At 35.6% G+C, this 144,179-nt stretch overlaps 3 protein-coding genes across 4 annotated transcripts in view; 2 read left to right on the top strand and 1 right to left on the bottom strand.

The window, feature by feature from the left end:
• The first annotated feature begins 36,601 nt into the window (after nucleotides 1-36,601).
• LOC128983996 (protein disks lost) lies at nucleotides 36,602-103,334 on the top strand. The gene is made up of 16 exons (XM_054403277.1): nucleotides 36,602-36,832; nucleotides 38,752-38,825; nucleotides 43,272-43,470; nucleotides 44,837-45,275; nucleotides 45,851-46,677; nucleotides 48,270-48,578; nucleotides 50,060-50,312; nucleotides 53,471-53,622; nucleotides 54,225-54,525; nucleotides 57,235-57,431; nucleotides 66,775-66,966; nucleotides 70,866-71,400; nucleotides 94,067-94,200; nucleotides 96,030-96,195; nucleotides 99,062-99,336; nucleotides 102,612-103,334. Exons 1-16 carry the CDS (start codon nucleotides 36,746-36,748, stop codon nucleotides 102,765-102,767), a joined length of 4,296 nt encoding a protein of 1,431 aa, XP_054259252.1. The 5' UTR covers nucleotides 36,602-36,745; the 3' UTR covers nucleotides 102,768-103,334.
• Nucleotides 103,335-104,443: 1,109 nt separating this feature from the next.
• On the top strand, nucleotides 104,444-130,419 carry LOC128986121 (toll-like receptor 2). The gene is made up of 8 exons (XM_054406272.1): nucleotides 104,444-104,521; nucleotides 105,398-105,583; nucleotides 119,559-120,032; nucleotides 121,029-121,133; nucleotides 125,784-127,094; nucleotides 128,436-128,812; nucleotides 129,304-129,465; nucleotides 130,188-130,419. Exons 2-8 carry the CDS (start codon nucleotides 105,442-105,444, stop codon nucleotides 130,359-130,361), a joined length of 2,745 nt encoding a protein of 914 aa, XP_054262247.1. The 5' UTR covers nucleotides 104,444-104,521; nucleotides 105,398-105,441; the 3' UTR covers nucleotides 130,362-130,419.
• Nucleotides 130,420-138,442: 8,023 nt separating this feature from the next.
• LOC128986217 (density-regulated protein homolog) overlaps nucleotides 138,443-144,179 on the bottom strand; it is a 19,984-nt gene continuing 14,247 nt past the window's right edge. For both annotated transcript variants that reach the window (XM_054406444.1, XM_054406445.1), the window contains exon 3: nucleotides 138,443-138,789. In XM_054406444.1, the coding sequence (XP_054262419.1) occupies nucleotides 138,535-138,789 (255 nt within the window). In that variant the 3' untranslated portion in view covers nucleotides 138,443-138,534. The remainder of the gene's footprint in view (nucleotides 138,790-144,179) is intronic.

Below are 144,179 nucleotides of genomic sequence, written 5' to 3'. Positions count from 1 at the left end.
ATCTAAGAATACTGCAATTTCTTAGAGACATTAACTTATGTATTCTACAAAAAAAAATCAATTAACTAAAGATCCAAGTTTTTGGTCCACCACCAATGTACAATTTTGAGTGTGGGTAGTTGACTTTTATGAATGACGTTCACTGCAAACAACGTATATTTTGGTTCGATTATCACAACATTTTGTGGATAGATTAACGATTTACAAATTCCCTCTAACTTGATCATCTTAGGTAACGTTTAAAATACAACTGAAATGTTTTAAATAAAATGGAATTACTAAATATAATTATTATAACAGTGGTAACACACACGACACTATACTACATACACAGATATATACATTCACAGGTACAGATACACCACTCTCCACCCCTCCCTATCAATATTTCCCATAATTATTTTGGGAAATATACTTCATTAGAAATCTTAATAAAAAACAATGTATAATTTGGTTCAGCAAGAAAACTGTATAGTCTACCGACCATGAGGCCTATTTGAATACCAGAAACCACCTTTATTAAATTTAACCCCCTCATTAAAATAAACATATCTGTTGTTCATGTCTACACATAGGGCCTTGCCTATATACATGCATTTTTTTCAACAGTGACTTAAAATTAAAGCAGTTATTGTGTATTGAAACGTCTACTGAACAGCTACACAGGAATTGCTAATTTGAAAAACATTTCCACTACAAATACATGGTGCTCAGCCATACACAGCTCAATGGCTACTAAAAATGTCCGCACGTTGGCTTTTTAACGCACCTATTTCCACCGCCCTTTCGCTCAACAGGGCGGTAAAGAAAACTGTCAGATCATTTTTCCTCTTCCTGTATCTCATCTTATACTATTGACATTTGGTCAAAAATAACCTTTTCTCTTCCCCGTAGCAACAAGTACTCGTTAAATCTACTTTTATTTCAATGGGATATAAATATACCTTGTTTATGGAAATATTTGAGTACAAATCCAATCAGAAAAATTGAAATTCCCTTAGTTCTCAGGTTTGCTGCGGTGGGGGTATTTAAATAGTAAGGTTTTAATATTTACTTGAATAATACCACGAATTCTCACTCATTTTTTATTCAGAAACAAAGGGTTATTTCATTTCGTTATTTATTTATAAAAAACGTTATAACAGTCCATAAGCCAGAGACCAACAAAGCAGCAGGAAGATGGATGATCTATCAACGAGAGTTAGTCTTGTCACATGTGTCTAAACTCAAAGGGCGAGGAATATTGAACACACCTGATATCGTTAGTTTGTGTTAAACTTATGGTAAGAGATATTTTGTCACGTTCAAATAAAAAGGTTAAGAACATTTATGTACATTTTTAAAACAATCAATAGTCATGTGTCATGGATATATTTTTATTAAACTTGGCAAATTTATTTATTTCATACCAATCAATAATTATTTGAAAAATTATAAAAAAAATTTATAATAAAAAAATATTAAAGATGTTTTTATTATTATTATGTAACATTATTATAAAAACAAACTTTGTTACCCTACCTGTGACAGCTATCCTAAGTGCTCCATTGATGTATAGTTTTAAACATGTGTTCATTAATTGATTGTTTATGTTTACCAATTTTGTAAATAGAATGGATTGAATAAAATAATGTACCTATCTTTTGATTTGAATCTAATTATTATACAATAAATGGCGACGAGGATGACGGAAATAGGAAATATAAAGAAGTTGAGATCAGTTGCAAAAAGGCAAATTTCCAAAGCATTTAAACTAATTATAGAAAATAAAGCAACTGATAAAATGACAAGTGCAGAGATAGAGGTGAGGTTAGACAGTTTAAGATCGTATTGGAAACAATTTGAAGATGCACAAACCAAAATTGAACTAGCCACTGAAGATGAAGAACAAGATGATCTAGCCTCGTACAGAAGTGAGACAGAAGAAATGTACATTGTTTTAGAAGCAGTATTGAGAAATGAAAAGACACGACACAATAATACAGAGCCTACAGCAGCAAATCCACATAACAAGGAACCAAGCACAACATCAAACATTAGTTTTGTTCCATACGACGAAGAGGAATCTTTTAGGAATTTCATTAAAAGATTTGAAAATTTTCTGGTACTTAAAGATGTAAATGAAGAGAAAACAAAGCTTTGTAGTTTACTACATGCACTTTCACCTAAACTACATGAACGGCTTCTAGACATAGTTGCCCCTGATGACCCTTACAAGATGAACTATGAAAATGTTGTTACTGTTTTAAAAGACCATTTGGAACCATTACCAAGTGTATTAACATTACAACATCGCTTTGTGTGTAGAGTACAACAACCGAATGAGTCAATCATCGAATTCGCTATGGAATTGAAGAAACTGTCTAAAGATTGTCAGTTTAACTGTGATTGTGGAAAGTCAGTAACTGATATGTTATTACGCATGCAATTGGTAAGAGGACTTCACGACCATGATATTAAAGGACAACTTTTACAGAAGAAAATTGTAACTACTTTTAAGGAAGCACTTGAACTTGCAACATCACTGGAAGCTTCGAGAACTGAAAGCAGCATGATGACTGCTCACACAGCACCACCAGCAGTTCCAGTGCTCAAGGTTGTAGAGAATCAGACAAGAAAATGGGACAGATACTCTGGGAATAAGAACGCTGTACAGGCAACAAACAAAGACCAATATTCTCCTTCCCGTTCAAAGTTTTCAGGTCTACAAGGACGGTGTTATCGGTGTGGAGATAAAGACCATAGAGCAAATACATGTAAGTTTAGAAATGAATTTTGCAATTTATGTAACAAAGTAGGGCATATTGCAAAGGTATGTATGGGAGGACCAAGAAAACAACGAATTGACCAACTAGAGGACAGAGAGATTGAAAAACAGTTAGATCATACTACCTACGATTCTTATAAACTTCAAGTAAATAACAGTGATAAGTTCATTATGAAAATAGAAATTGAAGGTAAACCATTATCTATGGAACTTGATACAGGAGCAGCGCTATCTTCAATCTCATTTGAGGACTATAAGAGATTAGATATCAATAAAAGAATGTTCAAATCACATGTACAGCTTCGCACATATACAGGTGAAATCATACAAACTAAGGGCGTAGTATATGTTAGGTTTCAGTACAAAGAAAAGATTTACTTCGGAAAACTATTTATTATCGACCAAGATGTTGAACCAATATTTGGTAGAGACTGGATAAGAGAAGTCAATTTAGAAATTGGTGATATTAGAATGTTGAATCAAAACTCATCTGAGTTGACACAAGTTCTTGACAGTTATTCAGATATATTCAGTAAGGAAATTGGTTGCATTCCAAATGAAAAAGGACACCTGAATCTAAAAGAAGACTGTGGTCCAATATTTGTGAAGCCGAGGCAAGTGCCCTATGCTATTAAACAAAAGGTGGAAGAAGAACTCGATCGACTGGAAAAAGCTGGTATTATTACAAAGATTGAAAACTCAGAATGGGGTACGCCAATTGTGCCAGTAGTAAAACCTAATGGTTCGGTACGAATATGTGCAGATTACAAGACTACGTTGAATAAAGTTATCCGTGATGAGAAATATCCAATACAAAGAATTGAGGACATCTTTGCAGAGATGAATGGAGGTAAATTTTTCTGCACACTCGATGTTAGTAATGCTTACTTACACATGCCAATGGACTCTGAAAGTGCTCTGCTACAAACAATAAGCACTCAGAAAGGTTTGTATAAAGTAAACAGGTTGATGTTTGGAGTGAAAGTAGCACCAGCACTGTGGCAAAGATTCATGGATAAGGTACTGCAAGGGACTGATGGAGTTAAGTGCTTTTTCGATGATATAATCATTCAAGGTACAGATTACAAGAGTACACTAGAGAGATTAAAAACTGTCCTAGAAAAACTTAGAGCGCATAACTTGAAATTAAATTTTGACAAATGTAAATTCTTTCAATAAAGAATAACATACTTGGGACATACAATTGATGAAAACGGGCTGAAGAAAAACTCAGAAAAGGTCAAAGCAATTATCGAGGCAGAAAAACCTAGAAATGTGAATCAACTACGATCTTTCATTGGCATGGCCAATTAATACAACAAATTCATACCAAGACTGGCCGAAAAGCTATATCCATTGAATAAGTTACTACAGAAAGGACAGCGATTTGAATGGTCACAAGAATGTGAAAACAGCTTTATCAATGTTAAAAAGCACATAGCCAATGACAACACTCTAGCACACTACAATCCAAAACTTCCTCTAATACTCTCAACTGACGCATCTCCTTATGGATTGGGAGCAGTAATTTCCCATAAGTTTCCTGATGGGTCGGAACAACCCATAGCTTTTGCTTCCCGATCTTTATCAAAAAGTGAAAAACAGTACAGTCAAATAGACAAAGAAGCTACAGCAATTTACTGGGGGGTAAAGAAATTCTTTGCTTATTGCTATGGACGAAAGTTTGTTCTTCAGACGGACCACAAATCTCTTGTTTCCATATTCCATCCATCAAAATGCTTACCGGCAATGTCAGCTACTCGTTTATTGAACTACTCACTTTTCCTTGCTGGGTTTGATTATACAATTGAGTATAGAAGAACTTCAGACCACTGTAACGCAGATTTCTTGTCTCGTTTTCCAGTTGAACAAACTCAAGATGATGAAGACTTGTATTCCAAATTCCAAATGAATCAAATAGCAATTCTTCCTCTCACACAATGTACACTTGCAGAGCAGACAAAGAAAGACTCTGTACTAGCTACAATAGTTACAGCACTAGAAAATGGAGAAAATCTGGAAAAGGTTGGTTTCCGAAATAATGATTTAAGTTTACATAAAGGTTGCATCTTTAGAGGTAGTCGAGTTGTAATACCTAACACATTGCAGAAAGAAGTTCTCAAGGAACTACACATTGGGCATTTAGGCATGTCGAAAATGAAGGCCATGGCGCGAAGTTATGTATATTGGAAAAACTTGGATAATGATATTGAAAACTTGGTTAATAACTGTGACAAATGCAAACAGAAAAGAAATGAACCATCTAAATTAAACCATCACCCTTGGGAAGAACCTACAGCTCCCTGGCATCGCTTACATTTGGATTTTTGTGGACCCGTAAATGGAAATTATTTCTTCATAATTATAGACGCCCATACAAAATGGTTGGAGGTTATACATACAAAAAACACTTCTTCAGACTGGTGCATTCGAAATTTAAGTCACTTATTTTCAACTTTTGGACTGCCAGTTATGATAGTAACAGACAACGGCTCCCAATTTACGAGTGCACTTTTTCAAAGGTTTCTAAGCAATAATGGAATTTGCCATAGGACTTGTGCACCTTTTCACCCATCAAGCAATGGCCAAGCTGAACGATTTGTCCAAACTGTTAAGAAATCATTGGCTGCCATGAGTGAAGACAAGGGAGACTTGCAGCATAAAATAGATCTTCTCGTAACTCAGTTACGCAAAGCTCCAAACTCTACAGGACTCTCCGCTTATGTGTTAATGTTTGGCAGAGACATAAGAACGAAACTTAACGTGATGGCAGATAAAGTTGAATGGAATAAAAAGACTATGTCGGAACACAAGCTGAAAAGAAATTTTCAGGTGGGACAGAGAGTACTGGTAAGAAATTATTCCTCAAAAGTAAAGTGGAAGGAAGGGAAAATAATTTCAAGAACAGGAAATGTTATGTTTAAAGTCAAGACAGACACTGGACTCACTTGGACTCGTCACTCAGACCAAATACTTCCCTTACACTAAGGGGGGAGAGTTGATGTATAGTTTTAAACATGTGTTCATTAATTGATTGTTTATGTTTACCAATTTTGTAAATAGAATGGATTGAATAAAATAATGTACCTATCTTTTGATTTGAATCTAATTATTATACAATATCCATAAAACTATTTTTATTTAAAAGGGTAATACAATCTAACATGTGTTTGGAAATATTTAAATGAAAATCCAATAAGGCAAATGGAAATACACTTAGCCTGCAGGTCGGCGATGGGATTTTTTTGTCGTTTGGTAGTGTTGTGACCGTACTATTGAAATTCACACACATTGTAAATATATCTTTATTTTAACACCATAGATGTTTGTAATGTGATTTTTACAAATGTAACAATAAGAAGTGTCATCTAATTAATATTTACTAACAGCTGACTATTAGGAATAGAGTAATATAACAAGATTATGACAGGTAGGTCCTTAGCTCATATGGATGTGTCCATTCTATAACTTAAAGTTAACAGCCTAATTTATGGAGAGGCTCGAAAAACGTTATTTGAGGAACACCAATATCTCGCAAGCATTTCAGACCATAACACGGCTACGGTCTGATATACCACAAGCTTTAGAGCGATTTCTAAACTCTTTTGAGGAAACTTCTTGTCAACTTCTATTTACATTAAACTTACTTTGTCTTTGCTTGAACGTACAATCTCATACTACAAAGTAATTGCGGTTTGATTGTTTCTTTAAGTTAGATTTGTTTTAGTAGTGCGAACTATATTCTTAATATTCAAAAGGTGCATTTCCTGCTTATAAATGAGTTCTAGTGTGTACATGGCAAAAAAAACTCAAGATACCAGATTTGACAATGATCACTATTGTCATTGCATGTAAGCTAATAAAGTATGAAAATAAAAATATATCTATACAATGCGGCATATCTTTTTTTATGCCGCCCGATATTATAAAAATATCGTTAAGACTTAAATTGTTATATTAGGCAAATTGGAAAACACTTACGATTAACCGAACGCTCGTCATAGGCGTATTTAAGTCTAAATTTATACAAACTCTAGATGGTAAACCTGTTCACCACAGGGTCGACTTATGGGACTTTTTTATACGGCCCATACCTAAAAGTATTGATATATATATATATATATATATATAGAAAATAATTTGATAAAAATATTTTTTTTTACTATGTTCTCCATATCTGGTTATTCCTTCCTGGTTGTTCCTTATCATTAGGTTAAGAATCCATCACACTCACGATGAAAATAGTGACCATTTGTAATGCAAGAAATACAAGAGCTCGTGTTGACATAACATGTTTGGTTTCTTTTTTACCAAAGTATTACTGTATTTATGTTTTTCAGAGTAGAAAATACATGTTTATAACAGAGAAACACATACTGTAGACTAAAAGTTACCCCAAACCAAAAATGTCTAATAATTAAAATAAATACAATAATTTTATGTAGATAGAAACTAGGTTTTATGACTTTAAGTTTTTCACATTCTTCATTTTAGGGGGATTTAAAATAATTATTAAAAACTAATTTAATTTTTTCCTGTGATTATTTTTAAAGCAATAATAAATACAGCTTATAAAACACCGTTTTCCCTAAATTGCCACGAAGATATTTTCTGAAGGTTTCTAAACTCGTTATTCATTCAACGTGGAAGATGAAAAGTCCTAGTGAAAAGTTTTAGTGTTTAAGTTTCTAAGAAAATTGATTACTTCGGCTTTAAGCTTTGCAAACCTGGTTCTTTTTTACTGTAACAATACTGTCGTTATTTATAGTTGGCTGTCTACTTACATTAATTTATTTAAATAAATTAACTTTATAAATTTAACCTTCTCTCATTTCAATAGCATTTGCAGATATTTTTTACTGATGCTTTAGCTTTAACATAATTAATGCTTGTTTTGATTTACTTTGTGTGGTTTAAGTGTGGTATACTGTATCTAGTCACATGCACAAATCGACTTTTTGGCACACACCAAAATCGAATAGGTTTATTGGATTATTAGATTATTATTATATTATTGGATTATTTATTGTTGAATATAAATGCATATCGTAAGACTTCAATGAGTAAAGTAATAATGTTTCATAATGGCAGAATTTTCTGTCTTTATTTTCTTTGGCCTCCAGCTTTAACCTTCTGCATCATTCTTAGTCTAACTGTAACTCAGTCATTTAGCTACCAGCAATCTATTGTGCACAATATTGATGGTTATGTTTGCGAAAAGTCTGTCAATTTCAACTATTACATATTGGTCATTTTTTTCAATTTTTTTATTCAAAGACAATATTTGTTATAAGTTATGTATGTAGAAAGATCAGTATTACGTCACAAAGTTAGAAAAATCCTTAATTTAAAATCGTTAATAAATATATTTAGAGTATGAACTTTTAATAAGCCGTTATAAATACATCATTACAATAATATGATGCGAACCCTCTAAAGATATATTAGTTCTAAACGAGTCTATAAAACATTATGTTGTCATTTCTTGATGACCAATTATAGGAAGGTCAGGCTTTCGTCAGTTCAGTAATTTTTAAACTACATGGCTAGACCTTCAAAAACATTATTACTACCTACTTGTACAATGCTTAAGGTTATACGTAGTAAGGAATCCCGAGAGCCTGAGAATGGAATATGATGTATTCATTGGATTTACGCTAGGCATAGGTATGGGAAATCTCTCAATAAAAACCATATTTAAGATTTAGTGAAATTTATCCAAGAATACTTTTATTTATACTTATACTTTTTACTTATACTTTCTTATTAAATTGTGACCATACAAAGTAGGTATTTTAGGCCAAGTATGAATGGAGATGAGTGTAGGATGAGTGGCACGATCTTGTAGTCTTGTTAGTGACTAAGGCCGACATTCCTTAGACACAGCTGTTAATTAATAGTCTATACAGCTAATGGCAACTAAGGGATCTAAAGTTTATAGTGGAATCCGAACCACATTTTCGTCTTGGTATATACGAATTGGTCTAATTATCAGGATAGTACTGCGGATAGTCGTCGTACTCACTCGTGCGGACGTTAATCCACACCAGGGAGTATCGCATCCACAGCGCATGCCTATAAATATTGCATACCTGAATGTAATAGAAAACCCAAATGTGTTATAAGCAGGGCTTATCTTTCTTTCATTTGATTTTACTGTATGCCTTCTTACAATTACTTCAGTTTTTACGTCACACTATGGATGCTCAAACTAAGATATAGGTTTCTAATTTATTATTTTCAAGTATAAAGTATTTTAAAAATGGCTTAATATCATACAAACTCGTTGTACAACGTACAAGTTATCTGGCCGTCAAATAGCCTCATTATTGGAATACGCCCATTGTAGCATTGTCAACTAGCTCTATTCTTCTATAGTAACTATAGAAGAATAGACTTATAATATGATTAGCATTAACCATTAACATTTTAACCATTAACCATTAACATTTAGCATTAACTGTTAGTGCTATAGCATTTATGCTTTTTTAAAAACTATGAGGCATTTGGGTACTTCAGTATTAAACGGAGGCCACATTTTGTCAGCGCGCTGCGGCGGTTATGTTAGGTTGGGTTATCGTAAATATTATGTGTGTAGGACTTTCCTCGCTTCGTTATGAATCGAACGATACTTTCTATTATGATAACCCAACCTAACATAACCGCCGCAGCGCGCTGACAAAATGTGGCCTCCGTTTAATACTGAAGTACCGAAATATACAAACACTCTCTATCTCTAGCCATCCAGAACCGGTGACTCTAAACGCATCATTTGTGCAAATTTATGATCGAAATAATATTTTATGTACAGCCGTTTAAGTTTAAGACACCAATAAAGTCTTTTGATATCATCGTAGATACAAGTATGAGGATTTATTAAAACGTGACAGAGGTTTTTTTATTTCACGATTCGGAATCAATCACTTGACGGATTATCATGATTTTTGTGTTAAAAAAAGATAATTTTGAGAACTACGAATGTCGAAGCCATATTTTTAGTTCAGGGTTTCAGGTTTTTAGAAATTAAGTTTTAATTTTTTTAGTCTAGCAGCTGACGCTAACATTCTAGACTAGCTTTTGGTATAATATAATTTGCTTAAAGTAACATCTGTAAACATTCAGCGTTTGTGACACAACACAAATTCAACATTTGGACTGGTAGGTTGACTTATTTATACTATGTGTAGCTATCTTTTATATTATTAAAGTGATACAACCAAATTTGGTGTAAACGGTTAATGTCATTTACCAAATAAAAATATAGGTATCTGGCACATCAAAATGAAGCTTAGAGTGTGTAGATTTGCCAAAAAGTATTGATATGGACGAAGAGCTCTGCCCCACAGGCTGATTTCCATAGGGCTACGCCTGGCATGATTCCAATGTTTAATAAATAATTTAATTTAATTTAGTTAATGAAACAGCTAGCCAGTACAATGAACTGGTGTTTGTTTATTTACTCGAAAAAGATTTTTGTGACACTTTATGTAGATTGAGGAGGGTTATGTTTGGTTTTAAAGTGAGGTTGTATAGCCTACGTTTTGTAAAGTATTGCTCAGTTTCATTTTTTAATTTATATAGTAGGCCTAAGCTGAAAAGGCTTGACTAAAATTTAAGAATTCTGGTAAAACATGTCATTGATGAAGCATCAATAAAGTGTATTCTAATTTAAGTAAATATATAAATGTGGAAGCGTGAAAGAAGTTTTATTTTTGACAACCAAAGTATTTCAGTTTCCTACATTATCTTTTTGGTCATAAATCAACTTCCAACTAACTTTATTTTCTTTTTATAATTACAACATATGTTAAAAATAGTCCTTTTGGAACTTTTATGGCTTTGCCACACCATTACTGTATACAAATCGAGGCTCTGCCCACGAGTCTTCAAATTAAAGCCTATGTAAATTACGCTACCCTACACTGTTTTGACGAGCTTCCCACGCAAGGAAACAGTCCAGAAAACAGCTGTTTGCCACCAGCTTAATCAAATGTGTTTTCATTACGTACTACTATACTGTAATGAGTTTTACCGGACACCAACTAGCTGATTATACTGTATTTGGCAATGAGTGGTTATAAACAAAAACATAACCTCTCTTAGAGGTTATGACTAGTGATTGTTAGTCCTTAAGTCGGTGCTAATGTACAAGGATTTGCGCAGATTTATTAGTATCGTGTAAAATATTTTACGTCACTCGTCCAAAATGTGTTTACCGGACTCGTATGGTAATCCCGTACTCGACTTCGTCTTGCACGGGACCGGCCACACTCGTCCGGTACGACGTACCTACATATAGTCAACGAGGATGGGTAATTTTCAAGGATTTTAAAACGGATAACGGTATGGATGATAACAGAAAAATTACGTCACTACGTTACTAGCTATTGTGTTTACTTTTTTAAATTCCTTCAATAGGTGACAAGTTATTTTTCTAAATGAATGTCATTTGAACTAAACAGCTGTTTCAAAACAAACCATATTTGTTTTAGATTTTACTTTTCTTTGTTTACTCAATTTAATCAATTTAGCAATTAATTCAGTGACATTGATATAAAGGTATGGACGATTTATTTAATATTGTAAAAACTATATCAGCATACCAAATTTTTGGTTGGCAAAGCAAATGTCAATTGGTGTGGTAGGTGTCTAAAAACTACAGCTAAATAAGCTGCAGGGTATCAGTATAACCCAGATTCGAATCATGCCATATCCCAGTACTGTATGGTTCATAAACTTGGGCCATGGCCAAAGAACCGAAACCCCTTATTGCTGGGTTTGAGAATAGAGAACAGAGAAAAATATACTATGTAGGCTAGTCATTTCTGTTGAAATTACATATAGTACTTTATTGTGTAATGACAAACTGTTCTGCCTCCTAGAAACTGTCAAATAGTTAATAGTTTAATATCATAGGTTTTTGGTTTTGTGGTATGTAAATAAGATCAATAATTAGAATGGTTTGAATAGAAATAAAGTTTGTTACAAGTTCAGCTATGTCCTTATTTAAACGTTAAAAACGATAATTAAAAGTAATAAAAGTAAAAGTAAAACTACAAAAGTAACAGAAAGTCATGGGCCCAGTTTTTTTATGCCAAGTTTCTTAATTATTACCATCTTGTTCTGACATCATAACAGACTCATTTTGTACTAGATTTACTATATACATTCCGTTCTTAACTTTATCACCCTCAATCACATCACAGTTTTCTGGAAACTCAATTTTTTCATTTGAAATGTATGAATGAAATGTATGTAAAATGTTAAACCTTTTTATCGTCAAAATATACTGAACCGTTGTTTTCTGTGATTTTGTTTACAGAACAACCCCCTTCTATTTAATTTGATATGACAACGATTGCGTGCCTCTGAATTGTTTCAGTACCACAACAACAAATATAACAACAGTGTCCTGTGTTGATTTGACACAGAGGCGATATTTCTGTCTCGCTGAGCGATGAGCGATGAGTATCATCGTATCTCAATGTTATGGTATGTTTATTGCTGCAGTAATTTCGGTTTGATACTCGTCAATTGTATGTTAAGCGCAATATCGTTACAACATTACTGTCTTTTATACATCACAATATTCTTATTTCTCTTATTTATGCATTACGCAGGATTTAACCCAAATACAGACATACTAAAATTATGTCAACTAAGCTTATCCATGAAAAAAAAACAAGGGACGTGTGCACAAATTGCACATTTCAATAAATTTCAAAATTCATTTCCGAGACATACAGGGGTGACTCACCTAAAGTGAACCAGTAGCTAACTTTTTTATGAGATAGAAATTTAACTTTTAATGGGATAATCTAAGATAATTTAAGATATTTTTTGGGTTGGTTTCAAATTTTTTAAACATGTCCACCATTTTCCAATATGGCCGCCAACTTTGTTATTTCTTATGAAACACTCTGTATTTTATGGTTGTTTTGGAACGTAAATGCAACGTAAAAATAAATAAAATTCATAAATTCCCTGAATGATTGTTTGATAAATTAGGCCTCCTTTATAAAATTAACATTACTAATTTAAAACACATTATAATCTAAATTTGTTGTAGATCCATACCATAAAGAGTGTAACTTGCGTACCTCAATCATGTTTCAATTATGAAAATACCCCCGCCGCAGGAAACCTGCAGACTAAGCGAATTTCCATCTACCTGGCTGGAATTCCACTAAATTATTCCCTTAAAATTGTCAGATTTTTTTTGCTATTTAAATATCATTAATTTTAATTAGTGCTTAGGTTTGCTGCCACAGGGAAGAAAATAGGGGTTTTTTTAAATATTGATAGCTTAGTATGAAGTATACAAAATTTCAAAATATCATTGAAATATGTCCATAGACAAGCTAGCTACAGCAATTAATTTATTCTCCGTAAGAATAACATGGTAATTTTAAATTTAAATTTTTTGTGGATTTTTTCCGTAACCATTAGGCATACAACAATGCTTTAAGATACAAAATTATTTGTTTTTTTTAGCTCTACGAAATGAATTGGAGAAAAATTGTAAAATCTTATGTTTACAGGGTGAAAAATGGGAATAACCTATTTTACCCCATAAAACCACCCATATACCCCTGTTCCCATAGTCCGATGATGCTGGTTCGCGAACTCGTTCATACTAGTTTACATGTTGCTCGAAATCGAGCAATTGCAAAGAAGTAAAGTAGTTATTTAAAAACAAATAACTCATTTAAATACTACCTGTAATAAAAGACATGATTTCCGATGAGTTTAAAAGACTCAACTCATAGATCAACTCATAGATTACGTACCTAACAGTTCCATATAATCAACGTTTCTTGTAAATATTTTATCATTTTTCAAAAGCTGATCACTGATCTGGTTTTTTAGTGTATTCTACAAATATTTCCCACTTATAGCCACATTAGGTTGTCCATGTTGATCTTCGTCAATGATAATGTAGTCTGCATGGTACTACCCATTGTCGCCAGTACGTTTACAAATTTCAGTAATTATTTTTATAGCGATAACATTTTGTTTACATTACTTAAGAACTGCCTGATTTTCTGTATAACCTCTCTATCACAATTGTATTTGCTTCAATTGGCAATAATTTGGCTAGTTACTGTTATAACGTAAGTTATATAATTGAGTAAACATGTTTACTCAATTTTATACGTGTAGCCTTTCAATTCTGATTTTTTTCAGGTAAATATAACCATTACTCAATGGTTCTATTTAATGAAGAATTGAAAGGCCTAATGTTGTTCAGATGGTTTTTTGTTTCCCTTAATTGGGAATAATGCAAATCCTTTAATGAAATTTATATTAAGGTTTCTTGGATGTAGTCATCTATAATATTAAAACGAAACAGTGTTTTTTTATTTCACGATTCTGAATCATCCACTCGACGGATTTTCATGATTTTTGTGTTGAAAGAAAGATAATTTTGAGAATTAGGGAATGTCGAAGCCATAATTTTAGTTTAGGGTCCCAGTTTTTTAGAAATTGAATTTTAATTTTTAAAAAGTCTAGCAGCCGACGCTAAGATTCTAAACTAGCTTTTGGCATAAAATAATTTGCTTAACATACAGTAACAGCTGTAAACATTCAGCTTTTGTGTCACAAATTCAGCATTTTGATAAAAATGTAAAGACATACTTAGGGTTGACTTATTTATACTATATGTAATGCTAATCATTGATACGTTCAATTCTTCGGTAAGAGGATTACAATATAATTAAATATACATAGTAAAATACTAGGATGTTCAAATTATTTTTTAAAGCAATCATTGTAATCTTCGATTTGTTTTAGAGCAATATAAATGTTTTAACTAACAGCTGGTTAAATATAAACTATGGAACTATGAGGTTATTTTATTTACTTTTATTTTGTCATTGATCATAGGAAATAAGTAAGATTAGTAGAGATAATTAGACCACAGTTTTAACCAAAATTAATTAAACCACAGTACAAATCGAGGCTCTCTACACGAGTCTTGATAAAAAAGGATAAATGAAAATTATAAACTAACAAATTATAACACTTTTCAAGGAAAGATTAGAAAAATAACAATGTTTACATGTTTTAATTCTTCAATGTAGCTTTTTGTTTACAATTAATGTTTGTCTGCTTTAACTTTGTTTGGATTAGGCCCGAAAATATTGATGTCATAAAAAGAAGATCAAGAATAATCAGGAATCACGATTTTAAATTACCACCACAACCTCAGCCGGGTTTTATACAAAGATAAACAGATGGATGACATAGATTGAACACAACGTCAACATTGACCTAGGATACTGCAATTAGACAAACCATCCTTTTATGAAATCGTGTTGAGTTGTGGTTAGGCTACGTTTGGGGGTGCCTATATCAGCGCCCCCAAACGTGAAAATATCACTTTTATTTCAACTATGAATATATTGTAGTTTAAATTAACTAATATGGGAAATTACGATGTACGTTTATTCAATTAGGGTGGGTAATTATCAAGGATAGAACTGATAACGGTATGGATAGTAAACATTAACAATTACGTCATTAGCTTTACTAGCGTGTTTACTTTTTATATGCCTGCTACATGTGACCAGTTCTTTTTTTCAAATGAATGTTATTTGAACCAAACAGCTGTTTCAAAACAAACTGTTGTTGTTTTTACTTTTCTTTGTTTACACTTATTTATTTAGCAATTAATGCAGTGAAATTGATATAAAGGATAGGTGTGACGATTAGTTTTGATGTTAGGACACCAAAGTTAAATTATGTGTACTGTGAATTTTATTGTCGTTTTATTTTAGGTCGTTTCTATTCAGACCTACTGGAAATTGTGTATAGTAATTGTATTTTGCTGATAATAATTATGGAAGAGGCAGGTATGCTATGGAAGGTGGTATAGTTGACTAGGCCTACACACTTCTCAATTGATAATTACTCTTTCTACTGTAGGCTGCAATAAAATTTGTCTTTATACGTGTAAACTAGCTGTTCTGAATTATAGGCCTACACAGTTTTAACTGACTACTCCCGTACGTAGGACGGGCTAACACCTCGTATTATTTTAAAATAACTTTACTTTCATGAAAACATATATTTGAAGTCCTTTCCGTACCAGTTTAATTCAGCCTTAGAGTGTTTTCCTTTGCCAATCATCATAAAGCTAAGTCCGTGTTTCCTACAAAATAGTAACACCTCGGCTAACATCCTTGTTCATTGTTTGTGGGAATCTTCATATTGTAGGTGTTTTTCATTATTTAGGAGGTAAAATATATCAAATTGACCAGACTTTCTTGGTACCCAATGCGTTTCGTTGAATTGAAAAGTAAAATAACAGCAATTAAATTATACAGCTGATCAAAATGTAAACAATTATGTTCCTTCATAAGGATAACATGGGAACTTTCAAAGCCACTGGGGCAGAGCCCAAAGAACTTTTTCAAAAATGTAAGGCCAGTTTGCAAATCTCCGCGACACGCTCTTTCCAATGAGACGTCAATGGATAAAATTGGTTAAGAAATGGCGGAGGAGTTCAACCGACAAAGTTTCATGTAGCGTATTAATTATATAGATAATGTAGGTCTACTTGTTTGTACCAAATTTCATCAAAATCTGACCATTTTTGCTCGAGTTATCGTGCTAACGGACATATATATATATGAATTTGAACGGATGGTGATGTTGACCTCTGGGGACATCAAAACGAAAAAGTAAATCGGTCCCGGGCCCAGGTCTTACCATGAGAGCTTATTCCCTATATGGGAATTTCGCTAAAAGGAACACATTTAACATTCATTTCCATAAACCATTTGTCTCTTGTTTAGAATTTGAGTGCTGTTAAACCAAAGGTATAGTTGTTAAACTAGGCTCAATTTACATTTAAAACTGTTTTAAGGACAGTATTACACTGGACCTTAGAAAGTACTCTCCAAAATAAAAGACTAGGGAGGGTGACTAGGGTCGATGTCCTCAGGATAGTGATCTTGTTACTTACCATTCGTCATTTCACTGGAACATAGGCTTTAAAATGACTCCTCAAGCGTATAAATTGGTTAAGTAGAATGGACAAAAAAGAAAAATAACACAAAGCCCCTAATTGTATTAATTAGTAGATGATTTAAAGTGGATTCTTCCACAATAACCTAAAATATGTTGAGATTGTCGTGAAACGCCAAATGTTTTGGTACTTCCAGTAGACTTTACGGCTGAGTAGAAAGTGAAATCATTATAAAGTCAGATTTTACATTGTCTAGAATGTACATTAATTTATATTGATTATTCTTGTGCGGTAAATACTAAGTTTCTTAAACCGATGCAATAATTATACTGTAATGGTTGGCTCTACTGACAATTAATTGTCAATCTAGTTTTATATTATCATATTTTAATTGTAATTAATACTTCTAGTTGATTTGTTGAGCGGAGCGAAGCGAAGCTTTTTGGGATCGGCTTCAATGCAAACTTTCTAACACTATCACTCACTAACGGTGGAACATATTTTAGCCAAACTTAACAAGGTTGTTTCGACAAATGTTTCGCTAATATACGACATTAACGCAGTACAAAGAATAAACAATTGCATGATGACCACTGATATGATAATATGATAATACACATGGTTTGATTTTTCGATAGTGAACACAAGTGGAAACATCTACATACCACTGCAGTGAATATATTGACTACAAAATCGGATATCCATTACTCAGCATCAGCTGTTGGACTCATCTCAGACAGGTCAGCGGCTTGGTGATGTGCAGAGTCAGCCTCTTTAGGCACTGAAGGAAGACCTCACTATTAAAATTTAAGAAACTCTTTTTTCAATAATATTAATCATACCAAATATGTTTTTTCTTGACGTTATTCTGAGAAATGTTTAAATGTTGAGCATCTTTTGTTAGATGTATTTATTTCTTGATAAGTTGATTACATGATAAGGCTTATTTTTCATTAACCTGTGTACTTTCACCTGAATCAAAATTCATTTGTTCAAAAATGAACACAATATAGAGTAGTGTCTTATACTGCACTTTTAAAACAAATATTACCAAACTCGTAGCCGAAACATATTTCCTGGACGGGGCTAAAAGCAAGACCTGTTACAAAATGCCTCAGGATATAAAAATAACCTAACGTACTTTACTTTGTTATTGTTAAACCTACAATATGTGTAAATTACAATTGATTGGTGGTACATTTTGATATTTTCTCGATACGATTGTCCTCCAAGGTTTATTGATAAGTTTGCTTGAGCGATTAGCCTACATTGGACAGCTTAATCTCTATTGACACATAGAAACTAACAAAATCTGTAGAATAAAATGTCTCCATTTTTATTAAATGTGGCTAACTTTGTTAAAATCATGAAAACGATTACCACGCAATTGCACTTAAAAGTTCTTCTGGTGATAAACACCATGTTTATAGCATGTATACTAGTTCACACTACTTCAACAGTTGAGAACTTGTAATAATGAGTGCATGACAATTGTAATAATATATCGTTAAAAACAATCCAAAATATGTAAAAAATAAAAGCTGAGATAGAGCGAAGACGTAAAATATCTTGGTTTACTAATGGCACTTGCCTGAAGGCATCCATTCTGTTTTCATAGAGTTTTGAAAAGGTTTCTTGTGTATTTAAAACTGAGTTTTATCTCCGAACCGATCTAGGTGGTCAATTTTATTTAGGAATTATTACGTTAGGTCCAGTGGTAAACTGTTTATAATTAACACTGATGAAATGGTAGTCTTGTTCTTCTAATACGAAAACAAAAAATCTAAAGCATATTTCGGTAAACATGGAAAATGTATAAGGTTAAACAATTTGAAAACCCTTAAAGATAACGGAGAAATTTCTAAAAACAATAAATTTTAATATCTATTTTATTCATAACAATAACATAAATATAAAGCGAGAAAGAATAAAATGTTGTAGTTATTAATATAAACATACTTTATGACAATCCTTGTATCATTAAACCTAAGCACTTGTTTAATCAATGTTATTTAATTGGGGAATAAATATGGATTGTTCATGGAAATATTTCAGTAAAAATCCAATTAAACAAATTGAAGATTGCTTAATCTGCTGGCTTGCTGCAGTGGGTTTGTTACCTCTTAACAAAATGTGGTCATCAGAGCAAATAATTTGTTTTAATATACAAAATAATCATTTTTTATCACACGTTTATTAATAGTTATTTCTTAATGAACTGAATAAATAACAATCTATTTTTAAATCGTTTTTTTGTATCCAAACAAAGTTTAGCAGTATTATAAATCATCCCAGCAAAGGATAAAATTTGCATTCTCCGTCATAAAGTTCTCGTGTTTTTGCTAGTCATAATTTTAAATAGTGTTACAAAAACAGGATGTTTTGACGACATTGCCGTAAACATTGTTGAAGTTGACTGTCTGACGACTCTTCCCAAAATATTTTACAATGCCGTCATTGCAATTTTGATTTATGACTATTCTATTTAGAATATATTTAGTGATTATAAAGCGATTTCTTTTTAAAACTATCTATCTATATATTAATAGGCAAGCATGTTTCTTTAAAACCTTTTTTCTCAGCTCGTGTGAATCGTAGGGAAAATCTACGCATACCGTTGGAAAGCTATTTTCCTGTAGGTGTGCAGAATCCCTTTATAAATTTAAATAGGCTCAAAGATAAGCACAAAAAATGAGTTTAAAAATTTGAAAAAATTAACATGGATCTTATGCGTTGCTATGCTGGTTACGAAATAACAACGAAATATAAACAGAAAATCAAAACAAATGGAGGAAACTCCAATCACATGTTTTATTTACAGTGTGGGGTGAAAATAGATAAGTGAGTACATTACATATTTTTGGTCGAGTTTCGACCACTGGACGACCTCTCGTTAAAATAAATGTAAAGTTGTTCTCATAAGTAAAATAAGTGTGTAAATTTACAGATTCAATCGAGTTTGCTTTTATAAAATTTAACTTAAGTTAGTAGGGCTACACGTACAGTATATGTTAGTGCACTAAAACCGTTAGTTTAAAATGTAATAAATCCAGTAATTAATGTAGCAATATTGTGGCAACATTTTAAGCTTTAAATGGATAATCCCGTAATTGAAAATGTATTTTAATAGAGACAAATTAATGAGGAGATTGTTATAAATTAAACCTCAATTCGTGCGTTTAATTATTTTCCAGCATGGTACAAATCCCAATTCTGTAAAAATTAAGGTTTAAAAGTTATTGTAAATGATGTTGTTTTCTAAAAAAAAAACATAAAATAACGAAGGAATAATGAATAGGATTTTAGAAAAAACCCGGTTTTGATTTAACATAGTATGTTATGGTCCTTACAGTTTTGATATGTTTTTACATTTTTCAGAAATTTTGATTTTTAATGGGGATTTTCCCATAAAAACCCCATAAAATAACGAAAAAATAGGATTTTCCCAAAAATGGCCCGAACGATTTTGATAAAAATTTAGTATAATATAGTCCTTTATATTCTGAACAAAATTGTACAAATCCCATTTCCGTATATTTACTCTCACCGCTTACACATGATAAAGGTTTGTGAAAAACTTATGGGAGAAAGTATGTGTCAGAATACTGATACCGTTTATTTTAAATTGTTATTAAATTTTACAATTAGTCTACACTCAACAGTATCAAAAATAAAAACATTTATGTTTTTTATTACATCTATTTATTAATGAGGACATTGAAAAAGGTAATACAAGTATGAATTATTTTTTTATAACATGAAAGTATTTTACATAACCTTCTAACTGTTTAATCATTTTTATTATAAAAGGGATGTTTTTACTGTTTTTATCGTTCAATGAAAACCTTGTTGGTTATCTTGCATTTTGTCTTCGTATTTTTTTTGCAATGAAATTAAGTTTAGTCTTATTCCGCTAAAAATCAAAAGTTTAACCTGAGGTTTGACTAAGATTAGTAACACCTAAATACAAATAATTACCTCTATGCTATAGATATTTTCATAATATGCTGATAGAAACATGATTTATATATAACAATATCCCCACTTAATGCCATTGCCCCATCTATCTAGTGATTCTGTTTGCTACAATAGCGTAGTGTAATGGGATTGAATCTCTAGCCTCCGTTTGTGAGATTTGCTGCCGTGTCAAAGAGCACAGACATACTATCATGTAATCTTACTTAATTATTTGTACAATACTACAAACTGATTATCCTGCCATTCCTTTTGATCTCTGCTTATGTAATTTGACCAAATTATTTGTTTGTGTTTTAAAATTGAAACTATTTAAAGAAAATGCTACTTTAGACCGGCTTATACTTTACAGTTATAAATTACAAACAATGACTTGGTTTTTATAAACTTAAGAATGTTATAAAAATTAATATGAAAATGTATTATAATTTGCAATTTAATATAAGGGAAAGGCTTAACCAACAAAGCCAATTCCTTGGGTTATTCATTGTTTAATTGGGGTTACCTTTTCATTAAAAAGGTCCTTTTATCCTAACTTTTTCTTCGCGTAGGATAACAGATTAAAGTTTTGATACAAACCTGACACTCGCACAACTGTGTACCCAGTATTTGTGTTACTTAGCGTAGTAGGTTATTTTTATTATGATTTTACAACCATAGTGATCATTTTTGTTCTTATCTTAAAGTTTAAAATTTGAGCCCACATCATTATTTGCTCCAAAAGAATATTTTATGTGCATTGTTTTAGGCGAGTAGCGTGGCCAAGACAGCTCAAACGCATCGTACATTGTATTTTGTAAACATTATTGAGTAGCGTCTTCAATAATCAGTGTAAATTCAGAAAGACAATAGAAAATACTGTACCAGGAGAGAAATGGCCTGTCACCGGCGTCTTCTCTTTCACTGGCTTCAGTGAGGAAAGTATCAGACAAAGAAGATTACTTGGTCGCTCATCAGATACACAAGTATAATTGTACAACTTTGTACTAAGTTCCATCAAAAACATTCTAATACGTGGATAGCAAGATTATGATATCTAGTAAATGTAGACTTTATTTTATAAACATGTAACTAGTCTTTTTCGATTTCATAATTTGTTGGTGATCTTCCATTGAGGCGGTCCATGCTAGTGGTGTTTACATTAAAGAACATGCTCATTAGGTACAGTGACAACATGCATCACACTGATTACAATATGTAGAATCTGCTTGGTATATAGGTTTGCTGAATTAGGAATATTTTATACTTTAAAACTTGTTATATTTATATAATAATATCAGTCAGCAAAACTTGCATTGTAATTCAGTGAGTGTTACAAATTCTAGATGGTGTAAACAAATGCATATATTCAGTTTTGATACGAAGTGCAGTCTAATGAAAACAAAATCCTCAATGTTTAGCAGGTGAGGGAAAGTCAAACACGCTGGTGGCTTATCTGCCTTGATCTAGATGGTTGGTAATGTTGGTATTGCATTAGGGCAACCAAACGCTCCTATTATGGTCAAAACAGTAAACTAAAACCAAAGAATTAATTTATATCTTCAGCACATATCATTCCATTTCTTACCAAAGTGCATAATTAAACGAGATCAGAACGCAGAGTGTTCCTTTGTTTCCAAATCTAAAAATGTTGCTTATCAACATATTTTTACTACATGCTGTTTTAACTATCGAAATTGTATGTACTTCATTGTAATATGTTACTACATTGATATATTTCATATTTGTTTATAATTCTAAAAGTTGAATAATAATCGATTGCATTGACCGACTGAAAATTCACGGTTATTTTGTATCGTTTTATAATATACTAGAGGTCGTCCAGTGGTTGAAACTCGACCAAAAATTTGTAATATACAGACTTCTCTATTTTCACCCCACACTGTAAATAAAACATGTGATTGGAGTTTCTTCAATTTGTTTTGATTTTCTGTTTATAATTCGTTGTTATTTCGTCACCACCATGGAAACCCATTAAGCCCATGTTAATTTTTTTCAAATTTCAAATTCCTTTTTTGTGCTTATTTCTGAGCCTATTTTAATTTTTAAAGGGATTCTGCACACCTACGGAAAAATATCTTTCTAACAGTATGCGAAGATTTTTCCTGCGATGCACACGAGCTGAGAAAAAAGGTTTTAAAGAAACATGCTTGCCTATTAATATATAGATAGATTCTGACTGTAGTTGTTATAATTTGTATAGTTCCATTGAAAAATACACTTGTGTTAAGTGGTACCGTGCCAATTTCTTTAAAGACCTCAATGATAAAAGTGAAATACTATGTCATGAAAACTTATGTCATGTGTTTTTTTAAGCAATAAGCAATATCTTATCCATGGTTGAAATTATAGAAGACATTACAAAATAAACAACAATGTAATGTACAAGTGTCCACGAGTCTTGTCTACACGAGTTACTGTACAGTTCGTAGTTGTGTAGTTCCGGTTCAATAAGGCTGGCTGTGTTTTTCAGCAGTAACTCTATCGAGCCATAGCCACAGATCGTTTATAGGGTTGGTTTTCTTATCGAATTACTGTTTTATAAATCTAAAATGATTTATTATGTACTTTTCCATAAGGTAATATAAGAAATTGTCAGTGATAAGTTCAATGAGTCAACGCATAATCAAAACGTTAACATTAGACGCACAACGACGCTTTAATATACTAAATTATTCTTTAGATCTGCAAAATCGTTTCGTGGTTCAGAGTGAAACTGCAAAATGTTATATTTTGAGTACCAAAAATGAAAAAGCACAACTTTTAATAGATAAAAACTCCCTATAAAGCCACATTCCAATAGTCTGATCATGTTGGGTTGTGAACTCGTTCAAATAAACGTAGTACCATACAATAAGATCATTTTTACTCGACTTGTGCTTACGGCCACACACACACACACATACAGTATACATTGCATATAAAAATTCTTTGAAACGCTTTTCTATATTTGATCCTTAGGTGAAAACTATGAAAAAATGTCATAGAAACATGGGTCTAAAATGCCTGGTTTTCTGATTTTACACTACCGGTACTTTTACTTTCTCTCCCATCAGACTATAATGGCTTCTAGCTTGATTACGAGATATGCTCCAAGGCCACTCTGCTTGGACTAGTGGCGAGGTATTCCAAACAGTCTATATCCCCTTCTTCTGTGAATGTCCCTTCTCCTCGATCCGGCCTGTCTGGACCTGTCCTCGTAGGTGACGCTGGACTCTGGTTTGGAGAGCTTTTTGGAGCGTATAGTTTTTGGGTGGGTGTTTAGGTTGGTGAAGGTTTCAGGTTGGTACAGAAGGGCGTCAGAGGGTACGGGGGAGTTTACTGCGCGACGCTGCCCTGGAATCGGCGACGCCGTGGTAGGTGACTCTTGGTGTTAGAAGTGATGGGTTTTTACATAGCAACTCAGGTTAAGTGTAAGAGAGGGCCATGTGGCTCTAACTTTGCCTGGTAAAATAAAGAATTTTTCATTTAATTTCATTTCAACTTTAACCACGACGCCAGGGCTGGGAGTGGTATAGACAAGTGTTGTAGAGCTTCTCAAGCAAGGAAGGGGGCGTGTTCTTGGATACCGGGACCTTTTCTCGGGAACGTAGGTAACATGTTCAGGTGACGAATGACTGAAATATAAAGTTTTTCAGTTGTAAGATAAGGCAAAGTTAGTCTGGGTTCACGTTATTTTGCCCTATCTTACAACTAGAAAACTTTATATTTTAGTTGTTCGTCATCTGATCTTTTTGATTTTTGTGTCGTTTGATAGGGAATTTAAAATGCTAAAAAAAAGTATTCTTGGCATTTTTTCATAGAATTAGCAGTATTTTTTTCTAATCTGACCAACTTTATTTTTTTATACAATGGGTATTGGTTACGTTAACATGCTTACCAAGTTTCATAATCTTTGGTTGAAAAAAATCAAAGAAAAAAATATTTATGTTTAAAAAACATAATGGTGGATATCTGGAAAACGAAGCGATTTTTTGCAAAAATGTTATTCTTGATTTTCTAGTTGTTTTGGCCCATAGAACCATTTCCCGGAGTTTGGTTCTTAACTTACGGGACACCCGGTATAATAGTGTTTTGAGGTTTTATGATTGATATGGTGATTATATGTTCTTTTAGAGAGTAATGGAAACATGACTTATAAGTTATTTATAACTTTTGGATTTATAACTATGAGTTATTTTTCGGGAGATTATAAGAGGGAGGGTTAATTTCCTGCTTAAAAGCGTCTGTGTGTTCTGTAGAAGTCTCTAAGAAACCTTTACCAAGATAAACACTTAATTTATTCCACATCAGAAGGTGTAGGTATAAACTGAGTCGTACAAAGATACAATTTAAGGAAATATTTATAGAGCAATCTATTACAGAAAATTTTGTCCTCATCTTTTTCGATTTCCTTCCATATTAAGTACAATAATAACAGTTTATTCTAATTTTTAGTACTATATTATTACTTGGATTGGGCATCCAAGCAACTCATTTAAAATTAATTATAAAGTTGTTAATCCTATTGATGAGCTTGTGTATTGTTTTTGTTAATCTTCGAAGTAAAGTATAAAGATTTCATAAATGTAATAGGTAATATAAATCTTTATTATAAAAAATATTTTTAACAATATCTACAAGGATAATAAATACCTAAATAATATAATTCACCCAAATTAAGAATATAACACCGTTTATAAAAGGGGAGTACAAAACCCAGTACAGTAAAATGCCATCAACATCTAACTAATAATATTTTCATTTAAAATCAATTAGTTAAATTAGTTAAAACTTTGATACGTGATTAATTAGGTAAAAGGGAAGAAAATCGCTAATATTGTTTTGATGTTTATGTTGTTATGTAAACAAATAATGTAGTATTTTGTTGACTGGTTCCTCAAGTTGGCCTAAGCAAACTTGCAATTAAATGAGTTAAAGTTAGTTTATGATTTTATTTCACTGGCAAATTTTATTGAAATACAGTGAGAGTGCTTTTCATAATAGTTGTATTATTTATTTATTTATTTATTTATTTATTTATTCCAACGGTTTCTCCATTGATACAATTTTGTCAAACTATGAACTATGCATAAGTAGCAAATAATAAGTTAATATCAGTGGTTACAAAAATCGTGCAATAATAATAAATAAGGAAGCTGGCAATAAATACATGAGTGGGACCTAAAAACTACAATAAATAACAACAAGAAGACTATGCCTAGTAATAATGGTAACAAGTAACAAGCAGTAATGACGGTAACTTTACAACAGGCAATAACAACAACGATTAAATAAGACCAACAAAATAGACTATGGCAACAAAGATAACAAATTATAAACTGTGAAAATAATAACAAAAGACAGCAAAATATTACAGAATTATTAACAAAAGTATAATTTGTGGGAGTGTGTGTGTGTGTGCATGCATGACATGGGAAGAACACTGTGTCAAACACCAAACACCATGCTAAAAAGCACCAACTTTCATTTGTGGCCCTTTAAAGGCACCACCTAGATTGCACTGCTCCTCGCTGAGGTAACACCAGCCTCAAAACAGAACTAAGGTGTGGCCCTTTAAAGGCACCACTTAAACAAGAACTACACATCACTTGTTCCCACAGGAGGGCAGGAAAAGGCTTCTAAGATGTTCTCCCTTGCAAATATCTTGAGGCGTCCCTCTTGAATGAGGAAGAAGAAATCCCGAAGAAGTCAATGTGAGTCGAAGCCTCTCCACCCAACCTCAGCAACCTTGACAACCCATGATGGTAGAAGTAATTCCTTGCTTGGAATCCTCTGGCAAATTAATAGTTTATTAATAGTTAAGAGAAATATGTTTCACCATATAATTTTTGAAAATCCTGAATATTGTTTTAAAGTATATAAGATTATTTTAGATATCTTTTACTATATGACCCTCAAGTTAATTTTACATATTTGCAAAACTTATTACTGTTATCTCAAATAACGATTCTGTAATAATAATATTCTGTTTGTTGTTTAATTGTTATCTTTTTTACCATAAAACTCGTTTCAACTAAAGTGGATAAATCCCTATTTAACTTTACTCTTGGAACCTGTAGTAAATACAAGCAATAAATTTGATACTATGTTGAGCGTGGAGTGGGAAACAAGGAGAAGGTAATAAGCAGGAATTAGATTTACCCTCTTAGGAGCAGTTAAATTGAAAAACTTTAGTGATTCAATGTTACATTGTTTGTTCTCTTCATCGGAGATACTCTATTATCAACCACGATTACATTGTAAATTTACAACAAAGCATTAACTGTAATTATTTAACTTATAACCCGTTTGTGGAACTTAAAAATTGTGCTCGTACAAGGAAGGGGGTTTTTTAATAGTTTGACAGCAACTTTTACCTTTCATTACCCTGTCCACATGGATCACAGAGGCCTGTGCGTGGAAGGTATAAGCAAAGCAAGGGCTGAACCAGTAGAGTATAAGGGTAAACTGTACTGATAAACAGTAGTGGCAGTGACCAGGATCCGAACCCACGACGTCGCTGCCATGGGCCCATAATCAGTGGCGCTACCGACTGAGCCATCGGCTCACCCTATTACAAAATAGAAGGTTATTATATACATGTTAAGTTCATGTTTAACGCCGTTAGTCATGTAAGCAATCTATGAAGTCGTTCATACTCTAGAATAGAAATGTTTAAATTAAAGCATTTGCATGCATACAATATGTAATATCCTTAAATTATAATAAACTTTTAAATCCCTCGTATTGCCAAATTTTATTTTGAATATATTTTTTTGTTTGACTGGCTCTAAAATTACGTAATGTGTTTTTAAATAACCAGTGTATACGCTTTAGCAAATTAATCTAACTTCATTCATAAAAATGCTCAACAGGAGCGTGATATTCACAATTATCTACAGTCCGGTTGTTGTAGAGTTTGTAATACACATTAATTGCCACAAACTTGTCAGACTGTAAAATTGATGGGTTTGTTAAAATACAATTAATTATATTGAGGAAGGTATTTAAACCATTAATTACGAGATTAAATACTACCATTAAAATGGTTATTTTGAATGCAGTAAAAGTTATATTATTGATCCATTTTAAAAGTTAACAAAGGTAAGTTAACTTCGTCAATCACGTTCATTAGCATGTGGGTTTGACACCTGAATACATTATGATTAGGTTATAGTTAACTACATATGACATTACTTACTAACACAAAGAGTGGAGTGATGGCGTGTCAGCCCGTGTTAGCGGAGACTTCGTCTTTCACGTTCATTAACATGTGGGTTTGACACCTGCATACATTCTGATTAGGTTATAGTTAACTACATATGACAATACTTACTAACACAAAGAGTGGAGTGATGGCGTGTCAGCCCGTGTTAGCGGAGACTTCGTCTTTCACGTTCATTAACATGTGGGTTTGACACCTGCATACATTCTGATTAGGTTATAGTTAACTACATATGACATTACTTACTAACACACAGAGTGGAGTGATGGCGTGTCAGCCCGTGTTAGCGGAGGCTTCGTCTTTCACGTTCATTAACATGTGGGTTTGACACCTGCATACATTCTGATTAGGTTATAGTTAACTACTATGACATTACTTACTAACACAAAGAGTGGAGTGATGGCGTGTCAGCCCGTGTTAGCGGAGGCTTCGTCTTTCACGTTCATTGACATGTGGGTTTGACACCTGCATACATTCTGATTAGGTTATAGTTAACTACATATGATATTACTTACTAACACAAAGAGTGGAGTGATGGCGTGTCAGTCCGTGTTAGCGGAGGCTTCGTCTTTCACGTTCATTGACATGTGGGTTTGACACCTGCATACATTCTGATTAGGTTATAGTTAACTACTATGACATTACTTACTAACATACAGAGTGGAGTGATAGCATGTCAGCCCGTGTTAGCGGAGGCTTCGTCTTTCACGTTCATTAACATGTGGTTTGACACCTGCATACATTATGATTAGGTTATAGTTAACTACTATGACATTACTTACTAACACAAAGAGTGGAGTGATGGCGTGTCAGCCCGTGTTAGTGGATGCTTCGATTTTCACGTTCATTAGCATGTGGGTTTGACACCTGCATACATTCTGATTAGGTTATAGTTAACTACTATGACATTACTCACTAACAAACAGAGTGGAGTGATGGCGTGTCAGCCCGTGTTAGTGGATGCTTCGATTTTCACGTTCATTAGCATGTGGGTTTGACACCTGCATACATTCTGATTAGGTTATAGTTAACTACTATGACATTACTTACTAACATACAGAGTGGAGTGATAGCATGTCAGCCCGTGTTAGCGGATGCTTCGTCTTTCACGTTCATTAACATGTGGGTTTGACACCTGCATACATTATGATTAGGTTATAGTTAACTACTATGACATTACTTACTAACACAAAGAGTGGAGTGATGGCGTGTCAGCCCGTGTTAGTGGATGCTTCGATTTTCACGTTCATTAGCATGTGGGTTTGACACCTGCATACATTCTGATTAGGTTATAGTTAACTACTATGACATTACTCACTAACAAACAGAGTGGAGTGATGGTGTGTCAGCCCGTGTTAGCGGAGACTTCGTCTTTCGTGTGACGGGTAGTCACCAAAAATTATTTTCTAAATTTTGGGATTATATTTCAAAAGTAAAAGACCTGGTAAATGGATTTCACAATGCATATACCAGTGTCAGAACATTGGCATTTAGTAGACAGAATTCTTGATGACACGTAGCTTGCTCAATCGACCGACCCACAAAAACCGTAGACTTAGCAATTGTACTTTGGAGGGACTGAGGTTGGAGTTGACCGAAAGGAACACACTTGGCCCCAGTCATCTATCGGGGACACTTCGCCGGTCTCCGGGTTTTTGGTAAGGCGATTACTTTATTAATATTTAACTTTATATTTTTTGTGATTGTCCAGGCTAACTTAACCTTTTAAAGTCAGTGATTGATTGATACTAATCGTAATCAATTTTATAATAATTGATTTCATTTATAATTTGTGTGAATAAATATAGTGACTATTAAATTCCTGTTTGAATATATTAACGTGTCAAAAAGAATTATAATTATTAGAGTTTGATATATAAATTTCATTGCTTAGGCCAACTTAAATAAAAGGAGCCTGTAATTATTTTATCATCCATTTTTATTATTGTCTTTATTATTATCTTTATCATATTGTCCATCCACTTTATTTGAATAATGATCAAACATTCTTTTACCTCTCACTAAAGAATTCTTATTATTTAAATCGATCCCGGTCACAACTCCAATCGTGGCAAATGGTGGAGGCGCCGGGTAACGATCCCGGTACCTCTCACAAGCCAAGCGAGGCATTCACATTCATCAGCATGTGGGTTTGACACTACTATGACTATGTAGGTTATAGTTAACTACTATGACATTACTTACAAACACAATGTTAGAGTACAATTAACTTACAATTAAATTAAATAATTGTTCGAAATATTGTTGCTAAATCAAATATGGTGTGTATAAGAATGGTTGCCAACATTAATATTATGTAACCTAAAAAAATAGATTATAATATGGCAGAACTTTATTTTACAACTAAAAATCTCAATATTTCAGCTATCTCTTATTCTTATTCGATCTTTTTGAACTTGGTATCTTGTGATAGGGAATTAAAATTTCAAAATAAAAGTGTGCTAGATATTTTTTAATAAAATTAGCCGTTTTTTAGTAATTTAAGTTAAACATTTTAAATAGACGCCATTTTTAAATTTTAAGTTGAATCAAGATTATTTTTTTCCTAACATGGGTCTTTTCTACCTTAACCTACATACCAAGTTTTATAAATATCGGTTGATAAAATACGAAAATAAAAATGTTTGTATCAAATATACAAAATAACAAATATCTGGTTAACGAAGCGATTTTGGAAAAAATGTTATTCGTGATTTTCTCTGTATTTTTAACCCATAGAACCATTTCTCGGAGTTAGGCTGTTTACTTACGGGACATCCTGTGTGAATTTGAATTAGGGTGTTGTGGCCTCTGGGATCTCAAAACGAAACAGAATATTGGTTCCAAGTCCAGGTATTACCATGAGACCTACGGTAATAGCTTATTCCCCATATGGTAAATTCGCTAAACGTACACTTTCCACCGTTTAAACTATTCTGAATGCAATTTTTCAATTAGGTTAAGTTTTTCATTTTCAAACAAGTTTGCCGTAGAAGAGGAACTTTGGCCACAACACAGAGTAAAGAGAAAGTTTTTAATTGGTTTGATTCAGCAAATTCAATTAGGAGTCACTGTAATATCGGTTTTGTTTTGAAAATTCAGAGTTTCTTTCTTAACCAATGGAATAATTTAATTTTGTTTGTTTACACAAAACGAGTATCATAGACTGTCAACGCTACTGGGCGTATTGGGGCCGATACAAGCAAATCCTACACTCGTACACTTCTTGCCAGAAGCAGTATTTTTTATCTCACCTAATCTAAAATTAAAACATAATAAGAGTAGATTTAACTTTGAACCTAGCTATACAGCATTATTTAGTATAAGTTAAATATAATGGTTGCCATTATAAAACTATTAGAACTAAAATGCTATGGGAAGGGGTAAACAAGTCCACGGCGTAGGAAGTTGTAAAATAGTTGGTTAAGGCTGGCAATGCTGAGTGTGGGAACGCTTTGGGACAGTTAGATTAATGTATCTAAAGTATTAAAATGCTATGGAAAGGGAGGGAAACAGGTCCACGACGTAGAAGTGGTGAAGGAAGTAGTAAAGGCTAGCAGAGCAGAGTGTGGAAACGCTTTGGGGCAATGAAGGGAGGGTAACAGGTTCACGACGTAGGAAGTGGTGAAGGAAGTAGTAAAAGGCCAGCAGTACAGAGTGTGAGAATGCTTTGGGACAGTTAGATTAATGTATCTGTATTAAAATGCTACATGGGAAGGGAGGGAAACGGGTCCACGACGTAGGAAGTGGTGAAGGAAGTAGTAAATGGCCAACAGTGCGGAGTGTGTGAACATTGTATTATGTATTATATCTATAAACATTTTTTCACTTAATTCTTTATTAAAGGCCATGAAACATGATTGCTCCGCTCAACTGGCTTTCATTGCCATGAAAGCAATCCTAGTATAAATTTGAACGGATTGTGTTTTTTTGAAATTTTAGGACCTTAACAAAACAAAAAAGCAAATCGGTCCCGGGATCAGGTCCCTACAGCAATAGCTTATTCCCTAATATGGGAAATTAGCTAAACGAATTGTAAACTGTGATCGATTTCGATTGGACACTCCAATAACCATCAGACCCAATTTTAGCGATTGACGAGAAAAGAACCTCGATGGCAATCAAAACAGCTGTTGGAACACTACTTGTGACGTTGCCACTTCGAAGGCCGCGGCCTGGAGTTAAACAGTCCTTATAGTGGAAGAATATTAGGAAAATCGACCTAATAAATTCGGACTAAGTGGAAACTTTGCACAGTTGTTTAGTAAGCCTAAATAAATAAAATTTCAAAAGTCCCCATAAATCCCTGCTGTGCTTCAGCCGCCATCTTGGAAAATGGCGGCCAATTTTCACTTTTTTGACAATATTTCACAAACTATTGGTATGAGAGAATTTTTGTAAATACAAAAGTTAAAGAACGTCTAAAAATACAGTTTTTATCCTACAAGGTTTGCTCTATCTCTAATGGTTATTGAGATAAATAATAAAAGTTAGTATAAAATAAAAAATTCCTATGTTATTCTTATGAAGGAAAATAAAATTGTTGCAGTTTGCTCATTTATGGATATATTTTTATCAAACTTGGCAAATTTATTTATTTTATACTAAGCTATTAATATTTAACATAAATATACACTTTAGTACCCTCCCTATAGCAGTAAACCTAGTACTCGTTAAATTTAAAGTTATTTAAATAGGGAATCTATCTTACATTTTTAGGATATATTTTTAGTAAATACCAGTCAGGCAAATGGATATTCATTTTTCAATCATATTAACAATCATTTTTCTTATTGGTATTATGATTTAAAGCCCACTTACTTTTTGTCACTATCATGTAACTACTAAAAACTTAAGTGGTACCTACGTTATTACTCCCGGTATAATTTTTTGTCGGTAAATATTAGGAAATTGAACCTTAAAATCCGGACTAAATTGAAATTTTGCACAGTTAAGCACAGTGAGACTAGTTGAAAATTCCGGCTGTGCCTCAGCCACATTAAGTCCGGATTTTAAGGCTGAATTTCCTAATATTTACCGACAAAATAATTATACCGGGAGTAATAAGTAGGCCTACCATGTAAGTAGTTACACAGTAGTGAAAGTATAGTGAGTGAGCTTTAAACTTACTAATATTAATAAGGGAAAACTATTGTTAATATGTCTAAAAAAATAAATTTCCATTTGCCGGACTGGATCATTACTAAAATATATCCTAAAAATGTAAGATAGATTCCCTATTTAAATAACTTTAAATTTAACGAGTACTAGGTTTACTGCTATAGGGAGGGTACTAAAGTGTATATTTATGTTAAATATTAATAGCTTAGAAATATATCCATAAATAAGCAAACTACAACAATTTTATTTTCCTTCATAAGAATAACATGGGAATTTTTTATTTTATACTAACTTTTATTATTTATCTCAATAACCATTAGAGATAGAGCAAACCTTGTAGGATAAAAAAGATGTATTTTAGACGTTCTTTAACTTTTGTATTTACAAAAATTCTCTCATACCAATAGTTTGTGAAATATTGTCAAAAAAGTGAAAATTGGCCGCCATTTTCCAAGATGGCGGCTGAAGCACAGCAGGGATTTATGGGGACTTTTGAGATTTTATTTATTTAGGCTTACTAAACAACTGTGCAAAGTTTCCACTTAGTCCGAATTTGTTAGGTCGAATGGCTTTATTATTCCTAAAATGCTTGGACTATTAGAGCTTAGACGTTCTAACTCGTAAACCAATCCAAAAACTACAAAGAAAATGTCATATCTCACAATGTACTAAATATTTTAATTATAATCACTAATAATTTTCCTCTGGCAACTGTTTGAAATTGTCCAAGATGGCCGCTAGCCTCCAAGGACTCTTAAAGGTGGCCATGTACTCAAGGTGTACCTGAGAGTAACTCAATCTTCGGAGAGGTAAAATATGATTGCAGCGTGAAAATCAATAACGTACTTTTTATGACAATCCCATCATTCAACTTTGAATAGTTCAAAGGATTTTGATAGGTTAATTGTTCTTTACATTCTTTACCATGAGCCTATTGACTCTGTGTACCGGTATGCCAATATTACTTTACTTTACTTCCTTTTAATACTTTCTTATTAATTGCGACCATACAAAGTAGGTATTTTAAGCCAATTCTGAATGGAGATGAATGTAGGATGAGTGGCGCGATCTTGTAGTCGTGTTAGGGACTAAGGCCGACATTCCTTAGACACAGCTGTTATTTAATAGCCCATACAGCTAACCCAAACAGCACACTTTCTCCTCAGGACATCCCACGGATATTGCGACAGGATATGCAAGATATCCCATAGTGGTCCTCTGGTCAACCTGGGATATCCCAGGATATCCACAGGAATGCGTAATGTCCCCGCCCGGGGATGTCCTACGGATAAGCTCACAGCATATCCGTGGGACATCCGAGGTCATCCCAGGGTAGTTCTCTGGACATTCTCAGGACATATGGGACTACTATGGGATGTCCCTGGGATAAAGTGTGGTCTGGGCCTGAACATAAAAAACACAAAATAATATAGATTTAGTATGAAAAGCTTAATTATAAGTTTAGTAAATTGATTAAATAGTTAATAAACACAAATTTTGAAGAAAAAAACGAGAAAAAAGTTTAACAAATTATACTACACCAAAAGCTAGTTTAGAATCTTAGCGTCGGCTGCTAGACTTTTCAAAAATTAAAACTTAATTTCTAAATAACTGGGACCCTAAACTAAATTTATGGCTTCGACATTCCCTAGTTCTCAAAATTATCTTTCTTTCAACACAAAAATCATGAAAATCCGTCGAGTGGTTGATTCAGAATCGTGAAATAAAAAAAACACTGTTTCGTTTTAATATTATAGAGGATATTAAGATGGAAGACAATGCAATTATTTTTATTAATTATACTCTACATTCAATTATACTCTACATAGACTGTAAGCTGGTCTATAAGTGAATAGTATTCACGGTCACCTTTAACTCCAGGCCACGGCCTTCAAAGTGGCAACACCGCAAGTAGTGTTGTATAACAGCTGTTTTGTTTTGAGGCATCTGATGGTATTTATGTATTTTTTAAGAATACGTAAGGTTGTTTACTTGGCTATGAAAATAATTATTGACTCCACTAAATAGATTTTCAATTTAATTTTTTTTTTGTTTTCAATTCTATGTTTTATTTTCAATCTTTTCAAAAATTTATGTTCAAAAAATTAAATTTAAATGAATATGATACACGAATTAATGAGCTGGTGTCACCTGTCTGCTATGTTATCTTATGGTACGTCTGGCGCTAGAAACGCTACCATAGATTAAACATACTCCCTTAGGGAGTAAATGTAATCTATGACGCTACTTGCAACGTTACCAATTCTACCAGCCTACGGCCTGGTCAAATCTCAATCCCCACATCAATATCAATAGCAATATCAATATCAGTTTAAAATATCAATCTCTCACCTGCCTGTGGCTATGGTTCTATGGGTTTCGGCCCGCTTGCTGTGTGCGATCAACATTATGTGGGGCAAATCCTCGACTTTGGAAGTAGCCTTTACTGGAGGTGAAATCGGACAAGTACCCGTAAGTTCACGGGGACACTCAAGGGAACGTAACTTTCCGCAGTGTGAACGGCTGGGCGCACTCCATCAGCCAATCCCTGTCTCTGAGTCCGGAAGGTATGGTTATCTAGAGTGTGGGGGGGGGTTCTCCCTGGAACCTCAGTTGAGTTAAGGGTGTCGCCACCTTTGGTGGATAGGTTCATCCGAGTGGGTCCCACTCCTATACCTGCCTCCTTTTGGGAAACCCTAATGGTCCGCCAGTGATGTTGGGTTATATGGGCAAATGAAGTAGATCGGGTGTTGGAGTCAAGCCTGCTGGGGGTATCTAGGGATCTATCGCCCTGGTTATCCCTGGTTTCCCAGCGAATGGGATGGCCTCGACCGGGTAGTGGTGTAAATAGGGGGTTGGGGTTCCCCCGTCAACCACGTCGCTGACGGTCCCCATCCTCCTGGCTTTGATGGCGGGTTATGGCCTGTCAGGGATTAGATAGGTCCCGAGTGTTGCTTGCACTATGTTGCGTCCAGGGACTCCATCATGGTCTGTTGGGGGTTCGGCCCTGGGGGAACCCAGTTGGAGGGACGTAAGACCAAGTAACCGGTATCCCTGGTTAGGATTGATGGGCAACCCTCTTTCCGAAGGGTTGCTTCGGCAGCCGGTGACCCTGATGACCTTAAGTCATCCGCCCATGGTGTGCCTAAGGTTGGTGTGTATGCTCCGGCACGGCCGCCTTTAACTACAGGCCGCGGCCTGGTAGAATTGGCAACATTGCAAGTGGTGTTGTTCAGTGACAGACGTACCATGAGGTAACATGGCAGACAGGTGACATCAGCTCATTAATTCGCACTTTATTGATTTAATTTTTGACTTATGAACATAAAATTTATTTCAATATTGGAAAAAAAACATACAGAGTTGAAAATTGAAACAATATGGATTAAAATATATATCTGTACATTTTTAAGCGGAGTCAATATAGTTATAGTCCAGTAGACTATGAGGGACTTTTCATGTTTATGAGTTAAGTGATGTGGTAATACTGAAAAACAATTTACGGAAAACCGAACGTAGTCGCATCTGCACTCTGCAGCTGTCTGCCTCTCGCAAAGTGTAAACAAAACAAATCCTTCAACTATTTTCATTTCCTAACCTCGTCGCGAACATCTAAGTCTTTCGATTTTATTGTCAAGAAATTAAAAATGAAAGACAAATTTTTGGTTTATTAAATGATAGGTTGTTTTCACAATTAGTAATGGCTGACAAAATATTCTTAGATATTATCTCAGGTCATATAAGTCTCGATAATATTCAAGACTGGTTGGCAGGGAAAGACATTCAGGTAAGTCACATTGATTTTAGGTTTTTAGGTTTTTTTAAAACCTTAAAGACAGATTAGTTTTAGGAAGAAAAGAAAAATTAAATAAGGTAAGCTTCCCTTATAGACTACACACTAAACCAGTGGGTAGGCCTACTTACAGTTTCTTAACTGGGCTACGCTAATATCGATTGAAACTATCGATTTGATTAGTAAACCTTCATGCGATTTTTTCACCATCAGCAAGTTTGGTTGGTTAAAGGTTAGGCAATGATAATTTAATTTTGTACAAGATATATTTTAAAAGAGGCTACCGGTATCGATTATTAGGCTAATCAATAATTAGTGAGGCTAGGCTAGTAAACGTCCTACACAACTAACATCGAGAAATTATACATTTTACAACTTTTAATTTAGCTTAGGCCCTACAACATGGGCCTTAGGCCTATTATCTGAAAGGAAATTCTGTTGGAAATCATGCAACTCAAAGCGTTTTGGTGAATGATATTCTTACAGGATCCATAAGGTTTTTTTGAATAAATTCTAATGTTGTGTATAAAATGGCGTGTAAGTTATGGGGGGAAATGTTGGTTAACCCTTTTGATGCTACGGTAGAATTTTGTTGTTATTTTCCAAAAAATGCTCGTAATTTAGGCCTAACTTACTTATTTTGGTTGAATAGGGATAGGCTGGCCACGGGGGAAAGTCTAGTGTGCGAGAAAAAATTGGTAAAAATAAAATTTTTCATCTCAAAAGTGCTAAGGAACGATATATTGGGCCTCAATCGTGCGAGTAATCAAAAGAAACCATCACTGTTTTGAAACAACAACCAAGTCTTCAACCGATATAAGTTATGCCCATTTAAACTCACACCGTCTAAAGTCGTGTCAGCATGATATATATTGTCGCTTAGAATTATTCGGACGAAACGCGAACAACAATATATCGAACCATAGCACTCTTCGGGAAAAAGACACTCAACGATATATTGTCGCATAGCACTGAAAGGGTTAGTGGTTGGCTCACAGCCTTAATTCGTAGGCCTAATGTTGAGTAGCCTACTCTTGTAGGTAAATTCATCAAAATCGGACACACATATATATATATAAATATATATATATATATATATATATATATATATATATATATACCTGTATATGTAAGTTATATAGCCTATATATTTAAATATACATATATATATACACATTTTAAAGTCATTTTTCAGTTTGTAAATTGAAATGGTGGATGCAGTAGCCTAAATTGCAACTTCAATAATTGTGTCTTGCAATTCAATGATTTTTTCTGTGTTTCAAAAACATTAGTAGACCTAATTGATTTTTGGGGGGTTTTGTAATGGAACCTTGGTGTTAGCACAGACAAGGGAAACAAAAGAAGTGGTACTTTTATTTCCTTAGTCAATGGTGTTAGTCTCCAACATCATAATCTTTCTGTTAGATAGTCATTGATAGTCGCATGTCAAATTATGACTGGGTATATGATGATAGTATTACCATAGATGAATGTACTCTTTCGATTTGGAGTAGAGCATTAAAAGTACTTAAAAAGCCAGGTAGAATCTTTCTTGCTTTTAGTACCGTAATAATATTTTCACTGTTAATTGTATTGTTGAAATGTTAAAATTGTGGCTCTATGTTAAAATATTAATAAAATATCGTAAAACTGATTTAAGCATACCAAGTAAGAGGCTGTTTGTAACGAAATTACTGTTTGCTAGCTGTGTGATAAAGTAAAATTATATTAAGATTTAGGCTTTCAATTATTACATGATTCTTGTGTAATGACCCTGATTTAATGATTAAAAAGTGGCTTAAAATTTGTGCCAGTAAAGTAGTATCAGTAGGTTACTGGTACCCTAAAAGTAACTTTGACAAAAACTATCAAATTTGTTTACCACTTAAAGTAAATTTACAATTTTGTTACAGGCCATTGATGATTCATTGAGCAGAACTGACTTTGTATCAGTGGTCTTGAAATGTATTCAAGAGGAAACAAACAAGTAAGTTGTGTGGTTCTATAGAGTAAAGCTAGATTTTCCTAGTCCCCTTGTCTTAGGCCATTTAATAGTAGGCCTACTGTTTTCCTAGAAGCGTAACTTACCGGACTGCCACGGAACGAGTGGAAATGGCTTCTCCGCGATTGGTGTTCTAGTCGCGGAATGCAGAGAGCAGATTTATTTTGTATTTTAATAATTTTTAAGTAATCTGCTGTCTGCTGGCGGATTGGCTAAGCTTCCTTACATTTATCAAAAAACCTAGGGAACGAGCTTTGCTAAAGGAGAACCGTCTTCGGTCAATGGCTTTCATCCAAATCTTTTTCCTCTCTACCATCCTCTCCAAAGTCTTGAGGAGAAATGAGGAAAGACTGATGGGGCGAAATGATTTGGCATCAGAGTATTCTGCTTTTCCTCTTTTGGGAATGAAGACCACTCTGCTGAGGCGCCAGGCCTGAGGGATGTACCCGTAGGCTAAGCTTGCTTCAAAGATTTCACATAGGAGGAGCTTTAGGGCATCCGGTCCTTGCTGAAGCATGGCTGGGTGAATGCCGTCTCCCCCAGGAGACTTAAATGGATCAAACTTATTGAATGCCCATTTAACTTTAGAGAGAGTGACAACCCTTCTGGCTATATTACAGCTTTCACAATCAGTTCTTGGCCAAGAACTATTCGTGCAGCCGTGTTGTCACTTTGAAAATGCAGCCAGGGAAGTGAGTTTCAAGGAGAAGTTTGAGACTTCCACCAGCCCCGGTGGTGTATTGCCCTCCTGGTACCTTAAGAGATCCCAAGAGTCCAATAGGTTTGGACGCTAGAAGCCGCTGAAGGCAGAGGTGCCCATCCCCCCAAACCCAGTGGCGCAATCCCACCCCCCCCCCTCCAATTAATGCTGCCCTCTATTTAAACCTACCCTCCCCGACCAATTTACCTGGCAATTTCCTCTTTACCACATAAAACGAGCATTTTTCAAGTATATAGTAAACTTGAGGTAAAAAAAAAACAAACTTGCTGATAAATGTTTAATAGGAAAAGTCATTTAACAATTCAAAGTTATATCTAATTAATGGACAAATTATAAGTTTTTCAATTTACAGTTAGAATCTGTATTGTCAGCCAGCACGTGCTCATGCAGTATTAAAATAGGCAACGTCTTCAAAACATTTAACAATATATTCAGTTAATTACTCTACACCAACACAGTACTGCAACTGTGCAATATATTTAGGTGGTGTAAATTTTTATAGGGCTAAAGAATAATTCATATAACTTTAAGTGCACGAATAATACTTTGGCAATAAGAATCTTCTTTTAAAATTAGGTCACGAAATAGGGCAGACTAATTAATTGCCACCAGCACCACAAAAGTATTGTGACGAAGTACGGTAGGCCTAATCTTATAATTAATTTTGATAGCCCTAGGTTTGCGTTTTATGACTAGGCCTAATAATGGTAGTGTTCTGGCGGTTCTTTAACTCCACCATCGTCAGGCTTACAAAAGGATCCACTTTTGGAGGTGTCGTCAGAATATGTTACAAACATTAAACAAAATACCCCCGCTGCAGCAAACCTGCCGAATTTCAATTTGCCTGGATTGATTTTCAATTAGGCTAATCTATTAAATTAATATTTATGTTTAACGAGTACCTAGGTTAGCTGCTACAGGGAAACTAATAAAGTGTGTTTTTTTATGAAATTATAAATAGCTAAGTATGAAATAAACGAATCCGCCAAGTATGATCAAAATATATCCATAAACACTACCCATAAGAATAACATGGGAATTTTAAATGAGAATTTTTTTGAATTTTCACCTTAACCAATCACTGTACAAAAACACTTAGATATACTAAATTATTAAGCTCTTAAAAAGGTCTAGAGAAAAATTGAAAATTTTTGTGTTTTTAGGGTAAAAAATGAGAAAACCCCATTTTTACCCCAAAAACAAAAACCCCCTGTTAAACCCCGTTCCCATGGTCCGATCATGCTGGTTTGCGAACTCATTCAAGTTTATCCGGCCTTACACCTTCATTAGAGATTTGTTTACCTTTCCAGCTAACTTATGTAAGAATTTAAGTTTATTAAAGCCTTATTTTCTAAAAAGGTTCAGTTATTCACAACAATTACTATTATTATATAGAGGTTAAGTCCTTTCTTTCTTGTGTCCAAAGTAAGAAGTACTTGTGTCCAAAGTAAGAAAGAACCATGAGGTCCTAAGTTCGCCTCAATAAAGAAGCAAAAAAATTATCATTTTGAGAAAAACGCCAAGTTTTTAGGTCTTTTAGTTGATAAATCGTTGTACTGCTCTGGAATTTTTATAATTAAAAGACTTCAACCTTTTTGCAATGAACAAATCCTTAAAAAAGTTTACTATGCCAGTATTCACTCTCATATATCTTATGGCATTGAAATTTATAGGGGGTACGAATAATCAAAATTTAAAAAGAATTTTATTAGGCTATTACAGATGGAAGCTATAAGACACATCCTAAGTTTCATAAAGATCGGCTTGAAAATAATTAAGATAAAAATGCTTATGTATAAAAAAAACAAAACGGTGAATGTCTAAGTAAATATATGAGCATTTTTTTAAATACCTTCATATGAACTTTATTCTTTCATTGACTATGAGAATTCATATTCCAAAGTCCTGAAAAGATTTTTTGGACACCCGCATATATTTGTGTCAGTTAGCACAAAAACTCTCAGAGTAAAAATTATATGACGCCTAAGAAATCCTGCTTAAGAAAACTTATTCTACCGGTGTTATAGTCTATATGGTATTAAGAACAGAAATGTTTCGAGTATCCTTTTATGTTTTTTTTTTTTTTGTTTTAGCAAATAGTCAATGGTTTTAGGCCCTAGTCCAAAATATCTTTGGCAAATATGAAGAGACAATAGTGTATATTTCTTCACTAGGGTCTAAAGTGACTCTTTTCGACCCAAGCTCAAGTTTTACAATCGGGGCGAAGCCAAGGTCAGAAAATTAGTGAGGAAAAAGACACTTTTTGCCTGGGTGTGGTGAATTATATTTTTTGTCATATTGCACTACTTGAACAAACCAAGTTACAAAACTAATAGTGTTTGTTTAAAGATAACCTCTCAAGACTACTTCTAACTTGTTTTCAATTTAATTTTCTAATGAAAAGAAGCAGCTGTTTGCTAAGTGATTCAATCGTTTCGTCTATTACGATCAGGGCCGGATCTACAAAATAAAGGCCCCCAGCAAAAGTCCTCCAACGGCCCCTAGAGCTGGCATCAATAGGAAGGAGGCCTTATTTACAGGACGGGGAGGGGAATGTTTAAAATATAAGTAGTTGAAACCTCAGAGTAATAAAACAAAATGTTTTGTTTTATTACTCTGAGCTGAAACTTAATTTTAACGCTATTTCAAAGATAAAATATTGATCGTATTTGTAAAAAAAAACATGTTTGTTAAAACGCGTAATTTTGTAAATTTATGAACTAAAAAAAACAGCAAACTTCAAATAAATCTTTCTTATTCTTATGTCAATAGGATTTCTTAGCCTTTCAACAAGCTTTTATAGCCTTTTTACAAGCTATAAAATACATATTGTACAAAAAAAGTAAAAGGGTTTTACATAAGAATATCAAGCATTAATAATAAGGTAAAGTAATAAACACGACTCAATTTAAACTTAGTTTCGTTTTACACTATACTTTCAAGATAGATCACATTCCAATCATGCCTACATACAAATCATGGTCCCAGAGGGACAGACATATTTGTCTGTCAAAACTAAACTTACTGTCCTATTCAATTAGGTTTATATGCATTAAAATAATTTTAAATTTTATGAACTCTTTGGGCCCCACTGCATTGCGGGGTTTCGCGGTTCCTAGATCCGGCCCTAATTACGATTGTGTTAGTGTACATTATAATTTTGATATGTCGAACTATTAAAAATAAGGCAACAATAAGATACAACCAATTAAATAATCGATATATACTTTAAATACAACAACTGATTTTTACTCCCTAGCTAGAGAGTAAAAATGCTACTTAGACCTGCAACGCATGTATGTAAAACGGCCGTTTTTGCTGCAAAATGAATTTTTTTTACATCTGAGTTCAAAGTTTAATTATTAAAACAAATTTTGTTTAAAGTCATAAGAATATACAAGCTGGTATCTATTACAGTATTTACTTAGAAACAAAACACTTATTTTATTAGCGTACCTTGTATTATTATTATCTTTAATTTTAGATAAGGGGTTCAAATTATTATCTTTATACCTTGGGGTACTTAATTATTTTTAATCTACTCAACTGCATAGGGTTTTTCAAGGGGGCTGGTAAGTATCCAGCATAATCTCTTATCATACAAATCTTTATTTTTTTAGCTTAGGCTACTCATATACTTTTAGGAATCATATTGCAAACCAACCTTAGGTCATGATTTAATTCTGATGTTGAATAAATACTATGCCTAGATTTCTTCCCACACCTTCAACATCTTCTACACAACAATCTCTAAAAGATGGACTACTACTAGAACAACAGGTACCTGCTAAAAGGAGTTATGATAATGAGTCAAAAAAATCAGAGGATGAGTTATCTAATCAGAGAACACCATTTCAAGCTGTAAACAAAGCAACATCAACCAAGACAGTGACACATCAGTTTTCTAGGGTAAGTAGTAACAGAACAGTAAATCCTCATAAACGATTAATAAGTTAAGGCTTTGCTTATTTAAACTAGGCAGCTTTTTGACTGCAGTTTGTAAAAGCTTCAAATGGCTAAGTTAAGAAGCCATTACGTTAACTACATATTTTTGCTCGGCATTTGGCAGTCCTTCAGTCATAATCTTTTAAATTTAGAATACACTAAGCTTTTTTTCTGTAAAAGGTATATCGATAACTTTCATCATAATGCGTTTTTTTAGCGAATTTCCCATATAGGGAATAAGCTATTACCGTAGTACACATGGTAAGACCTGGACCCGGGACCAATTTTTTTTTTTTTCGTTTTGAGGTCCCTAGAGTCCAAAAATACCATCCGTTCAAATTCATATATATGTGTGTGTGTCCGTTAGAGCGATAACTCGAGCAAAAATTATCCGAATTCGATGAAATTTGGTACAAACGTGTAAACCTACGTTTATTCGAACGAGTTCGCGAACCAGCATGATCGGACCATGGGAACGGGGGTTTATGGTGGCTTTTATGGGGTAAAAATGGGTTTTTCCAATTTTCGACCCAAAAAACATAAAATTTTGCAATTTCTTTCCAAACTATTTTGTAGAGCTTAAAAAAACAAATAATTTAGTACATTGAAGTGTTATAATGCGCCTAATGGTTACGGAGAAAATTCCAAAAACATTTTAAATTTAAAACTCCCATGTTATTCTTATGGAGAATAAGTAAACGTAAACTGTTGTAGTTTAATTGTTTATTAACATATTTTGCCCAAATTTGGAAAATTTTTTTATTTCTTACTAACTATTAACATTTTACATAAAAAAAACACTTTTACCCCCCCCTGTTGCAGCAAACCTAAGTATGTATTAAACTGATTCTATTTAAATAGGGAATAAATGCGATATTTTTAAGGAGACATTTTAGTGTAAATCCAATCAGGCAAATGGAAATTTGCTTAGTCTGCAGGTTTGCTGCGGCGGGGGTATTTAGACATACAATGTAATTTAATCTTGATTCTCATAGATCATATTGACTTTTTTCAACAATTAGCCTGGATTAATTAATAAAGGTTTGTTGTAGGCCTACTCATTGATTAAATAGAATATCAGAATATTCAGAACTACACATAACCAAAGTCACATTTACCTAACACCACCAACCATAGTAGGTTATATTGGGTTAGTTTCCCAAAATATTTTCTATGGGTTCAGCATTTTGTAACGTTTTAAGAGAGGTCTATTCCAATGTGATTTTAAACCAAATAAGTTGGTAGGTCGATAACCATGCAGTCTTAATCCTTGTCCTCTTTAGAAAAAAATTACCCATGAAAAGGTTTTTAAACATTTTTATTATTTTAGCATACAAACAGTGGACTTGAATTAAGAAAAGACACTCATGGATCAACTGCTTTTGATGGTAGAAATATTTTGACATCAACTCCAGTACGTCCTCGCAGGAACAGCAGTAGAAATGACCAGTTCACCCTTTCACCTCCTGGCTCATTTCATTCAGACCAAAGCTCTCACTCCCAGACCCCTAGGTCGTCTAAGAGCTCCAGGTTCAACAGTTCCTCAGGACTCCACCATTTTTCACCCAACTCTTCACAGTCTCCTCCATTCAGTCCGTCCTCTCCTCAGTACACTGACAGTTTTCCTGACTTGGGTGCCAAGAGTCGGCAGAGAACACCTCAGTCACCTTGCCTCGGAGATTTCATCAAAACTAAACCAGCTTCACAGAAAACTCGGAAAAGGATCAAACCAACTCAGCTTACTACTCCAGAGAAAGATGCATCTACTGGTGAGTGATACATAAACAGTGTTCATGAAAGTTGTTTACTTAAAAATATAATAAGTATGGAGTTGGTCTAAAATAGGTAGTTTAGTGACTCAAGAGAAAAATTATTGAATTTTTGAACCAAGAAAACGCTCACAGAACAACAACAAATAAGAAGAAACAAGAATAATGGCCAGAATGAATCTAACATAAAAATATCAATTTTGTAGTAGGCTATAATATTCTTTTATACTGACCAACGATATAATTTTAAACCTGATTAAATATCTTTTTTAGTACTGAACTGAATTAGTAATGTGTACCTGTGATGTAAAGAAGGATTTTCAGAGGCTACACAACCTACTTTTGATAGAAATGACTGATTATTAGCTAAGCTTGATATTAGTTACATTTTAATCAATAGGCCTAGTTAAATAACTGCAAAATATGTCAGCATAATAAAATGGAAATTTTTGGTATTGCTTGGTAATTTAAAGGATTAGTTTATATATGGTTTTATCAAGCATTGTTCTCGTTATAATGTAACTACAGTATGTAGTTCATTTTAATACTACTTAAGCGATAATGTTTTTTTTTAGAGTGCTCAAAAGGAAATACTAATTTTGGAATAGCAAGCCGACCATTTGTACCCATAACGGCCACTCAGACAGAGGTAAAAGAACAATTAAATTTTGACGAAGAAAGAAATTTGTTAAAACAAAAGCGTATTCAAATCTTAAAATCATCTCAAGATAACCCCCAAACAATTAATCCAGACACAGCAAATTCACAATTTGAAGAAAAGCAAAATACATCAAGACAAAACAATTCCATTTGTATAAGTATTTCCAAAGAGACATCAGAGCCTAACAGTAACATATCCTCCAGTCCTCAAAGTGTAAAGTTTGTGACAGTAGACCCTGATCCAAATTTGGTTAAGAATATTGACAAAATTTTGAGACTAGCTTCTATTTACAGTGCCTGCCTTGATGCAAACTTAGTGCCAAATATTACTTCAGAATTGTATAATGTGTTCAATCTTCTGACAGCTGTATATAAATCAAAAGTTTCTGAAAGTGCTAATTCATCTAAACAAAGTCTTTCATCCAACCAAACTAATGAATTGAGTTCAGGCAGTGGAAGTTGCAAGAACTTATTGCAGAAGTTGTGTTTGAAGGAGGAATCACAACAAACTCCCTCTGTTAGTATTGGCGATGAAGAAATGATATTGCCAGGATATAATAATACGAAAGTGTTTACATCAGTACATGATTGCGTAATGTTTTCTGTTTGTGTACTAAAAAGACAAATCAACACTTTACTATGTATTGATAAAAGTACCTTAAGATTACTCATAGAGAACACAAGACTATCAGCATTTCTTCCCGATTTAGTTCCTCATTTGGTTCAAATAATGGAAACAAAGGTAAGTTATAACTTCATAAACAAATATTTTTTAGTATGTCAGTTTTTATTGGTTCAGTTTTTTGATTGATCACTTGTTGGTTTTCGGTTGGTTTCCGTTTAAAATAGATAAAATTATCATCCACTTATGTTTTAGCTGTCATACTTTTTTAGTGATGGTTGTCTTATGTAGTTACTGTACTGAAGATAATTACTGGTAACACTTGGGTTTGACTTTTAACTGATAGAAAATGTATGCAATAATAATGTAAAAAACAATAAAAATCTGATTCTATACTAAAAACTCATTATTACAAAGCTATGTACGTTTTAACGAATTTCTTGTTTGGCTGCCAGTAGAAAAACATTAGGCCTATAAGCTTTAAAAATTTTAATTTTTGTGTTCTTTTAGCGAATTTCCCTATAGGGAAGTAGCTATTACCGTAGGTCTCATGGTAAGACTTAGGCCCGGGACCGATTTAGTTTTTCATTTTGATGTCCCCAGAGGCCAAAAACACCACTCGTTCAAATTTTTATATATGTATGTATGTGTGTCCGTGAACACGATAACTTGAGTAATTTTTATCTGATTTTGATGAAATTTGGTTTGAAGGTGTAAGGCGGGATAAACTTGAATGAGTTCGCGATCCAGCATGATCGGACCATGGGAACAGGGTTTTATGGGGGGTTTTATGGGGTAAAAATTGGTTTTTCTCACTTTTGACCCTCAAAACACAAAATTTCCCAATTTTTCTCTAAACCTTCTTAAAGAGCTTAAAAAAACAAACAATTCAGTATATCAAAGTGTTTTTGTACGGTTATTGGTTACGGAGAAAACCAAAAAAAATGGTAAATTTAAAATTCCCATGTTATTCTTATGGAGAATATTGTAAAATGTTGTAGTTTGCTTGTTTATGGATATCTTTTGATCAAACTTGGCAAATATATTCATTTTATACTAAGCAATAATTATTTTACTTAAAACACACACTTTATTAGTTTCCTTGTAGCAGCAAACCTAGGTACTCGTTAAACCTAATGTTATTTAAATAGATCAATTGAAAATCAATTCAGCCAAATGGAAATTCGCTTAGGCGTCAGGTTTGCTGCGGCGGGGGTATTTTAATAATATCATCATGACTATAATTTGTGCTCTGGCCTGCTACTATCCAGTTAGCGCAGGAAAATCGTATACATCTCCTGTGATAGTTAAACATCACGATTGTCTCCTGCAATTGCAGCAAAATTATTGCATAGCAAACGTTGAACTCGATCCAAGCTTATTTTAACAACTGTGGTAAAACCCACAAACCTCTTTAAAAACCATCCCATCCCTAGTTATTTTTCTGTATTTTTAAATGTATATCAAAGGTTTGGGTATAACTAATGTTTTAGCTATTTTTCAATTTAATACGGTACAAAACTAAAAACCCAACAAAAATGTTCTAATTGTAACAATTTACTAGCTCTGTGCTTTGAAAGACACCATATTCAACTTTTTGGAGCGTGATTCCAAAATTTAGGACCAAGCACTGTTAAATCAAGGTATTGTTTGTGTGCTCAAAAACAAAACAAAAATCCAATATGTGACATTTGTGATATGTTTTATTTTAGGAGGCACAAGAAGCTTGTTATAATTCATCTAAACCTTCTTCTTTTTTAACTGAAAATGGACCTGTGCTTTATCACATTGAAACTGACAACCAAGACAATTTCTCCACAAAGGAGAATTTCAATTTCTTTAAGAAACAGCGAGATGGGTTTTATGAGACTCTTCATGAATGGAGAACAAAGAACTCTGATAATGTTTGGACTTCAAGAAGGTTTCCTCAGAGAGTTCAGCAATTGTTATCTCTTTCAAGTGATCCTGTTAACATGATGCACTTGGCAAGACTCTTTTGTGCTCAGATGACTAACTCCAAGGTAAAGTTATGAAAATGTATGGTCAATGATAAAACGTCTAAAAATTTTGGGGAATTTCCCCCTTTAGGAAATAAGTTATCACCTCTATCATAAACCATGTTACTTTTTTGTTTTGATGATGCTAGAGGATCAATAGTCAATGCTATTACCTACTTGCTTAGAGCTTGTAGGTGGCACAGTAAGACCTAAACCAAGACCACACTAAAAAAAACAGGCCGTAATGCTCGTCAAGCATGACATCACGATAGAAGACGGCAATGACGTAATTAAGGTTACATTTTTGTTTTCGATGAAAAGATTAAAACAAGCAGCTGATCACAAACGGCAAACATTATGTCATTGCCGTCTTCTATCATGACGTCATGCTAGACGAGCATTACGGCCTGTTTTTTTAGTGTGGCCTTGCCTAAACCCGATATACCTTTTTTTCATTTTGACGTCCCTAGAAGCTAATAACACAATTTGTTCAAATTTGTATATAGGCCTATTTATAGCCTACATATTCAGGTTGGGAAAAAAGTCCCGGGATCGTTAAACATTTAAAATAATAATCAAGAAGACAGAGCTACAAAACTTGATACAAGGTTACTGGGCATTAAAATCATTTTAACACACACTGTTTTTTCTATGTACATCCGTGAACGTGATAACTTAAGTCATATTTGTCCGATTTGATGAAATTTGGCTTGAATATGTAGGGCGGCGGGATAAACTTGAATGAGCTCCTGAACCAAGATGAACCATGTGACTGGGGTTTTATTGGGTAAACATTGGTTTATCATTTTTACGCTCAAAGCAAAATACTTTCCAATTTCACTTTAAACCTTTTTAAAGAGCTTAAACATAATTTAGTATATAGAAGTGTTTTTTACAGTTATTAGTTACAGAGAAAGCTCAAAAAATTGTAAATTTAAAATCCCCATGTTATTCTTATGCAAAATAAGTAAACTGTTGGAATTAGTTTGTTTTTGGATATATTTTGATCAAACTTGGCAAATTATTTTATACTAAGCTATTAATAATTTCCTACTAAAAAAATATTCTTAATTACCCTCCCTGTAGCAGCAATCCTAGATACTTGTTAAACCTGATGTCATTTAAATAGATTCAATTGAAAATCCAATCAGGTGAATAGAAATTCGTGTAGTCTGCAGGTTTGCTGCGGCAGGGGTATTTATATATGTATCAGAACTTGATAACCCGAGAAAGTTTGGTCTTATTATTATGACATTTTTCATGAATGTGTAGGGCCACATAAATTTTCTTGAGCATGTGAACCAGCAAGATTGCGTAATAAAGTCTGTTATGGGATATGTTTAGTAATTAAATAATAGATCTCATAAGCAAGAAGAACTATCTATATTGGCTCATGCTCAGACACAATCCATTATTTGTTTCCAATGCTTAGTTTAGTATCATTGCCTTACAACTCAGCATATTGTAAACTTGTAGTTTTGCATTATACTGCAATGTGTCCGTAGAGTGAACCACAGGAGGAGCCAGAGTTGGCTGGAGTGTCCAAGGACAAGTTGTGTCGTCTGCAGGCGAGGTTTAGTAAACCAGCTGAGGGAGGAGTCTCGCCACGACCACCACCTACCTTCCCAGCTGAGCAGCAGTTCTACCAACAGTTCCTGCAGCTGGCAGTCGGCTCTACATTCCTGCATCATGTCACTGACTGCCTTGTCTATCGGCTCTGCCACCTGGATCATGCTGACCTACTTACAGAAGGTCTCGGTAAGATTGCATCGGTTGGGATTTGTTAATGTTTTGCAAACACTTGAGAACATGATTCATGTTTAGACAAAATTTTTTAGAGGCTTTTTTGTTAACTTTTTAATATTAGACCACTCAATTAAAATTGCTAAGCTATAAATTTTGAATAGTGTTTTTTTTTTGTTTTTTTTTTTTGTGGGGAGGAGGTAAAAAGTATATTACGTTACTAGTCCTGAAAATAAGTGTTTACCGGACGAGTGTGGTCGTTCCCGTGCGAGACGAAGTCGAGTACGGGATTACCATACGAGTCCGGTACACACATTTTGGACGAGTTACGTACGATAGTTTACGCCATACTACTAAATCCGAACAAATCCTTATATATTTCCACCAACTAAAGGACTAAAAATTACTAGTCATAACCTCTAAGAGAGGTTATGTTTTTGTTTATAACCACTCACTGCCACCTAAATACAGTATAATCAGCTGATTGGTGTCCGGCAAAACTCATTGCAGCACAGTAGTACGCAATGAAACCCCATTTGAATAAGCTGGCGGCAAACAGCTGTTTTCTGGACTAAATCCTTGCGTGGGAAGTTCATCAAAATAATGTAGTGTGGCGTAAATTAATTTAACCACACTGAGATGCTCAATGGCCTCTCAGCCCGGAAGGAAAGACTGCAGACCATCTTCTCTATGACTGCACAGCTCTGAATGAAGTAAGGGATGATACTCTTGGAGCAATGACAAGTGGCAGACACCTTCCTCAGGAAGAGCTCATAGATAGGATGCTCATTAGGAAGTTCATTAAGCAACTCAGGTCTGACGTACCAAGTGGGGAGCGCAAAAAGCCCATCAATGGCTGATGTGCAACAGAACAAGGTCCGCCTCTACAGAATCAATCAATCAAACCACACATGAAGTTCTGATTCGAAGGTCTGATAGAGTATGTATGAGTATGGCCATACATTTCTTCCAGTGAAAGATGATAACAGTTTTCAGAGTTCAAAGATCCACACATACACAATTTAAATTTAAATTAAACGGGTTAATAGGTTAGACATGCACAAAAGAAAGAGTTAATTGAATGAAACAAAATAAGAGGATAAAAGAAATAAATTGCTACACAAATCGATATGAAAAAGGTAAAAGCACAGTTAATAAAGGGAATGATTACATTTATAAATTTGTATTATTGTATTGTTGCGGCCATGTGGGTGTTTTGCAATAAACTCTCTCTCTCTCTCTCTCTCTCAATGATGAGCTGGCCTGCTAATGAATACGGAACAGTAGTTTTTATCCTGTTTGGGAGCAGGACTAATTTTATTACAGTGTATAAAATGATGATATGTAAATATTCTTGTCAAAAAGGTAGGCCACCATAATCAGAAGGGTACGGTGTGCTGATATAAAACCTTTCATCATAGACTAATAGAATACAATATAAACTGTCAAAGGAAGGTTCCGCTATGTGCCGCTAGAGCGTGCTCGGTGTTCGATACTCTGTCATCGTCGGATTTTGGCCAAAAGCTACCAGCAGACACTGCAGCGGTGTGCGCCGTAACTACATGGCACTCCCAGCGGTTGAAGCCAGAACATATGCTAACCGCAGCCCTGCTGTTAGTCTATATTTAATTCTTTTTTTCTATGATTTCATGTAGATATTTTCATCTGGTTGATATTTCCACAACCAACATCGTTTGATTTTTGTAAATGCAGATTACTTAAAAGAATTGAATTTAAAATCATTAGTGCTTCAATAAAGAGGTTAACTATAAGAAATGACCATGAGGTCCTAAGTTTGCTTCAATAAAGAAGGATTTTCATTTAATTTCATTCCATTTCAATTAAAATATGAAATGTGGTTTCAGAGACAACAATTAGGCCTCGTTCACACGTATCGACTTTTCACCGTGTGCCGTGCATTCCTGAACCGCGCCGTGGAGCACACGACTCGCACCGTGAACAACACGACTTGGGCCGTGCGAAAATGACCTCTTGCCACATTTCTTCAGTCTGTCATCTGTTTTTCGAATGTCAGTTGCTTCATTTGATGAACTGTTAGTAAAAGTGCAAGGAGGCTTATTTAAAGAAACAGAACACTTAGGCCTCGGATACGATTCGAGTGGCGAGTGGCGAGCGGCGAGCGGCAACCTTAGCGGTACGTAAGCGGTGGTGGTGGCTACGATACAAGCCGCACATTTATAACGCTCATCAAATGTCCCCTGTTTGTCCGCTGTATGAGTCAGTTTGAGAAAAACCTTGGACATCGGGTCTCATTTAGTTGCGTGCTAATTTGTTAAAGGTTGGCCACCAATTGGCGAGCGGTGGAACCTAATCATGGTTCCAAGTCAAAAACGATTTTCGCGAAAACGCCGCTCGCCGCATCACCTCATGCTTCAGTTAGGCCTAAAATGACAGAGAAACAGCAGCAAACATGCGAAACAGGTCGATACGTGAGGTACAGTCCAGGGAATCTTTGTGGAATGACCAGCACGGAAGTTTTAAAACACTTCAGTGACCATAAAAGTATGGAACAAAGTTAGGGTTAAGGTTGTTCTAAAAACTAAGTTTTTCTTTAAAGACAAACAATTGTCAGATAGCAACAATAGTTACAATACGTCTTGCAGGTAAGCATAGTTTACCATTTTCGACTAAACTGACTCAAAAAACTGGGGAAATTTCATGAGCATTATAAAAGTGCCGCTTGTGTCATAGCCACCACCGCCGCTTACGTGCCGCTCAGGTTGCCGCTTGCCGCTCACCGATCGCCCATCTTAAGGCATGACTTCACTGGAAGTGGAAGATTCCGCCTTTTGTGATGGATGTACTACACCTCTCGAATCCAGGAAGACACTGAAATAAACAATGTCTGGGCATGCGCTAGACCGAGTCGGGACGGCCCCGCGTCGACCTGTGTGAACGCATCTATAAGAGTAGTGTTCAAGAGGTAGAGTACGGCGCGACGCCGCGTCGTCGTTTGAAGAAGGTCGTGATGTCCACGGCCGCCGTGGTCGATACGTGTGAACGGTTGCATGTACAGCAATGCTATTGAATAAACACGACGTCGTGCCGTACACGGCGCACGGCGGAAAGTCGATACGTGTGAACGAGGCCTTACCGGTAATGATCAAATATGTTGACTGACTTAGTTTCTTAAACTTGTTTTCACTTTTCAGCTGAGGAAGAAAGCAAGTCACATGTACAAGCTTGGGTCAGAAGCAGCTGTTTGATAGCCAAGATCCTGGGTTTTGTCACCTTCTTGCCTTACAAGTCAAACACCCCTCTAGCACCCGACGTCCTGCAGGCTCAGATAATGGTCAGAGAACAGGTGAGTTAGTCTTCAAATACCTACTCAATGAACGATTTGTATTCATAAAAAGAGCAATAATTAGAAGTCTTGTACAGTATTCAGAGTTTTAAACTATAAAAAAATTTTGATGAAGATGAAACATTTTGATTTAATTCGCTTCAAAATAGTTTTAGGACCACAGTAAGGAAAGTGGATTGGAAATGGTCAGGTATCTACTTTTTGTAATTCCAATTAGCATATTGCAGACATTTTATCTTCTTAGTATTAGTGTTTTTATGTTATATTTTTTATTCTAAATTTAATCAAAATATGCAATGTTCACCAGCCAATTCAGTGGAGTAGGGTGTCTAACTAAGTCTAAACTCCGCCAAAGTTTTCATGAAGAATATTAAAGCTTACCAAAAATGTTATCCATTAAGTTGGTTTTGAAAGGGCGTCACCCAATAAACTCCTATTAATTTGGTTTTGTTACTTTAAATTTATATATAAAATTTCTGCATTACCTCTTAAAATACTATCCTCCTTAAAATATTCTTGAAAAGAAGAGGGTGCCCTGGATATCCACTATCAGCAACATTACAAATATTCCTCCCCTAGACCTTATGTTGGTTTATGTTCAGGTTGTTCCTCCAGTCAATCTGTTACCCCTACTACACAAAGCTCTGACCACCAACCGCCTGGTGGTTACAGTGCCTTGGGTCGTGGCCTACCTAGGTATGATGGACCCTGTCGTACCCTACCTAGCCAGCTACCGACCTCTGCTACAGTTGCTGGTCTCAGTATACAAGGTTCTACCACTACCCTACTTGTCTTCCATGTCCAACTTCTTTCTGCGGTGCTTGCTTGGTTGGCTTTTTGACACGTCATCGTTTCCCCAACATGTCTTCTCATCTTTGATGTCAAATACTCAAAATGTTGACTGTAAGTAATCATAAATTTCCCTTAATCTTAATGTATGTTTTACTTTTAATTTGTTATTTTTTTGAGGTTGTTTAGAAAGGGTAGTAGAATTTTATCCCCCTTGGAATTTTACCCCCTTAGCAAAACTAACATCACAGCCTAGGGGATAAAATTTCATCCACAAACTTTTATTTATTTATTTATTTTTATTTATTTATTACTTGGTACAGTACATATACAATGAATTTATAAAATACAAAACTGCATAAGCCTTAAAAAAGGCTTGTCCGCAGCGTTTCTTATAATACTATTGTCTTTTCCATCTTTATCTTGATCCTGAGTCAGTGTGAACTATTACTGTACAGAAACTTTAGAAAAATAAATTAAATTCAAAAATAAGAACAAGTGTAAATGCAAGGAATATTTTTAAAATTATTTAACATGAGTATATACTTTCAGATTAAACATTCAACAAACAAATAAATATCTAACAAGGAATAATAACAGCTGAAACGAACTTTATAACATACAATAAAACAGGAACAGGAACTATATTTTTAACAGTTGATTGTACAGTTTGAGTTGCACAACATGAGTTGAATAAATTAAAGATGGAATTAAACTTAACTTTTCACAGTTGAAAATTTAATCAGGACAAACCAAATTATTAAACCTAGGGTGTACAGGTTAGGATTTTATTCCCGGACTTTTAACCCCATCACAAGTTTAGCTTAAAATGTACTAAACAGGGGATTTCTACCCCCGGAGTTTTACCCCCTCGCTTGATACAGAATTTGGTGAGAATAGGCTAATTAGTTTTGTACATAATGGGTGTTTTTAGAGAAAGACGTTTAAACAGTAACTTTTTAAAACTTTTATTTACCATTGTCTGTATTAAATTTGTTAGGCAAATTAAATTTGTAAACAATATATCAAATTAAATTCAATTGCTTCAATCTTGAAAGTTAAAAAAAAAAATTCAAACAATTATCTTACTAATATTATAAATGTGAAAGTTTGTGTGTTAGTTTGTTTGTTTGAAGTTCAATCACGCATTAACTACTGGACGGATTGAGCTGAAATTTGGGATGATGATGCCTCACATTCCCGGTTAACATATAGGCATATTCTTATCTCAAAAATCCGTTCGGGCTCCGCCCCAGTGGCTCTGCAGTTCCCCATGTTAACCTTATGCGTATTCATATTTAAAGGGAATTAATGAATTTAGTCAGCTGTTCCAAGAAAAAAAGTTGGTTCTATGATATGCAAAAGAATGAAAAAGTTACAAGATTTACCAACAGGGTGCAGCACTAACATTTTTTTGCATTTATGAAAACAACTAATTTGAACTAAGCAGCAACAAAAAACTGTGATACGCAAAGAGAACTGTGAAATCAGGATTGTTTACAGTTATGTTTATGTTATTAATTTCATGAAAATTTGTGATATTTCTCGGATTTTTAAAGATTTATATTTCTTTATTGTTTAGGTGAAGTGGTAGAACATTATAGCTATGATAAATGTGTAATACTATAGTATACCGTAAATATAAAGAAGCAAATTTTATCAAACTGTGTCCTCCCCCATTCGAAATGCAAAGCTCGAGTATAACTGCATTAAGCATTTTATACTTATATGCCAACCCCGTACGAAGGACGGGTACTCTGCTAGTCATTCATATTTGCTACTTATTTTGCGTATCTACATATTAACGAACCACTGGCCCCAAAAATCTGATCCTAAAACAAATCTCTAAACGCAATACCTGTTTACTTGGATGAAGTTACGACTAAATTAACATAAGCTACTTAATAATGGAATATGTACTATTCAATCAAAACTGAAAGAAGTTGAACTCCTAACCCAGACATAATAACATGAATATGTGAGAGTATGATACAATAACTACCATACTCTCATAGTTTATAACAGGCCTAGACTGGGACCATTTGGGGCCCTCAGCTATATATACTGTGAAAGGGCCCTCTACCGGGGGATTATTTTTTTATTAAGTTCTTATAAATGAGTTTTTTTCCCACTATTTTGGCTAGCCTTGTTTCGTGTGTTAAGGCAAGGATATACGTAGCTGACCTTTATGTTGTTGCTTTTTATTTTAGATGCGGTAATGTTTTAAAAAATTCCAAATTCTATGGTCGAATTTTGTCTATTGGTTTTCGTTTTCAAATTATTCTTATCTAATTCCAGGTATCGGTATTGGCATTGACTCTATTCTCGATACCCATACAAATGTTCCAGAATCGGTGGCATTGAAAATCGGCACATCCCTACCGGAAAGCTTCCAGTATCTTTTTCTTCTTTTCCTGTCTTTTTGCGCCGTCTTTATGATGAGTAATCAGCTGATATGATAGAGCATCACTTTGTCGCTGTCTGCTAACCACAACACAAGTCACCGCGCAGACGATGTGTTACACTACAACAAAGTAACTCAACTTACAGTACAGTAGGTTTTATAAAGCTTGTGTATAAACAGCATCATACAAACAGTTGTTGGACATGGTTCTATATTTTGGAAAATGTAAACAAAATGTTACTAAGAACATATGATAACTTCTAACAAGCAACAACATTTTTTTGTAATTTGAACACGAGCCGGGGGCCTTCCACGATCCCGGTTTGAAGACCTAGCCAGTCCGGGCCATGTTTATAAAGTGCTTAAGTAAATATTCAACAAAAGACTGATTATATAATACTCTTGTGTATGTTTGTCAGTTGAAGGTGGTGAGTCTCTAGATGTAGTAGACCAAGCTTTGCTGTATGAGGTGTGTCCATACCTGAACTGTCTGCGTCAGTTACAAGTCTCTAGCTCAGGTCCCAGGCAAGGCTCAGTGAGGCACATCACACCAGTGTCTACACAACTACCACCTTCTACTGCTTCCTCCCAGGCATCTCAACAACAAACACTTGAGGTCAAACTTCTAGTAGCTTAAGTCATTTTTTGTGTTTATATCCACCCCATTGGCATTTTTTAATTGATTTTTTGTAAGGGAACGATCCAATCCCTGGTCTTGTTACTACATAACGTCCATCTTTTATTAGATAGAATTATTAATCCTAATTTATAGCCCAATGACAATGGTATCTGGGTCTGGTAATGATCTTGCTTTGAATCAAACCAATGTCCTTCAGATTTGGAGACAAACACTATAACTACTGAGCGGCTACCCAGACAATATTTAGTCTTAGCCAGCAATATGTCTACTTTTTAAAAGATTTTTTACAGTTTTTAGCAAACTTCCCTATTAGGCTAGGTATTGTTCTATAGGACTAGGTGGAGTTCTACTGGACCGATTTTATTAATTGATGGGTCGTTGGAAAGCATGATTCCTGTAGATTTGCAAATAATTATGAAAGTTTGTTTTTGTTATGATTAATGGTGAAAAATTAAAAAAAAAACACGTTTTCAATAAAAAATACAATGAAAACTGTGTTTTCACACTTTTTATTTGGGTGCGACTTTTGGCTGCCTTTTTTGAGTATTTCCAAGAAGTGCATGGTATCAATTTGTTGTAGGACATTTTATTCTCTTTCAGAATATCACCTTCCACTTTGGTCGATTTCCTCACCATTTAAAAGTTATTTGCAAAAAAGCTAAGCAAACTTCCAAATTTATAGTAACTAGTGTACATGTTGCTCGAATTCGAGCAATTGCAAAGTATTACAGGAGTTGTTTCAAAACAAATAACAGTTATATTTACAGTGAGTTCAAAAGAGTCAACTCCAAGATTACCGGTGTGTAACTCACGTAGATACTCACGATGTATATAACAGTAATCAACATTTCCTGTAAATATTGTATCATATTTCATAACCTGGTATTGCTTTTTAATGTTTTCTACAAATATTTCCTGACTTATAGTCATATAAGGTTGTCCATGTTTATCTTCGTTATTGATAAACCTAAAGCATTCCGGCCGGTTTTCTCATTCTCAAAATACCTCGCTGTACAGGCAACACAGGTCATTGATAGAGGGCCAATTGAGAACGAAAAGTTGTTTTGGGATAGTGGTAGGGCGCATTTGTAACCTAATAGTTGAGATTGTCCAGGGTCAGGTGCTGATTGTGATGAGTTAAGCCTACTATGCGCCACTGTTCTGTAGCTGCGGTCGTTATCACGATTACGCCTCCTGTCTATGTTTCGTTGTCATCGCGTCGGAGGCATTTAAAAGAAAAAAACAACAAATAAACAAATTATAGCTACACAAAAGAACGATAAATGCACAAATTTAAGATACAACCATACTAACACGATCCGTCTTGGGGGTTATGTTTACACAAACTCAAATAGTAAATAAATGTACTCAACAATGTGTTTCATTGAATTGAAAAATAAATAACAGCAATTAAATTATACAGCTGATCAAAATGCAAACAATTATGTTCTTCATAAGGATAACATGGGAACTTTCAAAGCCACTGATGCAGAGCCCAAGGGACTTTTTCAAAAATGTAAGGCCGGTTTGCAAATCTACGCGACACGCTCTTTCCAATGAGACGTAAATGAATAAATCGGTTAAGAAATTACGGAGGAGTTCAACCGACAAAGTTTCATGTAGCGTATTAATTATATAGATGAGAAAATACTGAGTTAGGGATATTTTTTTTAAACTTTGTACAACTAAATCTAGACTTCTACTGGACCGATTTTGGATTGGAAATTCTAATGGGTCATTGGAAAGCCTAATTCATGTAGATTTGCAAATAATTATAAAAGTGTTATTTTATAAAATATTTGTGGTGATAAGTAAAAATAACAAAAATACATTAAAACTGCTTTTTTCAAGTTTCTGTTTCATGTATCTATTTGTAGCCAGCTTTTGGCTGCCCTTCCGAGGGGGTCAAATCTATACCTTATAAGCCTCGGATCTGCTACCAGTTGTGTGTGTCCAGGGTTCAATTTAATTTGTTAATTGGCTGGGCTCAGAACATTCAATTTTATCATTCACTCAGTAAATCATTGGTCATCATCATCGCCCAAATTAAGGCCAATTAACCCCCCGATCAGTTCCAACAAGTTCCTCTTGTCTCAGGTGAATGTTACGCACCTCCCTCCGCAATGGTCTGGTTAACGACACGTCTTCGGAAGCTCCGATCTCAAGATTGTCATCATCCGCCAAAATACTCAACCTTCCTCTTCCTTTACAGACAGGTCAAAGGTCAATAAAAACGGGCGCTACCCTAAATGAGTTGTAGCCCCGGAAACTGACTTGATCCTCCATTAAATCGTCCCTTATTTGCCGTCCTTCTCTAGTGGCTATCGATAATAGGAGGGGCTTGGCATGGAAAAACCTGCATACCGTCATCTGTGCTCGTCTGCCCGATTGACATCAAGAAGGGTGAAGTTCTAATCTTTTTATCGCCCTCTCCTAAGGGCTCGGGCGATTTTCTTTCGCCATTCGCACGGGATGTTGGTCAAGTCTGTAATGATCCCCGAATTATTAGATAGCTTTTCCGCCATCGCACACAAAAAATCCCACACGAAGATCTATCAGGCCTTCGCGGGGCCTCGTCTGGTGTTTCAAAGAGGGACCACTCCCCGGGGTTAAACTCCACCCTTTGAATCAATGCCACCTTCTCTAGGTAATTCAAAACACTTTTCATTTGGGGAGCCCTGCGCAAGTGGACCGAGTTGTAGGCCTGCAACAATTTGGCCCGAGTGTTCACCACCACCAAGGCCCAGTGCCTAACCTCACTAACCTCCAGAAGTTGTACCGGGAATAACAACAGTTCGTACACAAGGCAACTTCACTCACGCGTCTCCTGGTAGCTCGGATGCCACCCTTTGCCCAGTCTCCAAAGTACTCAGTGTCAAAAGCCCAGGCTGAGGGCACTTCACGATAATACCTACTTTGGCGCTCTAGGAGCCTTAAGTAGGCGTTAATTACCAGTCGATCAATACAATCCTTATTGTACAGCGCAACCAGCTCAACACTACCAATTTTTATTATAGGCCTTAAGGTAGCCATGCTAAGATGCGCAGGGTATGGCGTGAAGCAAGAATGGGGGAATTATGATACTGTGCACAAGCGAAACACTACAAAGCAAAAGCGGAACCTGCAAGCAAGAGAAATTAATCAATTTTATATGAAATAGTGATAAAACTATGCTATCCACCAACTATGTACAGCAAACTAAATACTAGTGAAAGGAAAATTTAACTATTGGGACGATCTATGATTAGTCAACTGTGTAGAATTATTTATAGGTACAGAATGCGATCATTAAAACACTAAATGAGGATTTAAGCGAGGCTAACAAAATAGTAAAACAGCTAAAGAGCCATAACACTCAGCTTGAAACTATGTTATTAAAAAAAGAGGAAACTATAATAATGCTAGAAAGAAAGATAGAACTATTAAGTGATGAAACTAAAAACGACTCTAACAGACTGCGAGCTTTGAGATCCAATGCAGTGGATCTGCAACATAGCCGCCCTCTTACATACAGCACCCCTGTTTCTGGGGATAAAACAAACAGTAGATGGAGCTCTGAAAAAAATAAAAATAAATCCTTTGCTATGGCTGTTAAGGGAAATAACTCGTCTAGGGTAAATTCTGATAAACAGACTAAAAACATGAAACCCACTTTTATACAAAACCGTTTTGAAGTTTTAAGTATTGATGAGGAGGAAACGCCTGAGGTCACAATTGCTGCAATACATAATGTACAAACTGATAAGTGTGAAACAAAAATTAAGAAAATGCTGATCTGTGCCGATAGCCATGGCAGAGATTTAGCTTGGAACATCAACAAATCACAACATGAGTATGAAGCAATAGGCTATGTTAAACCAGGTGGAAGAACAAAACAGGTACTAGATAAGAGGAATATTGAGGAAGCTAGTCTCAACAAAGATGATGCCTTGGTATTACTCTGTGGCACTAATGATGTTGCGAGTAACGAAGCAGATGAAGTTATTGATGGCATTACTTCGACACTGGACACGATTAAACAGACAAGAGTATTGTTAGTGGATTTGCCTAACAGGTATGACTTACCGGACTGGTCTTGTGTTAACAAAGAAGTAAGAAAAACTAACCAGCGATTAAAAGAACTTAGTGAAAAATACAGCAATGTCATCTTGGTGGAAGCGAGCAATGCTGGAAGACATTCGCACACACGTCAGGGTCTTCACCTAAACCAGCAAGGGAAAAAATGGCTCTCTGAAAAGATATCTGAGGCTGTGACGGCAAGGAAGACGGAAAATCATCCAGCGAGTCCAAATGAAGAACAACCTCTCCCACCTGGCACCGAGTCTTTGTTGGGAAACGACTCACCACCAACACTAGACCGTCAACCATAGAACTCTCACCAACAAACTTTAGTATTTATCACTGTAATGTCCGGTCAATGAGAAATAAGTTAAATTTAATAGATGTTTTTTTAAGTAGTTTAAGATGTGATATTTTAACGATAAATGAGCACTGGTTGTTTGAAGAAGAATCCCGTTTGTATATGCCTGCTGGGTACAACTTGGGTAATATTTGTGCTAGGGATAACTCACTGAATAGAGGGGGTGGAAGTGTTATTTTTGTAAAGCATGGGATTGAGGTTCAAGCTATAGATGTGAAACAATTCTATTGTGACAGCATTTTTGAAGTTACTGCCATTTTGTTACCTAATGATAATGTAGTTGTTTCCACTTTGTATAGAACTCCTGATTCTAATATTAGTATGTTTTTTAATCTATTTGAATCGTATTTGTTACACTTATATGGTAAATTTTCTGGGTCGAAGCATATTATTTCAGCTGATTTTAATATAGACATTTTGTCAAAATCACATGAAAGAGAATCATTTTTGAATTTATTGCGATCTTTTGACATGTATTGGTTGAATGAGGAACCGACTAGGGGGGGGAAATGCATAGATAATATTGTAAGTAATTTTAATAGAAAGTAAACAATTTGTTGTGTAATAGAACCTCATTTATCGGATCATGCGGGGGTATATGCTCAATTTAAAGAAATTTCTGTGGAAAGTGTGATGCCTAACAATGTTTTGACTAAGAAAGTCAGAGAACTGACACCTGAAGCACTTTTCAATTTAAAAAGTAAATTGTCCCAAATTGACTGGACGCAGTTATGTAGTATAAGAGATGTAAATATAGCTTTCAATCATTTTAATTTATTGTTGACAAATTCATATAATGAATGCTGTAGAGTTAAGGAAGTTAAGGTGAAAACTAGAAAAAAGCCTGACTTAAAATGGTATACACCAGAATTGAAGAGCTTTAAAGTGTATGTAAATGCTTTTTATGATAGATATAAAAATAGCTTGGGCACAGAAAATGAAAATATCTTCAAACAAGAATATATAGATGTAAAAAAAAGGTACAAACACAAAGTTAACTATTGCAAAAAAGTTGCAAATGAAAAGTACATTTTAAATTCCTCAAATAAATGTAAAGCTGCGTGGGCTTTAATAAAAACTGAGTCAAATTGTAATGTCACTAAGCAAGAAAACTTATTAATTGATTCAGATACTTTTAATGACTATTTTGTTAATATTTTAAGTACCGGTAGTATAAATGTTGTTAGTGATAAGAATAAATCCCATGACAAGGCAGTAGAATTAGTAAATAATTTTGTCCTTGAAAGAAAAAAAGATTTGAATAAATATCTGGTTTGGCGAACAATTGAAGGTAAAGATGTGACTAAAGTTGTTACTAGCTTAAGTTCATCATGTAGTGAAGATTACTATGGTTTATCAAATAGAGTTCTAAAGGAAATATGTCAGGTGATAGTGACACCGTTGACTTTACTGTTTAATATGATCTTGGAACAGGGTATATATCCGCAAGCACTAAAAGTAACAAAAGTGATACCAGTCTATAAAAAGGGTGAAAAGTTGAGCCCATCTAGTTACCGACCAATATCTCTGGTTCCTATAATAAGTAAAGTTTTTGAATCCTGTATTAAGGCTCAACTTGATACATTTTTTGTAACTAATAATTTGTTTTGTGAGGAACAGTATGGTTTCATGCAAGGTAAAAATACAGTAAAAGCAGTAGAGAATGTGATAGAAACAGTGTTAGAAAACTTCGAAAATAAGCTGTTATCATCTGCCTTACTCATAGATCTTACTAAAGCTTTTGATTGCATGAATCATGAGCTACTGCTAGACAAACTGTTTCACTATGGTATCAGAGGTAAAGAACTTAATTTATTTAAATCATACTTGAGTGGTAGAGAACAAATGGTGGTACAGGGCAGTGATAAGTCTGGCTTTAGAACAATATTAATGGGTGTGCCTCAGGGATCAGTCCTTGGACCTCTTTTATTTATTATTGCTGTGAACGATTTTGCTTCAAATATTCCTTGTGCCACAGTGTTATATGCAGATGATACCACACTTCTTAACAGTAAAAAACACCTAGATGATCTAATAAGAACTGAGAACCAAGCCTTAGAAATAGCAATGGAATGGTTTCATTCTAATCTTTTAATTGTTAATGAAAAAAAGACTGAACAAATTATCTTTTCTTTGGACTTTTCTATTTATAAAGATGTGAAACCTGTTAAGTTGTTAGGTATTTATCTTGATAGTAGGTTAAGTTGGGAAACTCATGTCGAGCAGTTGTGTAGAAAACTGTCTAGAGTAATTCACCTTCTTAGAAAGTTGAAAGATTGTGTAACCAAAAACATGCTGATAACTGCCTATTATGCTTTTTTTCATTCTCACTTAAAGTATGGCATAACTTTATGGGGCAACTCGTGTAGTGCATTAGAGGCTTTTAAGTGGCAAAAAAGAGCTGTAAGAGTCATTACAAATGTTTCAGATAGGGAGTCATGTGTTCCTTTATTCAAAGAGCTTAAAATAATGACTCTTCCAAATTTGTACATATATTGCTGCCTGATGGATGTTAAGAATTCTATTTGTAAATTGTCTGTTAGAAAAGAAATACATGACTATCAAACGAGGAAAAACTATCTTCTTAACTTAATGTCTGTACGGTTGGAAAAAACAAGAAACAGTCATGTTTATATGAAAATTAAATTATTTAATAAACTGCCAGAAAACATGTGGAATATAACTTCAAAACAGTTTGAAAATAAGATTAAAATATGGTTAAGAGAACATATTTTTTATACTGTTGATGAATTTTTAGCTTGTGACATTAGTACTTTAAGAATTTAAATTGGATAATTGTTTGGATTTTATATTAATTGTTTGTTATGTCATTCCCTGGTGTTTTTATATTTTGTTATTGTTTTTATCTATAAATTAATATTCTATTTTTCAATGTACCTTTTACTTAGAATAGGCTATTTACATACATTATATGCTTGTGACTTTGTCAATTGCACACATGTGTTTAAAGACAATAAAAATCTTTGACTTTGACTTTTAGGTTAGTCGCCAATCTGACGCTCCTGGAGTGCCTTTAAATCTTTAACATGAGCAGTTTGCTTTTTCCTGGAACCAGACAATTGAACCCCATACATGTTGTAACCCTTTTTATGGATAATAACAAATGGTCCTTCATATTTTGGGGACAATTTCGTGGCCACGGCATTAGCTTTAGACGATAAAATGTGAGTCTGTTTTAAGACTTGTTGGCCAACCGCATATTGTACGGCTTCGCAGATTATTATACGTAGCTAGAGATGAAAACGCGTTTTGCAAGTTTCTCTGAGTTGCAAAATGCTCAGCTGTTGCTGTCCGGTATAGAGCCCTAAAACATTGCCTTCGCTCATGGTGTAATTCAACAGGAGTTATTTCACCCCTGTCACTAGCAACCTCAAATAAGGGACCGCGGATCCCCTTAGGCACCCTTAGCTCCCGACCATAACACAACATGGCAGGCGTGTACTTGGTAGACTCGTGCACCGCCGTATTCATAGCGTACACGATTTCTTTCAAATTCTCGTCCCAGGTTTGCTGAGAACTCTTAATACTTTGCGCCACTAGGGTTTCAAGTTTTAATTGCCTGATTGTGCCTCTCAATAGAGTTGGACTGGGGACTGTTTGGGGCTGTATTTTGACAGGTTATGTCCCAGTCCTTTGCAAGCTCCTGGAATACGCGAGCACCAAATTGAGTGCCACTATTTCTACGATAAGCACTTCAGGAGACCCATGTCGCAATAAGACCAGTTCCGTAAATTTCTGGGCTACTTGCACGGCGGTGGCACTTCTAAGTGGCACCATTTCAGTCCACTTACTATACTGATCTTGGAAGGCTATAAACATGTTGCCCATTTTTGAGTGCGGTAGGGGTCCCATAAGATCTGCCGAAACCGTGTGCCAAGGCCCACCGGGAGGGCGAAAATGCATAACTCTGGCCAGCTTTGTTTATTCGACCTTAAACCTTTGGCATGTAGCACAACTTCTAACATAAGCCCGGACGTCATTCCGCCAGCCTGGCCAGAAGTAACTCTCTCCAGTTCGTTTGACTGTTTTCTTAAAGCTGAAATGACAGGCAGTAAGGGAGTCATGGGTTCCAACCAATACCCTTTCTCGGTCCTCTACTCGAACGCAAAGCTTCCCACATTCCTTCGGTTCGCTGTAGGGCACTTTCCGCCTAAACAATTTATATAACTTATTGTCCTGAATAGTGAATCTATTGTTGGAAACTGGATTTCTGGCTACCTTTGCAAAAAGACGGTCATACCATTTATCCACGGACTCTGTAACACTGTCATGGGGCTGTTTCGCCACCTGACTCAGGGTGTTCATGTCCACGGGACAAGCCGACACGTCAAGGTCGTCAGTAGTTAAACCCACGACTGGAAAACGCAACAATACGACAATGCTTCAGCTACATAGTTGTACGCCCCTTTCCTATACTCTACATAATTTTGTTGGAGGTCGAGGACATTTAAATAATTTACTTTGATGTTGTACGAAACCAAATTTAATTTACTAATCATCTCAATGCCTAAAGTGACATCACATGTCAATGAGGGCAAGCAAACCGCCTTAATCTTCTGAAGCGTACCATCAACGATACCCTCAAACTCATAAACTGCCGGTAACATTTCCCTCTCTAATTTAAAATTGAATCGAGGTCCAATTTGGGACCTTACAGTATTTCTATAACACCGTGTTTCGAAGTTAAGCATTTTAAAATGTAAGCTATATATCAATTAAACACATGTTGTTTTATTAGTGATTATTATTTGACGTATAAGGGATAAAAATAAGGTTAACATATTCCATAGAGCCACTACCAATTATTGCTTTCTAACATCAACACAGCTCATGTTTGTAATACAGCGTTCTTTTCTAACTATGTTATTATTTTCCCAGATGCAATTAGAAGAATGTTTCCTCAATGGGCAGTCCACATCTTTCCGCTCAACTGTTGAGATGATAGTAGACCGAGTATCCTCCTGCTGTATCAAACACATCTGTAGCCATGTTATAGCACCAGCAAAGGACAAGTTTTCACAGGCAATCAACCAGCGTAAAGAAGAATTTAAGTCGACTAGCAAAAAACAAGTAGGGCAATTTACTTTTTATTATTTTTCATTTTAGTTGTTACCACAAATACTTGAACAGAACCGAGAAGATCATAAAAATAAACAAATGACGTTGCTGGCCCGTAAATTAACATGATTTAACTTTGCTTAAATGGAATTGTCGAATCATATATTAATGGTTAGTATAGGATTCGGGCTAGCAAAATCATTTGTTTTATGTTTATTATATTACTAGCTGTGTGCCCGTTCTACGCACAGGGAAAATGTGATCGGAAATGTTTGCGATATTTGTAAACAACCTTTAATGTAAACATATCAGTGACAGCTAGAAAAAATAATCTTGATCCGAACAGCTGTTCGTTATTTCATTGATGATTAAGTGATGAACATTAGACATTGGGAGAAAACTTGACAAAAATCGCACAAATTCGGGTTTTTAAACGTCCGTTGTTTTATATAAAAAGTAGTGACGCCATATTTTAATGGCTAAAGACAATCTCGCCAATCCAGTGAATACATTAAAATTATTTGGATCTTGATAGGTACTCTAGTTTTTCAGGAGAAGGCCGCGTAAAATGGCTCTTGGGCCGTAACAGACACGAAGACAGACAGAAATTTAGATGAGACTTGTTTCGGTTTGTTTAATGTATAAAACGTAAAAATAACCTAAAAGTTTATGATTCTGAGCAATGTACAGACAAAACTCTAATTTTATTTATATAGATTATTATGTTTAGTATAATAATAGGGGGAGCGAGCTTGTGTAGTGGTTATAATGAACTTTTAGATACTGAATTAGAAATCACATTTATATGAACCAGCTGGAGCCAATTTCTTTTATTCTTAAAGAAAGTAATTGATTAAACCATTCACAGAGTGTGCTACAGTCTCAAATGATATTTTAAAATGTTTTGTTTTTATTATCTCGCTTTCTTGTCCGGTACAAACTTTGCAATCAATTTTATTCTAACTTCCCGATGAGCTAGAGACTTGAAACTTGAAACATAGCTCACAAATGGAAGACAATGCAATATTATATCATTTAATTTTCATATTTCCCTTGGGCTACGCCCCATGGGCTTGTTTTTATTTACTCGCTTTCTTGCAAATTTTGATACTTCCCGATGAGCTAGAGACTTGAAACTTTAAACATAGCTCACAAATGGATGACAATGCAATATTATATAACTTAATTTTCATATTTCCCTTGGGCTACACCCCATGGGCTTCCAAATTTTTCATGTTTACATTTTGAAAGAATGTAAATAAATCAATGAATTTAAATCAGCTGTAAATACTTAAATTTGACAGTTCGAAGAGCAGAGGTTAAGAGGTACAAGTTCTGCTTCTGAGATATTCTAGAAATATAACACAAGCGTTTCACAGTAAATATAAAACATTTGATTACTGATAATAAGATTTTGGTTATGTATTAACAGGCTATATAAAATAGATTTAACCACATTAAAGACTAAAAAGTAGAAAATAGTTTATAAATAAAAATACTTTTTAAGAATGCCACGTTTTTAAACGCTTTAAAAAGTAGACAATAGTTTATAAATATATTGAGAGAATAAATACTTGTAAGATTTAAAACGAAAACCGTGGGACGCATGCAATAGATCATAATAGTTCAATAGGTGAGTTAATTGTAAATTAGCATGCGCTCCACATTTTTCGTTTTAAATCTTACAAGTATTTATTCTCTCAACATACTTATAAATTATTGTCTACTTTTTAGTGCGTTTAAAAACGTAGCATTCTTAACAAGTATTTTATTTCTAAATTATTATCCCTTAATTTTAGCGAATTCCCCGTACAGTATCGGGAATACCCTAGGTCTCATAGTAAGACCTGGACCCATAGTCCAGGATCTGAAGGGGGTTGAGTATGCATGGAAAGCCTGACACAATTTTATTTTTGATTGTTGTTATAGGCGCACAATGGTGATCATGAAAACGCATGTTGTTGCCCCCAACGTGGTCGACATGCCCGGGGGGAGAGGGGAATATGGTGGGGGCTTGTTTTACTAAAATGCTTATAACTTAAGAACCATTTTAGATAGAACACTGGAATAAATGCCATTTTGCTCATAAAATTGACCTTCAAAAATTATTATGTTTAAATCCATATCTACGTATTTTTTTTGTTTTTTTTTGTTTTTTTTTTTAACATATTACTACACTGAAACTAATATCTTCAAGAAACAGTGTTTTAAAAAAGTCCCGGAAGGGCTTAGTATTTTTTAACTAACATAGATACGGTAGCACAGTTTTGAATCTAGATATTTATCATTAAAACCTACCGTTGTAAATTTTCATCTCCTTCAGGGGGAAGGTCCACAACGAGTAAGTAGAAAAGTCTTTAATGTAAGTATGGGTTGATATGCCCATACAATTAAAGGTCTTTACTAGTAAAATACAATGCTGTGAATTTGAACTCAAACGGACAACCAAGTCAAATATGACAGCTACCTATTTAAAGATGCCTTGAATTTGCATTGCTATAAGCTACCTCCTCAGGGAGGGCCGCCCGCTAGAAGTAGGAAGAAAATCATAAACGTAAGCATCGGTTGATATGCATATCATATTAAAGGTCTTAATTAGTAGAATACAATGCCACAAATTTGAGCTCAACATAACAACTGAGTAAAAAATGGCATTAAAAGATTCCATTAAAGATTCTTTTAAAAGAATCTAGGAAGATTCCATTAAAGATATTAAAAGATTCTAGATTCAAAATGGCAAATTCAAGATATCTTTGAACGGCTTCCATTTTTGTCTTTTTGAGTTAAAATTTACTGCATTGTATTTTACTAGTAAAGACCTTTAATTTCATGGGCATATCAACCTATACTTACATTAAATATTTCTTCTTACTCTTTGTGGGCCGTCCTGTCCCCCTGGAGAGGAGGAAAATTGATAATTGGTTTTAAAAGGTTTTGATGATAAATATCTAGACACAAAATTGTTCCACTGTATCTATTTTGGTTAAAAAAAATTAAGGCGTTCCGGGACTTTTTAACACAATACAGGGTGGCCAAAAAGTCCCTTTACGCAATATTGCAGTATGTAATACACTGTTACAAATACGACTGATCAGCAAATATTTGTACGTGAGTAGTAAAGTAACAGTGGGGGGAGAGAATGAAGCATCACTCTCCCTTCCCAACGACCACCACAGCCCTAGGACGCGGCGACACCCAGTAGAGACTCTCACCCCAGAAATGCTGAAACGAATGAGCTGATGAACTTTGATTTGAGTCAAGCTTTGCCTAGACAATGGAGGTATGCATGCCGATGTTTTAGACTAAAAATTATGTTCACTTGGTATAATCCACAATAAATTTCTGATTAAAATAGATTTCTATGGTTTTAATCTACACCAATTGAATTTACCTTTAGTGTACAGAGACTTTTTGGCCACCCTGTATATTGAAGACTTTAGCTGAAGTATAAAATAATATGTTGTTCTAAAAAAAACCTATATACGGATTTAAACATAATGACATTTTAAGAATGTTATACTTTTAATAGTAAATTGGCATTTATTTCAATATTCTATCTAAAATGGTTCTCGAGTTACAAGCGTTTTAGTAAACGGCGCCCCCCACCATTTCCCCCCCTCTCCAAGGGGATGTCGACCACGCTGGGGGGGGCGACAACATTCGTTTTCATGATCACTATGGTGCCTATAACAACAATCAGGAATAAAATTGCGTCAGGCTTTCCATGCATTTAACCATCTTCAGATCCTGAACTACCAGGACTGATTTGGTTTTTTTTTCAATGTCCCTAAAGGCCAAAAACACCATCCGTTCAAGTTCATATATATATGTAGCCTACAGTATGTGTCTGACAGTAGTAGACTTGATAGACGCAGACATTGTATAATGTATACCTTGTTTGTTTGTGCCAGATGGAGGTGTGGATATCAGACCAATGCCAGCTGACTGCAGTAGAGGTAGAGGCTGCAGTGACTGATCACTGTGAGGTCAAGGTCGGATCAGTCCTGGGTCTGCTGTTGGGTCCAGACTTGATAGGCCCAGACATTGTATACCTTGTTTGTTTGTGCCAGATGGAGGTGTGGATATCAGACCAATGCCAGCTGACTGCAGTAGAGGTAGAGGCTGCAGTGACTGATCACTGTGAGGTCAAGGTCGGATCAGTCCTGAGTCTGCTGTTGGGTCCAGACTTGATAGGCCCAGACATTGTATACCTTGTTTGTTTGTGCCAGATGGAGGTGTGGATATCAGACCAATGCCAGCTGACTGCAGTAGAGGTAGAGGCTGCAGTGACTGATCACTGTGAGGTCAAGGTCGGATCAGTCCTGGGTCTGCTGTTGGGTCCGGACTTGACTGACCCGACCTTGTGTAGGACCACTCACGCCATCTGTGCACGTCGCTGTAGGGAGCGTATTGTTAATTGGCTCAACTCTCACATCAAGCTGACAGGTATACAAACAATATGATTAATATTACAGTAGAGTCTCGCAAACTCGGCACTCGATAACCCGGCAGTCTGGATAACTCGGCCATCACCTGGCTCAGATAGTTAGTGATTTTTTGAGTCTGAGTTAAACATGAGCTCAAGCCAGCTCAAGTCGAATCATTCACAACTCTTACCAAGGATTTGTTTACAATATCTGATGACTTAATACTGACTTGTAAGTTGTAATATAAATATAAATATAAAAAAGGCGGTTAAAAAGCTTTAAAATTGTATTGTTCTTATTTACACCCTAGTTCCCGATAACCCAGCATTTCACAAACTCGGCACCCTTCCAGTCCACATTACGCCGAGTTTGCGGATCTCTACTGTAATACAGTATATCACTTCAACTGATTTTATTTTTAATCCGTCAAGTTGTTTGGATACGGTTGTAAAATATTTCCCAAGTGCTATGGTAAATCTTATAAACTACATCTGGTGTTAATTTGCAGAAAACCCTTTTTTTGTATTCTTTTAGTTTCTGGATAAAACAAGAGTACAACATTTAGATTCTTATACAATGAATCTATACATTACTTACATTCAACATTTTCTTCAAATTTTGCATATTATTGCTTCATGTAACACAAAAAATATCCCAAAAAAGACGTCAAGCATAATTTTGAGGTTAGGGTCCTTCCACAATGCTACACTACAGTTAATATAGTTATCCTCTTCCGTGTCACTAAATCTAAGCCCTATACCACACTACACTGTTAAAAAAGCATTGACGCAGTAAGATAACAAAATGGCCGATCGGAAAACTAACTGCATGAAAATGATGTACCAATATATGTGGCCCAGCCACCTCAACCTTATACTCTTTACCACTCCCACAATATCTGGTTCCCTATATAATTCCCTCAACTCCCTAGTTTTTCTTATTCTCCATGAGTCTTTAATTGGTCCAAAAATCCTTCTCAATGCATTATTTTCAAAAATAATAAGAATAAGTCTTTTGTGGGATTTTTTGGTGAAAGGCCAAGTCTCTGAACCGTGTAGCACTACAGGTTGCACTATGGTTTTATACATTCTTATTTTGGTGGTTTTGACAGAAGTTTACTTTTCAATAATTTTATTAAGCTCCAATATAATTTTTCTGCTGTCGTGAGTCTGTTTTAGGGGTGTGCGAATAGTGATTTTCAACCTCAAGCCGAGCCGAGCCGAGCTTTTTCTAGCGTCACCTTATCTAAATTATTAAACTTTTTTTTCTTAAAAAAGTGCATAATAATAATGTTCAGTCAATTTTTAAATAAACACAATGTTATTTTAATATGTTTAAAAACATTGAGAATTGTCAAGACATCAAATAGTAGATAATCACGATAAGAACTGAACTGAACTAAATTAAGATGCAAGAAATAAAAGGATAATTGAATGCCTGATATGCAGTGCAGACTGAGACAATCAGATTGTCTTTCATAACAGAACAGCAATGCGACCTTGAATGACGACAAAACAACTAGCAAGACGATTACATTATTATGTATATTGTAACTACTACTATGAATATTTAATTCTATTTTGTATTAATAAATACAAAATAAATTTAAAAACACGTGATAATTCTTGTTGTTTTCCATGCACAAAATATTTTAGTTTTATCAATCGTATTAATCAAAAAAGAACATAGTTGGTTTGGATCCAAAAAGGTGGAGAGACAAGTAAAAAGTAAACTTATATATTAAAAAATATATAATTGACATATGGAGGAGTAGTGTAGTCATTTTGGGGGTTCTAGGACAGAGGAGGGAGGAGTGTAGACCACGTGGGTTGAGGTAGGTAACCTCACTTTGCCTAACCTAACCTAACCTTACAGGCAGAGACTGATCCTCTGATTTGGACGACTTTACAGAAACGACAACAGCTTTTGAATCTCATTTTATATAGGACCACCAATAGGTTCTCAACTGCACAAAAATGGCGCCGATTGCATCATTCGGTGCTCATGTTTTCACTAGAGGATTTGTATGAAGATGCAGTATTTCGATCTCAATGTATACTGACACGCCATTTGAAACTCACGTTCTAGGACAGAGGAGGGAGGAGTGTAGACCACGTGGGTTGAGGTAGGTCGGGAAGGGAGGTGTGTCCATGACGTCACATGTAAACAGAGGATGATCTTACAGACAGAGACTGATCCTCTGATTTGGATGACAATTTTTTTTTGTGTAGATATAAAGAACGTTAAATCAGTTCTCATTTGGCATACTTGTCGTACAATAGGATCTCACGGCTGAGATCGAAAACGACAACAGCTTTTGAATCTCATTTTATATAGGACCACCAATAGGTTCTCAACTGCACAAAAATGACGCCGATTGCAACGTTAAATCAGTTCTCATTTGGTATACTTGTCGTATAATAGGATCTCACGGTTGAGATCGAAAACGACAACAGCTTTTGAATCTCATTTTATATAGGACCACCAATAGGTTCTCAACTGCACAAAAATGGCGCCGATTGCATCATTCGGTGCTCATGTTTTCACTAGAGGATTTGTATGAAGATGCAGTATTTCGATCTCAATGTATACTGACACGCCATTTGAAACTCACGTTCTAGGACAGAGGAGGGAGGAGTGTAGACCACGTGGGTTGAGGTAGGTCGGGAAGGGAGGTGTGTCCATGACGTCACATGTAAACAGAGGATGATCTTACAGACAGAGACTGATCCTCTGATTTGGATGACAATTTTTTTTTGTGTAGATATAAAGAACGTTAAATCAGTTCTCATTTGGTATACTTGTCGTATAATAGGATCTCACGGCTGAGATCGAAAACGACAATAGCTTTTGAATCTCATTTTATATAGGACCACCAATAGGTTCTCAACTGCACAAAAATGACGCCGATTGCAACGTTAAATCAGTTCCCATTTGGTATACTTGTCGTATAATAGGATCTCACGGTTGAGATCGAAAACGACAACAGCTTTTGAATCTCATTTTATATAGGACCACCAATAGGTTCTCAACTGCACAAAAATGGCGTCGATTGCATCATTCGGTGCTCATGTTTTCACTAGAGGATTTGTATGAAGATGTAGTATTTCGATCTCAATGTATACTGACACGCCATTTGAAACTCATTGTTTTCATGTTGATTTTTACGTGTCTTCTGAGTGACTCAGCACGTGGTTCCGACCACGCCAATCCTTCGGAGGCGAAAAAATATTTTTTTGTGTTTTTCAGTTATTTTGCGTATTTTATTTCTGTTATATTAGTTTATTGTTGTAAACTCGATCTGACCATGGCTTTTGGGTATCAAAGCAAGTTTTTCATTGACACCGTTGTTGTAGTTTCTAATCATGACGTCTGTCAAAACGTTGTTGTACCTGCATGGGAGATACAATTTTCTTAGATTGCCACAAGGGTCTTCTTCGACAGTAGCAGTTACCGAGGGACCGTATCTCGTCACGACTCGCTGCAACTCCACTATTCTGTAGGGATGCTCATGTCGCAGCTCTTCGATTTTAGTGTATTTGGGTGCTTGGCACGCTTTAAGTAAATCTACCAATTGTGCCATGTCTCTCACTTATATAAATGTGCAGTTACATCACCTTGATTATGTTCCTTGATATGTCGTAGGCAAACGCGTTTTCAGAGACTACGATGACATATGCGGTAGTGCCTGAATCGGCCGATGGTGATGCGATTGCGTTTGTGAAATCGAATTCTATTTGAATGTCACTTCTAGAACGGTCTGTATTCATCGGATGAAGATGTGTGTCGACAACACACAGTGGGTAGTGTGAAATAAACTCGCTTGGGTCAATGATCATTGAGCTGTCATCGAAATTCACCTTACGATATCTCATGAATTGCTCGTAAATCACTCTCCAACGTCCCTCGAGGATTGCAGCGTTTTGTAGTTCTTGAGGGTAACGTTGACCATTTATTTTAACTGCAAAGTTTTTTATATTTTCGCTGTCAAATTGCGCCGGGTTCTTTTTCTGATCATTCGTGCGGTTAGTTTGAAAGCACATGATTACGAATCTAGGGTTGTATACGTTTCTATAAACGTTTGTAATGTCGAATGTGTACGTAGATCCGAACACACCCTTTTTGTCAATACATTGCCACTGATAATAGTTGTAGACCAACTCGTCTTTTTCACTAAGTTTTGTTAGACCATCGATTAGTTGGATTTTGCTAGTTGACGTATATTCCACTATGGGAACTCTGAGAACGAAGGAAGTGATTTTCACTTTGCCATCCTCAGGTTCGGTAGCTGCGGTACCGGTTCCTTTCCAATGGTATAGAGCATCGTTATCTTCAGCTCTTGTGAATACAATCTCGAATCCACCTTTGTACATGGGGTATCGCATGTGGTCAAAGAACCCTAACCCGAGATGCGCTAAGGTTCCAATTGCTTCGAACTTGCCACCACCAAGCGAGTATCTTGATGCGAACCCACAGTTTTGCAAAGCGGGTTTCATCGATTGAGGATAGTTTAGAATACTTTTGATAGTGCTTGTAATTCCCGGATGATCGACCACATCGATTGTTGTGTTGTGTTTTTTCAGTTCGATTCTTGTAAATAGGTATGGTATGAAATTGTCAATAAGGGCTATAGTGGCAGTCGCATCATATGCTTTACCATCGGATTTTTTTACTACCTCACCGCAGATGTGATATTGAATTGCTGAGTCGTAAAACGTGTCTCCGTGATCGAGTTTGAAGATTGTGTAATTGTTTGGTGTGTTGAAATTCAACTCGGATATCGGCATAACAGCTCGGTACTCGCTTTTCACCACTCCGGTGGAGAAACGTTCGTACAGTGCTTCCATTGTCTACAATGACTTAATAACACAGAAGAACAAAAAAAATATAAGCTAATTATTTTTATTTATTTTTTAATTACATGGTATATATATATATAGGCTTACTCATCGAACTCCTCTTCCATGTAAGCTTTGTGATCATCCAAAAACTGTTGTGAAACGATCTGGAATTTTTTAATGTATTCCCAATCGACTTTGTTTGCGTAGTCGTGTATGAACGACTCGGAAAGTATTTGGTGCTTGCTGACAGCAAACCACGCATGCTCAAAGTTTGGTGCCATCTCACGAAGGAAGCTCTCACTGAATTTTTGCCTCTTCAGAATAGGACCCCAGTCAACACGATGAAAGTAAATACGTAGCATATCGATGGAGAAATCATAGTGAACTGACAACAGGTCCCAGTTGAGGTACCTATCGAACTTCATAACGAGCTCGTCGGTGAGTACACCGTTCGGTGCCTTCGGTTCGCGGGACAAGATTCGCCAAGCGTTGTCCATGCTGTTCACTTATATATACCCATTTTTTTCCTACAGGGATATGAACACGCGGATGTACCTAAGCCCATCCCTAGTTTACGTTTCAACCACATCGCACCTGTGGTCGCGAGGGCTACGCTCCTCTCGTTAATGTCCGCGTCGCTAGACGTCACTCTATCCCACGCCGCTTTCTGTAACGCTTTATCTGCGACCCATCTGTCTTCGGGCTTCCGGTGGTCTCTGTACCATATGTCGTGCTGTTTACACGCATCGTCTAAAGGGTTCACACCCTTGTCACCACGACCTAATCGTTCAGCGAGCTTCGTGCCTGGACCGCAGAAGTTGTACGTATCGAATTTCCAGTTACGCGGGGCGTGTAGTTCTACAGGTAATTTGTTGATGATGTCGTTCAACAATCCCGAGCCTTCTATCGCGCGTTCAGGCAAGGCTGACAAACATCGTACTACGTATTTGACCCCGTTCGGTTGGTCAATCAGTTCTTGCATACGGTCGGATATGAATTTAACAACAGATAGTTTTTCGTTGTGAAAGTTGTTGTTGCCTGCAACCTCCTCTGCGTAAATAAAATTCAGACGGTTGATGAGCTCGTTGAGGTCTTTGATGTAGCGATATTCAACCGGACCATCATGGTAGCGTTTTAAACCGGATCCCGTCAATAGATCCCTCTCCATATCTTGTTCAATCGGATCGGTCGGTTTGATAACTTCGTCCCAAATAGGTTTTATCATTTTCCGCCATTTTTGTCCTGAACTAGATTTTGGACGTCGTGTAGTAGGATCATTTTTCTGGAAGATAGAGTTTGTCATCAAAAGCATATCTTTATATGTCTGCCAATCGTTTGATGTGTATTCATTAGACTGCACAAACCCTTTCTTCGTTAAAAGTTTCCAAAGTCCTTCAGTACCTTTAAATCGTTTGTTGTTTACAATAATATCATCATAATCAAACCCAATCGGTTCAGAACCGATTTTTAGTTGCTCATCTATCTCATCGAAATAAATGCCGAATTGAGAGTCACTAGCTCGTGGTAGATATTTAGTTCCGACCACTCCGAGATTAACGACCTTGGTATCCATCAACTGTTTTATTGATTGATCCGCAACTACTTCCATTTTTTCATCTTCATCATCATCGTATTGAGTGGAACCGATATAACCAACTCGGTCTGGTGTACTAGAGACTGATGGTCTAAAGTTGCGTTTCATTAGCTGGTTGTATTTTTGTTTTTTCAGCATTTCTTTTGTTTTTTTCTCCAGTACCTCATCCTTTTCTTTTTTCTCTTTAATCGCTTTGGTGATAGCCTCGTACTTTTTCTCCCTTACACGTTGTTCCTCCATTTCCCTAACATGTATTTCTCCGAACTGGTTTTGCAGAGTGGTTTGCAGTTGCTCCAGCTGTCTAGCTTTTTCAACTGTCAGAGGTTCATCTCGCGTTTTACTTGTTACTCGTGTTGGGGGTTTTGTGATGTCTTGTATTGCATGTGTATTGGGATGGGAGTTTGTAATCTCCTCCAGTTTCTTAGCTCGTTCTTTCTTTTCCTCCTGTTCCGCTGTCCGAAATTTTTTGACGAGATTCTTTTCTAGAGTCTCAAGTCGCTTAGCTTCTTTTGTATCCATTGTGCACTTAGTAACACATAAACACGACGTAAGATTCACATCGTTATTCCAACATGTACATGTGAAACGTTTATTGATTGTAGAAACGCTCTTTACATAAATATAACGTTTATTTAGTGTAGAAACGCTTTTGATAAAAATATAACGTTTATTTAACACAGAAACGCTCTTTAATTTGAAATATCGTTTTTTAGCATAAACACTATCATTTAGTGTAAATACGCTCTTACGTATAAAATATCGTTAATGTAACAAAATACACGTATTTGATGCATAAATGTTTTTATTAGGGATATAGCGTTTCCTTAAACATACATCTATATTTACCTAGATGCGTTTTTTTAGTAGTGTCTATTGACATAAAACCGTGAGGTTCCGCCCAACACTTTTTACACATGCCTACAAACTCTTGGTATATCATATCGGATCCAACGAAGTCGTTGTATATCTTTTGTGTATAGTGTTTGTTTTGTGTGAATATGCACAAAAGATTAACGTTATTCCTTATTACTTGCATGTCTACCCGTCCGTAGCTCTGACTTAAATAAATGCAAGATATCTGTTTATGACGCCCTCGTATGAAATAGTCTTTTATTTTTGTTTGTTCTTCTAAAAGACAATCGTCAAACACCACCAAAGAATTGGACTTACATTCGTCTAGAGGTATCAAGTCACTGCAGTTTGAGTAAAAGTATGCAATAGTTGTGCCGAGTGCGTGCTCTACTTTTTCATAGTGTTTACGTAGCTGTGTGTATGCTGGCTGATCAATGGATCGGCTGAATACATAAAGGTTTTTGAACTTTACACCCTTTACGTTATAGATAAAATTGAGCAATAGGTTTGTTTTTCCACACCCTGATGAACCGACTATAAGACATCTTAATGGGTGTGGTAATAGATTATTTATGGATCCTTCTTCGATGCAGTACACATTGATATCCATTTTAGGACTTATATAAATCTAAAACTATTACACATTCAACGTTTTCGTTTTGAAGCAAGCGATTGTTTTGATCTCGGAGAGTGATGTCGATTCGGTTGATCGTTTGTAAACCATTCCTCAGAGGAACGTACAACTTCTCCGTTGGCACTTCATATATCTTGTAGCCATGTGCTACATTCAGGAAGAACGTGTACAACAGTTCTGCTTCCACATGTTTGTGTCTGTGCTCATCGTGGCTGATGTAACTGTGCTCTACGATGTTGCAGTGTACCTCTATGGCGTCCACAGCCCTGAAATTGGGTGCGTTTGGCGCAGTCAGTAATGTATTGACATCGTAAAACGATTTCTGTTCGGTTAATGGTTTCTCTCCTGGACTTGAGAATCCGAGGAATGAAGCCGCCTTTTCGTCGAGATAAAATTTCAATGGACTTGTTATTGCGATACGATTGTTTTCTCTTTTGATTGAAAATTGGTTGGTAGGTACGTTAAGTTTCAATGCAGTAATATATTCGTTGATTTTTTCATTTAGTTTTTCAATAGTCCAATATCCCCTTGAGATCGTAAATGGCGTCGGGATCAGATAAATATCGCTGTCCCAAAAATATATGTTACCCGGTTCTAACACGTTGTTTATGTAGTTCTCCGACATAAAGCTAACTAGAGCTAGTCGGCACTTGCTACCATCACTGAGGCGGATAGGGTGCTCTGGATGGAATGTCATTTGGCATCCTTTGCCCCGGATTTTCACTAGCGGCATCTTTGTCACTTATATCATTACCATTTTGTGCTCTCTTTAAATTTATAATGTCATCGTGTATATTACCCAATATCGTGTTAAGGTTTGTCTGGAATATAATCAGTTTTTCATTTAACTCGTTTAGTTCTTTCCTTACGATCACGTCATAAAGATCTTTTGATCTGCTGACTTTTCCTATTCTTCGATGTCCGTTTAAATTCACCACCTCAGGGTTCGAAACATCGAATGTTTTTGTTAGTCTATCCACCGTTGATTTTACAGTATCTAATTGATATTTGTTTACAACATCATGTTTATCAATTGCATTGGAGACGCTAACCAAACGTTTGCTTTTAAAACCAATGAAATTGTCCTTGATGTTCATCGTAGATTCTATTTTACCAAGTCTAGTGTTTAATGCTACATGGCTCGAATCGTCGTTAGGTGTTCTCATCATTTTCTTCATTTCCGAAAGACCTGATTTGACAAGATCCCTAATTTCAGACTTTGTTTGTGATTCGATTTGTTGACGAATTGAGCTTTGGTAGTCCACCTCGTCCCCGAATCTATTGAACATGAATCTTCCGCTGCCACCACCAACTCCATACGTATTTATCATCCCGTATAGCTCTTATGATATCATCCCAAGGCTCATCACTAGAGTTTCGTCGTAAAACCTCCAAACACAAATGACCACAGATAGGTGGATCATTATACTCTTGAACAGCAATGTCATTATAGAAGAGATCGTTTGAACCTAAATAGTCTATTAGTTCTAGTGGTGGGGGTGCGTTTCCAAACGAATCGAAATAGAACTTTTTGTTTTTGTCTTTAACATAACAAGTCCAATGGGTTCCAGAAGAATCGATATTACCCAGATTCAAGATTCCACATTCAAACTCCATAGGGGCTTCGGGTAATATCTGTCTCATAAACACTCCTCGAAAGCCACGGATGCCTAATTGGTTAGCATAAAGCTCTATTTCTCCCAGTGACATAGGTTCAAACGATCTTACGGGTTTTTTAAAAGAGAGTCCAGCTTGTTGTTGATGCATCGCTTAAGGCCGGCTCCCTTGCGGTCTTTTTCAATTATTGAATCTAGCTCGTTATCGATCAGGTTTTTCAACCACGGCACGAATCGGTTCTTGAGAATCGGTGCCACCTGATGTCGTATCAATGGAGATATGAAACGTTTTCCATATGGCACCTTTGATTCAACCATTTCCAACATCTCTTTCAAAAGACCACCCTCTTTGTTTTTCAAAAGCTGGTCGTAGCTCACAGCCAGACGTAGACCGGTTTTGTTCCGGATAGCTTTTTCAACAGCCTTGTGTTGTGCTTCGTTAAGCAGTATATGATCCGCTCCACGTGAGAGGCTATCATTAGTTAAACCAATTATAGCAGTTCTACGCTTTTTAAACGCGATGCGTAGCTTACGCTTCTGACCGTCGGACAAGTGAATTCTGTGTCTGTGCAGTTCACTCATTTTTAAGTGTTTCCCACTTATATAAGAGCCAATGAAAATCTACTGTATGAAATGCAAAAGGAAAACCACGTCTCAAGACAGTAGGGAGTATGTCAAAACCGTTAACAACAAATGGCGTTTAAATACGACATGCAATATTTGCGGTCAGCGTAAAGGCGCCTTCGTCAAAGTTCCTAAGCCCAGTATGGCCGCCAAGGAAGTACATAGACCAGTGATCAAGCACTTTCCTCGACGACGTATTGTTACCCTAGGTATAGACGATCTGTGGGCCGCAGATCTGGTTGTCATGAGAAAGTATGCCAGTGAGAATGATGGCTATAATTATATGTTGAATGTGATTGATACCTTTTCAAAATTCGCCTGGTCAGAGCCGTTGATGACCAAACGGGGTGCAGAAGTAGCGGAATCGTTTATGCTCATATTGAAGCGAGCAATTGACGTCAACGGTCACACCGCTCCCAGACTGTTACACACCGATAAGGGCAAAGAATTTCTTAACCGTGATTTTAAGTCAGTTTTGCAATCGTACAACATAAAAATGTATCATACTGAAAATGAGGAAAAGAGTGCAATCGTTGAGAGGTTCAATCGTACGTTGAATGAAAAAATGAAAGTCATATTTGAGACCCGAAATTGTTTTCGGTGGTTGGACATAGTTCAAGACCTGTTACATCAGTACAACAACAGTGTCCATCGTACGATTCGTATGAAACCTGCAGAGGTTACTAATGCGGACGTACCTAGATTGCTTGAGAGGTTCTCCAATATTCCTCACACACCTAGAAAAATAAAATTTCAACTAGGAGACAGAGTGAGGATTGTGACAAAAAAAGATACGTTTGCCGATAAATACAGTCGCAATTGGAATAGAGAGATATTTACTATATCCAAAGTGCAAGACACCTTTCCAATAACCTATAGAATCAAAGATAAAAGTGGTGAAGAAATAATTGGATCTTTTTATGAGAAAGAGCTACAAAAAACCTTGTGCACACCAGGGCAATAAATAACAACAGTGTAAAACACGAAAAAAATATATTTTACAGGAATAGTTTTTTTTACATTTTTTATGTACATTCAGTAGGAATTCTTCTATGTCCCCAGGGTAGCGTCCTTATTCCGTCTCGAAGAACACACCGTTTGTCGTCCTTTGGCGAAAGTGATTTCTTGAATTGTGTCATACTATAAACATCGTGCAGGTGGCTTCGGATGCTGTTGATTTGTCTGTACACATCTTCGAGAGTCTTCAAACATCTGCGATAGTCATCTATTGTGATTTCATTTTCCACCACTGATTTCTTGATTCCTTTAGCCTTTTTAGATGTTTTTATACAATTCAAACCTTCCTCTACGTCAGTGGCATACATTTTTGACTTCAGACCAACGTATTCAACCATGATCAGACCTTCCAGCTCATCTTTCATTTTTCCGAGAACCTTTTTGTTTACTCGAGGCATACCAAAAGGGTTGGCACTTTGATATGCACTCGTGTCGAACTCGTCAATCATTTCTTTCATGTCCATGTACCAGTCTTCTGTATATATGATGTAAATCAGTGAGTCGGTATCAGTATAGGCGAGTATGATCCGATCACCATATCTGCTCTTCATCACTTGATAGTGGAAACGGTATATAAGGGTTTTCGACACATCTAGAATAGCCGCCCCCACGTAAATCGGTTTGTTGAAAAGAAGTGATGTTTTGGTCATGTGCACAGCTGCAAGATGGTCCGTAAATATTTTCCTACTCTTGAATGTAGGTTTGGCAATGAATTTATCCGCCTGTCGTTCGTCGGTTACCAGACGAACGTCCACTCTATTCCGAAGGTTTTCCATAGTTTTCCCAAATACCGCGTTATTCATAAGCTTGTAGAAGTCAATTTCGAATTTATTTTTTGCCTTGGTCCTCATGTTAGTGTTTAAATCGATGTATGGTTTCATCCACGGTTTTTGAGAAAACTCAAGAACCCGATGTATATTTTTTAGTTTCATTCCGAGGTTGAGATACTGTTTTAAATTTCTGTAGTGTACAACGTATCTAGATCGGTCGTACAAAGTGGTGACTAGTTTGGGTATTTTTGACCCAGGTGGAATCATTTTGTGAGGTGCCAGTGGAAAGTCTGCATGGTGGTCATGAATTTCTTCAGGATACTCGAGGTCAACTTCGAGAATGTAGCCGGTGGCCGCGTCATCACTGATGTCTAAAACATTTATTTCAGTATCTTTTCGCCATCTAAAGTCACCGAATGGCATTGCCTGCGACATAGCCCAAGCATATAGGTTATTCGCATCTAAGTACACCAGGTAGCTAGGTTCTTTGTTCTCATCGAAGCCTTGACTCATGTACTTGTTGTTGGCTCGAGCTTGTCTCAAGCAACACTGCGAAACACCTCCACGAATTCCTTTTTCAACCATTAGAATCATATCGAGGTCGGTTAGTAACTGGAGCTCTACATCAGTGAGTTTCAGCATCGCCGACCAGGCTAATCCGGGAGCTGTGAAGTACCACGCTGGATCGAGACTATATGTTTGAAGGCAAACGTCTCTGAAGTTGTCCATAACATCTGCCAACTGGAGGACGTCAATCTTGTTGTAAAACAATGTGTACTCTCTCATATCTTTGATGTTGAACTCATTCCAAACCTTTTGAGCATGCTCATAATCTGATTCTGATACATCACACTTATTTAATTTGTTTTTGAAATCATGAAGTTCCGGCAGAGTTGTCATATCATATTTTGTTATGTTATCCATAAAGTAATAGGGATAAACTCCTTTTCTTGTTACCAACTCTATCTGTGATGATCTGACAAATCTCTTTGTATGCTCCAACTGATCTGTAGTTAAATTGTTAATCAATTGGTCTAAACTTGCACTTAAAAACTTAAAAGAGTCCAAGAATCTCAGTTCCAACCCTCCCCTAACTTGAACGGTGAATGATATATATCGCTCATCATTTTGGGGAATCACTTTGAGTTTCTCACCTTGTCGTCCTATTTCTTTGATGAACTGATGTATGTCATAGCCAGAAAGGTTGTGCAAGAAAACAGGAATAAATTTGGGCTTAGTAAACAATAAGTTACATTTGGAATGGGCAGGGCCTCGATACAAACCGGTGAGGTGGTCGTGATCCCTTACTTTGTCGGTTTCATTGAGAGGTTCCTGGCAGATGTGACAGGTTACCGCTTCTTTATGTCTACGTATCTCTTCTTCCTCCAATGGTGTCATTGGAATGATCTTTTCGTAGATTTGTTTTATCTCCACGGCCTCCTTTTTCAACGCCTCGACAAATTTTCGTCCAGCATCTTCCCCGAAATATGTCGTTGGAGGCTTTTCACTGCCAGAGATATAGTAACAGAAACTTATAGCTTCGTGTTTCTGATAGATGTATGTGTACGATCTCATAGCACCGTTTTCATCAACTCCCGATGGTTCACAAGTAGAAATCGGGAGGAGCATGCTCTCCAGATCGGCATAAATGACATAAGGAACTTTCATTGATTTATTGTGTTCTGTAAATCTTATTTTGTCATTTTTTCCAGCGGTAGGGAGCTTTATTTTTAGAGCATCATGTCTAGAGCAGTCCTCCATATGTGTCTTCAAATTGTCTTCGTTATGAAAGTGCTGAAGACAACGTCTGCATATATAGCATTTTCCTTTATGTTTTGTAGCTTGACTGCGAACTAAACGAGATAGGTTTTTAATTAGACAGTAGTGTGAGTTCGTTCCATCTTTAACCAACAACAGGTCTACATGCACGGGCTTTTCTTCATCTGTTACACACAAGGGAAAAACATCACTATTTTCTTCAAGACCGTATACATTGATCGATAATCCTGCACGCTTTTCAAATTTTTTTACATCAGTCAGTTTGACTGGAAAATCTATCCCATCAAATAACTTGAGAAATCCATCTACGTAAGCAGTGTAGCTGTCGATCCGCTCCGGGTGTACGTTTGAAGGGGGGAGTGCTGCTAGACAACACCACATGAAACAACGCTGATCATTGTTTTTTATGTTTACAACAGCACGTTTCAAGCGAATTTTTTCTGGCAGGGCTATGTAACTAGACCCTTTCAAAGGCTTAAGTCGGTTGATATGTAAAAAAAGACATTCAATCGTTTTCATGTTCCAATTGGAGCCTTTGTGATTAAAACTTTCCATCTCAGTCAATAGTTTTTGTTTTGCCTCATTTAACAAATCTGATAGATTAGAATCTTCGTAAATGATGATGTTTTTCGTTTTGAATTCAAAATCAGATTCGACTTTTTCCGTAATCCCTTTAGCGAACTTTGTCTTAAGGATAAGTTGGATTTTCAATGAAGTTCCCTCATCACGAACCTTTTCAATTATAAGTTTTTTGGAATCTTCGATAAAAGTTTCAACACTTTTGTAACCATTTACTTTGACATTATTGTAGGGATGGTCAAGTCTCGAAATTTCGGGAAATTTTCAATCTCGTTACACGAGACGAGATTACTTTTTGGCCGAGATTTTTATCGAGACAAGAATTAAAAAAAAAAAAAAAAAAAAAAAAAAAATTAAAAACGCCTGCAGAAAGTCAATGCAATACCCGCAATACAGGAGCGTGTTGTAGTTGCGTTTCCTTTTCGAAGGCGCTTTTATTTAATTAATTCTTTTAATGTAAATATTACTTTAATTCTTTTAATGTAAATATTACTTTCATTATTTTAATAATATTACTTTAATAACATTTGAGAAGTTTTGTTAAGTGTAAGCAGTGTGAGGAATGTTTTATTACTATAAAAAAGTCAAAACAAGTAACTATTTTATAAAAATTAATATTGCTTTTATTTTATGATTTATTTTATTTTAGGATAAGTTGAACTCTATCCTAACTGATATCACCATGTTTCCTAATCGTAGGCATTTTTAATAAGTTAGGCGTGATTAATAAAAAAATGTTATGCTGATGTTATTTAATGAAAGATTGTAAATATTCTTGCCTATTATCATTATTTTAGTATTTAAACAGTCATCTAACAATGTTACAAAATCAGGTAAAAATTTTGAACGTGCATTTCCCGTTGTGTATGAGAAGAGAAATCTCGTCTCGATCTCGTCTCGAAATTTTATGAGAAATAAAAAATCTCGTCTCGTCTCGTCTCGAACTAAAAATCCAATCTCGTCCATCCCTACATTATTGATCTCAAACGTCTTCATTCGACCTCTGAACGCCGTTTTAGATTGGATGATTTCAAGATTAGGTGGTGGCGGAGGCTTACGTGGGACTTGCACTATGATGGATGGCTGAACTATGATGGATGGTTGAACTATGACGGATGGTTGGTTTAGTTGCTGTTTTTGTATCCACGCCGCTTGATGAGCTCTACTCCCAGTATGACGGGCCCAGTTTTTCCTAGTAATACTGAGGTGACATACATCACAGAATTTTAATGTTTTTGTATCGACTCTCCTGACAGGTAGAACCTGCACGACATCCGAAACATCTTCTTCCTGCTCTTGAATGTCCATCATCTCACTAGCACCTTGTAGTTGTTCCGAAATATCCAACTCACTATGTTGGGCTCGACGACGCTTCGGTGATGTAGGACGGGTCTCGTTATCGCTGTCGTTGTCAGTAGGAAACGACCGCTTGGTAGCACTTTGAACAACCGGTGACACATGATGTTCTCCGTCAGAGACCGAGGCAACATCCAAACGGTGTTCTTCCCTAGCACCTTGTTGTTCCTCAATATCGTCTTTATAACGTTGGAACCAACGACGCTTCGGTGGTGTAGGAAGGCTGTCGTCATCACTCTCGTTGTCACTAGGAAACGATCGCTTCGTAGCACTGACACTAGCCATCACCGCAAATCCTCGTCACACTTATAAATGGTTGAAAACTTACTTTTCACGCACTACACAATTTCAAAGACTCGAAAAATAGCACCTCTCACAACCACCTCTCAGAGAAGACTGACGCAAGACCGCGCGGGCTGTTGCACAATCGTCGAAACACATGACCATATATGGTAATGTTCTCGAACGTTCCAAGATGATCACGTGACCTATCACGTGGCATTTCCTTTTATGGTAATGTTTCTAGAACATTCCATGATCACATGATCCCAAGACAAGTGACGTCACTAAACACGGAACGACTCAACTCAAAAGACACGTACAAATCAACATGAAAACAATGAGTTTCAAATGGCGTGTCAGTATACATTGAGATCGAAATACTACATCTTCATACAAATCCTCTAGTGAAAACATGAGCACCGAATGATGCAATCGACGCCATTTTTGTGCAGTTGAGAACCTATTGGTGGTCCTATATAAAATGAGATTCAAAAGCTGTTGTCGTTTTCGATCTCAACCGTGAGATCCTATTATACGACAAGTATACCAAATGAGAACTGATTTAACGTTCTTTATATCTACACAAAAAAAAGGTCATCCAAATCAGAGGATCAGTCTCTGTCTGTAAGATCATCCTCTGTTTACATGTGACGTCATGGACACACCTCCCTTCCCGACCTACCTCAACCCACGTGGTCTACACTCCTCCCTCCTCTGTCCTAGAACGTGAGTTTCAAATGGCGTGTCAGTATACATTGAGATCGAAATACTGCATCTTCATACAAATCCTCTAGTGAAAACATGAGCACCGAATGATGCAATCGGCGCCATTTTTGTGCAGTTGAGAACCTATTGGTGGTCCTATATAAAATGAGATTCAAAAGCTGTTGTCGTTTCTGTAAAGTCGTCCAAATCAGAGGATCAGTCTCTGCCTGTAAGGTTAGGTTAGGTTAGGCAAAGTGAGGTTACCTACCTCAACCCACGTGGTCTACACTCCTCCCTCCTCTGTCCTAGAACCCCCAAAATGACTACTACTTGGAGGAAATAGAACAAAACACTAAAATTAATAGAATAACACACAAAGTAAAGAAGAAATTAAACAAAGAAGACTATGAATTAACACTGTCACTCAATTTTGTTATCTAGAAGGGTCGGCAACTAATCAATAAATAGCCAAAACCAGTTTCCTCCCCTTCTTGCAGTCTCACCACCTCCCCTCCCCCCTAAACCGGGAGGCCCAACACTTTGTCCTTGAAACACCCTAGCCTCTGAAACAATAAGTTAAACCCTTACACCCGCGTGACAACAGGTTTATGAATGCGTTCACTATTTTTCATTTTCCAGAATTAACTATCAATTATTATTATTTGCAAGTTACAAATAGGAAACTACATCACATTATGGTATTCAATGACCCATGTATTATTATCAAAAATTAATAATTCATTACTTATTTTGATAATAAAAAGCATTCACTACAGCACGCACCACTTATTGATACATATAATCATCAAGGTAACTGTTACTTTATACAAAATAAAAAAGCTACAAAATTTGTGTGGCCAGTCAAACTTTATAAACAAACATTTTATTCTATAAAATACATATGGTAAATAGGGGTTGGTTTAAAGGAAAAAAAATACAAAACAGATAATTAATTATTTTGATAAACATTAGAAAGGTTATAGGATTGATTGAACTAAAATAACTGCAGGGAAACTTATAAGTAGAAAAGTGTTCAACCACAATCTGTTTAATCAGTACATTGTTAGAGAGAGAGAGAGAAAGAGAGATAGCAGATAGGGGCGTTTGATAAGGAATGTGAAAAAGTAAACAAACAAGGAACAATGACACGATGATACTCGTTTACAGCCTTATTGTGTCGCCCACTACATTTGCACACGTGACCACTTTTTGTTTCTTCCTTATCTTTCATCCGTCCCAAAATAGAATAATTCCTGAAATTGTTTGTTGGTATAATCTCCCCTCTTACACAAGGCGCAGTGCTCAGTGCGCACTGTAGGTTGTCACGGCAACCGTGTGTCGTCATAGCGACAAGCCAATCACGCACTCGCACTGCGTTGTATATTACGAATAGCTGTTAGAAAGACAACGCGATAGTTGGTCGTTTGTCTCTTTCCTATCTCCTCAAAATTACGATCGATAATCATTGTGTCTTGACTGAGCTGAGGTTCGTGCTTATCATAAACCTCGAATGCATGAACAACGTAGAATTGTGATAACATTGTTTTCAATTATGACCCAAATTAAGTGTTTTGACTTAGTATTAAAAGCTCGGCTCGAACTTCGAGCTTTTTCAAAATGTCTCGAGCCGAGCCGAATAATGAAAAGCTTGACCAAAAAGCTCGAAGATTCGAGTATTCGCACACCCCTAGTCTGTTTTGAATGTAAACACCTTCTCTGTTATTGTTCGTGATTGTTACTCCCAGATACTTAAATGTGTTTGCTTTACGGAACCTGTAGTTACTTCCTAGTGATTTTCCTCGTCATCTTATCTACTTATTCACATGTAGTTTGTTTTACTCTCATTTATTTGTAAGCCCACATTTCTTGCTTCTTTTATTAGTATTTCTGTTATCACTCGATGATCATTTTTATTTTCAGCTACAATGGCCACATTGTCTGCAAGCGCTACAAGGTTTTTACTTTTTTATCAGGAATCCTTGCTCCCCCTTGACTACTTTTTTTCCTGAAGAGCTTCCTCTAGCGTTATGTTGAATACAGTAGACCCCTCTTAACCGACCTCGTATTAACCGATAATCGGATTATCTGCCTTCAATCGTAAAATAATACAGTTTGTTTTAACCGACCTTGCTTTGAGAGCAGTTCGGTTTAACCGCCGCTTTCTAGAAATTTCGGCCCCCCACGCTAGGCGATGAGAACTGAACCATACGCTTATCTCCACAGGATATGACTAAGATTAAGTTATTTTGTATTGATCACAAAAAATATAGCATATTGTCAGTATGTTATCTTTGCGGAAAATTTATAACATCGTAAAGTGCGTTACGATTTTGAGAACTGATTATCTTATCGCTGGAGTAAACAAACAACGCAACTTGTAGGGATGGCAGGGAAGTGGGGTTAACAACTCCAAGGTCAAGACAGTTTTTGTACCTGGAGCCTCCAGTGAGAGGCTATAAATAAACATCCTGTCTTGTAACAAAATGGTTGCTTGTATCTTTAATTTCGACAAAAGGTTCTCTACTGTTTGGATTTTAAAAGCATCAATTAATTACATTACAGTACTAAAGTTATTAAAATGGGAATTTTTATTGACTCTTCCCTAGTACCTACTATAATATATTCCGCTGAAAGTAGGCCTATTTGGCTTAGTTGTGTTTTGTGTTTATTTTTTTACTTTTCTATCAAAATACGAAAAAGGAGATAAGAGTAGTTTATTTCATAAATAATGCAAGTATGATTACAAAATAATGATTATATAATTCCAAATGAATAGCACTTCATTATGTTATGATTTTAGGGATTGCCCGTTTTAACCGACCTTTTGAGTTATCCGACCTAGGTCCGGTCCCATTAGGGTCGGTTAAGAGGGGGTCTACTGTAGTAGTGGTGATAGACCATCACCTTGTCTTACTCCAGTATTTATGTTGAATGTATCTGCATATTCTTTTCCTATTTTTACTTTACCTTTGGACTCATTTAAACACATTTTTGACAGTTGAATTATTTTGTTTGGTAAACCATGCTTTTTCATAATCTTCCACAGTTCTTATCTTTTTATTGAATCATAAACTTTACTAAAATCTATGATCATTATGAGTAGGCATTCATATTTTTAAACTTGGTAAAGAAATAACAAAACAAATCGTAACTCCAAAAGTACAGCATTATTACCAAAGATGTGTTACTCAATAGTATTTAACAATTGCTTGGATAAAAAAATATAGGTTTTTAATGATTTACTTCCTTAAATGAAGTATAAATCGACAAGGAAATATAAGGAAGTATAAATCGACCTTCCTTATATACCCATGGTAATAGTCATGCCCCAAATCAGTCATCAAGGTTCTTTACAAAAAACGAGGCTCAGGGGAGAGCTTCGGATTCGCAAAAGTAAAACAAGAGCTCTCCTAGAATAAAACTAGAGTATTTTTTAATTCTAAAAGGAAGAAAAGGTATCTAAATGTCCAAGAGAAGAAACAATTTAAGTGCAAGTTTAAGAATGAATTAATTTCTATTACAAAAAAGGAAAATGGAGGATTTTATAGTATTCTACCAACTGTTAAAGTATGTTTTAAACCAAATCTATTTGAAAATGCTTTAATTGACACAGGTAGCTCAGTAAACATAATTAGTGAACGATTGTTTAACAAGTTAAGTAAGTACCATGTTATCAGTAACGTATGCGAACCTGAAATCTTTTGTAAAACAGCAGCTAATACTAAAATGCAATTAATAGGCAAGTGTGAAATTAAAATCAAGATAAATAAGTTTTCTTGGAATTTAGAGTTTATCATTGCTAAAGATCTAGCTTGCAACATTATATTAGGAGCTGAATTCATCAAGAGGAGTAAAATGTTACTTAACTTAAGTCAAGATCAATGTTACTTTGCATTTGAACCTAATTATAAAGTAGAGTTTGTGTCAAATTTTTCTGTAATAGTAGCTAATGAGAACTGTAAAATTAAAATTGGATGCAATAAAGCTACTACAGACATTACAAAACTAATCTCAGATTTTCCAAAAGTTTTTACTAATCAAATAGGTGAAGCTATAAATTTTGAATATGAAATCAAGCTTAAAGACAAGGAGCCTGTTAACCTTAGACCATATCAACTCAATCCCCATAAAATGCAAATTATGAAGGATTTAATCGATGATTTAGTTCAACAGGGAATTGTAGAACCTTCCTTATCAAGCTATGCCAGTCCAACATTCCTAGTGAAAAAACCTAATAGTGATAAATATAGACTTGTGGTGAACTACTCTGAATTAAATAAAAAGATAGAGAGAGTAAATTATCCTATCGGGGATATGAATGACATTTATCATTATTTGCAAGGAAGCGAATATTTCAGTCTAATTGATTTATGTAATAGTTTCCACCAAATCAAACTTAGTGAAAACTGTAGAGACTATACTGCTTTTGTAACACCTTTTTCACAAATGAGATTTTGTAGAATTCCGTATGGTTTGCATTTAGGATCTTCATTGCTTAGCAGTTATCTTTAACGAAGTTTTGAAAGACATAAAGTTTAAATTTGTGATTAACTTTGTAGATGATTTGATTATCTATTCCAAAACATATGAACCAACTTCATTTGGGTATTAAATGAATATATAAGGTATGATCATTATATATCTTTGTTATATTTCCAGTACTTTGAGGCTAGTTGTTTTATAATAAATATTTGGTCCGTTGTTGATCTTCCTTTCATAAAACCTGTTTGGTTGTCTCCTACTATTTCTTCTGCATGACATTTAAGTCTGTTTAGAACAAGTTTAGATACTATTTTATTTTATATTGTATGTATGGATGTTTTATTTATAAGAGATGTGTCTATAGTTCTTGCTTTCTAGCTTGTGTGCAGTTTAGTTTTGTGTGCAGCATAACTACAAATGCTTCAGCTTCAGAACATTCTTTTGTATTTTTTTCAGTTATCCATACTTGTAGAATCAGTTTTTGTATATTAATTAATAGTTCTTCTGCTCCATTTTTAATAAACTCTTTTGGGATCTAGTCGCTTTGCTATTTTTTAATATTTTTAAAACATCCTATATTGCTTGTATTGTGGGTTCAGTACAAGGGATTTCTTCAGTACCTGATAATTCTTCCTCCTCTGCCAGAACTAGATCTTCATTACTCTATGTTACATCTTTATTGCAATTCAATAATTCACTAAAGTATTCTTTCCAAGTTTTTAAAACTTCAGTCGGCTCACATTTTACTGATCCATTCCTATTCTCCACAACTATTACGTTCGGTTTTAAACCTTTTTGGAAGAACCTATAGAAGTCCTTAGAGTTATTTTGGTTGTAATCCTGCTCTGCTCAAGTTATGGTGTTGTTTACATACTTTCTTTTTTCTTTTCTTAGTGTTTTTTTTTTTTTTTTTTTTTTTTACTTCTCTATTTAGTCTTTGATGTCTGTCCTTTAACTCTGGGATGTTATCTGCTAGGATTTTCTTTCTGGCTCCTCTTCTGTCTTGAATTAGTTTTTGGCATTCCAAACCAAGGTTTTTTTAACAATCCTACCTATCTCAAAAACTTTTTCAGCTGACTCGTTGAGCTTTTCCTTAATGGTTTCCCAAACTTTTTGTACATCCTCTTCCGTATCTTGTGTTAATATGGAAAATCTGTTCTTCATTTCCATTTAGTATTCCTTTATCTTTTTTGGTTCAAAAAATATTCTTTCTTTTGCTTTGTTCTTGTCTCCCTTTTCTATTTTCAACCTTTGTCTTATTTTAGTCAAAAGTAAATAATGATCGGAGCCACATTCTGCTTCCCTTAGACTTCTTACCTGAGTAACTGAGCGTGTCTTTTATCTACTAGGACATGGTCAATCTGGTTTACAGTATGCCCATCTGGTGATACCCAAGTATGTTTGTATATATTTTGTACATATTTGTATATTGTACATATTGTATATTGTCATATTGTATATATTTTTGTGTAGGAAATTTTGTACTAGCTTCAAATCAAAATTATAACTAGCTTTGATATCATTAATTTTTACAACATATTGATATAATTTCAGATGTGTTCTCAAAACTAATTCCTACTCCTGAAGGTAAGCAAACTACTGATTTAATAAAGCCATCAAAAGGAAGAGAAACAGTAGAGCATAGAGATTCAGCTGTGGCACCCGCTGATATGATTATTGAACTGCAGGTAAAGACACATCATAATAAAAGGGAAAATTAATCATTTAAGGAAGTAAATCATTAAAAACCTATATTTTTTTATCCAAGCAATTGTTAAATACTATTGAGTAACACATCTTTGGTAATAATGCTGTACTTTTGGAGTTACGATTTGTTTTGTTATTTCTTTACCAAGTTTAAAAATATCCAACCAGCCCAGGAATTTTTGTTTACTTTAAAGTTGAGACACCATACATTACAGTTTATTAGTTTGTATCTTTAATGAATTTCCCATATAGGGAATAAGCCTTTACCGTAGGTCTCATGGCAAGGCCTAGGCCCGGAACCGATTTACTTTTATCTGTATAGTTAAAATTCATATACAGTAGAACTCCAATTAAAATAATACATTGGGAAAAAAGTAGGAGTTTTGAAAGTAGGATAGTTCATTCAAAAATTTGGATGATTAGGTTTTTACCGAAATTTAAGGTATTTAGCAGAAAATAGGCTGAGTTGAGCCAAGATTTATAATTGCAATGGAATATTTTGGGATCGAAAAATTCACGCTTTAGCCACAATCGTGAGGGTCAATTATGATTTTCCTTAACTGCGGGAGACGAAGATAATGTCTACAAGACCGTGGAAGTTGGTCAAGATTATGTTGGGATCACGGAAAAAGATGACGTTGTTTCTGTGACCATGAGAAGACGATGATCATACCTACATGAATATGATTAGGCCAGGATCACGGTTAACAATAATGATGATGCTGTGACCACGGGCTACGATGATGATGTCTACACGATTAACCCTACGAGTGGCCAATTGACAAAAAATGTCGATCTTAAATTGTATTGCTGAAGTGGCAACCAACAAAATTTGTTCCCGTTGTATTTTACGTACAGTTATAGTCGGTGAAATTACATAAATCTTATACCAATGGAAAGGTGAGATTCTGAAGTTTCATTTTATTTTAAGAATGAGCCTTATAACATAAGTATATCGATCTACTCATGAGTTAAATTTGAATGAAAATAACTCTCAAACTCCCCACCCCCACTGTTGTGAAATCGTGAAAGATGAGTAATTTCAAAAAATCATAGCAGACGTAATTTTTGTTTTTAGCAAAGACAAGTGATACCACTGCAACAAGGAGGAAGTAAACTTTCATTTGGTATAATGTATAATGTCATAATACATTCCAACAGCTGATAAACAATTTTCTAAATAGCCAATTTTTACGTGAGGCTAGTATGGCGAATCGACAAAAATTGTCGATCTCTGAAACGCATATAATTTATCATTTTAAAAGTACAAACAAACATACACACAAAATTTCACATTTATAATATTACAGTAGAACCTCTCATATCCGGCCACCACGGGACCAATCCCCTGGCCGGATAACGGTTTGGCCGGATAAACCAAGTCTGTTTTCTGGTATTATTTTTAGAAGAATAAACATGTTTGTAAAAAGAAAAAAAATATTTTTTTGCAGTTTTAAGTTAAGCATTGAACATACTGTACAAGTATTATGATTCCAGGGAACAAAACTATTAAATAATAATGGAGATAAAAAGGACAATAAATTGGCCTTGAAGATCATTCGGACTTAAATTACATTACTACTCAACTTTCTTATCCATTTTGTGAAATCACCATTTTTAAGGTATTATAGTAGCCTAGTAATAGATAATCCAACCAGGCAAACAGAAATTTGCTTAGTCTGCAGGTTTGCTGTGGTGGCGGGTCTTATTTTATACTTTAACTTTCATATGTTGTTAATTTCATGATTATTTCCTTTTGCAGTAAGCTGATAAAACTAACTATTAACTATTGTGTGATGAATATTTCCAGGACAAGCTGTGTGAATGTATAGAGAGGAGAAGTTCAGATATGAGTGAAGGACAAGTGATAGCCCTTGTAAATCGAGTGCAGGACACTGTGAGATATAGAAGTGATTTAATTGCTGCTGCTGAACAAACAATATTCTCACTCACCGTGGATTTGTGTATTGTTTTACGTAAGTAATGAGTGGTCACTTCATTAGAAATTCTGATTGTATAATTTGTTTAGTTTACTAGCAACCTATTGTTCTTTTACTTTCAATCCCTTGATAAGGCAGTAGTTTTAGGGCTCCAAAAATTGTATAAACATGTACAGTACAACCCCGCTAATCCATCCTCTATGGGACCTGGACCATGGTCAGAACAATGAAAATGTCATATTATCCGAGGAGCATATTAACCCATTTGCATATATATATATATATACTAGCTATACCCGCGGGCTTTGCCCCGTTTAACTTCATAAGTATTCACATGGTTCAATCACGTCCTGGTTGAAGTTCGTTCGCTACGCTCACTCACCTTTTGGTTGCAAATTAGATGTTTTCATAAATAAAAAAATAATAATAGTGCTGCACCCTGTTGGTAATCCTTGTAACTTCAATGCTATTGAACATCATACAACAGAACCAACTTGTTTAATTGAAACAGCTGTTAAGATTCATTAATTTCTTTTAAATATGAAAGATCACAAGGTTAACATGGAAAACTCCAGAGCCACTGGGGCAGAGCCCGAAAGCCCGATCAGAACAAAAACTACTTAGTTTTCCTATTTTATGCCCAAAGAATCGGTGTACCGAATTTCAGCCTCCTAGGTAAATGGGAAGTGGGAGAGTTAGTGATGAGTGAGTGAGTCAGTGAGGGCTTTGCGTTTTATATATTTAGATATATATATACATGTATATATAAATATATGTTCAGAAGATCCTTACACTCAGAATATCTAACATATATGTTAGAAGATCCCAAGATCTTCCAAAAGACATCACTGTACATTTAGATGCATTGAGTTCCATTACCAATCGACTACTGAGTCAAGGGCTTCCTGCAGTTCAAAATTATGTTCAGCTGAAGATACTTGCGTCTGTAAATCTTGACATCATCTTTAAAAAGGAGGAACTTTGAATTCAGAGACTTCCCCACATCATTGATAAAAAGGCTAGACTTTATATTTAGTACAAACACAGCGCAAGTCACAAGTTATTATTTATCTCGCCTCTGTTTCAGATGTGCCTAAAAAACGGGATTGGCAAATAATTCACCATTTGTAAACCACTTATAATGTAAAAGTATCACTGGCGGTTTGAAGAAAGAATCTCCCTCCTAACAACTGATCTTTATTTCACATATGATATATCCTCTGAACAGATGATTGGTACAGTTGAACCTCTATAAGACGAATTTCGAGGGGTACGGAAAAAATCCGTTCTATAGAGGTATTCTTAATAAAGAGGGTCGTTTTATCGAGGTTTAATGCTGCTGTTATTCTTCTTACCTTTGGTTTCTCCTCGCTCCAAGGTTTCTCCAAACAATGAATGAGGAAGGAGGAGGGATGGTTTGTGGTTTCATGTTGAGACAAGCTTCTGTTCGTTTTGAAAACTACGTACTAGGAGGTTAAGATTATGAGAAGTTCGTCTTATAGAGGTCACGTTCGTCTTGTAGAGGTTTTGTGCTAAGAATATTCATTGTATAGAGGTTAATCAGTCCTAGCCCATGTCACAAACAAATTCGTCTTGTTGAGGTTTTTAACTTAATTATTACGTTGTATAGAGGTGTTTTTAGCAATAACCTATATGAAAGTTTCAAGGGGATTGAAAAAATTTGTCTTATCGAGGAATTCGTTTTATCGAGGTTCGTACAAACTAGGTTCGACTATATTTAAAAAAAAATTGCACAAAACTGGGTTTATTTACATTTGTTATTTTTTATTGTTTTGTTATGCTATGGTTCAATAGCCAAAGACGTTCTCACCAATCTAGTGAATACAGGAAAACTATTTGAATCTTGATCGGTACTCTAGTTTTCTTGGAGTAGGCCATGTAAATTGGCATTTCGGCATGACAGACAAACAGAAATAGAGATATAAGACTCATTTTGGCCTTTTTATGCTACGAAACTTCAAAATAACCAAAGATTTCATCATTTTATGCAATGTACCGAACAAAAAATCTGTCTTTGATGTTTTAACGGCAAACTGTAATTTATAGATTTTAAGTGTATATTTGTCATGATAAAACTACTTATTTTATTCCATAATGTTCTTTAATTTCTGAACTGCCCTTGTATTTTTGACCCAAACCTTCCATAGATTAACGGCCCAACTGTTGTCCTGGCCCTAACCTAAAACGAGACCCACAGACCCCTTATTGGAAGGGGAGTAGAGATTTGTCAAGTTTCACAGTAGCACAGGTATGTAGCGACTCGCTACAAGTACAATAGCGCAACTCACGTGACACAGTTAGGTGCACGCGCAGTCTCACCGAGGCAGGCACGCGCGGCAAGAGTAGAGTACAGTAGTGTCGTGCGTGGTCCCAGCAACAGTTCAACTAGCCCGGATAAGTATTAGCATTAAGACTATGTCTAGATAAGTTCGTAGGGGTTGGGGAAGGGTGAAGGCAAGGGCAAACTTATTTTTAATTATGTAATTTATTAGGTTCACCAATGGTCGTGGTTTGGTAATCAATATTCCAAATTTAGAATTGACATTTGCTAAATCTAGTTACTTTTCACGAATCAGAATAAGTCCAGATATATAATTATTTCTCTGTTCACTATATTATAATTAGATATATTAAATAACATAAAAGCTGGCTGTGATATGCAGCTAAGGTAATATTGTGCACTTTGACGAAGTAGTTAGTTTCTTTGCAGTAGAATGGAATAACGACAGGAAATGTACGTGATTTGGTAGTGGTAAGAGGAAGGTATATAGGGCCCAGGTATCTTCATTTACACTCATACTACCCCACATTACCACAGGTAGAATATTTAACAAGCCAGAGGTTCTTTACCTAACTTAATCTGGTTTGTTGTACATTACAGTGGCGTATGCACCATGGACAATGACCTCTGCTGTTATATCACAGCTGTGTGGTCTGTGGAGTGTCTGCAGTACGCAGGGCAGTAGTCAGCTGGAGCGTGTCATGTCTGCACGTAACACACTGCTGCTGTGTCAGAGAGGTGCGCAGTTTGCCCGGGAGTCATGGGAGCAGCTGTCTCTCGTGTTGGTAGAACTGCTCAAACACTCTCCCCCACTGCTCACTCCCAGCCAGTTGGAGACTCAGTGTGTGGCACTGTTCCGTCTTGACTGGCCTCCTGTGAGCTCGTTGTACATTATATAGTCTTTAAAGTAGATACATAAGCTTATTTGATAAATATAAAATATAAATAATAAAAATTATTGATCCAATGTTGCTTGATCATTTCAATATATTATAACATAGTAGTTTTTAAATCCTTCTTAATAAAGTCCAGATGCGTTAAAGTTTCTATGATCCTGAAGGGAGCGTATAGTAAAACCTTAAAGTTTTTAGTCGATATCAGCGACAGAAGAATAACATAGGTTGGCAGTTGTGGTGAAGGAAGCAGTGTGTGACTTATAGTGCACAGCTTCCAAGCAACAGGATGGTCACTTTCTGATCCAAATTTTAATTTTTATTTTTAACAGAAATATGTTTGAAATATTTTAGCCTACAATTTTCTCATTGACAAAAATCGTCTGGTTGAGAAACGTGAAACTTTCTCACAGACAAATTGTTTGATTTGATTGAGTTATATATTTATTAAAAATATAGTAAATTTTTTAATTAATTCAGGCTCTCGATTAAAAAACCTTTTTTTTGTAAACATTAAAATTGTATCTCAACTCTAAAACCAAATATATCCTAAATCTTATATATTAAAAAAATTTGGTTTTTCTTTTCCGAGTTCGTTTGGCTCTTCTACCCGACCGATTTTCATGATTGAGGTCTCAAATTGAAGGTATGCACGCACAGATTTGCCATCAAGCATCGGCATATATTTATCTATAATCCCACTCAGTTTATACGTAAACGAAATTTGCTCCCCATGTATTTCTTATGGGAGTTAAATTTGGCTTTTCTTTGCCGAGTTCGATGGGCTCTTCTACCCGACTGATTTTCATGATTGAGGTCTCAAATTGAAGGTATGCATGCACGAATTTGCCATCAAGTATCGGCATATAATTATCTATAGTATTACTCGGTTTATACGTAAACAAAATTTGCTCCCCATGTATTTCTTATGGGAGTTAAATTTGGTTTTTCTTTGCCGAGTTCGTTTGGCTCTTCTACCCGACCGATTTTCATGATTGAGGTCTCAAATCGAAGGTATGCACGCACAGATTTGCCATCAAGCATCGGCATATATTTATCTATAATCCCACTAGGCTTATACGTAAACGAAATTTGCTCCACATGTATTTCTTATGGGAGTTAAATTTGGCTTTTCTTTGCCGAGTTCGTTGGGCTCTTCTACCCGACCGATTTTCATGATTTAGGTCTCAAATTGAAGGTATGCACGCACAGATTTACCATCAAGCATCGACATATATTTATCTATAATCCCACTCGGTGTATACGCAAATGAAAATTTGCTCCCCATGTATTTCTTATGGAAGTTAAATTTGGTTTTTCTTTGCCGAGTTCGTTTGGCTCTTCTACCCGACCGATTTTCATGATTGAGGTCTCAAATTGAAGGTATGCACGCACAAATTTGCCATCAATCAATTACAAATATTTACCTACAGTATTACACGACCAGAACACATAATTTGATTTATTTTATATTTCTTACTTCAAATTAAGATGTACCTTTACCAGTTATAGATTTATAATCCCATATATTTTAGTCTAAGAACCTTCAGTTAAATACTGGCTTTCATTTAAGTTATTCAAATCCGACGAGTTTCAAGCAAATGCAAGGTGAATAACCAATATAAAAATTATATTTCATAATGTTTTAATATGGTTAAAAATCAATGGCTCCAGTATTGTTCCTGTTTTTCTATATGTTTTAGACACAAAATAATCAGTAAATTATAGGTTTTAAATTGAGCTATTGATTGTTTGAATCAGTTAAGCTCAAGATACCGTATTACTCAATAAAAAATTATAAATTTGATTATTTCTCGGATATAATCATTATTTTAACGCTGCGGAGCAGCATGGGTCCTCTAGTATATTTTTAATTTGGTTTTATTGAATAACAAATCAAATACCCTCCAGTAGCTGACTGAGAGAGGAAGGGCCTAATGTGAAACTGAAAGTGGGCTTCAAGGCCTATGACGTGTATAGTATAGTTATTCCCAGTCTATGTTATTCCTTGGTTTCCGGTTGATACCAGAAATGGAATTGCAAAAAATTCAGACGACAAACCTGGATGTAAATTTCTTATATCCAGCTTTAAGGAAATATAAAGCATGGAGAAGATACAGCTAAATCACCTGAAGAAAGGTTGCAGACGAGCCACAAATAAATTATATACACACAAAAAACTTAATATTTTACCTCTTTTGCAAAATGTATGTATTTAGTCCTTTTTGTTGTGTCAGTTGGATAATCTGTCAGACATTTTGAATTCAAACTGTGACAATCTTATTTTAAACTAATGTTGTCTTTGTAACTGCCATCTACTTCTGAAGAAGCCTCTGAAAGAGGTGAAATATCAACCCTTCCCGGACAGGAAAAAATGTGACATAGAACGGGAAAAAATTATGGGAAAAAATAAAAATTAATTTTTCTTATTTGTGTTTTGTTATACAAGTATACATAAAATGGAACACAGTATACATAAAATGGAAACAATGGAACACTTCATACTGTCAAAATAATTTTTTAGTTGTTTTAACTATACGGATATATCCGCTACCCATCCGCGGTTGAGTAGGAAAGCAGCGGATATATCTGCCACCCGTCTTTGAAGATATGACCATGACAACGTTAGGCAATAAATAAAGAACAATATGTAAACAATAAATAAAGACAACGTAGTGTTGAGCGCGAAATGTTGAGGGGGAGCACAGGAGAGGTGCGTGGTACGCGGGAGAGTTGGAGGCGCGGGAGAGGGGGGAGTGTGGGAGAGAGCGCAGCCATGGAGAGAGCAGGAAAGTGGCGCCTTGGTACCGTGAAACATCTGGTTACTGCTCAAGCACCTGCCAGTCTGTCTGAAGTGAAGGCGGATATAACCGCTTCCCGTCCGGAACATGAAAAGCCATAAGCGAATATATCCGCGTCCTTTATCGCCAAAGACTTAGGTGGATATATCCATCACCCGTCCAGGAAGCGTTAGGTCTCTTATGTGTATATAATTTATTTGTGCTGTAACTCGTCTGCAACCTTTCTTCAGGTCAGTTAGCTGTATCCTCTCCATCCTATATATTTCTTTAATCCAAGCTAAACGCTTTTTCTTAAAAACATAACCTTGTTTACAGCTTTGTCGTTGTCACACAATAATCTTTTTAGGGGTATTTTACCAATTTACCAATACATAAAAACTGCTCGAGCCAACTATAAGAATCTCTGTGTCCGAAAACATTGTGTTAATTGTTCTAGTCATTGTAACATTGTTTCAGATGGTTCTCACTTTAATGGGAGCATGTTTGTCATCAATGTTGGAAAAAATCAAACGAGATCCGATTCACAAACATAAACCCAAGTTTGTGCTTATGCTGGAGTGGGTGAATGAAATGACTGAAGACCTGGCAAGACCAGACATTATACAAGATTAGTGAAGATGAGTTTTCTATAACATACAGCTACAACATGATAATCAAAATCTTTAGTCCTTCTTGAAGGCTTTGGATATTTCAATCTTCTATTGTTGCAATTACTTCTAGTTTGTATTTTTTGTGTCAATTGATTGAACCTTATTAAGATGCAACATTGAAGTTCATCAACAATTTTTATTTTCATATGAGTATGTGAATTGTATTTGGTATTGCATTCTTGATTGATAAAACTATGAAACTGCGTGGTATTTAGTCAAATATCCTACTTATACGTTTTAATACTGTTGTTTTCTTGAATACTTATTCTTAACTACTCTGTATGTATTTTTATTAGTGGTTTAAGTTTTAACTATTGATTGTAATTGTAAAAATTGTTTATATTTAGAAATATCTATATAAGAATGTTTGTAAATAAATATTAATATTGTATTTAATCGCATCTATTGACAATCGTATTTGAAATTTAATACGAAATATATTGACTACACAAAGTCTAGTAATAGGCTTGTGTAATATGCTATTATTAGTAATAATGTATTTTTGGACTTTTTTAAATACTCAAGCCAAACTACCAATCAATAAAATATTATTTAAACTGTATTGTTTTTATCCTGGCTTATTGGGTTTGAGACGCATGCTTGAGCATGTGTTACCTTTATGTCATGTGTTACTTGCACAGGTAGATGAGACATTTAAGTATTTTTAATAATAATGGTTTGATTTACCTTTGTCAATATGGTCCTTACGTATGTGACAAAGGTTAATTACAAAATATACAAAATTGACAAAGGTAAATTAAACCATTATTATTGTTGCTGTATGGTCCAGAGGCTACCCATCATGAAGTAAGTATTTTTAGTCTGTGGATCAACTTAATAGTAACTATAGTTGTTTTACTCTCGCTTTACAACGGGGTATGGATACAGAAGAGAATAAAGTGGCTCTTTAAATCTCCTATGTATTAAAAACAGTTTCACACCCATCATTGATTATAGTGGCAAAACTCAATAATCTATTAACATCTCTTGTATGTTGTATGGCTGTATTACAGAGACAAAACTAATATTTTTATCTTAAGGTAAACATAAAAAATCTACAATAAGAATTAAAAGGTTAATTTAGAAAAAAAAGTTAAAGAAATTACAAATAAAAACAAATATATAACGGCTAATATATATTTAATTTTTGAAATGTGAATGTGATTAAATAAAAGCCTAGGTTCAAAGTTTGAAGGTATTTCAAAAGACTAATATTATTATAGGAATTTCTCATTAAGACCCCTCGCTTAAAATGTACTGTAATTTCTTTTACTAATACCATTAACTGTAAGCCCAATGATCAAGGTCGGCTGGGTCCAGTTTTCAGCTATTAGCCAAATCTTCTGTTTATATTCACTGGCAACAAAAAAATGTTTTGTGAATCAATTGAGAAATCAGGATAGTAAGCACTTAAATAATGATCAATTACTTCTCCGAAACCATTGTTTATCACATACATTTCCCGGCTGAGTGGTTTGAAGTGGCGCTGAATAGCACAATATTATTTTGCAGTGATGAAGATAACATGTACAAACTACTGTCACAACTTCATCAACAATAATCATACTCTATAAATTTAACTATCTTGAAAAGACAGTGTAGGTAATCTATTTAAGATAATATTTTATCAGTACAAAACAAAGATATGACAATTGTTCCATGATTTAGTTGTGCAAAGTGTTTGTCCCTTTCAAATTTTAAACTGAGATTCATACAGTAAGTATACTACTACTATATTTTATCATCCATTATATATACTTCTTTAATAGTTTCAGCAAGGTTGGCCCTGTAGTTTCAATAAAACATTTAGATAGCCTATACACAACATGGTTTAATGTTTCAAAGAAACACTTTTGTCATGCCTGTTGCTTATTAGATCTAACACGACACCTAACATTTGGATGGAAGGTGACTGATCCAGCCCAGTTTACATGAGTTCCAGTGTAGCTGTTACAAACTAGCTTCAAAGAAGTTACAAAATGACAGTACCGGTAAACATCTTGAAAAACTGTTACATATGGTTAACAAATGTACAAAATGTTTTCATTATAAGAATACCCACAAAGGAAAGTGGTTGCTAATAATTTACCTTTTACACACCCAGGTATTTTTTTTTTACAGGGTAAACTTTGATTATTATAGTTACATAGAAAAGATTTTAATTTTAAAATACTAGCTACTTTTGGGTTGTATAAAAAAATAAAAGTTTATATAGGCCTATTCAAGTTCAGTTATACAAATTAGTTCAGAACATACTTTGTAAAACTTCTTTTATCAGTTCAATTTATAATAGCTAACATATTCTTAAGAAGCGAGCTTCTTTTTGCTTTCTTTCTTATCTTTAGTTATAAATTCTGACTTGACTAAGTTAGGGAAACCCAATTTATTATTTCAGTAACAATTTGTATGCACTCACATTTTGAGATAATTTGTGCTATCATTATTGATTGAGCTGTATGTTATTATAAACCTTTCTCCTCTTGTTATCGCGAATAAGCCACACAAAGGGTATAAAACTGCAATGGTCCTGACAGCTAAACATAAAGGTGTTATAGTATTGTTTGCCTCTTATTTCGTTGTTGACATTTTCAGAGTTGTTGCTCAGGCATTGTGATAATGGTTAAAGAAGATAAGGAATGGTGGTGTTGAGTTTATTGATCACATTAGCAACCTTCTTGGTCCAGTACCCAACAGCAGAGGGGTGTCCTTCTCTGCCTATTGCACACTTTGAGTGGTTGACAAGTGATGGCTCAGTACTCAATCCTCAAGCTTCATATGGTAACAAACTATGTTTTACTTATCTGTGCCTTTATACAATTTGATTTTGTTCTTTTTATATTTAGAAAAAAGGATTTAATGGTGCATTTGCATCCCTAAAAGAACCTATAGTTCGGCCGCTTAGAAAGCGACCTCCTCCAGCATTGGTTTAGCATTAGCGCGCAGGTCGTTTTCTAAGCGGCCGAACTATAGTAAACATTGGGCTTGCCTTTTGAAAAAACAACTCCAGTCTTCAGCTTGCAAGTTCTGTAAGGTTCTGAAAGCAAAGCTCTGCAGCTAATTAATTGTTTTTAAGTTTTTTTTTTTTACCACGATGGTTCAGCTAGAGTAACTGAAGTGGAAAAGAAGTGCACAATATGTTATGATATTACAACTAAACAGCTATACTTTCAATAAATTTGTAGCTTACATCAAAAAATTTTTACTTTCTCCCCCTATACCATAGAGTAAGTATATGGAGAAAGTATTGTTTTCGTCAAAATTTTCGAGTTTGAGTTTTGAGTGGATGTATCCGTTTTGGGTCCCCCTGGACCCAAAAAAGTGGTTTTAAAAGTGATGTCTGTGTGTGTGTGTGTGTGTCTGGATGTGTACAGAGCTAGGGACCGACCTGTGGTCCGATTTCGATGAAATTTGGTGTGTAGGTTCTAATCCATGGTATCTCCAGGTGTATTTTCATTTTTTTTATTTAATGTTGATTTTCCCATAAAATAAGGGGAAAATGGCCTGAACGATTTTGATAAAAATTTAGTATGTTGTAGCCCTTTAAAATCTAAACAAAATGGTACGACTCCCATTTCTGTAAAAATTACGGTTATAAAGTTATTGTAAATTATGTTATTTCCCATAAAAACCCCATAAAATAGCGAAAAATAGAAATTAGAAATTACTAGATTCATTGCCAGATCACGGCATATCAATGATAATTATTTCAAATGCTTATACTGTAATACCAATCATTATGTTAATTTATATAAAACCATGACATTCGTATTTTAAATAACTACATTTATTATTATTATTACCTATTTGTTTTTTCACATGTATTTTAGTATAGGATTCGTATCTCTGTTTTAAAAGCCTGTTTAAAGTTTTTAGTTCATTTCAATTTGTGTACATTTAATTTTGAATAAGGAGCTGAAAGCTAATCGTGTTTGTTCGTCAGTGATGAATGCTAAAGTCTTTCTCTATAGTAGCTTATGTTAATTACTGTGTGTTATATCCCGAGTATGTGTGTGTGTGAATGTGTCTGTTGCAGCTACGCCGGTGCGCGTCGTCGGCGCCTCACCGCGGGTCCGAGCTGTAGGTCCAGGATAGCGGACCTGCACAGTGTCGCCTCAGTCATCCCTCCCCCGCCCGCTCCTCTCCATAATGATAACGCCCAGATCCTTATCAACAACCTCGCTCCCTTTACCAAACAATTCAAAGCTGCTCACATCAATACTCAATCCCTCACAAAACATATTGACGAAGTCAGAGAAATATTTCGGACTCAAAATTTTGAAATCATTTCAGTTTCAGAAACTTGGTTGAAGCCGAGTATTTCGCCTGGGTTGATCGCACTACCTGGCTATTCCGTTTTCAGAAATGATCGCTTAGGAAAAACAGGTGGCGGCGTTGCTGTTAAGGACGGTTTGCAAGCCAGGCAGTTGTACGAGTCCCCGGGTGGACTCTGCTAAACCCGAATTCATTTTTTTGGAAATTCGTTTGTGTGGTTCGGATGCTCTTCTCCTGGGGACATGTTACCGCCCTCCGGGAGTAGGGCGTTTGGCCGACTTTGAAAATACTCTCTTGGGCCTCATGTCGAACTACAGTCGTGTCTTGATCATGAGTGACTTTAACTGTGACTTTCTCAAACCTGGACGTTACGATTGCAGACAATTGACAAACATGTTTGACTCTTGCAACATGACGATACTACCACTGGACCCGACCCATCACACTGCTGAAGCTGACACCTACTAGACCTTATTATTTTAAGTGATCCCGAATTTTCAGTCCACCATGGCCAGCTTCCAATCCCTGCCATTTCTTGACATGACCTAATTTATTGTGCCCTTGCCACGAGACCTCCCAAGCCCAAACAAAAGCTTATCTCTTACAGAGATTTTATAAATTTTAATGAAGCAAATTTTTTGTCTGATGTAAATTTAACACCTTGGCACTCCCATACATACCCTGGAGTCAGTTGATGTTATGGTCGATTCACTTAATGAAACCATTTAAAAATTATATGACAAACACGCTCCAATTGTCAACCGTAGGGTTAGTAAAAGTCGATCCGTTCCTTGGATTAGTGAGGAGATCATTGGCTTAATGGCTCGGCGGGACTCAGTCCATCGCAGAGCAAAAGGAACTAGGGATCAGGGGTTTATGGCCCACTACCGCCAGCTTAGAAATCAAGTAAAACAACATTTACGTAATGCTCGACTCCAATATTTTCATAGATTGTTTTCCGAAGGAAAACAATCCTCTGCTGTTTGCTGGCGTAATCTAAAACGTTTTGGATTTGAAAAGCAAGTTAATGTTGTTCCCATATCAATTCCCTTGAACGATTTGAATAATTATTTTTTATCAGTTTCATCACAGGCAAACGGTACAATAATTCAGAACCATTTAACTGAGTTAAAATTACGTCCCTTACCAAATTCCATCACTAAATTTAACTTCAAGCCAATATTGCAAATTGATGTTTTGAAGGCTATAAAGGCGGTTAACGTCTGACTCCACCGGTTCTGACAGAATCCCAATTTCTTTAATTAAACGAATCTTGTTTGCTCTCCTCCCAACATTAACTTTCATATTTAATACTTCACTAAGATCAGGTATTTTCCCAGAAAAGTGGAAGTCTGCGCTTGTCCGTCCCTTGAATAAAATCTCATCCCCATCTCTCCCGCAAGACTACAGACCAATTAGCATTCTTCCCGCCCTTTCTAAAGCACTAGAAAGAGTCATTCTCTCTCAAGTTTCTGATTTCTTGGCACAAAATAACATCCTCAATAGCTTTCAATCAGGTTTTCGTAAATCATACAGCACTGAAACAGCAATACTTCATGTAACTGATGACATACGATATGCTATGGATCGCAGCCAATTCACTATTTTAACATTATTTTACTTCAGTAATGCCTTCGATACCGTAAACCATAGCATTCTTCGAGCTAAACTCCAACTTTTAAGTTTTTCTGATAATTCACTAAAATGGATGAGATCATAACTTCAGAGCCGAAAGCAGTGTGTGTGTCGTGACAACTTGACGTCCGACTGGAGACATGTTCCCTGCGGAGTTCCCCAGGGTTCAATTCTTGGTCCTCTGCTTTTCACCATTTACATCAATGACATCAGTACAGTTCTACACCATGTAAAGTTTCATTTGTACGCTGACGACTTGCAAATCTATTCTCATTTTAAAGTGAGCAATGCAAATGAAACTATACACTTGATGAACAAAGTGGACTTAAACATTTTACCAAAAATCACTGTAAACGGAACCACTTTGCAATACCAGGACAAAGTAAAAAGTCTTGGTTTGACTTTAACTTTAAACCGAACATTGGACTGGACTGACGCGGTGGTAAGCACTTGTAAAAGAGTGTTTGCCGCTGTTCACACACTGAAGAAGATGCAACGACTTCTACCTTTTCACATTAAACTCTTACTGGTCAAATCACTCGTGTTTCCACACTTCAACTACTGCAATACTGTGGTTAATGATATGACTGTGGTTTTGGCAACAAAATTACAACGAGTACAAAGTTATTGTGTTCGATTCTTGTTCAATCTTAGGCGTGATGACCATGTCACACCCTATTACATTAATGAATCAATTTTGAAATTAGAAGACATCAGAAAATTACAAATACTTTTCATTACTCATTCGCCCATCAATCTTGGAATTCCAAATTATCATGCAAAGAATTTTAAATTGTTGAATGAAAGAGGCGCAAGGGATACCCGCTCTGGCTCGTCCACGCTTTGCATTCCTCATCACAGAACAACTGTTTATAACAAATCATTTTTAGTAACAGCATGCCGCCTATGGAACTCCATACCATTTCACATTAAATCCATAGAAAACCGATCCCGACTGATGGTGACGCTGAAAGGATATTATATGTTAGGGAAGATTAATTATGATATTTTATAACTTGTTTTGTTACAAACTGTGTTGTATTTTTTGTTAATATTTTGTTGTTATCATTAGTTTTTTAGAGGTTAACTGTAAGAAAGGACCATGAGGTCCTAAGTTCGCCTCAATAAAGAAGGATTTTCATTTCATTTCAAAAATAGGATTTTATAAAAAAGCCGGTTTTGATTTAACTTAATATGTTATGCTCCTTAAAATGTTAAAAGTTTTTCTAATTTTTTTGAAATTTTGATTTTTAATGGGGGTTTTCCCATAAAGCCCCATAAAATAACGGAAAAATTAGATTTAAAAAAAAAATGGCCTAACGATTTTTTTTTTAATTTTTAGTATGTTATAGGCCTTTAAATTCTGAATAAAATGGTACAAATCCCATTTCCGTAAAAGTTACGGTTCTAAAGTTATTGTAACTTTATGTTATTTTCCCATACAAAAAATTAAAATTTAAAAAAATCAGATTTTTTGAGAAAAGCTGGTTTTGATCAAAATTAATATGTTATGGTGTTTATAATTTAAAAATATATATATTACAACACCCCATTGCTGTAACAATAAAGTTGCTATTGCAACTTTTGTGGTTTGGGACATCTTTTTCCCAAGCAAGAACAATATGCCGACTTGCCCCCATACACGGTCGAGCATGCTCGCGAACTTGCTTGCCACCACCGCAGAGTACTCTTGCTTCTGCTGTGACAGTCCAACGAGCTGAGCGCCGAGCCCAACATGCTCGTGGGTACGAAGGCTCGCAGACCCACACACGGGCGAGCATGTTCGCCGCCAACACCGTCACGAACCTGCTCGGTGATTTCTAGCTGCTATAATGAAGATATGCAGTAGGCTACTTTCTTCCTTCACCTTAATTATTTTAAACAGATATTGCCTTTGTCACATTTTATGACTTTAACGTCTTCAGTTTTACTTTACTCATACGATCCCAAACGCATATCTCACCTTTACCCAAGTGCTGATGGACAAACGTTTTAAAACATTCTTTTCCTATGGTATCACGGTTGATCATTTGCTTCCTTTTCGGTCATAACCTTGTTCAGAAGCAAGGTATGTAGCTTGGTTTCACTTTCCTCATAAGGATTACAATGTGAGAGAAGTACACACTTCAATTCGTCTGTATTAAGGAGTGTTGTGTTTAGCTTGCTTCCCCAAATTTCGTGATGCGCAGTATTTATGGGATCCATGTTAACATTGTACCGGTTTTCAAACTCATCACATAATAGTGACATTTCTAGTGCTAGGTGCTATCATGTCCAGGACAATGTCATTCTGTGCCAATCCCACTATTCCACCGATAACTTTCATAAAACGAAATACTTCATTCGTTATGTAAGAAAAACGTTTTTAATCTCACTTTTCAATTCAATTCAATTCAAACAATTTTATTCATGCAATTTTTAAATTAAATACATAATCCCATGTGCCATGCAAAGCACGCGCGGGATGAAAAACACATTTTTATTACTGTAATACATTTCATTTTCTGGCAGCAAACAGTTCATTTTTTTCTTCTTTGTCACTTTACAGAACAGTGAGTAGACATTTCCTATTGCAACAGTTTTAATCATATAAATAACACTTATGTTATAAATAAACAATTTAGAATAAGTTAATAAGAACACGGTTTTTAGAAAGACAATAATTCTACATGCAGATATAAATAGTTATTTATCTAAAACAATGCTAAAAATAAGTTACAGATTATTTATGCTATATTATGATTGATAGAAAACAACAAAGCTTTTGACTTTATCACAGACCTTTTATCATAATAAACTTCATTACCAAACATTTTTACAAATGCATTAAAAAATTTTGGACCAAGACAACAAAAATGATGCCTACTAGTTTCCTTTTTAAAAAAGCTTTCTGCTAACAAGTAATATTGTGCTGATCGAGATATTCTATTGACAGGTTTCATATTAAACATGTACGGATATTTAAAAACAAACATAATCAAACAGTATACGTGCAATTGATTGAAGGTTAAAAGGTTTTCTTGTTCAAAAAGATAACTAACTCTATCATATTTTTTTAATCCAAAAACTGTCCTCAGTGCATGTCTTTGGTTCGTAATGACAGGTTGTAATATGGTAGGATAAGTACCCCCATAATGTACTATTCCATATCTCATCACACTTTCAAACCAGGAGATGTATACCTTTTTTAAATGCTCACTCCTAATGTTGTCTCTTAAGTGATATAAAGCATAATTTATTTTCCTTAATTTAATTGAGAGTTGTTTTACATGCTGCTCCCACTTTAAATGATGATCAACAAACAATCCTAGATACTTAACATATTCTACTACTTCAATACAACTGCAAGAACAATTATACAAACAAGAGTGTTTATGGCACAATAAATTAAATTCATTTTGTAAATTTTCTCGAGATTGATTATAATCAAAGAAAAATAAACATTTAGACTTTAAGGAGTTTATTAACAATCTGTTTTCAATTAGCCAATTTGATATCTTGTCTAAATCTTTTCTTATTTTTAGTTTCAGCGACTCTTTATTGAAAGCTGAGCACACAAGAGCTGTGTCATCAGCATAGGCAAATATTTTTGAATATAAATCAAGCTCCAGCAAGTCGTTTATATATATCAAAAAAATAATGGGGCCCAAAACCCCTCCTTGAGGGGTGCCAAATTGCAAATCAAGCACTTCACTCAAAACATTATTAACTTTCACAGCCTGCTTTCTTCCTTTACAAAAAGATTGCAACCACTCTAAAGCTCTACCACCTATGCCATATTTTCTAAATTTCGAAAGCAGCACTTGGTTGGGATTTGCTTTCAAAACGTGATCGAAAATGGTTGCGGTATTTGTAAACAACATTTGTAAACATATCAGTGACAGCTAGAAAAAGTAATCTTGATACGAACAGCTGTTCGTTATTTCATAGATGATTATGTGATAAAAATTGGACGAAAACTTGACAAAAATCGCACAAAACTGCAATTTGAACGTCCATAATTTTATTTACAAAGTAGTAAGGCTTTATTTTAATAGCTAAAGACACTCTCGCCAATCCAGTGAATACATTAAAATGACTTGGATCTTGATAGGTACTCTCGTTTTCCTGGAGAAGATAGCGTAAAATCCATCTTGAGTGTTACAGACAGATAGACAGACATTACATTACATTACATTACATTATTTGTCATGAGAGCCGAAGCCCCCTGACTACATACCCGGTACCTGTCGTGAGACTTACCCGGGCCCCATGATGTAGGCCGAAGCTTACGCATCAACCTTTTGCACATCATGGGCGGATGACTTAAGGTCATCAGGCTCACCAGCTGCCGAAGCAGACCCTTCGGAAAGAGGGTTGCCCCTCAATCCTAACCACCCATGTAGCACAGATGGTTGGGCCAACGTTGGCCAACTGTGGGACAGTTGGTCGATGGTTGGTTGGAGCTTCCACAGCCAACCAACCGTTGTCCAACTGTATATCTCGTAGTTGGGCCAACCAATATTTACAACTGTGGACCAACATTGGTTCATTGTTAATGAAATACATTAATATGAATTGCTGGGTATCATACATCAAGCCAACCGTTGTCCAACCGTTTTTCACTCCATTGGACCAACAAAAGATACTTTTGTTGGACCAACGATGGTCCATAGTTGAGTTTACACGACTTTCATTCTCTGGGTCTAGCTTTCACAACATAATTATAATAAAATATCTGGTTTTACAATACCTTTTTGGAATTGATAAAGGTATTGTAAAACCAGATATTTTATATATTACAGTTCCGGGGCTACAACAATGAATTTTAATAATTATAATAATGCAAATATTTTTTAAATTAATATTCTTTAACTTATTTGCAACAATTTAAGGGGAAAGAGTAATTAATCATATAACAGTCAATTATAATAGCATTAATAATCTAACGGTAATTAATTAATCTATATTCAAATACCAGTATCCTCTCTAACTCAAAAAAAAAATAAATAAAATAACTACTTATGATGCCTTAACAGATTAACAGAATCATATTATACTGTGTTCAAAAATGTTTGAAGTATTGCGACTATTGCAACTGTCGGCTACTCTTTCACCACTTGAAAACTCTCTATATCAACAATCACAGATAGCTCAGTGGTAAGGTAAGAGGCTCATAAGTCGAAGGACCCGGGTTCGAGACCCGTCTGGGCCAAAAAATTTTGTTCTAGCTTTTTTTCAAAATTTGTTTTTATGAACTATTTAATCAATTTACTCAACTAATAATTATGCTTTTCGTACTAAATCTTTATTATTTTGTGTGAAATAAAACGGTTGGTTGGATATCGGTTGTGTTATGGTTAGTTGGCCATCAGTATTTTTGGATGGTTGGGCCATTGTTGGACAATGGTTGGCTGGAAAACAGTTTAAAGAGGTGACATTTCTACCGTTGGCCAACTGTGTGGCTCCACAATTTACCAACGTTGGCCCAACCATCTGTGCTACATGGGCAGGGTTTCCGGCTACTTGTTTAAGCGTCACTCCACCTGGGTTCCACTAGGTCGGGACCTAGAGGACCATGGTAGAGCGCCCCGACGCATTTAGTGCAAGTAACACTCGGGACCTATCTAATCCCTGACAGGCAAACCCGCCATCAATAGCCAGAAGGAAGGGGACCGTCAGCGTACCTCCCATTTACACCACTACCCGATCGAGGCCTTACCCAGTTGCTGGGAAACCAGAGATAACCAGAGCGATAGATCCCCAGATACCCCTGGCGGGCTCGGACCCAGCACCCGATCTACTTCGTTTGCCCGTCAGACCCAACATCACTGCCAGGCCATCAGGGTTTCCCAAAAGGAGGCAGGTATAGAAGTGGGACCCACCCGGATGAACCTATCCACCAGAGGTGGCGACACCCTTGACTCAATTGAGGTTCCGGGAAAAACCCCCCACACTCAAGATAACCATACCGTCCATGCTCAGAGACAGGGATTGGTTTGCATAAGTGCCTACAAACCGTTGCCCTCACACTGCGGAAAGTTACGTTGCCCTTGAGTGTCCCTGTGAGCTACGGGTACTTGCCCGTTTTCACCTCCAGGAAAGGTTACTTCCAAAGTCGAGGATTTGCCACACTGAATGCTGGTCGCACACAACAAGCAGGCCGAAGCCCAAAGAACCACAGACACAGGTAGGTTAGAGAATATGATGCACTTCCATCTCTCCTAGAGCTAAACACCCCTCCATCCTGGATAAAGGAATGTCACTGGGACCCAATGCCCAGTCGTCCATGTCTGTGGCCTACTTGAAAATGCCGATACCAACACCGAGCATTTACCTCCCCTTTGGGGGCTAGGTATTTCACCTCCCAGGACGAGGCTACTTCCAAAGTCGAGGATATGCCTCACAAAATGTCAGTCGAACACAACAGGTAGGACGAGCCCGAAGAACTCAGTCACAACCACAAGCTACAGGCAGGTGAAAGATCTATGAACTTAATCAACACTAGCAGAGCTGAACACCCCACCACCCTGAATGGAGGGAATGTCACTGGGTACTCTCACTTTGGGTACAACCCAAAGAGGCTGGCTTGTCCAGTCGTCCATAGCTTGTGGCCTACCTGAAGTGCCGGTTCCAACACCGGGCAATTACCTCCCCTCTGGGGTATTTCACCTCCCAGGACGAGGCTACTTCCAAAGTCGAGGATATGCCTCACAAAATGTCAGTCGAACACAACAGGTAGGACGAGCCCGAAGAACTCAGTCACAACCACAAGCTACAGGCAGGTGAAAGATCTATGAACTTAATCAACACTAGCAGAGCTGAACACCCCACCACCCTGAATGGAGGGAATGTCACTGGGTACTCTCACTTTGGGTACAACCCAAAGAGGCTGGCTTGTCCAGTCGTCCATAGCTTGTGGCCTACCTGAAGTGCCGGTTCCAACACCGGGCAATTACCTCCCCTCTGGGAGAGCTAGGGTCCGCGTGGTCGCCAGGCCACGTACCCACGCAAGCGTGGGCCCCCTGCGGGACAGATAGACAGACAGACAGAAATAGAGATAAGACTCGTTTCTGCTTCTTTAATGTATAAAACGTAAAAATAACCTAAAAATATATAATTCTGAGCAATGTACAGACAAAACTCTAATTTTATTTATATAGAAAACATTATTAGCAATCTGACATATACCTTCTCCCATTAGCTTGTCAACAACCTTTATCATGGGATTCATGGGTTAGGGATGAGAGAGAATATGATATTTAATACTAGGTAAAATCACAACAGTGTCATTGACGTTTGAACCTTAATTTTTACAGAAATAAGAGATTGCACTATTTTGTTAAGAACTATAAAGACCATCAAAAATACTAGGCTTAATTTCAATCAAAACCGGTTTCCTTTTTACAATCCTATTTTATTTTATTTCGTGGGGTTTGTAGGGGAAAATTACACGATAGCTTTTAAAGCCCAATTTTTACAGGAATGGGAATTCTACCATTTCGTTCAAAATTTTAAGGGCTACAACATATCAACATATTTTTACTTACTATTATTGTTTGTTGTTCATGTTCATTGGTTGTTGTTTAAAGTTTTGATTTGTGAATCTCAATTTAGTATGCTTGTACCTGATGTAAATGACCTAATTTATTTTGTTTTGTACTGCTCAAATTGTATTTACTTTACTGCATGTTATTTCCAAAAAAATACTTTTCTATGTAATGTTTAAGTTAGATTAAGTCATCTTGTATACCATATTGTAAATTGGTTCTTGACCGTTGGAAGGTAAAATAAAATAAAATAAATAATGAATTGCTATTAAAATCGTTCAGGCCATTAAAAAAAATTATATTTTCCGCTATCTTAAGGGTTTTTGCAAGAAAACCCCCCCAAAAAAAAAACAAAAAAATTGTCTTTGTTGATGTTGTTTGTAAATTTTTTGGCTGCCATTTTGATTAGGGGTGCGATATTGTCCTCTAGTTTGTGCCATTCAATTTCTCTTGATAAACCCTTTAAAAGAGGAGTCACATGATAGGTGTTTACATTTGAAAATTTGGGGGTGCCCCCAAAATGGGGAAAAGTTGTAACTTTGATGAAAAAGTGCAATTTCTCATGTAAATATGTGCAGAGTTTGGTTTTGCTACTGCAACACATTAAAAAGTTAACTGGGAAGTTCCAGACTTTTGCCTAACCCTGTATAATCATTATTACTTTTTGCAATAATCGTCGTAGCCAAATAAAAGGCACATAATCATGTCAGCGAATTTCCCTATAGGGAATTAAGTAGCTATTACCGTAGGTGGCACGGTGATAACTTGAGTAATTTTTGTCTGATTTTGATCAAATTTGGTTTAAAGGTGTAAGGCAGAGTAAACTTGAATGAGTTAGCGAACCAGCATGATTTCTCTCTAGACCTTTTTAAAGGGCTTAAAAAACAAATAATTTAGTATATCAAAGTGTTTTTGTACGGTTATTGGTAACGGAGAAAGTTCAGAAAATTGTAAACTTAAAATTCCCATGTTATTCTTATGGAGAATATTGTAAAATTTTGTAGTTTGCTTGTTTATGGATATATTTTGATCAAACTTGGCAAATTTATTTATTTTATACTAAGCTATTAATATTTTACTAAAAATACACTTTATTACTTTCCTTGTAGAAGCAAACCTAGGTACCGTACTCATTAAATATGTTTTTTAAATAGATTTAATTAAAAATTAATTCAGACAAATGAAAATTCGCTTAGTCGGCAGGTTTGCTGTGGCGGGTGTATTTTATATATGAAAATGAAGGTTAGAATCTCCTCTTTAAGAAAATAATAGTTTTATGGTATTTTCTATATGCAATAAATTATCATATTTTGCTACGAAAGGTAGCAATGTTAAGGAAGGTAGCGTTTTTATGAGGCAAGGTTAAGGTTATACCCCCTATTAGATTTAGAAAGTATAAAAAGAAGTGATAAAAAATGGCAACAGGGTGATTTTTAATAACAAACGTATTGTTAAGCACGGTAAATCAACAAATCAATTTTAACACTCCGATCGAGCCAGAGTCTGAATACTTACAAACCACCCCGCACTATTAACTTAGATCTGTTGAAAAACTTCTAAGATAAAAATGTTTATGTATAAAAAAACAAAATGGCTGATATATAGGTAAATATGCATTTTCAGACATACCTCCACATAATTTTTTTTCTTTCTATTGGTATGAGGATTCATATCCCAAAATTCTGAAACAATTATTTACGGACACCCTGTACACAGTATTGGTTTATAAAATCAAATTACAAACAAAAGGTGAGCTTATGGGCTTACAACATGATTTATTTTTAGTCCGGTGCAGTACAGTGCAGTACTTATTGTCCAAGAGGTTTAGAACACCTCTTTCCTTATGAAGGATTTTATTATTAACATACCACCGAGCTTGCAGGATGTATCTTAAAACTTTTGACTAAAATCTTTGGATGATCTTAGTTTGAGATAATATTGATTTTCCCTATTTTATTTTAATTGTCAGTTTCATTTGATACTGAAGTAGATATCCCTTCTTTTTGGACCAACTGTAGCCGTTTTTTATTCACAAAGAACAAAGTTGAATGAGCCACTCATTATTGTGCTACAATCTAAAACTGAATATCGTAAACCTTAGATTTTGGTACTTTGTGACAGTTGATGTGGCTTTAAACATGCTATTGCTTACAATATAAAAAGTTCTGAATTTCAGTTTAGTTGGTTGATGTTTAAAAGTAGGCTTATTCAACAGTGGTATCTTAAGGTCGGTCTACACGCAAGGATTTTGCGTACGTTTTATCTGCGCAGGTAAGACGTTGCAGTCAAGTCGTAGCAAAGAAATGCGTCCACACGGTACAGGTTTTAGCACCAATGTTTTATGTAGTTTTGTCATAACTTGTGTATGTGCACGTAATATCATGGAAGATGTGTTATTCTGGTCAATTTTTGCAATCTGAGTTGCAAGAAAGCAAAGAAAGCAAAGTCTGGGCGAAGACGACACTCAATATGGTCAAGACGTTGATTACTAAAAAGACAAACATTTTCATAATCGTTTCTCTGTTCACGTTTGAATCTTCTGCTTTGTTTTTTTTTTTTTCAACAAAACTTTCAGTCTGATTCTTCTTATCACGGTCACTATAACTATAATCCTTACTTTGACCTTCCATAAACAAGGAAAACTTCTGTACAGTTTTATGAATTTCACAATAAACTCACAAGAACATTGGCGAAGATCTGCCATCGTAAAAAAAACACTTAAATCCCTCTGACAGCACGTGAAGACAACACTGGAGACTGGAGAGTTAAGCGTGAAGATGGAGTTGAAACGGAACTTGTCTGGAAACGTTGTCAAAACTATGCTCTCCTCAATAGTTTTATCCCTCCGTCTTCCGTCTCCACGCAGCTCTCAAAAATGCACAGTTTTACTGTCCACACGCAACGACTTGACTGCAACGTTTTACCTGCGCAGGTCAACACATTTAGTCAATGGCTCAATATTCAACTAAGTTGATCATTGCTCTAAAACTAGCTAGGTGCAACTTTAACAAGGGAAAAGAAAGTCTAGTAACATCCAAAGTCAAAGATTACTCTCTCTTTCTTTCTCTTTGTATAAACTATGCGGTATTAATTTATAATAAGAGTGTTGTAATACTTTAATACTTTTCAATGAAATGGCGACCATATAAAGTAGGTATTTTAAGTCAAGTATTTTAAACAATAGGATGTAAAACAATATGAAAATCTGACCCATAAGAAAGAGACTTGTCATTTTATTTATCTACGGATAAACCATTTTTAAAAAATCACACAGGAAATACAATACCTATTTGTTGAGTGTGTCATGACTGTTACAGATGAGGCAGTCCTCAGCACAGGGAAGTGTTGCGGGCCGCATTGTCTTGGCAAGTGGGAGACTCTTCCTAACTCTACCGGCTGCAAATTCTGCTCAACCAACGCCACTTTAGTCTGCCAAGGATACAATGTGCCTGAGCCAACTGTCATACCAAATTCCAACCTCTTGCTCTATAAAATATCTCAAATCGCTCACATATCACTCCCGCCAAAAATGTTTTCTGGATTAAAAATCCAAGTTTTGATCATAGAAAATTCAAATATATCATTTCTTGCAATTGACACATTCAGTGGAGTTGAATCAATTGAGTCACTTTATTTGAGAAACAATAGCATGGATTACATTCCTCAAGCTGATTATTTGTTTCAAAACATCAAAGATTTAAAATTTTTGAGTTTGGAAGGCAGCAGAGTGAAGGTTTTGTCATCTTCAGGGAGTGCTAACATGCATAATCTAACCTACTTTAGTTTAGCAGGTGATTGTTGTCCACACTCGTGCGCTTTCAATTTCAACATGCCTTTCGGCTTTCAATTCAATGCCTTTTAGCTGTCCACACTCATGCGTCACTTTCCTACCTTTCTAGATACCTTTTCCTAGTTAGATGAAGACGACGCTATTCTGATAAGAGGGATGGTGCCTTGGTGCGGCATATTTAGTGTTAAGAAATGTTCCAAAACGTTAGAAATCATGGGGGAAAATGTGGACGAAGAAGTACTATAAAACTCAAATAATTTTAATTTTAGGCCTACTATATTTATTTATTGATTTATTTTAATTTCAATTAATTTAATTTGTTTTTTACATTGTATGTCCCACACACATAAATGAGAGTGATAATCTTCTATGAATTCTGAGATTTCTTAGTTATTCAATATGCTTCAAACAACTACAACACTGACAACTATAAAAAATAAAAAGTAGTAGCAAGTTGAAACGCACAGATCATCTTTGTGCTACGCTGTATGCCATGGAATGGAGCTCCTTCCGACTCACTTTCGGTATGCCTTGGCGCATGCGTCACTTGCGTCCATCTGCATGCGCTTGGCGCATACAAAAGCGCACAAGTGTGGACATAGCTAATTGTGTATTCTACATGAATGTCAAGATAAATAGTTATTTCATTTACTACACTTTCATAACACTAATTTTTAATTGGTATTATTGGTTTGGAATCATCATGTTCATTCAATATGAGCCATAACAGTACAGATTAGTAAATAACAATATTCATATCCCTCCATAACATTTGCTCAAAATTACCCAAGCACCCCAGCTCAATATTTTGAAAAATAAGCAAATAAATGTATCCATTTGCAAACATTTTGATTGAGTTATTTTCTAATCTCTAATACTTTTGAAGCAAAATATAGCAGTGAGTGATGATGAAAATTTTGTAAGAATAAAAGGGGATTCCGTCAATTTCATTTTTGTAATTAATTTTTTTAACGATAATAAGATGTGTTTTTTTCAGGAAACCCTCTGTACACAATGGATGTGTATTTTTTGGAGAACTCTAAGCTAACCTTTCTTGGACTCAAGGGCATCAAATTTAAATTGAAAAATAAGGATATTAAAGGTAAAATTTACTTCTTTAAAACATAAAATTTAGAGCCTACAACTATTCCTTCAAAATAATACTTTTTGTTCTGATAATGTGTGCCTACTTATTAAAAACATACAGATTTATGTTGTACGAATTACTTTTAAGTTGTCAATTTATAATTCATTTTCATAAACTCTTTTGCGAGTTTCCCTCTAGGGAAGTAGCTATTACCGTAGGTGGCACGGTAAGGCCTAGGCCCGGGACCAATTTACTTCTTCATTTTGATGTCCCCAGAGGCCAAAAACACCATTCGTTCAAATGTTTATAGTATATATATACATATAGGTTTTATATGTGTGTCCGCGAACGCAATAACTTGAGCAATTTTTTCAGATTTTAATGAAATTTGGTTTAAAGGTGTAAGGCGGGATAAGCTTAAATAAGTTCACGAACCAGCATGATCGGACCATGGGAACGGGGTTTTATGGGGTAAAATTAGTTTTTATCATTTTTGACCCTCAAAACATAAAATTTTCCAATTTATCTCTAAACCTTATTAAAGAGCTTAAAAAACAAATAATTTAGTATATCAAAATGTTTTTGTACACTTATTGGTAAAGGAGAAAATTCAAATAATTGTAAATTTAAAATTCCCATGTTGTTCTTATGGAGAATATTGTAAAATGTAGTTTGCTTGTTTATGGATATATTTTTATCAAACTTGGCAAATTTATTTATTTTATACCAAGCAATTAATATTTTACTAAAAAAACAAACGTTATTAATCTCCTTATAGCAGCAAACCTAGGTACTTGTTTAACCTATAATGTTGTTTAAATAGATTTAGTTGAAAATCAATTCAGACAAATAGAAATTTGCTTAGTCTGCAGGTTTTCTGCCGCGGGGGTATTTTGTTTTGTTAATAATTTGACTGTAGTTAAACATTCAACTGAAGGATCATCTGTTCACATTTAAATTCACATTCAAACGTTGTAAATAAAGATGGTCAGCATCACTGAATCTTTGAAAGCGAAATTAAGAAATAAATTAAACTCTTTGGGGGAAAAGTTCTAAAGGAATTGACTTTTTAGTTATTATTCATTCCTACCACCACTCCCCTAGATCATAAGCAATTAAGTCTTTTTGATAAATTTCTAACGTGAGTTTGCCAATTTATGGGGTTGGAATGACTAGTTGTATCAATAGTCAAAACTGAAACTTAAAGAATGCTTCTGGTTTGGTTGATCTTGTTCCCCTTGGTCAAAGACTCCCACACACTCATCATCGCTTTAGTATTTCCTTTAAAACAATTGTAAGCTATATTGTAATCAATCAAGAGTATAAATTGCCATGTTCAAATGCGTTTACATGGCTAAATGTCCTCTCAGTTGTGCCAGGTTCCTTTTATCTCAAAATCCCCCGACTACCGGCTAAAAAAACCCCTTCCAGGACACTAGCCTGGAACTGTTTAGCTCATAGCTTCGGGCTAGGCCTTTTCAACAATAGCATTAGGACTTTCCTTCTTATTTTCTTCCAAAGGCCGATCAATATCAACCATCTTAGCCCGATGAATGATCTCAATGAACTGCTTGACACAGTTCCAGGGGCTCTCTCCCTGGAGTGATGTTGACGTCCTTTTTAAAGATCAAACCTGTCACAAAAAAAGAAGGTGTGCTCAGCTGTGCAGACACATGCCGGGACAATGTAAACTGTCCAAGCTGGAGGCCTTCGTGCAAAAATGCCGGGAAGTACTCGTTACCCAACAAAACCTGGGTCACCCTTACCTCACTTTACTTCCGTTCCACCCATGTTCAGATGCAGGGAATGAGCCTGGAGGTCCAACGTCTTCCAGCCTCGTCATCCCATTCGCGCTGCCAGTGGTTGAAACTGTGGTTGTGTTTTTCTGTGGCAGCAGTCTCTTAGCCTACTTCAGGTCTCCTGCGGTAGATCGCCTGTCACTGCCTCGCAAGATGGATGACGGGGATGACACTGGCAATTACCATGAACACAGGTTTGGATACCGTTGTAGTAGGCAGAAGCAACGACCCCTCGACACTGAACGTGGGAAAGCCGGTCATGGAAGTCACGCCTCTCCAGCACATGGACCCAGACCTCAGCACCGTACAAGAGCACTGATTGGACAGCAGACATCCGACGTTTGACATAAGCCTAAGGGCAGCTACTCCCTTAGCGGATTTGTCAGCGGTTCGCTTGATCTGCTTGCAAAAAGACATCTTGATGTCAATCATAACACCAAGGTATTTGACATACGGCTTGGTCTCCAGTTGGGCATGGCCTACTTGCACAGGAAGGACAGTAGGATTCCTCTTCTTAATTAGGACCATGATCTCGTTTTTCTGACCGCCAGCGACAAGCCGTGGTCCTGCATACACTCGTTGACACGGAGCATCTCTACACCGAGTTTTAGCTCTGCCTCTTAGACGTTTCTGCCTGCAACCAGAGCAGCGACCTTGTCGATTGTAGCCAACGTGGCGGGTCTCTTCGGGCATTTCAAGTTAGCTAGGTTATTTACTAAAAATAAAGTATAAAATAAAAATAGAATTTTAGACACTAGCGCACCTTATTTTTGGTTACTTTGATTAAATTTCTTGAGGATTTTAGCAGTAATGCCATCAGGTCCAGGTGGTCTTTGATTTTTCAGGGATCGGACAGCAGAGGAAATTTCCTCTACCTGAAAGGCTGAGAACGCGTCCAAATCCCTGAATTTCTTAGCTGGTCACGCTGGGTGCTTTGGAAACAATGTGTCAATGTTAGCAGCCATGGCGACAGGTTCCATGACCGCAGGTGGTTAACGACTCCCTAGCTTTTGGATTACAATCTTGTAGCCCATCCCACAAGAGTTGTACGTCCTAACACAATTTCTCCCAGCACCTGACCTTACTCCTGCCTTAATTCTGCATCAAAAATAAGTTCTAGACCAGTGGTATAGCCAGAAAAAATCTATTTTCTCTATAAATATGCGTACAAACTTTCAAAAAATTTACATTGGCCTTATTTATATGGAATGACATTCCACCTTTACACCTTAACACATCATTATGAAATAAAATAATGATTGTAACATACAGGGTGTAAATAAAGCTGTCCCGCACGGGTTCAGTATGCTCTAAACAATAACAGATAAATCAATAAGAATTGGTACATCAACACGTTGGTACATTCATCCAAAAATCTGATTTTTGAAGGAACTAAATCAGTTATTTTATTTTACAAGCAGCAGACCATAAACTTACCTGGGTGACAAATTTAAAGAGATGCCAACACGAGAGAGGATGAACTTAGAACTTTTACTTAGATTCTACTACGTTAGACTGATGTAGAATGGTCAGCGGCTCTAGTTTTATTATTCACAGAAATAGTGAGCTCATAAGGGGTGGTTTTTGGAACTACTTCCAGGTTCAGCGGTCTTGAGTGGCCGGCGACGCAAGCTGGGGGCTGTAATCAGGGTTGACCTTTGTCCCCGTTGCTAACACCTGTTTCTTGATAACGGTAAACATCAACTTAGAGTTGGTCAATATTTACAACCCTTACAACCTCAATCAAAAAAATCAGTTGAGTTAGACGGCTGAATAAGAGATGTAACAGAGAAACTCCTTATGGTATTAAGTATATGGATATATGTCCTAGAACGCAATAACTAGAGTTATTTTGGTCCGATTTTGATTAAATTTGTATGTATGTGTAGGGCTAGATAAACGAATGTAGAGCTTAAATGAGTTGGCGAATCTGCAAGATCGGATCATTAGAAACATGGGTACTTTAAATTGTTTTTTCAAACTTTTTCCCTTCCCCATAGCAGCAAACCTAAGTTCACATTCTAATGGTATCCAGATGGGGTGTGAAAATTTTAGTTACTATATCAATTCTTTCAATTATTTAAGATAGGGACGCCACTATGTGCGTATTTTAACCCAAATATGAGTGAAGGATGAGTGTAGGATGAGTGGCGCGATCTTTTAGTCTTGTTAGAGACTAAGCCCACATATTCGCTTAGACACAGCTGTTAATTAATAGCCCATACAGCTAATGGCAACTAAGGGACCTACTGTTTTTAGTGGAATCCGAACCACATTTTGGCTTTGGTATTAACGGATTGGTCTAATTATTAGGAGTACCTGGGGACCGAGCTTTGCTCGGGGAAAATCATTAGTTTACTCTGAAAGCAGTCTTAGTATTGCAGATACATAAATCCATTCCCAAACTCCACACTGCTTGCCTTTACTACTTCCATCACCACTTCCTACGTCGCGGACCTGTTTCCCTCCCTCCCTATAGCATTTTTGGATTGGAAATACCTTAATATAATCGTCATAAACAGTTCCCACACTCCGGACTACTCGCCTTGACTACTTCCTGCACCACTTCCTACGCCGCGGACCTGTTTTCCTCCCTTCCCATAGCATTTTAGGATTGCAGATACCCTAATCTTATTGTTATAAACAGTTCCCACACTCCGGACTGCTCGCCTTTACTACTTCCTTCCTTGCTAAGTCACGGACGACGCCACCGTCCAAACAATCCAATCAGACAAATTGAAATTCGCTCAGTGTATTCAAATTTGCTGTGTCAGGGATATTTTTGTAACCGGATTGTCAGTTGCAAGAACCGGTGATTTTGTTTAAGTTAATTAATTAAGCTCAATAATTTTTGTTGCTGTTTTAGGCTCTGGTCTCAGTAAACTACCCATCAGTCTCAACACTATTGACCTCAGAAGAGCAGTGATTACAAATTCAGCATTTGAACAACTTATGGAGCAAATGAAAGGGAAAAACATCATCACTCTAAACCTAAGCTATCTTTATTACCGGTTCTATTCTTTTAATACTCTCAGACATGTTCAGAATACTTTGCAGTACCTTTCCCTCAAAGGAACTGATCTGTCCCATGCAAATTCTAAAGCCTCAAAAATGATGGTGACTTATAACAATGCCAAATTTATGAAAATGAAAGAACTTAATTTGGAAAATTGCAACATATCATTCATTGAAACTGCATTACTGTCTAACACTTTTCCAAATTTACAAGTATTGTCTTTGGCTGGAAATTCATTTGCGATTTTAGATTTAAATTTAGTATCTTCCATGACCAAATTGATTTATTTAGATCTAAGCTCTAACTCAATACTGGATATTTTGCCTTACGATTCCCTAAATTCAACTCAAAATCTTATTGGAGCAGATCTTTCAAACACATTCCTTGATTTAGACAAAGAAGAATATGAATTGCTGTTTCCGACACTAAAAAATGTAAAAATGATGTCGCTTTGCCAATCGACTCTTATGTATGAAGTGAATACATCACTGCAAACTCTAAATAATCTGGAGTATCTAGATCTATCAGCAGTACTTACAAAAAAAGAATTAGGACCGATTTTAAAAGATTTAATTTTAAGCAATAATGCATCATTAACAGAACTGCATTTTTCACAAAATAACTTCAAGTTGCCGAATAATTACTCCTTTTATTTTTCTGAGTTGACATCGTTAAAAGTTCTTAACATATCAAATAATATGATCAGCCAACTCTCCAATCCAATGTTGCCTCCATCATTGGAAACCCTTGATGCATCCCAAAACTGGATCACTACTTGGTATTTCTCTCTGCTCAACAACGAGAGCCAGCTGCAGTTTTTAGATGTATCCAACAACCAGATAACATATGTTAGCGATGCTATGGTCAGTGATTTTTATAAACTAGATTCACTAGCACTAAACAATAATCCACTGATATGCCACAGTAAAGTAGTAGCTTTGGTATGTTTGAATTTCAAAAATAACTCTCAAAATGTAGATGATCATGCACAAAGGCTCAAAAGTCCTCATCTGACAATATATGACAATTCAACAAGAAGAAACAATTATTCCCAACCATTGACTTCTGTTGACTGGAAGCACTACAAATGCTACGATTTAATGTCCAATGGATTTCGGCAGTTTTGTCAAGAAAGTGACTGCAATGAATTCTACGAGGAAGGTGAGTAAGGAATAAACTGTATCAGCAATCTGACACATACTTCCTCCCATTAGCTTGTCAACAACCTTGATCATGGGTAAGTAAGTGGTGGGAGTAACTATGATATTTTATAGGGAAAATAACTTTTGAACCGCATTTGATTCAGCAATTGCTAGTGCAGTTGCACTATTTTGTTTAGAATTATAAGGAAAATAACACATCAATTTGAATCAAAACCAGCTTTTTACCTAAAATTTGAGTTTCTGTTATTTTATGGGTTTTTATGGGAAAATAACATAAGTTATAATAATTTTTAACCATATTTTTACGGAAATGGGATTTGTACAATTTTGTTCAGAATTTAAAGGACCATAACAGAGTAATTTGAATCAGAACCGGCTTCTTTTATAAAATCCGATTTTTCATTATTTCATGTTTTTTTAATGGAAAAATAACATAAAGTTACAATAACTTTTATACCTATACCAAATTTCATCAAAATTGGACTACAGGTGTAGTCTGTAGCTCTGTACACATCCACACATACAGACACACACACATCACTTCAAAAACCACTTTTTTGTCATACCGCAGAAAAAACTAGTGATAAAATCAGCTCTGTTGTAAACTGTTGTAAATTTCGATTGTGCCAATCGTATAGATCAAAATTATTTCTCGATTGATTTATTAGGTAAAGTTTTAGCCTATTGTTGTCGATTGCTCGACATATCGTTGGTATAGTAACACAATCGTAATAGAGACAAAATAATTGAATTACTTACTAAAGAGCTGCTTATTTGCATTAGCAGAATTGAAAACATGCTGGAAGTTGTTTTGAGAGGTTATCTTTACACAAAAATTATTTAGTTTTCTAGCTTTGTTTTTGTTAATTAATGATTCAATATGACGAAAAATATATAGTTCACCACTCGGGCAAAAAGTGACTTTTTAACCCTCGCTCATTTTCCGACCTCGGCTTCGCCTTGATCAAACAACTTGACCACGGGTCAAAAAGAGTCACTTTAGGCCCTATGAAGTGTACTATTTTGGGTTCAGGGCGGCCCAAAACGGATATATCTACTCAAAACTCAAACTCGAAAATGTAGACAAAAACAATATACTTTCTCCTAGGAGGAGAAAGTAAAAGGTTTTTGGAGCAAATTATGGTTTTTCTAGCAATGATGATATGAATAACATGTAATTATTGGCCTTATTTATTAATTGGCAGTCAAAATCTAAGGATTGTTTATTTAAAAATAAATTTACCAACACAAAAATAGTGTGTTTTCAAGTTAGGTACCTACTCCTAATTGTGCATTAATATTTACATTTTATCTAACTTTTAAACTTCATTAATTTCAGTCTCAACCACTCAACGTCCTCAAACTTCTACAACAGAACACATAACCACAAATGCTCCCTATCTGAAACCAGCACGGAAATTAGCCTGGAATTGGGAGTGGACTTATTTGATAGTTGGCCCTTTCATGCTAGTGTGTGCATTAGGAGGCATTGTTTATCTCAAGTGGTGGAACATCAAATGCTTTTTCCATCGTTACTTCAGTCTAAAACAGGCACGTTTGCTGCGCAAAAATGGCAACTTGTCAAAAACTGAAAAGTACTACGACACATTTGTCTCTTACTCAGACGTAGACCGAGCATGGGTTCTTGACCATCTAGTACCAAATATGGAAGAGTACGGAGATATTTCTCTCTGCTTCCATGAGAGAGATTTTCAGGTAAATCTCTAGTTTCTATAATTACTTTTATGACCTTTTGTAACTAAGAAGTAAAGAAAGTTTTCCAATGCCTTATTAAAAGTAAAAAATACACTTTCAGAAATACTGTGTTTTATGTCAGTAGGCTAAAATATTAAAATTGCAATCACATCAGTTCCATCAAACACAAGAAGATATGTTTGTGTTGATATCACAACCACTAAGGAGAAAAACTGGTTTTTTAAAATGATAATTTGTATTTATAAATGTTTTACCTAGAAAACCCTTATTAACACCTTCGTAATTATTAACATTATAGGATGGTGTTCTTCAAACTTATTCCAGATGTACTGATACACACAAACAGCTAGGCCAATATTGGAAATTCGGTGTACATAAAGTTCAATTATTGAATTCCAAAAGGATATTCCAAACCATATCCAAGCAAACATAAGATATCTTAAAACACATAGTATTCAATCTTAAATTTCGCTTACAGTAAATGTTTACAGGTAGGAATGACAATTTTAGAAAACATCATAGACTGTATAGATCGCAGCCATTCACTGTTGTTGGTGGTAAGCAGAGCATTCATCTTCAGTAAATGGTGTCAGTTTGAAATGCACCTAGCACAGAATCGCTTGATTGAGACTTTCAAGGATCAACTTGTGCTGGTAAGCATTTACACAATTATATTAATTTCTACACAGCATATCACTTCCAAAACTCAGGTTTAACTATTGAAGCCAAAGGTACCTATAAATTATGATTACTAACTCGGGCTTAACTATGTGCATATTTATGTTTTCCTCTAAGGTAAAACAAATGTTTAGAGTTTTCTGTAGACAAACAGTACTGACGAGTCAAACCAACAGACTGGGACGGTGGCGTCGTCCTGTAATCCAGCTACTAGGTCAGGAATTTTGGATATTTATAGGCATGCTCCCTAGTGTGGATTAACGTCCGCACTAGTGAGTACTACGACTATCCGCAGTACTATCCTGATAATTAGACCAATTCGTTAATTACAAGGAAATAATGTGGTTTGGATTCCAGTATCAACTGTAGGTCCCTTATGCAGTTGGTCGTCAGCCACTTCTGTTGAATTATGTTTTTTTAAGGAAAAGGTTGGCATTCCTTTTAATCTTGTATTTCCCCTCCACATATACCTGTTGCCTGTGTGTGAAATGTATCACGGTATCAAGCATGGAATGGAGTGGTGAGCCTAAACAAAACAAGAACAAACTGCGCTAATAGATATTTTATGCAGGATGTTAATCCATCGTTCCCTTGCAACAGATTTCTTAGTCCGTCGCACTTCTGACTGAGACACCAATTCATCTAAAGTTAAGAATTTAAATTGTGTCATAGTTTATTAGATTGATGATTTATTTAGGTCCTGCTGGAAGATATCCCTCGCAATGCTAGACCCCAGACCCTGCACCATCTGATGATGACCAAGACTTACCTGATGTGGCCAAGACAGCCTTGCAAGGACGAAGTGTACGAGCTGTTCTGGCGCCGACTGAAGCGAGCATTGAGGTCTAACCATAACAACGCTCCAGTCTAGCACAATTTATATACTTCTTTTTAAAGTTGTAACAGTTTTAAATGTTTGTGAAATAAAATGAATCTCAGTTATTGTGTAGGTGAAATCCTAATCTATCGGTAATTCTGAGGATGGATCAAAAGGCTCTTAAATTTTAATAAAAGTTATTTAAACATCTCCTGGTTTGTCTTCAGGTACAAGTAATTAACTGAGAAGACTTGTGGTTAAAACATACTTTTAAGGTACCTGCTACGAGTACGCTTATTCTGTGTGTAACAGGATGATTGAATGTAGGCGCAACAATGGGCGAGTCCAACCGCACTTACCGGTGTCACTAGTGAACACAACGTTATTTGTATGGGCAAATCCACCAAATCACAGTTAACAACAATCATAACTTCTAGTCCATTAACTAACCGAAGTTATTGGAAAATTTTTTGGTGTATTTCCAACAGTCATCGATAGGTAGTAAATCCATCGGAACAATCAATGAGAAACCTTTGTAGATTTGAACCATTTAAATGAAACGTATTGAAAATTTTTAATGATTGATTCATTGAATCGTCGTATCTTTAATAATTATTCTTTTGTCACTAATTCAATGAACAGTGCCACTCAATTCAATTAAAAGCCAACTCAATAGTGTGACTCATTTTTCTGAGTCATTTAATCCACCAACAATGAGAGTAGTTAAAAAACTACATTTATCTTCTCATTAATAAACTAAAGTGGCGCAAAAACTGATCATCCAGTAACGCCAAAAATGTTTTGCTTTTATTTATGGAAGCAGCCAAAGTAAGTATTGAAGTAAATATATAAAACCTGTAATTTTACACAAAAAAAGTAGAGATGGAATAAAATTTCAGTTTATTTTGTTTAAAATTACAAGTATTTTTCTGTAACTAAAAAAGTTTAAACCACAATTAAAATAAACAGTATCAGCAATTTTGACACACTTTCTCCCCGTTATTATGGGTAAGCGATGAGAGTAACTATAATATTAAGAGTCCTTGGAGCCTAGACGTTCTAAATCATAAAACAATTTTAAAACTACAAAGCAAATTCATAATCTCACAGAGTACTAGATATTTAAATTAAAATCACTTTGGTATTTTAAACATATTTTGAGGTGGTAAATAACTCTTCAGTGGCTGTTTGAAAATAACAAAATTAACATTGCTCTTATGGCGGGCAAATCCAAGATGGCCGTTGCCTTCCATGGACTTGCATTGTATTTCCTCGGAAATACATTCAAAACAACAAACAACATTTCTAATCTCACAGTATACTAGATATTTACATTATAATCACTTTGGTGTTAGAAAAACTATTTTTGGATGGTAATTAACTCTTCAGCAGCTATTTGAAAGTATCCAAGATGGCCGCTAGCCTCCAAGGACTCTTAATAGGTAAAATCACAAAGATTGCAGTAACTTTTGAACCGTATTTTTTTACAGGAGTGGAGCTCTAAATTGTTCAGAATTTAAAGGGCTACAACATAGGCCTACTAAAATCGTTTGGGCCATTTTTGAAAAAAATATATTTTTCCAATATTTTATGGGTTTTTTGAAAACATCAAAACTTTTTAAAAAATTACAAAAACACCGCGAGATACCATAGGTTTAAACAGTTTTAATTGTTTAGATCCACAGAGTACCAACATACCAAATGTCATCAAAATCGGACCACAGGGTGTGGTCTGAAACTCTGTACACACATACAGACACACAGACATCACTTCGAGAACCACTTTTTTGGGTTCAGGGGGAATCAAAATGGACATATCCACTCAAACTCAAAAATTTTGACGAAAACAATACTTTCTCCATATCATATACTATGTATGGGGGGAAAGTAAAAGTGATTGTTATGAAATTCCAAAGCGTCATCCAGTAAATCACTTTTATAGTCAGAATTTATATTTCAATTACTAATTAACTTCACAACTCTCATAAAAAACAAATTAAAAATACATACAATATCCTAACTGCACAAACATGAAAATATATAAGATAGTATAAGTTTATTAAACTCATTAACAAAACTACTACCGGTACCTGTTACAGACTGCAGAAATGTACCAAATATTACTGATTACGCTATCCAAATCATGATAAAGTAGCCATTTGGATACAAAGCGAGTCTTCAAATTCAAAAGCGACTGGTTCAGTCCTGAGAGGGATCGATACTTGACTCAGTTTCCATTTGCCATTGAGCATATACAAGAACATAATTCATTAATCGTCAAGGGGGTGCTTGCAGAGTTTAGCTCCTCACTATCACATACACTTACACCTACTAGACCTTGTGGTGTCTGGCTCTACATGACACGCAACATTCCTGGATTTTCCCAAAGCAATGTTAACACCCACCCTTCCTTAGGTTTAGTCTGAGGTTTGGGTTAGTGAGTATGATTAAGTTGTGGAGGTTTTCTCCATGTGCGCCCTATCTAGGTTTTTGTTTTATTTCTCACAAATTCATTAATTTACATAGAGGGTGTACATAAAGTCCCATACAGGTTTTACAAATTCTGAATCATAACGGATAAATCAATAAGATTTGGTACATATACACAAAATCTAAAAAAGTTCTTTTTGAAGGAACGATCAGTTTTTATTGGAACATTGACAATTTTGCCTCTGAACTTTTTAAATGTACATTGTTTCAATATCATATGTTTTACTTTTTATATTAAGCTGTGTTCATGTTTATGTTTGTGTGATCTAAATAAAAGTGTGGATTCCTTTTTTTAATATATTTGTTTCTCATTAACTTAATAGAATACTGTAGTTTATTCTCATAAGTACCCTAGGGAAAGAATGCCTTGGACAAGTACGTACCTATCAATAGTTTTCCGTCATGGGGAGAGTCAGAAAGGAGTCAGAAAGAAATCTTAAATAGGAGCATAGGTTGATATGTACATCAAATTAAAAGCCTTTTTTTAGTTGAATACAATTCCGCAAATTTGAACTCCAACAAACAACCTAGTCAAAAATGGCAACCATTCAAAGATATATTGAATCGGCCATTTTGAATCTTTTAATGGCTGCCATTTTTACTCAGTTGTTCTTTTGAGCTAAAATTTGTGGCATTGTAAATATATACTATTATAAAGAAGCAGTAGTGTCTGTCTGAGCTAAACTCAAAAACTACTGAACAGACTGGGCTCAAATTGTACAAAAATAAAGCTACAACTCTGAGGATGCATATAGAACTATTCCCCCTTCGATATTGACCTAGGACTCTGCCCCGCAGGCTTTCAAAGTTCTGAGGTGAGAGATTTAAAATTAAATATTGATTGATGGTATCCATTGTAACAAAGAACAAAATAAGCAACTAGGCAGCCAGTGCAACTCAGAGGATCATGGATCAGATTAAACCTTCCTTATCGGAACACCCCCCACCACCGCACCGTGCCGATGTTGTGACGACAGTCTCTTGTTGAGGGAACACCATTACTGCACCGATACGGAGCAGAGCCATGAGCATCGGTGGTGTAGTGGACAAAGCGTACCAGGCTGATAAACTGGTGGTAGCCGGTTCGAATCCCACCGGAGCCGTTTACTTTTTGTCAAAGATATAGCTTAGAATTTTTCTAGACCTACACCCTGAACCCGCAGCCGCGCCGAGAGTTGTATGGCCATATATTATTATTTGTTAAAATGTTTGTTTGTGTTCGTTTTTGTTATTTATTCGTCTCGTTATGTGTTTTGAAGACTTTATGACGACCTCCTGAGGGCGACAATGACACCATAAGGGTGTCGAAACCGGTAGCCATTAAGTCTACCAAGGATTACGTTGGCAACAAGGTATTAACCTCTAGATTAGTAAATATTAAGTAATCCGGAAATCAACACCTCAGAAATGAAGTTAACATTATATAATCATTGCCGTATCAACCTAGACTCTTATCCTGAGTTTTATGAGAATTATTTTATAGCCTATATATATATATATTTTTTTTTTTTTTTTGTGTAAACAGTAATAAGATACCCCTGTCACAGCAAACCTGCAGAATAAGTGAATTTCCATTTGCCTGATTATAATTTCACTAAATTGTTAGAAGATTACACTATTGACAGGTTTAGAACTATTGTGGTAGCTATTTGTTTACACTAGAATGTTATTTGATTAGGTATACCTTAAAATCTATCATTGATTGTGTATCCTAGGTAGCCTAAATTTATAAGTGATCACAGTCTGAGTTAACAAAATCTTACTATTATCAAGATTTAAGTTATACAGTTCAATTCCGTTTCTTAATTAAATGATAGGTGTGAAACCATTTTTAAGCCATTTTCAAAGAACAAACATTGTCTCTTTTGCTTACTGACCCCGTTGCAAGGCACGGATATATCTACTAGTCTACTAATAAAGACCTTTAAATTGATGTGCATATCGACCTATGCTTACATTTACAATTTTCTTCCGATTCCTAGCGGCTGCCCCCAAGGGAGCATTTAATAGCATAGCAAAATCAATGAATCTTTAAACCACTGTCATTTTTTACTCTGTTGTCTGTTTGGGTTTGCAGCTTTATTTTACAAAGACCTTTAATTTGATGTGCATATCAATCCTTGCTTAGATTCATGATTTTCTTCTGACTCTTTGCGACGTCCCCATGATATGACAGAAAACTGATAGTTCCTTCAAAAAGTAGCCTAGATTTTTAGGTGTCATGTTGATGTACCAAATCTTATTGAATTATCTGTTATAGTTCAGAAAATATTAAGCCTGTGCAGGAATTTATGTAGACCTGTATATCACGTAATGTAGCCTACAAGTTTTCTAAGATATGATTATCCTGTTAAATTATTATTTTACTCAGATATTTGAGGGCAACCCCAAATTTTTAAAAGGAATCCCACATTAAGTTACTTGCCTTTGAACATCAAAAGTTACTACCATACTTCAAACCCAATATCAAATTTTACTAGCAGGTTGAACATATAAAATCGTATATCTCTTCCATAAATAATTGTAGCGAACCCTGACCCATAGACCATTGGTCTCTAACCTACAGCCCACAAGCCACATCCGGCCCGCGAACAGATTTTATCCGGCCCGCAAAGGCCTACTAAGAAAGAATTATTTTTACATGATGGTATACACAGATTATCACCAAAGTTGCGGCAAGACCTGAGAGCGTATCTTCCAGTCGTGGCAATACCGTAATCGTCACTAACGGCCGCGGTAACACTGTAAGTATATTTTGCTTTTTTGGCAATACCTTAATCGTCTCTGGTGATTGCGGCAACACCCATAGTTAAATTAGTAAATGTTGCGGTCTCGGCGATAACGTAATCGTGAATCGCAATCACCGCCACACCCAAGAATTAATTGTAAGAAACTAAAAAAAAAAACTGCAGGAATATGGAAAAATTACCCCTGAGCTCTTAATAAGAAAACTTCATTGTTTTGGGTTATTTGTAGGGGGCTACCTTTCTGTTAGGCACTGAAATGTTCACTTCAGTACCTTTAGTAACCTTCCCTCCAAAAAATTTAAAAGCGGCCCTTGGGTAAAAAAGGTTGGAGAGCCCTGTCATAGACAATGAAAGGACAACTAACTTATTCTGTTTTTGACGGCATCAGTTTATCCAACTACTCCAAAATAGGGTGTGCCGATTTCAAATCAAAAGATTTAAAATCCGCGACAGGCAATGGACAAGTCAGTCCAACCATGACGTAACGCGGAAGGATACGAAGACCGTTGGGAACCGCGTCGTCTGCAAAGCGTCTCGTCGTCGTCACTCGTGGCTCAGCACTCGCGTAGTCAACATGTGAAGTCGCGTTTTGTCGCTGGTGTAGGACGAATTTATTAATATCTTAATTCGTAGCTCGGAAATTAGCGTTCGGGCGGAAATTGTACGTGCATCAAACGATCGCAATTGTCAAAATTTCGCCGAATTGCATTTGGGGGTGTGTTTTATTAGTATTAAGTCGAGACAGTTAAGATGCCGGATTGATTGTTCGCGTTCGTGATGAAAATTCGTACATGCATCATATCGATAGCAAATGTCAGTTTCTAGCGAATCGCGGGTCGTCGTGACGGTATTTTTAATTGAATCATTAAACGCCAGCTCGAAAAAAACAAGAATTAATAAGTCCTACACCAGAAAAAACCGTGTCGTGATATTCCGCTCGGTCAGACAAAAAGTCAGCAAACCACGAGTCAGTTTTTAAGTGTTCTGTATGTGTGAAACTTCGTTGGGATGAAAGTGTATGTGTCGACATGTGTACGTAAGTAAATGTATTGTGTTATTTGTGTTTTAGTGTCAAAATAGTCTTGCCAATCTGCCACATATTCTCACATGTACCACTCGTTTTACAAGTTATGAATCATGTTTTGTTTGGTCTGAGATTTTCATGTTTCATTTGGTCTACTTAGAGCACATGGTCACGATTCAGGAAAAAGTGTTTTATTAAATTTGGTCATGTCGTACAAAGAATTAAAGTTATAATAGTGAACCTAGTCAAATGAAAATTATTTATTGAATTGAAATGGTATATTAATTTAAAGAGCAATGTTTATCTGTGATATTATTATTTTTGTATTCTATGTAAAGTCAGATTCTATCATCATCAGTATTATTATTTAAAACGTTTGTATTTCATGTGTAGAAATTTTTGAACAGTATTACATTTTTTAATAGTGAGAGTTTGATTGTGTAACGTAAATGGGGGTAACAGAGTGCTCGGTCGAAGGCTAGGGTTGATAAAGGGTCATGAGGATAGACTCCCATTGAATTCATAAATATTAAATACTAAATAAAAATTATCAAATAATCGACTCAGCAGTCGATTGGCCCCGTTGCACTGATCAGCAAGGAGTGATGTAGATCACAAACCTACATAATAGTCCCTGTTTGATTAAATTGTAAACTGGCCAGTTTGATATATACGAACATCCTTGGGGAGTCTGGTGGCCTAAACTAAATAAATAAAATCGTCAAGGCTAGGTTTTCCCGAGACTCTGCAGTTTTAGAATGTGGCAAACCACCAAATTTAACTTGCAATCAACTCTCTCGCTCTCTCTTTCAAAATATTATTAAATTGTGCACAAAAAGATTATTACATTGTTTATATCTGTTACTTGTATCACAGCTCAATTCAACTCATTACATAGCATTTTTACAAATCACCATCTTTTCATTATCCTGTGTTTCAGCTGTTAGTATCATTAGTATAAAACTGGTAAAGTAAAGAGGTAAATGGCTTAACTGAAAGAGGTATACAAAGTATTCACAATGAGTGTTGATGATCACATTTTGTAAATATATTTTGACAGTGCAATTTTTATAAGCTCAGTTCATAATATTTAATATTAAATTGGTGAATTCATGAGTAATCGGCTTAACCGAATCCAGTATATATAAACATCTTGAAGTCATACTTTTGATAAATATTTCCTGAACAAACAGTTTCACAAATATTTTCAATCAATATTTCAATATTATTATTTGCAATTTTACAGTTTTACAGAGTATCAATTCATATCACAATCTTTCATCTGAACTGACATTTCAATTCATAGAGTGTTCAAATAAACACATCTATCAGCTTTAAGAAGTGTTAGAATTAAGCTGAAGAAGGTGTGAAGGAGGACAACATATCAGACCTCTCACGGTCCATAAATCGGATTTCTGGGATATTTAATTACAGGGCCCACACTTAACATCTTTATTTCCACTGCGCAGCTCTGTGATTATAACGTCCTCAGTAGTCTGATTAAATAAAGTAAATTTCATTTTCAAACCCCACCAGGGGGCAACTTTTTGTTATACTCACACCTGTATGGAATAGCCAAATTGCGTTACATAAAGGTGTGAGGTGATTTTGCTTGATGGAATGATCAATTAAGTAAAGAGTATATTTTGAATATAAGTGAAGAATCTCTTTTTTTTCTTTACAAGGGTCAACCTCAAGTTTTAATAAAAAATTTCTAGCATTTTAAAGTTATATGTCTGAAAAAGACAAACAGTGAAAACTAGATTCCCCTGTAATGTAGCCTAAATGTAAATCACTAGGGTAAACAGGTAATTATTTCCTCATTTCAACTTACTTGTAGTTAGTGTCATTTTGATGGTGTAATAAAAATTAACTTGACATTTTTATATGTACAATTTATTTTGTATAGACAAATAGTGAAAATTAGTTTTGATAAACAATTTCACAGATCAAAATAATACACTTTTCACCTCTTCAGATCACCCAAATCTTCAATAAAGTCCTCATCGATTTCTGGCCATTTTTCTGGTATTACATCAAATAGGTCATCTTTCACATCACCTTGTATCACTATTTCATCATCACCAGTCACAGATGAACCACAAGCAAACTTTGTGCCAAAGAATTTGGATGCAACTTTCAAATCTATTCCAAATGAACTAAGGCCTGTCACTACAGTTACAGACTTCTTTTTTCCTCTTGGAGCTCGAGATACGCAAACCTGGAAAACGAGTGAAAACAGTTTAAATACTGATTAATATTGAGTAAAAACACATTAAAAAAAAACAATTTATTTACATGTTTTGCAATATAACATTCCATTACGAAATCAGTGAAAAAATCCTTTTGTCACAGTAATTCTTACAATTATTTCTTATTGAACTATCTTATATCTATTTTACGGGGTTGGTGTCTGCCTTTTTCACCACTTTTGCCTATATTTTATCATATTAATCTAGACAGTACATCATAGGTTCATGATATTATTGTCATACATGTTTTCAATCATTGGAAAACTCTTTGATTGTGTAATACAACACAAAATAATACAAGTGCAGAAGGGCATAGTGCACATTTGAGCCGTGTTCATATTTTGTTAAATTAATAGTAGTTTACAGCAACTGGATAAAACATATAACAATATTATGTAGAAATATGAGCATGATTTAGAAAGTCATTAAGCTGGAAAACTGCAATATACTGCAGACTTTTCAGAGAGGTTACTTCGATGTATTCATTTATCTTAGTGAAAACATAGTATAAATATGTATACAAATAAGAACTTGAACTCTTAGAGAGCCTTTGAATGTTATTAGACTAACGAAAAGGGTTGTGCATGTTTAATAGCGCTACTCAGCAACTAAACCATTTAATTTATCTTTAAAAAATATATTCTTAAAGTGCACTGAGCAGCAGCCTAAAAAAATCTATCTAACTTACCCATATAGTTACAAAATTCTCAAACTCCCATTGTGACCTATATAATTTGGCTTATATTTCTCCCACAGATAATTCATCTGCAGAAGAATTTTATTGTGCTCTTAGCGTGTCTAATAACATCCAAACACAGAAACCTTGCCTAAAATGGTACCTATCTTCACAAATTATTTGCAGTGGCCTATATTACGGACTGTGGCCCACTGGGTTGGTATCATTATTGAAAATAACACAACATTTTGGCTGAAAAAAATGGCTCAATGAGTAGATACTATTTAAGCAGCTACTGTCATTACAGAAAGGTCATATTCGTTTTAAACTAGATCACATCATCCTTTATAAGATACGTTGATTAACAATGCATGTACGTCAATATTTACGTAACAGCCAATTTACATTATTTTTTTCTTTTTGGAAATGCTACATTTCTATGTCAGTTGCATTATTTGTTGCCGATGAAGCCGCACGATTATATAAATGAGGAGGCCCCTAACAGTTCAAGAATAAAAGCTTCACTTCAAGTATATTCCACTACACCTAACATTCCGTAGAGATATTATATTGACAACTTGATGTAATTGATAAGGCAAAGACAACTAACTGACATCCCCCATGTCAGGAATTCCAGCTTTAATACTTTTCAATGAAATGGCGACCATACAGTAACCCCACAACCAATTTCTCAAAACTGTGCTAGAGGGTTATTCATTGGCACAGAAGTACGATATGAACTGACGCGTCATGACGAAGGAAAAATCAAACTTACACTGTAACGGATATACCTCCCCCCTTTGAAGTTAGAACGTGTCTTCCCAACAAACAGATATTTTTTTCAAATAACATCATAGATTAATCTGCATTACACTGATGAAATCACGGAAGTGTTTTAACTACAAAAGATCCACCAATACGATTTAATACTATAAGGTTCGTTCTTCCAAAGAAGAGATACCAGATAACATACTAATGATAACTCCGATGATGTACAGTATTGGGAATATTATTCATTGAATGATCAACGATATTTGGTAACTAACGCAATATCATTATTGTTTTTACACTTATTAGGCTACTACTTATTGTTTTACTTCAAACAATGCTAAATAAATGCTCAAAATATCTATAATGTCACTCAATTTATTGCAGTAAGATGAATTGGCGTAAGCCTTGAAAATAACCGTTGATTTCGACGGGTTTCATCTAGTAAATTTGATTACCCTGTACATCAACATTTGAATCTGATCTAAAAATAAGTGTATATCATGCAGTTTTTTATTATAAGACCACCCTGAATATTTAAGTGCATGATAAATGCATTTTTCTCATCCCCACAAAAGGTTTGACAATATTCCCACTTAACAAATGTTGTATACAAATCAAAATTACACCCTTTGCAATTAACACAAGAGTTATCTTGGTCTAAAAGGCTTACATTGGAGTATTTATCAACATTTAAAAAAGATGAATTATTTAAGAACTTTGAAGGAATTATTTCTCAGTGGTAAGATAAATTTTCTACAATTTCTCTTTGTGTAGTAGGTAGTTATGTATTGATTGGATTGGATTCTACTTTAACTTATTTTAGTAGTGACGCAACATTTTATAAAATTACTAGCTGACCCGGCGAACTTCGTATCGCCTAAGTTATAGGTTTCCCCTAAGACAGACCGATGGAAAGAAAGTACCGTTACGTTTAATTTTCAAGATGATCTCGTTCGCATCGCTCAATCACGTCCTGGTTGAAGTTCGTTCGCTACGCTCACTCACCTTTAGGTTGGAGCTCGTTCGCTACGCTCACTCACCTTTAGGTTGGAGCTCGTTCGCTGCGCTCACTTGCCTTCAGGTTAGCTTGTTCGCTACGCTAACTCGCCTCCAGGTTGAAGTTCGTACGCTACGCTCACTCACCTTTGGGTTGGAGCTCGTTCGCTACGCTCACTCACCTTTAGGTTGGAGCTCGTTCGCTGCGCTCACTTGCCTTCAGGTTAGCTCGTTCGCTACGCTAACTCGCCTCCAGGTTGAAGTTCGTTCGCTACGCTCACTCACCTTTTGGTTGCAAATTAGCTGTTGTCATAAATGTAAAAGAAATAATAGTGCTGCACCCTGTTGGTAATCCTTGTAACTTTAATGCTATTGAACATCATAGAACAGAACCAACTTGTTTAATTGAAACAGCTGTTAAGATTCATTAATTCCATTTCTCATAAGGTTAACATGGGAAACTCCAGAGCCACTGGGGCGGAGCCCTTTTAAGAATTTCGAAACGGGAAATAGTTTACGTCCGATTTGCATACCTACAGAATTTACACACCAAATTTCATAACGATCGGTGAAGTCGTTCCGGAGGAGTTTGCAGACAAACACTGTGACACGAGAATTTTATATATTAGATAGTTCATCACTAAGATGTAAAATAACTCTTTACCAGTGGAGGCGGGCTGCCAGTGACCGCTGTGTGACGCCATTTTGTACGTTAGAGCGTCCAGTTTTAGTAACAATGGCACAGTGGACTGTTCAGCATCGTGTGTTTGAACAGTATTTCAAATCGAATGAATCTGTAATTACCGTTCAACAAAACTTTCGTAGAGTGTTTAATATCAAGCGTAATGGTTCGATACCTGATCGCAACACGATAAACTTCGTTGGGTGAACTCGTTTCGTACAACAGGATCAGTTACAAAGTTACAGTGCGGTGTGGGGTCTCAAAAGTTGGTATCGTAGGACCTTACTTTTTTGAAGAGGATGGTGCAACTGTCACAGTTAATTCTCAACGTTATGTTGAAATGCTACGCACATTTTTGCAGCCACAACTTGAAGCTTTGGGGATCGATATGGCAGACATATGGTTTCAACAGGATGGAGCCACAGCCCACACGAGCAATGCATCCATGGAAGTCGTAAGAGAAATGTTTCCTAATCAAGTGATTTCACGTTTTGGTGATCTCCATTGGCCTGCACGCTCGCCACACCTATCGCAGTGCGACTTCTTCTTATGGCGTCACCTGAAATTCAAAGTGTTCTGTCGCAAACCACGGTCTATCGAGGAGTTAAAGGCTGCAATACGTGAAGAAATTGTTGCAGAATCACAGGACACTTTGACAAAAGTTATGGAGAATTTTGAAGAGAGACTTTTGATGTGTATGAATGCAGAAGGTCGCCAGCTCTCCGATGTTATTTTCAAAACCTAAAAAGGTACTTTGGATTTCACAATGACCAATTCTTAAATTGGATTTATTGCTGGTTGTATTGGTATTATAAAAAGTATTGTGTGTTTATAATAAACAAACTTAAAGCATTTCAAAATCCATGCGTTCTTTTTGCGCCACCCAGTATCTATATATATATACCGTATATGAATTTGAACGGATGGTGTTTTTGGCCTCTAGGGACCTCAAAACAAAAAATTAAATCGGTCCCGGGTCCAGGTCTTACCATGAGTACTACGGTATTAGCTTATTCCCTATATGGGAAATTCGCTAAAACAGCTTTTTTGAAGCAGTATGACAAACATAAATTTAATACAGTCCAACCTCGGTATAACCAATCTGAGGGGACCGAACTGAATATTCGTTATATCAAGGATTTCGTTAAAACGAGGTTCGTATTGAGGTTAGGTTTGCAGGAATCTCGCTAAGTCGAGGTTCAGAACCAGCATCAGTCAATAGGTCGACCTATAGTATAGGGTAGACAATTGTGTGACCTCATTAAAACACAATTAAAGTAGCCTAGGCTACAAAACTTTACAGTACAGTGTTTACATTGTAAAGTAGAACCTTGATTATCCAGGGTACTAAAGGGGAGGGATCTTTAATATTGCGCAATCATGACATTTCTAGTCATTGACCTTGGTACAGGCTACAAACTATAAGTTTAAAATCACAGCTTACTCTAACCCACCTAAATTCAGCCAACACTGTATTGTATATCAATAAACTAGGTAAAGAACAAAACAAAACAGTAGAGTTTTGTAAGCTACTGTTCGTGATAACGAGGCAGTAGGCTACAGTACTGCTTTAAATCACAACAGAGGAATGTCAATACTGTTATAATCATCCACTATAGCATTGGTGTTGCCTTAGTTTAAACAAATCGTATTGAAAATGATAAAAATATTAGATAAGTTGTTATAAAAGTGTATAATCTTAGCCAACTTAAAGATAATAAAAACACTCGTAAAAGGAATGTTAAGATAACGATGTTGCTATTCTTTCTCTTTGCTTTGTTCTTCTATTCATTTTCTTTCTTAGGTTTCTCTTCATCCATAGTACAAGTCACCATATAGTACTAATCACCCAATCACATTTTACTAAACATTACGTCGTCATCAGTCCTCAGTGAATGAAATCAGTTCTCAGTTGTAACATAACGCGCGCAGCGACGATAGCAGACAGGGATGTGTAAAATGAAGCAGACGAATGTTAGCGCAAGCGTTGACGTCACCTTTCCATTTAATTTGATGAAGAAACTGATTGTTCAAAAACAATAATGGGGGTGGGGGGTTTGTTGTATCGCGGGAGAGACGCAGACAATTCGTTAAGTAAAGGTTAAATTCGCTATGTAGAGGTTCTGACGATGATAAATTTGTTATATTGAGGTGTTTTATTTTAGCTGGGATCATGACAAATTGGTTAAATCAAGGTCATTGATATGGTTTGTTCATTATGTAGAGGTAAAATA

This window comes from Macrosteles quadrilineatus, unplaced genomic scaffold (genome assembly GCF_028750875.1).
Source record: "Macrosteles quadrilineatus isolate MER2022 unplaced genomic scaffold, UCM_ALF_1.0 Scaffold_2__2_contigs__length_208266976, whole genome shotgun sequence".
Lineage (NCBI taxonomy): Eukaryota > Metazoa > Arthropoda > Insecta > Hemiptera > Cicadellidae > Macrosteles > Macrosteles quadrilineatus.
This window is presented reverse-complemented; position numbering and strand designations above follow the sequence as displayed.

Excerpts from the sequence above, each read along its gene's own strand:
- LOC128983996 (XM_054403277.1), top strand. The coding sequence starts at position 36,746 with ATGGCTGACAAAATATTCTTAGATATTATCTCAGGTCATATAAGTCTC. Across the intron at positions 36,833-38,751 it reads TGGCAGGGAAAGACATTCAG|GCCATTGATGATTCATTGAG; the intron begins GTAAGTCACATT and ends ATTTTGTTACAG. Across the intron at positions 50,313-53,470 it reads CCTACTTACAGAAGGTCTCG|CTGAGGAAGAAAGCAAGTCA; the intron begins GTAAGATTGCAT and ends TTCACTTTTCAG.
- LOC128986121 (XM_054406272.1), top strand. The coding sequence starts at position 105,442 with ATGGTGGTGTTGAGTTTATTGATCACATTAGCAACCTTCTTGGTCCAG. Across the intron at positions 120,033-121,028 it reads AACCTACTTTAGTTTAGCAG|GAAACCCTCTGTACACAATG; the intron begins GTGATTGTTGTC and ends TGTTTTTTTCAG. Across the intron at positions 127,095-128,435 it reads CAATGAATTCTACGAGGAAG|TCTCAACCACTCAACGTCCT; the intron begins GTGAGTAAGGAA and ends CATTAATTTCAG.